Raw genomic sequence first — 123,811 nt, 5'->3', positions numbered from 1 at the left:
TTCAGTTATTAATGAATATTATTTAAGGAGTATTTTTGAAATAGAGAGAAATTATGTTATATTGTGAAAAATAATTGGTTGGAGTAAAATATATTTTGAAAAAAGTGGAGATATATAAAATGGGTAATAAATAGGATATAAAAATATATTTATATCTTTTTGTAGCGAAAATAAGTCTGTGTTTGTATTATAGAATTAAAGTTGTTTTTTTAGAGAATCAATATTTTTGTTAATATATATATTGTGGAAGATAAATTATATATAAAGGGTATAGAATTAATTATAACTTTTTTTTTGAATATAAAGAAATTATTGGATATTTTTAGAAAATGGTTGGTGAAATGAATGGAAGTTAAAGATAGATTGGTATAGTTGATTTATATTTATTGGATGTGTGTGAAGTTTTTGTTGATATATATATTTTTGAGAAAATGAATTTTTTTTGATATATATATTTTGGGTGAGAAAATGTATGTTATGATTGTTTGATGTTGTTTATATTATCTTTTTTTTTTGTTTATATATGTGTGGTTATTATTGTAAATATTTAGAGTGGGCGGTAATGGTAAAATTTTGTGAAGTTGTGTAATGAGAGGAATTTCATAGTTGGTGGTAAATTTTTTATTTCATTACATAAATGATGGATAATTTAGGGGAATATAACTGTTATGTCTCATAAGCTGTAATGAACATTTGTTGATCAAGATTGCTGGATGAAGTCTCTGTCAAAGAGGTTGATAGAATAATTGTTGTCGTTGAGCAGGGTAAACAATAGTTATTAAACCCGGCCCGGAGAGGAACCCGGTGAAAGAGGTGGATCAAGAGATTACTGGTTCAACCAGCGGGTGAGTGGTTCAACCGGTGGGTCACTACATATATTTAAATATTATGTTTTATAATTTTTGATATGGTTAAAACTAAAATAAACTATGTTATAGTAAATACTCAGTTAGTCCAATTTATTATAGAATCATTAATTCTTATAAGAATTAACAAAACCTAAATTTAATTAGTAATCCATCAAACTTCAAGTATAAAATTTTATCTAAGTGTAATTATCTAGTTTATTTTTGAATTTTAAGCACGAAAGGTTATTAAGAATAATATTTGTTTTTAAAATGAATTGTGTAATATGTTATTTTTTAAATCTATTTCATAATTTATAGAATTTAGAGAATAATAAAATTTTATTAAAAGATTCCAAACAAATATTGTTTTGAAGAAATAAAATAAGAATAAAAATCTAATATATAATATAGAAGGAGTGAATAAGCACCAAGTGAGCTGCTAGGCTAGTGGTGAGTGCGCGTAGCTTTTATGCTCAATGATTATCCCAAAACTGGGTTCTTTACAAATTGTCCGATTTCGGTTGAACCGCCGGTCCGTTGAAAAGTCAACGGATTTGGTGCACAAACGATCCAATTACAAACTAGCCCAGTTTCATGGCCGGTTCATCGGATTGACCGGTTGAACCACCAGGCCGGGCCGGGTTTAATCAGCATTGGAGCATTTTCTAATCATTTTTATCCCAAAACTGGGTTCTTTACAAACTGTCTGGTTCAACCAAGCAACTCGGTTGAACCGCCGGTCCGTTGAAAAGTCAACGGATTTGGTGCACAAACGATTCAATTACAAACCAGCTCTGTTTCATGGCCAGTTCACCGGGTTAACCGGTTGAACCATTGGGGCGGGCCAGGTTTAATAACTATGGGGTAAACAACACGACACTTCCTTCATGCAAGAAATATTTATGTGCAAATGTCGGCCAACATTCTGTTATCTGCATTCCTTGTAGCGAACACGATTTTAAAGAGTCTATTAGCTCATTGATATGAAAAATTAATCATGGTTGTTAGCTTATTAATATTTATGTAATCATGAAGTCATTTATTTATTGATTAATGAATATGTTACTCAAAATCAACAAATAGTACACGGGCTTCTGTGTTATGGAGAAAAAACACAATTTTAAAGAGTCTATTAGATCATTGATGTCAAAAATTACTAACGCTTGTTAGCTCATTATATTTATCTAATCATGAAGTAATTTATTTATTGATTAATGAATATCTTATTCAAAGTCAACGAATAGTACATGAGCTTATGTGTTACAGAAATTTAAATTACAATAAGGTGACTCGAGGCATTTTTTTTACAAAATCAATATGTTTGTTAATATATATATTTTGAGTAATTAATTTATTGATTAATGAATATCATAATAAATATAAAAGAGAAGAGAGAATTATAGTTTGAAGAAAGAAAATGGAGGAGAAAGAAAAGGACGAAATTGGGGAGAAAAGCTAACATTTGTGAGTAAAGTCAGGCAACAGCGGAAGATCCAGGAGAAACAAAAGGACAAAATTGGGGACAAAATTACAGGCGAACCAAGGGAAAGGGCAGAATGGGAGCAAAGCAACAAAAAAAGCAACGAGGACAAGCGGAAGCAGAAGCAAGGGCGCTACATGAAGCCCGCGAAAAGACTAAAAAGGACAAAATGAGCTGCAAAACCACAGCGAAACCGGCACAATCAACTGTTCATCAGGCTTCGCGGCTTTAAGTAGTTTAGATAGTTTCATTATGTGTACGTAATCGTCTGCAAAACGGGAAGTTGGCATTATCAAAATATGCGTAATGATTGAGATACTAGGCCGTCTTGTTTATGAATTTGCAATTTTTACTCTACGATCATTTTCTTAATGTTTCTTCTGTCGTTTTGGCTTTTAAGGAAAAATCGTCAATTTAGTCCTCAAACTATTTTACTAAAGCCAATTTGATTCCTCAACATCTTATCGCATGACCTATACGGGACCTATATTGGTTTTAGTAAAATAGTTTGAGGACTAAATTGACGATTTTTTCCAAAATTTAATGTTAGTACGCATCAATTGCGTGACAAATTCAACGATTGATGGTTGACCGATCTGATACTGTCAATTGAATAAATAAGAATCTTACGTCCACGATCTTATTTGAATTATATTTAATTTGAAATCGGTGGATTTTATAATTTTAATTAGTGCATCGTCATTGATTCAAAACCAAAAATTTCTCCAATATCAAATTCATTTGACCCATTTTGTATCACTCAAATGTTAGACATGAATGCTACAACCTACACTTGATTAATAGAAATAAGATACTAGATTCAGTAGTATTAGTTGATGTGATCACTTGATCATGCAAATTTTCACCAAAATCAAGAGAATTGATTTACAATACAGTCTATCAATTAGATGTGGAGAGAGGAAAACTTATGAATTGGAGTTTAACGTGTTAAGTATCACAAGCACAATAATTTGTACGGGCTCAATAAATTATTACAGTGAAATAGTACACTGTTTTTAGAAATTAGCAAACTTCTAGGGGTAAAAAAGAAATAGCCTGCTTCCATTATTTTAATCAAAGCAATTATAGTGGCGTAAAAATTATCCGAAACACAGAAAAGAGTAAAGTGGAGAGGTAATACCACCAACAAACCCTGTGTTGGTTGGGCCTCTCCCTTAATTCCTTTTCACCTTAAAACCTTTCTTCAGACAACGCGTGTTGGACCAACGTCATCATCGTCCACCACCACCCTCCTCATCTCTCCTCTCTCGAAACATTTTCCGAGCTCCCCCATTTCCCTCAAAATCAAAGGTGCTATACTCCTCTGGCTTTTTATTTGATCTCTCTCTCTCTCTCTCTTTTTGAGTTTTTTTTTAATTAATTTATAATTGTCATTTGCCTGTGATACTCGCCCTTTTAATCTTTTGGTAAATTGGGTTTTTTTTTAATTTCCTTTTCTTGTTTCCTGTAATAGTTGTGATTCGCGTAATGCCACAAAAGATTTTGGCCACCTGAGGCATTTGGGGGTTAATTAAGAGAGGATTAACCATTTTGTACGTCTTAGATTATTGGGGATTCATTTCATGTAATGCTGTTGTATTTCTCTGCTAAAGTTGGGATTTTTCTCTCGGGGTTGTGTTAATTTAACTATTGAGCTATAGAAATTGATTAGCTTTTTATGTTCTAAGAAGATTTGGTGAAGATTGATCTGTGGACCATATTTCAGTATCTGGGGTTCAAATTTTTCTCACTTTAGTGCGGTGGCGATCCTGGTGTTGCCAGTGTAGCTAAAGCTTAACAGTATAGTGTAATTTTAATATGCTAGAATGGGAAAAAGCCACAAAAGCTTTCCCTTTGGTGGATTTGTTAAACATATGTTGTTATTTTACTAGCTTACTATCCAAATCTTTGTTAGGTTACTTAATTTGCTTTCTAAAAGTATTATCTTTTTCTGTTCATTTTTTTTTTCTCAAAGGATGGTGATGCACTTTCATTTCCTAGTTCTGCTATTATGTAAAGGAGTCTTTAATATGAGTTCAAGGTTCATTGCTCCTTCGGCATGGATGATTACTTTTTTACATGTACTGATCACTGATGTTTTATTTCATTGAGAAACAGCATTAGAATTGGATATGAAATTTGGGCTTTGAACTTAGTAGCAGACAAATCATATACAAATGGCAAGCAGTCTTTTGGTCGTTTATGTGATTTTGAGAGACGAACATGTGTACTTGCATACATAGTTCCCGGGCTTCTTATTTTCATTGTGTTTTTTCAGATTCTATGACACTTACATGTTGTAAATCTCTACCACACTCCCAATCTCTATCTCTCTCTCTCTCTCTCTCTCATCCGCGACCTAAATAGGATTATGAATATGGAGCTGTCATAAGATTCACTGAAATTCTTTTTACCTGGACCTTAGAAACTACATAAGTCATGTCACTGGTATATATTCTGGAAGATATTTCCTTCTGCTGGTGTTTATTGTGCATATCTTTGGTGATTCACTTCACTTTTTTTTTTTTTTTTTGAAATTCCTAAGCATGCCTTGCATGATTGTTGAAGGTGATGGCAACAGAAGAAGATGTCAACCTGGCAGGTTTTAAGTCTCAGTTGAGCCAAACCCAGTTGGATTGGAAGCAGGAGATGGAAAGAAACCAGGCACAAGTGGATGCTTTGCAAGTAAAACTTCTAGAAGTAAAGTTATGTGTACAAGGGTCCGAGGAAGACACAAAGAAGGAGTTGGATCTTTTATGGCGACGAGTTAAAACTACTGCAACTATGTTAACATACTTGAAATCCAAAGCAAGAATCATGGCTGTTCCTCATCTGGCCCATACCTCCTGCGGCATAAAACAAGTGGATGGAGTGGGACTTGTGGACAAAAATGGTGTACCGTTATCTGGATGGTCAAGGAACGTGGATCTTTCTCCATTTGAAGATTTAGAGGAAGAAACTTGGACAAAGCTTGCCAGTGATAATGACTTACTCGATGAACAAGATGGAGCTTATATTGGTGAACTACTGAAAGGTGTACAAATGGTGACAGATGTTATGGAATGCCTTGTCAAGAGGGTTTTAGTGGCAGAATCTGAAACTGCTTTGGAGAAAGAGAAGGTAACAGTAGGCCAGGAAGAGATAAAAAGAAAGGCAGTTCAAATTGAAAACATGTCTACAAAGTTAGAGGAGATGGAAAATTTTGCTTTGGGAACAAACTGTATTCTGAATGAGATGCGACAAAGGGTTGAAGAGTTGGTTGGGGAAACTTCTAGACAGAGGCAAAGAGCTGCAGAAAATGAGTTAGAGCTTGCTCGTGTTAAGCGAGATTTTGAATCACTAAAAACTTATGTCAGTAGTCTTATTAGTGTAAGAGAGACGCTTCTTTCATCAGAAAAGCAATTTCAGACAATTGAGAGGCTTTTTGAGCGGTCAGTATCTTCTGTTTTTCCCTTGCTCATTTTGCCTTTTCTTTGGCATTTTATAGATGCTTAGTAAATGGATGAGTAGAACCTCTTTTTTTTTTGCACATATTGAACTGTTTGTTTAATAGTTATGGAGCTTACTTTTAAAAAAAAAAACTGTCTGCAGGTATTTTCCATGTTAATGGTGTTCCACATTAATGAAAACACTCGTAATATGAGTATAACTGTAAAGAAATGAGAGAGATTCTCTTCATACATGACATACTCCTAGGAGAATTCTTTTCTTCCACCTGTTTCATTGCGCTTGTTATGAGTTTAACGTGGTTGATTACATTGTAAATGAAGCAGGCTAGTAGCAAAGACTAGTCAGTTGGAGAGTGAGAAAATGCAGAAAGAGGCTGAAGTTCAGAAACTTATGGAAGAGAATGTGAGGCTTAGTGCTCTGCTTGACAAGAAAGAGGCGCAGCTCTTAGCCATGAATGAGCAGTGCAAGGTTATGGCGCTGAGTTCTTCCAACATCTGATTTGGCATGCTTGGTTGTTTTCCATGGGCTATCTGCCCTGTTTAACTTTGGGAGTCACGTGTCCTATAGCCTTGGGTGGATGCTGGTGAGCGCTGCAGATGGGCGAAGGCTTCTTTTCTTGAAAACATACTCTCGGAAGAGACCTGTTTATTTCTTGTCATCTATCGGCTCACCATGAAAGATGAAGTAGAGAAGATCATTTGGTACGGATGCAGAGTTGCAATCCCTAGTCGATTGTTTCCTTCAGTGAAGTGCATATTGTCACTTATCAATTGTATGTCCTGAATGTTGTTCTCTCACGGAATGTGAGCTTTGACATTTTATTCCTGGCATAAAAGCATGTGTTGTGCCCATGATGTTTCCCAATTTCTGTTGTTCTGACTTGCTGCCCCTTGCGCTTCTAGCGCCTGAATTAGTGGCAGCATTTACTTTGTCTCGCAGTGGTGCCAGTACTTCGATTGCCGACAGCACCATCCCTTCCCTGTCAAGGGGCAAGTCATAAGATATTTGCTCATATGCACTGGGAACTGTTCAGAACTCAGCAGAATAGCTTGTCGTAGTTAGGATTTGATTTAGAAAACATCCTAGGATTGGAAAGGCAAGACTCCAAGTACGAGGATTTATCAACATCAGGAAGCAAACCCATCATAACTGTCTTTGTATTGTTGTTCGGATAGATTAGATTAGATTAGATTATATTTGCCAGAAACCCTTTTTTTTTTTAAAAGATTTTTGTTAATACTTTTTTTCTATCACTTCTTCTAATGGGAATTATGTAAATTTCTACAGAATATCCAATGCATATAATTCGCGTCGGGTAAATAAATAGTACTGAAACCAATCCCTTGGGAAGCATTTGGGATCCAGAAATGGATCTGTCTCTTCAAATCCGGATCATCCTTCTTCTTTCTCCCACAAAGAATAGAAATTCGGCCCCGAGAAGGCTCAAGTGCGAGTAGGCCTGTCAACGGGTCGGGTCTAGACCCGGATCCGGACCGGATCCGTAAATTATTGCGGGTATGGGTAGGGATTTAATTCCGTTTCCCGGATCCGTTTTGTCAAACAAAAAAAAGGGTCGGATACGGAATATAGTATTCCGACCCGTATTAGACCCGGATCCGGATATAAATGAATTAATAATTTAAAATATATATATTTATCAATATAATTTGATTAGGGTGATGTATTTTAATAAAGTTAATTTTGATTTCTTTTCTTATTTGATTTTTTCTTTGCATTAGTTAGAAATTAGTTTACAAATATATTTTTTTTTCATTTCTATTAGAAATTATAAAATTTGGTAAATTTGTTCGGGCAGACCCGGATCCGGATCTGGGACCCGCCGGATCCGGATCCGGAACATAGAATAAAAGACCCGTCGGGATAAACGGGTCGGATCCGGATCCGGCATAGTAATTCGGGTCCGGGTCCGAAATAATGAATTCCGGCCCGGACCCGGCCCGTTGACAGCCCTAAGTGCGAGGACTGAGCATGGCAACCTTTTGGATTAGCGGGTCTGTTTAGCGCGGGTGCTCGAAAAGCGTGCTAAGCCCGACCCATCAATATACATTTAACACTGTATAAACTATCTCTGGTTGGTTGCGTTTTAGTACTTTACTTCCACTAAACGACGTAGTACTTCGCTTTACCAAAACTCCTCTGAAAAATTAGCGCCATTCCACACGCAAAAAGACAAAACCAAAGTCCAACCACTTTAACTTACTTGAATAACAAAGTAGTACTGAAAGCTAAAACCCCTCTCCTTCAATTCAACTCTCCCTCCCAAAACCCTAACCCTGATTTCATTCAATTCTCACCAGAATCCGTCAAATGTGAAGAAACAAGCGGCCCTAGTTAGTCCCTTCATGCAAAAAATAAAGAATGCCTCAAAATTTGCAAGGTGAATGTCAACCAGATGGGACCAATGAGTCCACTCCCAAAATACAACGTATTAAAATCACTAGGCCTTCCGAAGATTCCGAAAAGAAGGTACCCGTTTTCATTTTTCTTCTGTAGTTTTATGTTTCTGACTCTTGTTTTGATCGTAATTACGTAAAACTTAGCCCTTCTTGTTTCATTTTACGTTGTTATTGTTGCATGTTTGCAATTGCATGTGTTACTTGCAACTATGTGGGAATCTAACTTTTCTCGTGGTTGTTTTTTGTTGTTGTTATTGTTGTTTTCAAGCATTGTTCCTGAAGGTTAATTTCTATGATTTCTTTTCTATCATGTGACGATGGTTTAATTTTTCTTATGCTCAAGGCCTTTATTATTATTATTGTTATTTTTTGTGGTATTTGAATTAGTAAAGTTGAAGTTTTGAACTTTTTCAGTCCCCCTTTTAGGTTTGATCCAGCTGCATGCATGCGGATGTTGGATTATGTTTACAGTACTTTTTTTATTTCTGTCTTTATTTATCATAGGGAATATGCTAAAGTAGCTCGTGGGTTTTGAACAGATTGCAGTGAAGAGGGTCAAAGATGTGGAAGTTTCTGTTCCTATAGTTTATGGAACAATAGCATTTTGGCTTGGTAGAAAAGCCAGCGAGTAAGTAAAGAGGTAATTTTGAGTTGATTTCCTGCCTTTTCCTGCTGATTGTTTACTTATTTTTGAATGATTTGGTGTGAATTAGAACTCTGTCGCATAAGTGGACAGTTTATGTTCGTGGGGCCACAAATGAGGATCTTGGTGTTGTAATTAAGCGAGCTGTATTTCAGTTGCATCCAAGCTTTAATAATCCTGTGAGAGTTGTTGAATCACCACCGTTTGAGATATCTGAATGTGGTTGGGGTGAATTTGAAATTGCTATCTCCCTTTTCTTCCACAATGATGTCTGTGACAAGCAGTTAGACTTGTGAGTTATCCTTTGCTCTCTCTCTCTCTCTCTCTCTCTCTGCCTTTTAATGTGTGTATGGTCCTTTCTAGGTATCACCATTTGAAGTTGTATTCTGAAGAGGACAGCGGACCTCAGTCAACTAAAAAACCTGTTGTTGTGGAAACATACAATGAGATTGTTTTCCCTGAACCACCTGCAGATTTCTTAGCTCGTGTCCAGAATCATCCTGCAGTAGTTGTGCCTCGACTTCCTGCCACGTTAAGTCTGCCTCCAGGTATGGCATTTTCTTATAAAATGATGTTCGCTTAGTTTGCTCTAAATTCTCATTTATGCTTTATTTTCTCAGCTCCAGTTCAAGAGGTGCATGAAAGTGGCAGAGGTGACACAAAAGATCATATGCTTAGCCCCTGGTTCGTCAATTTCTCGGAGGCAGATGAACTGCTAAAGCTTGCCGCAGCTCGTCAACAGGTGAAAATTCTTCTTGTTGTTTTTTTGTTTTGTGGCTTCTCAAATACTTGACTTTTCCTGATTCAACCATGCATTGATGACTGTGCACATATGGTATTTTGTTCTTGATGAATCCTGTGTAGCTGCATATGTTTTGTGCCTCAAAGCCATTTTCTTGAAAAGATTGCAGTTGACGACGTTTTATGTTATTTGATTGGTGAGGAGTATGAAGTTTCTGTGCCAAAATACCATCAGTGAAATACTGTGGAAGTGTTTTGTTGATATTGTTGGGAGCACAACCTCACGTTAATCCTTCAGTCTTTTTCCCCCTCATTTCCATATTGCAAAGGTTGCAAGGGAAATATGTATCTTCAGTTTTAATCTTTCAAAAATTCATAATAAACTTTTTTCCCTTCGTCATTGTAAACTGTCTTGGCGGTGGATTATTGATGACTAACTTTTGTGGGTGTGTGTTTCTAAGATCATGTTTTTTTTTCCCCTTAAAAACTTTGGTTGCTTCTTTGACTCTTATGTGACTTAGCAATAGTTCTTGCATGATAGGTGCAAGCTCACATTATGAAGCTGAGAAGGCAATTGAGCATGATGGATGGGATGCCCCAATCTCTTAAACCAGCCTCTGGTTAGTGAATGTACATGATTGTGCAAGTCAACATTCAGCATATATGTCCACTCTGAATGGGTTGAACAATGAGCGCGTGTATGTAGTTCATTGTACATTTGAACTGACTCATTATCTAGGTAGCTTGCCACCTTTGTCTTTCCTAGTTCTCTTGCAGGCAGTGTCTTTTTATTCTTTTTCTCTTTGCTGTTCCTTAGGCTGGTAGGTTTAGGGATCGCTGTATTATTCTGTACGAGTTGCATCAAGTCTTGTCTAACTGCAATAGATGTTAATACAACACCGGATTTGCCTGTAAATAAGATTATCAGTGGTTTGTCTAGTTTCTGTGCTGCTATCTTTTAGTGAAGTTAAACTTCCTATTTCCATCCTTTGATGAGATCCCTTTGTCTTATAGTCAATTGACGGGCTTGCAGTTTGGCAATTACTAGTTGTATAGATGGTTTGCTGTGTGCTGGGACTCCATTTTTGGGTTACGATGCTTTTGGCGTACGCGATTGCCCAAAAACAAACTTCTTTTTCTTCAGCTGTGAAAAGTTCCTGGCTGTCCTTTCATTTGAAGCTGGGAACACATGCGGAGTTAAAGCCCCATTGGCCCTTTGCTATTCGTTTCCTACATAAATAAATGGCTCTCCCGATAATTGGATGTGAAGTGTCCGAATCAATTAAAAAATTTGTACACTCATGAAAGATCAGCAGGTCACTCCCTTGTCCTACATGTGGCTTTTTAAGCTCCCTTTTTTCCCTTTCCTTTCTTTTCTTTTGCCTTTCTCCTTCCTCTATGAAGGAAAGCAATAACGTATGCTTCTACAGTTGTGTAAAGAATCCGATGTCCGCATAATTTATCATCAGTTCAATTTATCATCTATTTGTCATTTATTAACTTTTTGCGGACAGCTCTCGATTCGATCCTTATACCTTACGGGATTGCCCTGAGGGTGGTATTTTGGGCTACGTTTAGCTGGTTGATAAAGAGAGTATCACTCTAAGAAATACCTAATTCATTGTTGTGTGTTTTATCCGACTGAGCAAAGCACAATCTGAAGGCACAGCTTAACCGCAACGCGAGTATTATTGGTAGGCAGGAATTACTACTGATTTTTGAGTAATGTTGCTTGCTTAATTTAGTTGCTGTTAGCGTTGGCAGGTTGGTTCATCAGATGATTTATGTGGTTGAATATGGATTTTTGTGTCTTCACCGGCGGCTTTGGAGGCAAAAGTAACATGGCCTTCACATGCTAATTTTTGAAAACTCTTGTCAATATCAAGCAGTAGAAACTCTGCTCTTTGTTTATTAGGAGTACCCTCAGGGCATTCCCCCTCTATTTGAGTTTGACAAGATGATTTGCTCACGGATGCCTCACCATCCTCTTATATCTGTTACCCAATCCCATTCACAGAACATGGGAAAAGCCAGCCATGGTTGTGATTATTACAACTTGACTGACCCATCATTCTCAATCAATACATTCTTCTCCAGTTTTCTTTCATGCGGTCGTGGTCTGAAAGAGGACGACAGGTCACATACCTATCAGACTCGGATAAGTTCATAGAGGGAGGAGGAATCCATTGCATTTTATTCTGACCTTAATAATCTCCTCAAAACTTTCCCTTGCCTTTTGTTTTGGCTTGAAAAGACTATCAGAGGAATTTGGTATGGAGCATGGATGAACAACCCTGATGCTTCGTTGCATCAGGCTAGGCAGAGGGCGAATTCTTTTGTTGATTGTAACCGAAACAGGGCAAAGCTGTTGACCTCAGAACATGGAAATCACTTCTTCTTTTTATATATATATATATATATATATATATATATATATATATATATATAAATTATGGATCCATATCTGCTAACATCTCATTCTTGTTTCTGCTCACATGGGAGGTTCTTCTTGTTGAAACATAATTGATGGAGCAGTAAGTATATAGTACCAACCAACCAACCTGTATTTGCTTGTTCGAGTGCAAGTAGTCAAAATTAGGAGGAGGGAGATTTCTAACTGGAGCTATAAATGGCACTGTTGAATGGTCACCAGCAGAATGCTTCGCCAAAATGAAGCGTCCAATCCAATCATGCTTGTAAATGGTCCTTCTCTTAACAATAGATCAGCTGCAATTTTTTCTAAACACACTAGACTACTAATTGCTATGCATCATTTCCTTAACAACCAACCTTGCACAGTAGTACGCAAGGACATTCATCGATAGAGACTGAGATAGACAGAAGCACCATGTTATGTACGTTTGCATTGCGAACTTGCGTACGTAGTACTGATATAATTAAATTAATGTTTTCCGTAGACCCCACGTTTGGAAATGGAGGACAAAACAGCCGAAACCAGGGACAGGATGCAAGTCGCTATAAGCTACTTTCTTAGTACATTCATTCAAAACAACTGCTGTTTGTCGCCTTAGTTTTGAATGCTACTACTCCGGATTGGGATTGGGGACCCAAATTAATGGTTGCCCGTTGAACTTATTAATATTGATCTTGTTTCCTTAAAAAATAATAATAATAAAGGGTTAGGACTTAGGGCATGCATACATTTGAACCAAAAAAAAAACACAAAAACTCACGTACCCTTTTTTTTTTTTTTTTTTTTCAATGTACATTTCCCTAATCCTCCATTTTTCGAGAGTAAACTTGATTTTTTGCTCTCAAAAAAAAAAAAAAAAAATTATGCCAAGGTGATCGCATTCTGTTCATCAACCTAGCTAATATTTTCAAGCATCTACCTTCCGTGGTACAGAAGAAGACTCTTCCTTTCTATAATCTATAGAGGGCCTAAACCTCAACTCAAAATAAACGAGTAAATTTAAAATGATCAAACGGTCTCTAGGTACATACATGATTGGTTCTTTTACCTTTTTTTTTTTTTTTTTTTCTTTTTTCACTGAAAGAACAGTGGTCCTGGATTTACGTGCAAATGAATAGTAGAATGAGTTGTCCTTGATCTTTTGCTGAAACATGTAGCTACACTGCCATTTGTTTTGTTCGGAGAAAGGACGAAGGCATCCCTTTCTTGTACTTAATAAGATGATCATTCACAATAGACAGCTGCCATTCATCCATCCTTGAATGATCAGTCTTGATTCGTTCATGAATCCATATTGAGCTCACAAGAAGTTGTACCTTGGAAACTAACCAATGTCATGATCATGCGAAATGCTACAAAAGAGCAGCCCATATCATATGTAAATTCTACTGGGACAGACAGAGACTGCAATCTCCTTCCTTGGCCACAGAAGTAGCCAGAAACGATTAATGCTTCCGATACATCTAACCTCTGACTTGGGGAAAAAAAAAAGAAGAAAAACATTGAACTTGAAAATATGAGGGAACTGAGAATGAAGTTTTACTACCAGCAAGAAGCCAAGAAACTAGTGTAGGCCATGGGATGATTCGTCAGTTTCAATTCCGTGCCACCTAGCAGTTCCGAAGGTGGAACTGGAAACCGAGGTTGTTAATGCCAAGTATCGATAACGAACATGGATGGCGAAACTCAAAAGCATTGGTTTTACATGCCTTAAACGTGCCAGACAACAGACTCCCACCCTGATTAAACTAATAAGATGGTTGAATTGTCATTGCGTGACCTTTTGGCGACCTTACAACTTAAGTACCGTGTGCATGAGTATAACGTACCATATCCTAATTCTCTCGATCAATCATTAATCAAATGGGGATTTCACGCACAATCACACTGTCCAAAACACAAATACACACATAGGATGAACGGAGATTGGAGTTTATGGTATAGAGCATAGAGTATAGTGGTCCACTTTGTCTATGGGAGGGGTAACAAGAAAAAGGGAAAAGGCCAAATGGGGAATGAGGTTGCATGGCCTTGAACAAGACTTCTCAAATAAGAACATCTAAGCCCTGTTAGTTTGTTGCCCCCACACTCCACATGTCTTTGTTTCGCAGATAATCACTCCCTGTCTTCTTCTTTTTCCCCATAAATACAACTACTACTCCTCCACATTCTCCTCAATTCATCCCCACCTCCTTCGAATCCTTCATTCTCTTAATACATACAATTTCTATCTCTTCTTTGCCTGGCTGAGCCTTTTTCTTCTAAAGTCCATAAACATGGCTCTTAAGAAAGGAACAAAACATGCCGCTACTCAAACGGCGGCCCTCAAACAAATCCTCAAAAAGTGTTCAAGTTTTGGAAGGAAGAATACTGGTCATGATCACGACAATAGCCTTCCACATGATGTCCCAAAAGGCCATTTTGCAGTATATGTTGGTCAAAATAGGACCAGATACATCATCCCCATTTCTTGGTTGGAACACCCGGAATTCCAGAGCTTGTTACAACGAGCTGAAGAAGAGTTTGGCTTCAACCATGAGATGGGCCTCACCATTCCTTGTGATGAAGAAGTTTTTTGCTCTCTATTTTCCATGATCAGATAATTAAGGGAGCTGATGATGCAAGATGGAGTTTCTTGTCGTATGTAGAGGTGGATTAAGGTTTACTATAACATGGATGATGGGCACCACCGGTTACTTAAGCTAACTAGTTTAGTGCATGGGATATCCATCATCTGACCACTTGGAAACTAATTGTCTGGTTTTTTTTCATTAGTGGAGATCTGTATATACACGAATTTGGAAATTGGAAATTTCTCTTGTTTTTGTTATAGTCTAAGAGACAGCAGAGCGGAGATTTCCAGATTTCCGTTTTTTTCCCCTCTTCATATGTATACGAACTATGAAGTTGCGCCAAAACTTGACCATTTGCATTATTTTTTTGGTGAATTCTTTCAAGGCTCATGATTCAATCTAAAATTCATTGTTGGTCTGAGGTTATGAAGTTCTACCGCGGTAGTTAGCAGTAACATGATAGATACTTGCTTCATTTAAAGTATGTACTTGATCAATCGTCTGCATTAATCTGCAATCAGGGAACTAACCAAGACATGCATGAAATGAAAGCATACTGTATCATGACATAGTTGTCGAAACTTGTTTCTCTTTCTGGTTCGATCATTTTGTCCGAAAAGTTGAAGATTGAAACGTGTTCTGAAATAAATGCTGGGCTGTATTCGATTTTGGTGGTTATATATCAATTTGAAGATCGCACGGGCACTTAGAATAATATACAAGGTAAGCCAATAATATTCCTATGAAGATTGTAGAGCTCAAAGATATTTAATTACGTAGACATAATATCCTGTAAACCATGCAACTCATTGGTGCACATCTTAAATGGGAGCAACGTCCTACTGCTTACAGTCTCTGATACAACACCTACCAAGTTTTTCAAAATAATTTCTTTTTATTTTGTTTGTTTCAAAGGAGATATTGAGTCTTGGAGAAGGGAAAAACTAGAAGAATTGAAAGTCGAACAAGTGGTCTCACGACCTACGAAAGGTTGAGTTAGATGGTAAATTAAAAAGATTTTAAATAAGAGATTTTAAATTCAAAATCTATCATTTAGAAAAAAAAAAAATTGACCATACGATCAACTAACTAATGATATATTTTTATTTATACAATTTCATAATCAACTAACTAATGGCTTACTATTATTTACACAAGTATTAAGAGTTCGCTCAATATAGCCAAAGGCCTCAACATAAAAAAAAAAAAAAAAAAACGTGTTTTTTACAATATGCACTCTCGCATTACAGATGTAAGTGTATACTAAGATGAATGATATACACATTCAACTAATATTAAGCAACTAACCAACCTTTTGATGCACCACAAAGTTTTTAGTGTCACTTTGACAATTACTTTCCGTGGACTTGGAAACCATCTTATTTTTTCGTACTCTATGATCACACGTTACATGCAACTTGAGTGGGTCAAATCCCATTTTCCTTTTCATAAAAGAAAGCGAAATACTTGAAGCTACATAACTTGGACTTGCACATCATCATCATGGTGTAAAATGAATTACCAATAAAGTCTTTGCTTCTTATCCTTTTTAAAAAAAATGATAATACTATATAAAAAAAAAAGCCATTATGATATTTCCACTATCAAAGAAAAAAAACGCCATTATGGAAAACAGTTTTCGATTGAAAAAAAAAAAAAAAGAAAGAATGTAGGGACGTACTCATCAATTCTCTTATAATTGAAAAACAAATAATCCGACATTGAAATTCTTTTTGTCCACTAAAAACTTTATGGTACAATAAATCTATAAGGAGGCTACTGATTTTCCCTATTTTAAGTGATAATTTGGCGTTCAAAAGGTCCCATATGTATGCTAATTGCCCCCGCAGCCCGAACCACTAGTAATAGTGATAAAGACGGCATCTGCAATCTGCATGATGGTTAACGTACGCGTTTCTTCGTTCTAATTTTTCCATGTCAATGACAACATTCAAGTCTTTACTGGCCCCTCCAAGCTATTGAGTAGGCCATTTTTTAGCCAATTATTCAATCCCCATTTCGATCCACCGGCAACTTATTTCCATCCACGCAGCTAGCTACCTTTCTTGTCAACCACTAAATTAGTTTGTCATATCCGGAACCAGGGATATTGCATCCCAGCTTTGGCCAAGTTCTTTATTTTCAGTTCTTACACAGCTTCTCTATGCATGGATATGAACAAGAGAAAAACTACAAAATGTTGGAGTTGACTTCGTTATTGCGGACAACTAGTAGTATGAGAAAGACGTAACGTCTCTCGATCTGGTATTGAGGAGATAGCAACTGATTTGTGTTTGTAATTAATAAGGGTCAATCGTTAAGAGAGTACTCTACTTAATTCTTTGTAAAAGTGAAATTACTTTGAGAAAATGTCTAAATACATAGATGTAATAAATATGAATATGTGCATGCATTCACGTAGTAGTAAATTCATCGTATCTTAAGTGTATTATCGAGTGTTTGAGCAATCCTTAAAAGAAAAAAAAAAGAATATGAGTGATTGACTGTGACAGTTAAATTCATCCATCGCACTCAAGTTTGATTTTTATTTATTTTCATTTTCTTGCCCCTGAGTTTTAAGCAATGGCTTTTGGTCTTGCAGATGATCATCATTTCATCATTAAGCAGGGAAGTCGATCGATTACTGATCAGTTTTATTAAGTAGAACAGAAGTCAGGTTAATCAATTCCATCAATCATCAAATATTGATTGGGCATGGTTTCATAAATCGACCAAGACATGCATGTTGGAAACATATTCTGCCCAGCACATGCAGTTGGGACCTCCAAATGGTCCCCTAATTCAATGGTTTGATTAAGTTCACACAATTGAAGATTAAGATTTTGGTCTCTGGATTTGGATTGGACGTAAGACCTAATACTATTAGGGTTTATTGACGGAACCGAATTAAGCAAATCCATACTCATATTCGTAGGAGGAATTAGAAGCTGATCAAAAACAATTTCCTTTGTGCTAATAAAACTCTGATTGATAAGAGAGGCGTTAAACCCTCACATCATCCTCCAGTCATTCTTCATTATATATGTTTTTGACTCTCAATCACCTTAAGCTATGATGTCATACATTTCATGAATATATATATATATATATATTGGAAAGTCAAACCAAAGGAATCCACTGTAAAAGTTGAAATTTGTGTTCACACAAAACCAAAAAAGTCTTCTCATCGGGTCAAACAAGCATTTTCAGTAGAAAGAAAGCCTATTCAACGCATAAATCCCCGTTATAAAAATAGTAGTCAATCTTTCGAAGTCATTGCGATCACCATTAGTGGTCCAACCATTCATCTGAAATTGACATCTTTTGTAACTTCACCGTCGAAATTTCTGACTTCCATAACCAAGTCAACGTCAAGTGAGACAATTTTATTGGTCCTCGGTCGCCGCCCAAATGCCAAATAAAATAAATACGTACCTTCGGCGCACTTTGGAGAGCCAAAACCATTGATCGCTACCGCTCAAGAACTTCAATTCGGAGAACACTTTTGTTGTGCTTGAAGACTAAAGAAAAATTATACCAAACGTTTGGTTGTTGCACTATTATATTTTCCAGATCAGCTGCCAGGCTTTGATACAGATGAATTTTGGCAGTCCCTTTCTGTGGCCTGTACAGTGTCTCCCTGCCTGTTCATGCACAGAAATAATGTGGCAAGAGAGACTCTTGTTTGTGAATTGTGAATCAAACACTTGGGATGGATAGGATTTGATTTAGGTTGTAGGGAAGTTCTGTTGCATCTAATTCATAGCGTGACTACTTGTGCTAGGAAGATTTTTATTACACAATTCTGTCTTCGTCATCGGGCTTTCATCGACACCACACAATCTGGAGAACAATACTAGTACTGTAAACTAACGTCTGTTGCGATAAAGAAGTCCTTTCCTTTTTGGGAATGACAGATGTGTGAATTTCAATCTTAGAATTGGTTGGTGGAACATTAGATTTGGTTTGTGGCGACTAGCTGTGTGGTCATTGTTACACGAGAAAGAAAGAGTACTACGGTATTATAGTAATAATCCGTTTGGATTAGCTGTTTTTGGGGTGTTTTTGAAAAACTTTGCTGTAGCAGAGTTTTTAGAGTATATTTTGAAATATTTTTAGAAAATATTTTGAAATATTTTTTATTGGCACTTTATTATGAGATATTTGGTGAAATTTTAAAAAAATTTAAACTAATTTTTAGATTATCTTTTAGAGTACTTTGTTGTAACTTTTATTGTATCTGAAAAACTAGTTTTTGAAAAACACTCCAAAAACAGGAGATCCAAACAAAGCTGAATTCCTGTTATTTCAAAACCTGAATCTCGAGTGAATCGAGAGGAAGGGGGCCGGTGTGAAACATAAAATTAGGAATTTTTTGCTAATAATATCCTTACAAAAGTCTACTTTCGAAAACAAATGCATCAGGCGAAGAAGAAAAGAGATACGAAAAGTACCCTTCTTGCTAACACAACTTTTCTTAAAACGCATCTTCGGAGAAAATCAAATTTCCATCATCAAAGGTCAAGATTTAGTTCGATGAAAGTTCAGCGAAAGAAATTCGAGCAGAAGCGAGCCAGTGAGTCAGGAGGCGGGAGACGGTTGATGACTATTCACTGGTCTACTTTTTATGTCTCAAATCTTCTTTTTTTTTTTTTTTTTTAACGGAGACGGTAAATCTATTCTATCCTCCATTAGGGGGAGGGACGGAACTAAAGAAGTCCAAAGGTAATTTGGAAGGGACTGAACCACCACCGTGCACCCGACTGAATATTTTTTAAAGTAAAATCACTTAACGTGGCAATTGAAGCACTGAAATTTTGAAGCACTCAAATCTGAGGACACTAAAATTTTGAAGCACTGAAAAGTGAAAACCCACTTAACCTTAGGTGGAATACCTTACCCCCCCAAAAAAAAAATCTTTTAAACCGTAATTTTGTCCGCATCAGATATTTACACCTTTATCCACCAACTTAAGAAGGCGTTAAAACTTTTTGAATATGCAGAAGTAAACACCTTTGCTCCATCACTCATAAAAAGGAGTGTATTTTAAGGCGGAAACGAAATGTAGCCTGCAACTGTTCCAGATAGTCAGTCACATATTGTTTTTGGCTACTGGATCCAGCAAATGGACTTGGAAAATCAATCATCCTGCTGTATACAGATATAGTAAGTGAGCATAAATAGACGGAGTAGGAATGTACAAGCCAGGCTATATCTCGTCATAGCCCTCAATCAGTAGACGAAAGAGGAAAGGTTTTCCAAAATGGAGAATTTCAAGCAGTATGTCTGTTTTGGTGCATATTGGGCCGAAAAACATCTGAGTTAGAATTGCTCCATTTCATTTAAAGGGCCATGAGTTGGGTCGGGTTCCAATTCGCATAATTTAATTTCTACTTCAAAGGTCGTTCAATTTGTCAGAGGCACAAACAGTCTGCCTAATGGCCGCTCATTCAATATAACCACGAAGTTTTGGATCTTCCAACCAGTGGGCAGTAAAAGGTGTTTCCGTAGCAGCCCGGGCAGCGGTTAATGAAAGGGTACACGCATTTCTGGATTATCAACTACGTTTCACCACCAAAAACTAACCTCTCCTCCATAGCCTTTGCAATCCTGATAATCATTCAAACTCTGGATCGATCCTTTTCAAAAAGCTTATTGCATTGCTCGCTATTTGCATCCGCACAAGTAATTACGGATGGAGGCAATTTGCTATTTCCACGTTACAGCGGAATACGACTTCCCACATCGACTTCGTTCGCTACATGACTAACAGACAGCCAATCGATTTGGTTTACATCAAATTTTAGAATCAGCTAAAACAGAAGCGTAAATTGGAAAACCATTCACGTCTCTAAATGAGCACTAGCCAAGTTCAAAAGCGTACATAATTTTTAAGGTCTCAAAGGCCAAATATTATCCTATACCAAATTGGGCTGCAGAACATGGATTTGATGATCTCCCGTGCATAATATACGAGCTTTGACGCTCTTAAGATTAAGATTACAATCATATTTTGGAATGATCACCTCCTTACAGGTGGCACAACGCCCCTGCCAGGTGGAGCTCCACGACCAGCAACCTGAGCCTGCATACACGGATGGCACAGTCAGGCAAACTTCACCCCACAAAACTTAATTTGTAACCCCATATATTTCTCCAAGCTAATCATTTTACATACTCCGTACAACTAAATTTTCTTTGTTTTACAGTATTTGTTAAATCCCAGTTCTAGAGAGGCCATCCAGCATTGCCTTTTCTTGACAAGAGATCATAATGCATTTCAGAGCTTACAGTAAAGATATGGAGTGTCATTCCTAACTTTTGGATTTAAATAAATGATCTTGGAGTATAAGATGTAAAAGTCACGAAATAGATCTTACCCTGGCTCTCATGGCAACAGCACGTCCCCGTCCAACGCCAAGTGCTGAACCCTTGCCCTTCAAAAGATAATATAAAAAGTGTAAGCAGAGCTGTGATGGTCACAAATACACTCTAATACACATGGGCAAACTGGGAAAGCACCTTGATTCTAGCTTCTAGACGTTTGAACATTGGAGCATTCTTAAGCATATCGGGAATCACCATAAACCTGATAAAAATTTGTTTTACCCGCAATCAGAACTCAGAAAGCAGTTGAGAGAATCAAAAAACATTTTATATTACAGTTTTTGTACCTGACTTTGCTTCCTCGAATGAAAACATGCTCAAGTTGTGATACCTTGCCATCCTGTAAAGATACAGACCAAAATTAGTCTTCCACAAGACTAAAAAAAGCCAAAAGGGCACAATATAACATCTTAATCCGATGAAACTCTCTCTAATAGGCAGTCAAAAACAACTGAAGTCTTGAAGCTAATTTGCTTCAGTTCAGAGGTTCAAAAAAGAAGATATCAGGATTGAGGCGGCTGAAGATGTAAATTATATCAGTGCTTCAAAGATCCATGAAAGGATAAGAGACTGTTCAGAAGCTATCAACAATTCAAAAAGAGATCTTACATTCTGTAGCCATTGATGTAGAAGAAATTATATGGCACTGGAAATAATTGCTTATGAATGTCAAAAATGACAGGTCCAATTTCAATGAAATTATCAAGGGAGGAATACTCTTAAAACTAGCTGTCAGTTAAAATAAGTATGATAAATGAGCATCCACAGGTCAAAAAGTTCCTTACAACCCCAACCCCAAGTAGTCCGACACGCTGTGAACTCTAATGCATGTGTGCAGAAGACACTTAATTTGTTGTAAAATCTGAGACGTGCATCTGATACCTAAAGGACACATCATAAAATAAGATGCTTAAATCTACAATAAAAACACATATTAAAGACCTAACCCACAACAAAAAAAAACACATATTAAAGAACAGTTTTGCATGTAAGATCAAAGAATTTAAAAAAAGAAAATACACGACCTGGAATTTAGTTGGATAGAATTCTGTTATATGAGAACATATTGCCAATAATAGTTTTAAAATACTTTTGCCACAAACATGAAATTCTTACTACGAAAACCTGTATAAATCATTTATGAGCACAAATACAACTGATTGTCCTCGTGTTCTGAATAGCATTCACCACCCAACCCATGTTACCTCCTTAAAGAGTGAATAGATTTCAATTCCAATTTACTAACATCCCATAGTTTCAATTTTCCTGCCACAGAAAATCATCGTTGGCTTCCGCCCATCATGCATTGGAATCAAAGTGAAAGAAAAAGGCATTACGAAGCTCGAAAGCAGCATAAAGACACCGGAAACAGAAAAGCACTTTCACAATTCTTAATGAAGGGCATAATAACATTGGAACGAGAGTACCTTAGCTGTGAAAGTGATGTTCTCGAGCTGGCAATTCCAATTGTCTTCGCATTCAACCATGCTGCCTCTATAGAGCTCTCCGCTCTTCAGCTCTACGGTCACGATGTGTCCTGTGGCTTCGTGTAGAAGCTTCACCGGTATACCTAAGCTACGACTCATTGCTATTGCTATTTCCTGCTATGCTCCCTACGCAAAACCCTAAACCCAAAGTCCAGCAAGAAAACTACCAAAAATTAATTAGCAGAAACTATATACCAATAAATCCATCACAAAGCTTCGAAAAAAAAAGTTTAAAAAATCGTAGACAAACGTAAAAATAGAAGTGTACAATCAATTCTAAGAATTATAGCAAAAAAAAAAAAAACAAAGATGCATACAAGAGATTGAAATTTGTGAGATTAAAAGTAAATAAATAAATAAAAGGCGAGAAGAGAGAGATAAAATAAAGTAACCTTACCGGATAAAGAGGTAGAGAAGTATATCCTCGCCGTTGGCTGCCGCCGGAAGACGCTGCGTTGCGGTTCAGCTGGGAGAACTGTGTCTTCAGTGGGCGTGTACAAGTGAGATCCGCTATTTGACCCGCCTATGCCTCCTAATCTTTTCCTAACTTTTTATTGCCTGGCCTTGGGCCTTGGACTTTTACTTGGTTAGAGATCATTACTAGTTACTAGTTAGTAGTTACTACTAACTAGGTATTAGCTTCTCTATATTTTTACTTTAGTAGGAATAACACAAAAAGCAAAAGGCTTTTCGAGTTGGAAAAAAAAAACTAAAGTGTAATGGCAATGGTTTTGGCAAAGGAGGTTCTTGAAAATAAGTGGTTATGCAAAATTTAACAAGGGTTTTAAAAAAATAAAAAGCAGGACAAAGTAAATTTTGCAAGTCCACGTGTTATGGCAAATGGGCCCGCATGAAGAAAAGATAACAAGATATTAAAACTACTTTTAGTTTATGAGAATTTGTGAAAGTAAATAGTTTTCTTTTTCTCAATAAAAAATTACCTATAAACGGTGTAAGGTTTGACATAAATTCGGACCTATTTATTAAAAAATTCCAAAGAGGATATACACTTCTCAATTTTAACTGATTGAAAATTTTACAAACTTTTAAATGATTTCGACATACTCCACATTCATAGTATTCTGAAGGTGTTAGAGTTTTTTACTTTAAATTTTGTTGCATTTGTATTGTTTTACTGCTAGTTTTGAACTTCTTTGAAATTATTTGGATGAATTGATCATCATCGATGTATTGATCTCTATCACTCTTTGTGAGTAGTCAGCTTCTTTATTGTTGTCATCGTTGATTATTCGAAAAACACTTGAGCAATTGTCGCGCCCCACTTTTTGATTGTGTAGTGTGAATGTGTGTTGGTGATGTGTGGTGTGTGGTGTGAACGTGTGCAAAATGAAAAGTAAAAAGGCCATGGGACTTTGGAAAGCGACGATTTGGCCAAATGAAATTTTAAAAAGGGTTTTTAAATATGAAAAACGGAGTCGCCACTTGGTATAGATTTGGGGTGTACCAAGTCACCCAAAAAAAGTGTTTTTTAAAGACAAAGTAGTAAAACCCTTTTTAAAACGACTCCTAGTCCACGTAAGCCAAAGAAAAAGGTTCGGGGGTCACGTTTGACAAAGGGGAAGGCAAGGATAAAAATCCAAGGCACCCCTTCGACCTAGCCAAGGCTAGTTGCGTGACTTAAACCAATTTTTCCTAATTTTTCTACCCATGGTATGTATCGCATATTGGATATGTCTATATGAATGCAAAACCCTAGACCTAGGGGGATTGGGGGAAATTTCTCTTCAAAGGTTGAGTGGTGCCAATCACATTAATTGTGAAGCCCAATAATGATCCTTTTGGAGAGGTCACACCTAAACCTAAATGACGTGAAAAATGAGTGGAATGCATGCCATGTGAAAGTGTGAGTTTATGTGAAGTGAAAAAATGATAAAAGTAATAAGATAAGAGTGAAGGTGTGCAAATGTAGATGAAAGTACTCGTGTGCGAGTGAAGATAAAAGTGTTCGTGTGCAAGTGAAAGTGATAAAAGGGTGCATGTGTGCAAATGAGACAAAAGTGAAAGTGTAATGATAGAGTGGATTGAGAATGCATGAGCCTAGGGAATTCATGCATATTGGGTACGGGGAGACCTAAATCGTGACTTGATTTTCCCTTTGATTAGAAGGCGAAACTAGCGTGCTAAGGCTATCGAGTAGCCACACTCGCTCGTTTCCCTTATCAAGAGGGGACACTCAAGCAAAATGAACCCTATAGCTAGTATGGGATGCAAAACCTAAAGTGAGGGGAAAGGGCTCGAGGAGCATGCCAGATGATAAAACTAGGGAAAAATGCATGATATGTAGTGAACAAGCAAATGATATGCTAATGAGGGGAAATCCCTAAGGGTCTAGCGTTGGACTAGCCCATTCTATGAATTCCGACTAGCGTTGGACTAGCGGAAACGTACATTCATCCATTCCATTCATTCATGGCTATGAAAGCAAGTAGACATGCCAAAATACTCGTAAACACATAGCACATAGCATTTAGCATGCTCGACTAGATGCAAGAACCTAATAAAGCAATTAAACATGTAGCAACAAAAGCAAGCAACCAAGGGGAAGGGGAAATGGACCAGATGCTCTCCGAGCACTATCTATTACAAGCCAAGAGGTGTACACATACCCCATAAAAGCATAAAGGGGAAGGGGAAATGGACCAGATGCTCTCCGAGCCCTATCTATTACAAGCCAAGAGGTGTACACATACCCCATAAAACTTAAAATAAAAGCAAAAAAACAAGTAAATGCATGCAAGGAGGTAAGGAAAGCGAAGTAGACATGCATATTCACATAACACGTAGGAGCACGTAAGGTCAAATGTAGTGCAAATGAGGGATAGAGTGTACCTCCCTTGAATTGACGCCCCAATGAAGTGAAATTATTCAATTACCCTCCAAAATAATAAAAAGGTCAAGGCACCACTTTAATGATAAAATATAAATAATCCAAATGGCATTCATCAAATCATCAAATCATTCCTCAATCACAACTTAAATATAGTCAAAAGATACTTAAAGATCAAATCATTCCTCAATCACAACTTAAATATAGTCAAAAGATACTTAAAGATCAAGGAGAAGGCATGACCTATTCAAATCCTAAATAAAGCACATGATAAGGACCCAAATGCAACCACTAATCTAATCAAACAAAACCAATTGAGATATTTTTAGGAATTTTGAAGGTCCGAGAACAAAGGAAAGTCAAGTGAGTTAAAATGCAATTACTTCATGACCCAATAGCAATAAATTAGAGCATTAGTGAGCTTTGAAGCATTACTGCAAAAATCACGGGGATCTAATTGAAGAAATTATTCCATTTGTTGGGTCATTGTGAAACAAGAGGAGACTTGGAGGTCTAAAAATGCAATTTTTGGAAAAATATTTGCATGCATGCAATCAGCAAATTTCGACCAAAGCTGCAACCATTCCTTCGGCCATTTTACTATAGTTTCTCGCACACAACTTCAGCAATCCCAAGCAACCTCTTACAGCAAGCACACAATTCAAGCTAAACTATGAATCAGCTCCACTCAACCATGTTAATCAACTCTCAAAACACCTCAAATAAATAGTTCAAACAATCAAAATGAAACTTGCTGCATTTTCGGTTTCCAAGTTTGCGGTAATTTCCAGCAATAACTACATCAATTTCATCATACAAACAAATTCCTCAAACAGAAACTATTGACCCAAATCAAAACATGAGATTTTGTCGACAAGATTGAGATCACAAATCTGGTTTGATCAGTAAGAAAAAGAAAGAGAACTGCAGCAAATTTCTGCTCATAGCTGATTGCAAAAAAACACAACAAGAAAAGAAACAAACATTCCATTAAGACCACAACAAACATAACCATTTAACCACTGCCCCCACAAGCGCAACTCAGAATTAACGAACAAACCTCAGCCATAAAACAAATCAAAGGCTGCTGCAACCAATTGATAGAAAATAGGAACCATGGCAGCAGATTTTTATGCTCAAACTTAGGTGTAATGCAAACATGAAAGCAAGCCACAGGAGTGCCCAAGATTCTTCCTATTTTCCAACTTTTATATTCAAGCACCAGAAACTCATACGAATGACAACAAAACTTCCAAGTCAAGAACATGCCCGACACGCTACAAATTCAGCAACCAAGAGAAGGAAAGAAAAGGAAAAAAACGAAACGGCTGCATCAAGCCAACAGCTTGAAGCTTGTTGCAGTAGACTCTGAATCTAACTCTTAAGGGTTCTAACAGTCAAAACAAATGCCACACAGACCATTTTTAGACAAAACAAGGTGAAAACATGAAGGACGCACAGGGGAAAAACAAATGGTTTCTGGTTTCGGGTGAAATCTATGGTGGTATCATCCGAAATCAACTAAAATTTGCAGTTTCATCAGCGGACATCCAAGATTGATAGCCATGACACGGGTTCCCCATCTCCCAAGATGCATACAGCAAATTAAAAAAATGGTTTAACAGTCAAATGAAAGCCTGCTGAATCATGACCGAAAAAGATGAGAGGTTACCTTCACTCCTTGGAATCGTGAACAAACAACGCTTGAATGGAGGAGCAATGAATCACTGACACCGGACAAAGGAAACTAAGGAAAGTTCCTCCTTTCTGCTGCGATGGGCCTCCAGATTTTCGATTTCCCCTCTTCTTGTTACGTTGATGGTTTCTTCCCAGCTCTCCCTGACGCTTGCTCAACCTTCCCGCACTCTCTCAAACCTCCCTCGTCAGTTTCTTTCTTCCTTTCCCGTCGGCTTACTCTCCAAAAGCTCTCTATCTTCTCCTCAGTTTTTACCCTTTCTTTGGTCCCTCTCTCTTTGGCCCAGATTTTTCTTTCCGCCGTCACTCTGTCCCCTCGGTAGGTTTCTTTTTTTTTGCTTGTGTTTCTCTCTTCCCCTTTGCTGGTTTTCTCCCTTAGCTTTTTTTTTTGCTGTTTTCTATCTTTCCCCTGATAAGGATCCCTTTGCGGCTGATGTTTTTTTCTTTTTGTACCATCTCCCAATCCCCTAAAACCCTTCTTTGAATGGCGAGGATGAAGGCTAGCCTCTGCCTTCATCCTGCCCCTTCATGGCACGCATGAAAATGCCCTTGGCAAGCTGCAAAAAGAATGCAGCCTGCCTGCCGCGAACCCTCTTTTTTTTTTTTTTTTTTTTTTTTTTAACTTAACAACTAACCGATTTAATCAAATAATAATAATAACAAAAGTAACTTAATTAACATTGGATTGAATAAACAAAAATAAAACTAGAAATAACAAAATGACACTTTCAATCTTCCATTTTTCATTTTTTTCCTTTTTTTCCTTTTTTTCAAAATAACTTAACAAAAATAAGTAAAGTGCCCAAAGATTGAATTTAAAGAAATAAATATATTTTTGTGAACAAATTTCCCTTTTTCCTTTTTTTATGATTTTTCCAAGAAAACTAAAAACCTATTTTTTGAATGCTTTTTATTTCTTTTTCTTTTTTAACAAATTCTATGATAAAACTTAAAAATAAAAATAAAACTGGAAACTAAAAACTAAAAATGAACACGACAAATAAAAAACTAAAAATGAAATTACACCAAAAATTTGGTGTCTACAGCAATTATCTTCAAGAAATGAATATGTTATGTAATACTAGCACATAAATGAAGTAAACAATTTTTGGATTACCGTTTCATATACAAGGAGGTCTACATTTATGATACATATAAAAGATTTCAAATATGAATACAGATAATGTGGTGTAAATTTAAGTTAGATCATATAAAAATATATGTACATTAAACGTTAATCTAAAACTTTACAAGGGGTGATGGGAGGAGATGGAGAATCCGCATTGGACTATACTACTTACATACAAGCATAGTAAGCTTCTAATGCAGATTGTCAATGACCATTAGGTTAGCCTCAAGGGTCAAACTCATATCCAAATGGGTAAAAACCAGGCCCAAATACTCGGCCCAGTTCATTAATTAACACGGGTAACAAAGGTTAACTTTTATATGCCCACGAGGCTATCACAATTTTAATTAGCCCATCGTCATGGATGAAAAACCAAAAATTTCTCCAATATCAAATTCATTTGACTCATTTTGTATCACTCAAATGTTGTACAGGAATGCTACAACCTACACTTGATTAATAGAAATAAGATGCTAGATTCAGTAGTATTAGTTGATGTAATCACTTGATCATGCAAAATTTCACCAAAATCAAGAGAGTTGGTTTACAATACGGTCTATCAATTAGATGTGGAGAGAGGAAAACTTATGAATTGGAGTTCAACGTGTTAAGTATCACAAGCACAATAATTTGCACGTGCTTAATAAATTATTACAGTGAAATAGCACGCTGTTTTTAGAAATTAGCAAACTTCTAGGGGTAAAAAAGAAATAGCCTTCGTACCATTATTTTAATCAAAGCAATTATAGTAGCGTAAAAATTATCCGAAACACAGAAAAGACTAAAGAGTAAAGTGGAGAAGTAATACCACCAACAAACCCTGCGTTCGTTGGGCCTCTCCCTTAATTCCTTTTCTTTTCACCTTAAAACCTTTCTTCAGACAACGCGTGTTGGACCAACGTCATCATCGTCCACCACCACCCTCCTCATCTCTCCTCTCTCTAAACATTTTCCGACCTCTCCCATTTCCCTCTAAATCGAAGGTGCTATACTCCTCTGGCTTTTTATTTGATCTCTCTCTCTCTCTCCCTCTGAGTTTTTTTTTTTAATTAATTTATAATTGTCGTTTGCCCGTGATACTGGCCCTTTTAATCTTTTGGTAAATTGGGTTATATTTTTTTAATTTCCTTTTCTTGTTTCCTGTAATAGTTGTGATTCGCGTAATGCCACAAAAGATTTGGGCCACCTGAGGCATTAGGGGTTAATTAAGAGAGGATTGACCATTTTGTAAGTCTTAGATTATTGAGGATTCATTTCATGTAATGCCGTTGTATTTCTCTGCTAAAGTTGAGATTTTTCTGTCAGGGTTGTGTTAATTTAACCATTGAGCTATAGAAATTGATTAGCTTTTTATGTTCTAAGAAGCTTTGGTGAAGATTGATCTGTGGACCATATTTCAGTAACTGGGGTTCAAATTTTTCTCACTTTAGTGCTGTGGCGATCCTGGTGTTGCCAGTGTAGCTAAAGCTTAACAGCATAGTGTAATTTTAGTTTTGAACTTCTTTGAAATTATTTGGCTGAATTGATCATCATCGATGTTTTGATCTCTGTCACTCTTTGTGAGTAGTCTGCTTCTTTATTGTTATCATTGTTGATTATTCGAAAAACACTAGAGCAATTACCTTCAAGAAATGAATATGTTATGTAATACTGGCACATAAATGAAGTAAACAGTTTTTGGATTACCGTTTCATATACAAGGAGGTCTACATTTATGATACATATAAAAGATTTCAAATGTGAATACAGATAATGTGGTGTAAATTTAAGTTAGATCATATAAAAATATATGTACATTAAACGTTAATCTAAAACTTTACAAGGGATGATGGGAGGAGATGGAGAATCCGCATTGGACTATACTACTTACATACAAGCATAGCAAGCTTCTAACGCAGATTGTCAGTGACCATTAGGTTAGCCTCAAGGGTCAAACTCATATCCAAATGGGTAAAAACCAGGCCCAAATAACCCGCCCAGTTCATTAATTAACACGGGTAACAAAGGATTGACTTTTATATTCCCACGAGGCTATCACTCGTTCATCAATAGTTGCTTTCTCGGTTTTTCGAAAGAGACGAAAGAAGAGAGAACTTCTCTCGTTAATATTATCAAACTCCCAATTCAAAGCCCTAAACCCAATAATTGCCTTCTCAAAGTCTCGGCCATTTGCGCATAATTGAAGCTTCCAAACCATATAAAGTTGCCGTCTTTAAGGTTAGATCGTTTCTGATTTTCAGTTCAAGTTGTTAAACTGATTGAATTTCCCAGCTTTTCATTACGCTTCTTCAGTTAGTTTAGATGGAGAGCTGAATTTGTATGGGAATCTTTGTGTAATCGTTATTGACTGTTTTATACATTTTGGGTACCTTATGTTAGAGCTACTCCTTCGAACAGTCTCACGTAGTTACAGCAGCTACCAACCTTTTGGATATATTCTTGGACATCAGTGGTATTTTACTGCTCTTACTCAGCATGAAATATGTAATTTACTTGAACTAATCGAAATTGAACTTGAAAAGATGGGCTTCCTTCATATTATACTAAAAGAAGATTTTTTTTAATCAGATCGGTCGTGTTATTCCGTCAAATTTTAAGAATTTGTTAGAGCTATTGCTCACTGATAAGGAATTAGGATAGTTATACTGCTTTTGGAAATTCAGCTGACACAAAAGGGAATTGAAGAGGCATAATTTGACAAGTAGAAGAATGAGCTAAATGAAAATCTTATGCGGTAGAAAAATATGCATTTTAAAGCTGTACCAAAATTGTTTTGCTATCCAATTTGGTTGATGGGATCAAGTACCTAAGTGGAGTAAGCTGCTGAGAAGAACACATGAGCTCGATCTTTTCCATTAGAGGGTTGAATTATCACAAACAACCAAAACTAATAGGATGGAACTTTAGTTTGAATTGAAATACTAACAGTTGTTACCTACAACTTGCATTAGCTGTAAGTGTTTTTGTTTTTGCCTTCCGTCTCTCTCTCTAACCCAGTTCAATAAAAATTTGCGCTTTCTAGGGGTTGGAGGGATTTTGATGCAGAAAGAATATGGGCAATGAGCAAAAGGAGAATAGCAATAAGTATAGTATAATCATCCCCACCTACAATGAGCGCCTCAACATTGCTCTCCTTGTTTATCTCATCTTCAAGCATCTCCCGTACCCTCTCTCTCTCTGTCTCTCTCTCTCTCTCTTGTTACCAAGTTATCCATGATGATGCATGTTCTCCTTTTCCTTTTCTGTGAATATATGTATAAAACAGATGATGCATGTTCCATTGCCTCTGCTTTGTTTGTCTAGTGGCTTCTTTCATTGCACTTTTGGCTTTTACACTTATCTTCTGTGAATTTTTCATTTCACGTTCTAAATCTTTTTGTTGCATGCATCAAAAGGTTTATTTATGTTTATTTGAATGAAGTGTTTTTGTTGATCTTACAGCTTATTACTTGGTCATCAGAATCATCTATGAACTGCTGAAATAATTATCTCCATGTTACACAGGAACACTTCTTCGCTTTTATTATTATTATTAGTCTTTCTATTATTATAGCATTATATTATTATTATTATTATTATTATTCGCGCTTTTGTGTGTGTGATTGACTTACAATTTGGAAAGAAGTGTTTCTGGGTATTTGATTTAGATATCATGCGAAGTATCAAAATCTTAGCTTCAGAATTGTTTGAAAATTGATAAGCAATGCACACAGTAGCACATATTTTGTATGGATACTTTTTTCTCTCAATCATGACTGGTAATTGGTAACTGTTAGGAGAATATTAGTATTCTTATAGATAATAAATTAGTAAGGGTATTCTTGTAAATAGTCTGTTAGGTTTGTACTCCTATAAATACTAGTTGGTCACTCATAATAGGGTGACTAGATGTTTTCCTCCCAAGATACCTGTTGACATGGTATCAGAGCAAAAGTCCTAGGGTTAGGGTAAAACATCTAGCAAATCACTGTTCACGCCGCACTGTTCATAGCGGCACTGTTCACGTATACTGTTCACGGCACTGTTCACGCCGATACTGTTCACGTAGTACTGTTCATGCCGTTACTGTTCACGCGTTTGTCTCAAGTTTTGACCCGTTCTTTCGTTTGACGTGCTATTCGCTATGGTTGAAAGGTTTGTTAATACGGTTATCACTGACCAAGTTGAATCAAGTTCTTCAACACATGGGTCCCAGAAAACTGTTACTATATCTGAGGAAGATTATGTTAAATTCCTACAGTACCAAGCTACAAATCACGCATCTCTTCCCTCTGCTTCTTTAGCACAAAAAGGTAATGACCCATGGATTATTGATTCCGGGGCTACTGATCATATGTCAGGTACCTCTAAAATTTTTTCTAATTTTCAAGAGTCAACTCCCTTTCCTCATGTTACTTTAGCTGATGGATCTACTACTAAAGTTAAAGGACTAGGCACTGTAGAAATTAATCCATCACTTCCGCTGTCTTCTGTTCTTTACGTACCCAATTTGCCATTTAATCTAATGTCTGTTAGTAAGCTCACTAAATTTCTACAGTGTACAGTTACTTTTTCTCCTGATTCTGTTGTCATTCAGGATTTGAAGACAAAGAGGATGATTGGTGGAGGGCATGAGCATAATGGTCTTTATTTTCTCAACTTCAATGGTCCGATAGCATGTCCTGCTACTGTTTCTCCTCTTGAAATTCACTGTCGTTTAGGTCATCCGTCTTTACAAAATTTGAAAAAGTTGGTTCCTACTTTGAATCAATTATCTTCGTTAGAATGTGAGTCTTGTCAGTTAGGAAAGCATCATCGTGTTTCTTTTGCTCCTAGAGTCAATAAACGGGTTTCTGAACCTTTTTTGTTAGTTCATTCTGATGTTTGGGGTCCTAGTCGAGTCACTTCAAAGTTAGGTTTTAAATATTTTGTAGTCTTTGTTGATAATTTTTCCAGAGTTACATGGCTTTATTTAATGAAAGATCGTTCAGAATTATATTCCATTTTTTGTGCATTTGTTACAGAAATAAAGAATCAATTTGGTGTGCCTGTACGTATACTTCGCAGTGATAATGCGAAAGAATATTTTTCCACTCCTTTTAATACCTTTATGACTAAGTCTGGTATTATTCATCAGTCCTCTTGTCCTCACACTCCACAACAGAATGGAGTTGCTGAAAGAAAAATTGGGCATTTAATCGAAATTGCTCGAACACTATTGTTGCACATGAATGTGCCCAAACAATTTTGGAGTGATGCAATTCTAACTGCATGTTATTTAATTAATCGCATGCCATCTAATATTCTTGGAGGTCAATTACCTCACTCCATTCTTTTTCCTCATGAATCTGTGTTTAAATTGCCTCCTCGTATTTTTGGATGTGTGTGCTTTGTTCATCAGCTTGCTCCCGGGGTGGATAAATTAGATTCTCGTGCTATTAAGTGTATTTTCTTAGGATATACACGAGCGCAAAAAGGGTATAGATGTTACAGTCCAGTTTTAAATCGATTTTTTACTTGTGCTGATGTTACTTTCTTTGAATCCACTCCGTATTTTATCAAGCAAAGTATGTCTTGTGAATTAGACCAGTGTCCCTCTTTTTCCTCTCCTGTTTTACCAGTCCCTTCCCCTTTATTACCTGAGTTGTCTAGTCCACCAGATTCCATAGCTCGATTATCTCGTCCTCATCTTCAAGTTTACTCTCGTCGTTCCATGGTTGAGAAAGTTCCTGATATGCCACGCACTTCACCAATTAACTCTCAATCTTCAAATCCAGGTATGACGCCCTCCTCTGAGTTAGATCTTCCTATTGCTTTACGCAAAGGTAAGAGACATTGTACTTCCCATCCTATTTCTAATTTTGTTTCTTATTCTCGTCTCTCTATGTCATATTCTTCTTTTGTTGCTTCTCTTGATTCTATCTCTATTCCTAAGTCTATTACCTATGCTCTTAATCATCCTGGTTGGAGATTAGCTATGCAAGAAGAGATGTCTGCTTTGGAACAAAATGGTACTTGGGATCTTGTCCCTCGTCCTTCAGGTAAGCCTGTTGTTGGTTGTAAATGGGTGTACACTATAAAAGTGCAGCCTAATGGTTCTATTGATAGATTGAAGGCTCGGTTGGTAGCTAGAGGATTTACTCAGGTGTATGGAGTAGACTATTTAGAAACATTTTCTCCTGTTGCAAAGATTACCTCTGTCCGTCTTCTTATCTCTTTGGCAGCAACTTATAATTGGCCATTGCATCAGTTGGATGTGAAAAATGCATTTCTGCATGGAGATTTGGAAGAAGAGGTATATATGGAACAACCTCCTGGATTTGTTGTTCAGGGGGAGAATCCGCGGTTGGTTTGTCGTTTGAAAAAATCCTTATATGGATTGAAACAGTCCCCGAGGGCTTGGTTTGGCCGGTTTAGTAGTGTTGTCATGGAGTTCGGTCTGACAAGATGTGGAGTAGATCACTCTGTATTTTATCGGCATTCTAATGCTGGTAAAATTTTATTAGTTGTTTATGTGGATGACATTGTGATTACAGGTGATGATGTTGTGGGGATTCAGAAACTTAAATCCAATCTGCAGGCAAACTTTCAGACAAAGGATTTAGGTCATCTACAGTATTTTCTGGGTATTGAGGTAGCTCGGTCTAAATATGGGATTTATTTATGTCAAAGAAAATATGTACTCGATATGTTGAGTGAAGTTGGGATGTTAGGTTGCCGACCTGTGGATACTCCTATGGATCCCAATGTGAAATTAGCAGGAGATCAAGGTGCATTACTTGATGATCCTAAGCAATATCGAAGACTTGTGGGTAAATTAAATTATCTCACTGTAACGAGACCTGACATTTCGTTTGCAGTGAGTGTTGTGAGTCAATTTCTTGATACCCCTCGTACTAGTCATTGGGATGCTGTTATACGGATTCTCAGGTATCTTAAAAATGCTCCTGGAAAAGGGTTGCTATATCAAAATCATGGACACAATGATATTGAAGGATATAGTGATGCAGATTGGGCTGGTTCTGCCTCAGATCGAAGATCGACTACAGGATATTGTGTGTTTGTTGGTGGTAATTTAGTGTCGTGGAAGAGTAAGAAGCAAACAGTTGTATCCAGATCAAGTGCAGAATCTGAATACCGCGCTATGGCTCACACTGTGTGTGAGTTGGTTTGGGTGAAGAGCATGTTACTGGAACTTGGGTTTGAACATAAACAGCCTATGAATTTAGTGTGTGATAATCAGGCGGCTGTTCATATTGCGTCTAATCCAGTGTTTCATGAAAGGACAAAACATATTGAAGTTGATTGTCATTTCATTCGAGAGAAATTGCTTGACGGGGTCATCAAGACATCTCATGTACCGTCTGTAGATCAATTGGCTGATGTATTTACTAAGAGTTTAGGGGGTTCTAGGGTGAAATATATTTGTAACAAGTTGGGTGCTTATGATATATATGCTCCAACTTGAGGGGGAGTGTTAGGAGAATATTAGTATTCTTATAGATAATAAATTAGTAAGGGTATTCTTGTAAATAGTCTGTTAGGTTTGTACTCCTATAAATACTAGTTGGTCACTCATAATAGGGTGACTAGATGTTTTCCTCCCAAGATACCTGTTGACAGTAACAAAGTGTAGTTTTTCTTATACATATGCCCAGGATAAGCTGATTAAAACTGATTTGCTGTGAAAAAGTTTGCTTGTTTGTCCACTCAAACTTCTAGATGATTAGCCGTGAGCATATTCAGCTCTATAGTTATGAGTGGGTGTGGGAACCATTAGGTGTAAGAAGGTGAAGCTTTGGACTTGCAACTGAATATGTGAATAACATGGACCAAATTGTTGTACGAAATTAACTATTTGAGATTGTGCTTCATAGGTTTTGGTTTGACATTAGATGATAGATATTACTTAAAGATGTGAAAAACACTAACACTAAAACAATGACAAACAACATTCTCTTCATGATCTATACTTGTATCTGACAATTGGTCCTTACCTGGCTAGGAATGTCAATTTTGAGATTATTGTTGTGGATGATGGAAGTCCAGATGGGACTCAGGATATTGTTAAACAACTGCAATCTGTCTATGGAGAGGATCGCATTGTAAGTCCTCTTTAGTATTAATTCGCAATGTTGTTGATGCTTTGCCTATGCTTATCTCTTTGAAAGGTCTACTTATGTAAGGCTATCTACTAATCCAGCTGTTGAGGGCTAGACCTAAGAAGCTTGGTTTAGGTATGTCTTTGGCTGGCCTTGGTTTAAGTTTTTGAACTAGCAAAAGGGATCATTAATTTAGTTAAGTTTCAGGTACGGCTTACATCCATGGCCTGAAGCATGCCTCAGGGAATTTTGTGGTCATTATGGATGCTGATTTATCACACCATGTAAGTGCACTCCTACTCACTAGAATGATGAAGAGGACGCTCTATCAAACCCCCCCCCCCCCCCCAACACCAACCACAAACCCACAAAAAAAAAAAAAACCAAAAAGGCCGCCACCAAAAAAAAAAAAAAAAGATAGTCCTCACCCCAATTTTTGTGCCTCCAAAAAGAAAAAGAGGAAGGGAGGGGAACAAAAAGAAACACATTTTTTCCTCGCTTTCTTAGGATTTGGTGTGAACAAGGGGGGGAAAGCAGCTTATTCTGGGGTTGAGCTTGAGGTTGGTGGAAGATTACGAAATGATTGGGAGATCTGAAGTGTATTTCCATTTCTAATAGACTTTTGGTGAGCTGTCTCTTTTACAGTGCATTTAGTAATCATAATAGTTTTAGCTGCTTTGATACTGGTCTTTTACCTTGGGTGTAAGTTTGGTAAGTTAAGAAGATAATATGCGGCAGTGTTTAACAAACTGGAAAACTGAGTTTTAACAGAAAGTTATTTTGTTGAATTAGGGCCTTTGAGCACAGTGAGACTACATGGGTCAATTTTTAGTTTTTGTATTGCATCGCTTTTGGATTAAATGTGTGAGTGTTTGAGGTTTTCTGCAGGCATGTGTTTTATTTGTTTTTTCGCTTCCGCTCGAACTATTATTGATGTTCATTTAGCCTATATATCAGTGGAACTATTATTGGTGTTCATTTAGCTTATATGTTGCTTCACTTGTTATCTAATGCATCTCTTTTTCTTGCTTTACAGCCAAAATATCTTCCAAACTTCATCAAGTAAGAACCTTTCAACTCAAGTATTAGAATTTTATTTAATTTTACCAAGTTTTAGAAGTATAGTAGCTGAATATGTTTTGATGTTTAGGAAGCAGATGGAGACGGGTGCAGATATAGTTACTGGAACACGATATGTCAAAGGAGGTGGCGTGCATGGTTGGAATCTTATGCGCAAATTGACAAGCAGGGGAGCAAATGTCCTTGCGCAGACACTCCTTTGGCCTGGTGTATCAGACCTAACTGGATCTTTCCGGTAAACCAATATACCAAATGCTGGTTGCTTCTGCCTAAGCTTCCACTTCCTTAGCTAACAACTGTTATTTTGCCTAAAGGCTTTATAGGAAATCCGTGCTTGAAGATGTTATAGGCTCATGCGTGAGTAAAGGATATGTTTTTCAGATGGAGATGATTGTTCGTGCTACACGAAAAGGTTACAACATTGCTGAGGTACTTGATCTCTTGTTGCTTATCATTTGGTCTGTTAGTTGTAATGGGTTGATTATCATCTTCTTCTTGGCAAATATCTATAGCTTCTAACTACACATGAGATTTAGTCATTTGGTTTTAAGATCTCTGATGAACTATTTCTTCTTAGTTTTGTCTCTTTCGTTGGTTTGCATCTCCTCCTTGTTTTTTATTGTGTTAATGGAGATATTTGAGATCGATTTTTTGTCTTCACAGGTTCCAATTACTTTTGTCGATAGAGTGTATGGGAGCTCAAAGCTTGGAGGATCTGAAATAGTTGAATATTTGAAAGGTCTTATATACCTTCTCCTCACAACTTAACAAGGACGAGAACAAGTGTGCTTAGTAACTTCATGGTTCCTAGAAATCAACCATTTTTGGATAGTTTAAAGCCAATGATGATTCGCATAACCAACTCAAGGAAACTGATGAGGAAGCAACACCAAATTGGTCTTTTCGATTTAGTTCCTGTTTTTTTTTATACCAACAGTTAACATTTACTGTACTTTTTTTTGTAGGCCAAAACTAAATGTGGCTTGATTACTTTGATTGTAGGCATCTAAATTTTCTGGGTTTTGTTTGAATAAGTAAAGTGAGTATCAACATTATTGAGAACAACTGTGATTCCAATATATGTATGTGATCTTTTCTATTTGTTTCTTGTTTGTGATGTGGTTCAGTCTAGGTGCTCTGGAGGGCGCTTAGCAAATTCAAGACAATAATATGTTAACAGTCTAGACGAATTTTTGTTCAAAAACAAAAGCTTATTCAAATGTGTTTGAACAGTTGTTTATTTGTAAAATTTCTTTGATTGCATTATAAACATATTTTTTACATCAAAAAAATATTATAATATTTTTTGAAAAAATATTATTGTTCCCAACAATTCCCAATATTATTCAAAAAATATTTTTTGAAATTTGTGGACAAATGAAATTCAACACAAGGAAGGTTCTACATTTACTTTACATCAATCAAAATTTATATATAAAAAAAAAAAGCGCCATGGGTGTCTAGACAAGCTTTGTCGTAATTCGTAACTGGAGCCTAAGAAATCCTTTTTGATAGAAAGAAGATATCATTCTCCCCAACAGCCTCTTTAGGCTCCCCTCCCCCTAGATTAGAATAGAGTAGGTTATACAAATATAGCGTAGCTGACAAAAAAAAAAAAAGAACATAAAAAAGAGAAAGGAAAAAAAAAATACCACTGGAAAACCATGAATTATTAATTCGTGCATTAACCGGAGAAATCACAACTAATTGAAAAATGAGATAATATATTTATAATGGACTTGTGGATTCGAATCGGATTGACCCGATCACAGCCAGCCGAATTTTGGAGAAACCGGACTCGGCTTCGTCGAACATTATAAAGAATTCCAGCGACCCGACCGGATTATTCTAGCCGTCGACGATTCAACTCCGAGCCCAATGAAGGAGGCCACGCGCCTTACATGCTATTTACCCATAATCATTGTATTGGCAGCAGATTTATGTGTGGGCATCAGATTCTCCGCCCAGTTATCGGAGGGTTCAATTACAGACACAGCCAATCAACAACAGCTGCAAACAACGGTTTTTGCTCTAGGAAGCTTCTGGAGATCGGAAGCGGTGTTTGGCTGCTTGGATGGGGTAGTGCGTACGACTGTCGGCTATTCCGGTGGATCCAAAACCAATCCCGAGTATCGGAGCTTAGGTGATCACGCTGAATCTGTTCAGGTCACCTCCTACGTTCCTTCTTTCTTCAGCCTATTGATTTGCATTTTATTACCGGTTTAAGTCTTTTGGTTTTGCGAATTGGTAAAAGGTTGGACAATTAGATCTAATTTGAAATTTGAGGACTTATCAACATTTTGTTTTTAGTTGTTTATTGCTAATTCTCATACTCGGTTGTTGAGCCTGAGAAGGCTCTAATGTTGAGTGATTGGAGATAAGTACTGGGGATGTGTTTTTTTATTTTTATTTTTATGATTAACAAAATTAGTTAGGAGAGGAAAATGGTAAATATTGATTGTTCCTATGAACTATCGTTGTTCCAGGCAGATCATAGAGAATTAGTCAACTTCTTTTATTGCTAATGAGTCTTAATCAAGAAAAACTGGGAAGTATTTCCTATGTTTTGGGGGATACAAGTGTAAAGATCTTGAATTGTTTTTAGCCAGTCTATGCAACTTAGTTTTTGACCGTCATCGTTCTGTTTGCTTAGAGAAGGCCTTGGAGATTCTGTAACATGACCGTGCATGAGGTTATTGCTAATGGACTTGCAACAATAGGTTTCAGTCATCCCATCAACTTTGTTTGCACTTGTTACCTTTCAGCTGGATTTCTCAGTTGTCCACCAGCACTGAGTGAGAGTGGAAGAGTGGTACTTCATTTTGTGAACTAAATGCTTGTAACAAACCTATTGTTGCAGTTTAATTTGTTATGAAGTCGGCACTTGTTTGATTTGGGTTCTTGACATAGTTAGCTGTTTCAAGCCCTTGAAACAGATCATTATTATAGTCTACTGTGGAGCTAATGTAATGTTTATCCTGCCAAGAGTTTTGCTTGTGACCTGAATTAGCTGAAAGGTGGAAAACCATTTGCCTGATCTAATCTATGATAGCCTCAATAGCATAAAAGACATCCAAATTAAAAGTATAGCAATATGAAAGTTTATGAACACTTTGAGATAACATGCTAGTCTCGCTACAGAGAAAATGGAATTTTACTCCCAAGTCAGATACTGTTGCAATTACCAACTACCAAAACATGCTCTTTAATAGACATTCAATTATTTCTACACTTGTTTTATATATTGAAATCGATTCTGTGCAGATTGAATATGATCCTAAGGTAATTACTTTTAAACAACTTTTGGAGGTCTTCTGGACCAGCCACGATTCTAGGCAGGTGTTTGGGCAAGGTCCTGATGTGGGTAACCAATACAGGTACTGTTGGTAACCTGGATTGAAGTTGTATTTTCTATGTCATAATGCTGGCTTTCTTAGTTGAAACTTTCCAAGCAGATCCATCGTTTTCACAAATGGAACTGAAGAGTCAAGATTGGCTTCTGTAAGTAAAGAAAGAGAGCAGACAAGGTCAAAGAGTGGCATTGTAACCACTCAAAATCAGCAATTGGGAACATTCTATCCTGCAGAGCCTGATCATCAGGTTAGTATCTTTCATCAACTTGTATAAATCACAAAAGCAAACTTGGTGTTACAAGTACAGGTTCTCCTTTGTTTTGCTCCTATTCGGAACGGATAGGAAGGAGTCTGTGTAGTAACTTGTAGATTTTGAAATAGGTTGTCCAGCAGAATTTATGAGTGCAGGATGGCCTTTGCTTAGTTTTCTTTAGAAGTTAAAACCTATTTCTTATTCCTGGCTTCTGCGATATTCTTACTGGGCACATTATGCACTTACAAGAATGAAAGGAACATTAATGAAAATTTTGACTTGTGATCTTCAGAAATTTGAGCTGAAACGGAATCCGTTTCTTCTTCAACTAATGGGAAACTTGCCTGAAGAAGAGCTGGAAAAATCAAGTCTGGCAGCCAAATTAAATGGCTACGCAGCAGAGCTTTGTCCGCCAAGATTGCAAAAACGTATTCATGCAAAGATCAATGACATCCTAAGAAAAGGTTGGCCCATCCTCAGAGAAGTTTAGGAAGAAATATTTTTTGGTGGTGAACTTAGAGATCCTGGGAGGCATATATTTTCGGAGGAAAATTTATTCAATTTCGTTCAGCTGGCCGCGACATTTTTTTTTGTTAAATTATACCCCTTATTCCTTGGAAGATCTAACGATTCGTTGAGAGAGTTTGAGCATTATGACAAATTTGAATTTCATGACATTTTTCCTCAACATTGGAGTGACTGATTTTTATTTATTTATTTTTTTGTACAATATTTTATCTGCTTTGTAAAGGATATTATAGTCTAATTAGTTAATTCGTTCAAGGATATTATAATTTTTCTGTCGTGGATACGCACTGTTACGGGTACCCTACTGGCTACTGGCACCAGGCCATCAATAACGTGGACGTGCAAAAATAATAAAATTTTATCCTTTTCTTTTGGGTACCATCAATTATCTATTTTTTTTTTTAATATCTCATAGTCAGATTAATGCATTTTCACTTGTATTGAAGATTATTCAGAAAACAACAGTAATGAAGGAAATACTTAATTCTAGAAAGCTGAAAAGTAAAAGAAAAATAGAAGGTGCTATTGCTGAAATTCTAATTGTAGTAATTAGTAGGACAAATTTAACGACAAAAAATCAGTTTTTACTTGTTGCTCTTCAACATTTTTTGTTTTCCAACTCTTCCCACCAAAAAAAAAAAAGGAATAAAAAAAAAAAGCAATTGGGCTGTGGAACAGGCTAGCTGAAAAGCCCATGTAGACCAGACGGCGCAGGCACACATGTAGCCCAAGGGCCGCGAGTGACCAATTTGGTTTAATATTATTTGATTTGAGTTGTAGGAGTATTTGAGCCTGAACTTCGAGTTGGAGCCGCCACTGGTGAAGCGCAAAACATCACTCGAGGTCGGTCAAACTCGAGCTTAATTGTTAATTCCCATTTTCTCCATTCTCTCCATTCCGGTGCTCTTCGCAGAATAAAAATTTAACCAATAAAAGCAGCAAAAATAGAGTCAGATCGGAAGAGGAAGAAGAATTCGGCTCCGAATCCATCGACGGATCGGTCGGAAAAGCACAAGAAGAAGACGAAAATGTCCTCGTCCTCATCTTCCCCAGATAGCGTTAGGGCTTCCCACATATTGATAAAGCACGAAGGATCCCGGCGCAAAGCTTCCTGGAAAGATCCAGAAGGCCAAATCATCAGTAACACCACTCGCGACGCTGCCGTTTCTCAGCTCATAGCTCTCCGCCAAGACATCGTCTCCGGCAAGGCTAAGTTCGAGGACGTTGCCGCTCGTTACTCCGATTGCAGCTCTGCTAAGCGCGGAGGAGACCTCGGTATTTATCCCCTTTTGTTTTAATTTTGATTTAGTTTTTCTTTTTAATTTACTTTCTTCTTTTTTTTTAAGTGCTGTGCTTATGTAATTTAACCGTTCAATTTTTTTTTAATTTTTATTTTAAGGTGTTTTTCATTAATTTTGCGTGTGACTCTAGCTCTTAAATTTGTTATAAAGATGCTTATGTGTTAGTGGAGGCTGGTAATTTTGGTTCTTTTTTGTGATAAGTCTCTGCTTCCCCCCCCCCCCCCCCCCCCCCCCCCCCAAATTTTGTTTGTCAAACAGATATAAGGAACTGTACAGCAATTACTTATTTGTTTCTGCATTTTAAGGATCGAGTATTTTGGATTCTTATTGAGGACATTGAGCTCACCGGAATATGTATTAGAATTTATTGATTTTCATATGGATTAGGAGCAAGAAAATATTGGAAAAGTACCTCTACTGCCATTGTGTTTCAAAAAGATTACCAGAGTTAGTATGATAGTAATACCAATATAATCTTCATCCATGAAAAAGTACTACTTTGACTGAACTTACATTCTTAGCGATTGTCTTTTCTCGTTATTTTTTTGGAATGGTATTACTCGATAATTCCATGATAATGTGTATGCTTTTCTTGAGCTCTTTAGTTGTGGGTATTGCCTCTTCAATTAGACTAACTTTTGTTGATTTGTACTGCTTAAGCAAATACATAAACTAAATGTACTAGAGCATGTGGAAACTAATTGGCATAGTCATTTTAAACTGATAGAATTATTTGAAATGGTTTTAATTGGATAATTCCATGTCATACTTAAACAGGGTGTCCTCTTCAGTTTGTTCTATGCAATCTTGGTGACAGCATGAGGCTTGTATCATTGCACAAGTAAAGATGATTATGACCATCCCAAGTGCAGAATGCCAACCAATAATTAGCTGTGTCACTTAATGACTTTTGGATCAAATTAAAGTTTTCTGGATTTTCAGTTGGTTAGAGCGTAAGATAGAGTATATATGCTGAGAATTCATTTTACATGATGAATATCACTATTCACCATGCCCAACGTCATGCTACTCAACCTCATCAGCGACATTTTATGATCACTAGTATGAAAAACATATTGCTCTTGGGTCTGGGAATCTGTTGGTCTAGATTGTATGTTATAATACTAATATGGGGTGTCGTTGGAGATCCCTGGTGTTATGACCCCGAGAATTGGTAATGATCACTAGAACCAATCACTGGTATGAATGCCGTATTTGCCTTTGGGTGGGGAATTTGTTGTTGTAGATTGCATGTTATAGCAATAGTAATGCTTTTCTGGAGATCTCTGAGAATTTCTTGGTCTAGTTTGCATGTTATTACTTGCAGATTGTAAAAAAATTCGCGATTTGCTCTAGGCCGGGTCTCATGCACCTCCTTGCTTTATAGTTTTCAATATATTGCTTACTAAATTTTTGTTTTAGTCCAAGATTTGAAGTTCTCTGTGCAAGTGGAGAATAGTTTGCAAGTTCTTGAGCATAAATTTCTATCTTGTTTTAATGAAATGGTTCTAGGTTTTACCTAGGGCATTATATGCGGCAGTCGTCTTGCAAATTAATCTGCTGCTTCATTTGTATAGACCTTCAAACTATTGGACCCTAATATTGTTTTTGATTGTGTGTGTGTGCGTGTTTTCTATGTAACGAAATGGATTTTTCAAGAATTCTTGGTCAGAATTTTTTCATCTTTCTTCCTTACCCCTTCAGCTTATGACTTCAATTCAGGCTCATTTGGAAGGGGACGGATGCAGAAGCCTTTTGAGCAAGCAACATATGCTCTAAAGGTTGGCGAGATAAGTGACATTGTTGATACTGACAGTGGGGTTCACATCATCTTGAGAACCGGTTGATTGTCACAGATTATTACGGCATGGTGAAGAACTATTTTGACATACCACGAATGCGAAGATTTAGCAATCTACTTTGAGATTTTGATATTCCCCTCTATTTGAACTGTTACAGCTCTGTGGAACATCACTGGTTATTGCAAAACATTTTTCGGCCTGTGTGCCTTGGACAACACGATTGCTTCAATCTCAAAGAAACATGATTTTAGAAAGCAAGGAAAGAAAAAGAGCTACTTTTTCTCAAGTATTTGTATCTTTTGATTCAATTATGGGTTGTTGCTTATTTGTAATTTTGTATGCCCAAAACCGACAGCCGCAGCATACTGTGACATACAACGAATTACATGCAGCTCACAAGGGTAGCGAGCATCTTCCTGACTAGATATGCTTCGTTCTGAAAACCAAAATTGTAGTTTCTTTCTTGGCGGTGCAATTCTGAAACTCAATCCTATTATTACAAAACACACAATATAAGTTCCGGAGGTAAGTAATAGCATTGGGCCGCTCGCAACCTTCACCGATGCTTATGAATTCATATATTAGTCTCTTAACCTCGCTTATTTCTTTCCAACTTCCGGAAACGATTGGCGCCAAGGCTACCTGACACGACATGCTTCAGATCTAACTGTAGATTGACCGCGGTTCTTTCCCTTTTGGAGTAGTGAAACTTTTAGAAGATTACCACGTTGTTAGGGGCAATACAAATTTTTTATGGATCAAATTGGGGTTCTTATGGTGTGCCCAAGTAGAGCCAATACACCATTGAACTTGGAGCTGTTGAGGCGCATCAAAGATTGAAAAGTGATTTACTATTCAGCCTTCTGGGAAAGTTCTCTGGGACAGGAGACTGTCTGGCGGATGGGAGCAACTTCAAAAATTGTGGCCGTTTCGTGATATTGAAAGAAATTAGGAGGATGTGCTTGTTGATCTGAAGTATAGCCGTAAAGAAGCAAGCAAAACTAGGAAGAATAAGCTAGAACAACGGACTTTATCATCCTGAAGAGTGGGGCGGTTGGGAAGAATAAGCTAGGAAGCAAAGATGGCCAGATTTGACTCGGACTAAAGAATAAGCAGAAAAAGATTAAGCCCCATATCAAGTACCGAACAAGGTTTTGCTTTCCCAACTTGGGCAGCTCGCAATCTACCATGCCTTCTACAAGCGGCCCAGAACACCAAAAATACCACCAGACTTGCAGAAAAGAGCCGATTACTTCACGGTCGGTGAAACCCGTTTAGACTTGCAGAACACTGGCTCTCATTTTGCATGCATCGCAATAAATGCAAATTGCAAGAAAATTTCTCCCCATATGACCGAGATGTATTGTTGACAGTCCAGGAATCCAGCATGCTCAACATCACTCATCTGAAAAATGATCAACTCCCTAGGTGTGGCCGGTGGCCCATTCAAGCTACCATAGATCGAGTCTGAATCAAAGACTCAGGTGAAGAGGGAAAACAGGAAGGGAAGTTCTGTAGTCTGTACTAAACAATGCAGAGCAATGACGGAGCCAAGGGCCCCTAAGTTTTGAGAATTTTAATTCATAATATGTAAATATGTATGTAAAATAAAATTGACCCCCCTAAATTTTTTCAATTTTAGTTTATATTATGAGAGTTGATATATATATATATATATATATATATATATATATATATGAATTAGTCATCTTTGAATGGAATTTCAATTTTGACCCCTCCAAAAAAAAAATCCTGGCTCCGTCACTGATGCAGAGGACATTTCAAAATATGTTTCTCCTAAAATTCTAAACTATGACAAATTTTATTTCGGACCTCCATGGTTGACATTAACTGCCAGATTAAACAGAATGGTCCTTGAGCTGTACAAACGATAACCACCATGCAGAAATAACATTGTACTTCATGTTCTCCCTGTAAAAATCCCACCAAGCTTCACCCTCTTTGCACCAGGCGCCTCCAACACAACATCAGTCCTCCACCGTCCAGGTACATCATGCTCGAAAGGGCAGCTGGAACCATTTCGGCATCCCTTTGAACTGTTATAGAACTTACATGCTCTCTTAGACTTTCGATCTGCTTCCTTTGATTGCACGTGATTGTAAGATATTCCATACAGAGACAGCTCATCATCCTGATTTCCTCTTTCTTCCCCGTATTGCTTGATTAAGGACTGGAAGTAACTGATATCTTTCTGTAAAGAAAGAGATGTGGTTGTCAGAGAGCAGGGATATGCACAAGAAGTAATTGTCAAAAGCTATGTGCATGGGAATTTTACCCTCAAGGGCTCCAAAGGAAAAGATGGATGCTCTGCGCCAGGCACAGAAGATGGAGCAGGAATTCTACCAACATAATCATTTCCAGCACAATCATGCGACCCATGTTCTTCAATCAACTTCTTAAGGCGATATACCTCCACAAGTGATCCAGAGAGAGGTGAAGTTCCAAGATGTGCTGCTATATATGCAGTATCCAACCGATCAACCAAGGATTCAGCTTGCATTCGGGGAAAGGTATGGGAATGCCTCTCTACAGCAGGCTCAGGGAAGCTAGTGTATAAAAGTGGACCATGTTCTCTAGAAGATTTCTTGCTGAAATCAGGCAATGCGCTTGACAAAGGAACAGATGGTGTCACTTTCTTTGGCTCAAAAGCTGTTCCTGATATAGAAGAGCCAGTTACAGTTGGTTTCACAAACCTGGGTACGAAAAGATCTCTGAAATTAGCCAGTTGACTATGTTCTTTCATGAAATTCTTACCTGGAAAATCAGGATTTGAGATCAGCAAGGGAACTGGTGGTGCCACTGTCTTTGAGCAAGAGCCTGCTCCAATCTCAATATTGGTGGATGGTGCTCGTTTCAATAGCCTTGGTACAGCCATATGTCCATTATCGGCCAGTTGAATATATCTACCAGTGGATTTCTTACTCAAAACATCAGGAGTTGAGCTTGATAAGGCATCTGATGCTTTCAGCAGAGACATATTTCCAACATCAGCTCTTTGAAAGACTTCACAATTGGAGTTCTGACTTGGCAAATCGGACTTTGATCTCAGTAATGAAATTGATGTGGTCACTTGCTTTGGTCCAAGACCTGTTCCAATTTGTGCCATAGCAGCTAATGATTGATTCCCTGGCCTTAGTAGAGCCTCAATTCCTGCATTGCCTGGCCGTGTATTTTTGGTAGTGGACTTCTGGACCAATGAAACAAGAGTTGAGCTCTGAAAATGAAGTGACTGTTCTACTTCATCCCATGCAGATGATGGTCCAGTTTTAGTACTGGCCACGTAAGCCCTAATTCTACTTGGGGCAGCTGGTGAGCCTTTCATCTTTGACGACCTGTGGATGAACTCTGTTCTGGGACTGTCAGATTTGCAGCTTTCGATGGTAGCTTCCTCAAACAGAAAGCTGCCTTGAGAGCTTGGACGGTGAACTGAAGACTCGGCCTTCCTTGATCCAGATGTTCCAGTTGTAGTATCTGAAGCTAGTCCTCGTTCATCAATCAGTTTCTGTACCAATTTTGGGTTGCTAAGAAGCTTTATCATCAACTCTGGGCCTATTAAACTTCCATGCTCTTTACTTTTCATGATTGCAGTTGTGGCAGCTGCTGCTGCAACCATTGGGCCATCTAGATCTTGCAGTGGTGCATGATCAGATTTTTTACCTTTAGATAGCTCTCGAGAAAGAAGAGACTTGCTCTGAGGGATGTCAAAAATTTCAGAAGTTGATGGGCTTTGGGACATATTTGCTGGTTCTGACTTGGCGGAAATGTTGAGCGCTGCTGTTTCATTATACAGGCAGTCCGTTTCTGCTGCTTCTTCAATTGCAATGACAGGAATAACCGGAGTATGCCAATCATCAAAATGTTCGGCTTCCACATCCGATGAGATCGAGGGGCTATTTGCAAAATGCCAATGATGTGGTCAAGAGAAGAAAGCAATTAATTGTATTAAACTAAAGAGTTTACTTTACCTGGGAGGAACAGCAGAAAAGTGAGGATAAACTACCTCACGCACTCTCATTTCCCTATGCTTTTGAACCTCTACTTCTTCACTTTCTTCCCCAGCAGCCACGTGACATTTAAACTTCAAATCAAACTGCTTGATAAATACATAATAGGTTACCCAAACTTGAGAAGCAAAATGTGAAAATTATGCAGTCTTATCACTTCTCATAAGCTTACTCGAGGAGGAGTTCTCCACGGAATCTGAGGAATGTGTGAGACACCTTTATGGCTCAGTAGGTTGGGGTAGCTTCCGACTGACGATCCAGGACAACCATCAGCAGTCGCAATATTTGCATTTGATACCCTTTCGTGAGGATTTCCAGGAGGTTCCCTACCTACCGCAGATGGGCAATCTTCTGATTGGAAAAATTTTACCTGCACAAATAACAAACGAGGGACCTGGAATGTATTGGATCGGATAAATATGTAAAGAACGTGGTAATATACCTAAAGCATGTAGAGAGACGACAAAGCTGACAAAGAACCACCAGGACTACATTGTTTGACGCACCACATAGCAGCCAATTCAATCATCCCCCATTCCCCCCAACCCTGAACCCCAAAACAAGCCCAGAAGCCCAGAATTGGAAGTGAAAGGAACAGTATATAGGAGACAGCAATAACTTCATTTCACCCATCCTGCTGCAGAAGTTTCATTGCCTTCACATTCAAGAACCTGCCTTCTCATCCCAACTAAATGCAATATATACTTTACCTAGACAATGCATACACTTCAAGATAGTAAAACATGACGAAATTATTTGTTTGTGTGCACAACCATATTTCAAAACATTACTCCTTGCAGACAAAAGACAACTAGAGAACTGCAACAGAGGTGCTTCATATAAAGTCTTGCTGAATTTAACTCAAAAAGTGGTTCGACAACTTCAGCGAGACCAATATGTATGTAAATCAAGAGAATTTAAACCACATATCGAAAAGCAAAGGTAACAGCCTATAAAGTAGCGTATTAAATATTTAACAGAAGGGCGAAGAACTTTATTATTCTGTATTGGGATGCATTATTTGAGATAGCGAAAGATGCTCCTTTTAGCAGCAATAAGCAATGACTCAACAGAAAACAATGGAGCAAGAAGCATCAAAACAATGACTTCAGCAATTCACACTATCCACTTATGGTGCAACTATGGTGGAGCTGACAGGGCGTAAGCATTCTTAACTCAAGATGAGCAAAGTTATGACTTCAAATGCAAGTAACGGTTATACATTGTGTCAAGTGAATACTGTTCCACTATACTCTTAAAGTTATACTGGTTCAACCTAAGTAGAAGTGAGCATTGTCATATTTGACATAGTAAGTGATGATATCATATGCTGAAATTGATAACCAAAATAATTGAAACATCCCAAGCATCTATGAAATGAAAGAAGACTCCCCGTTAGAAACTAGAAGATACCACGCGGTGACATGATTATGAAGCCAAGGATTTCTGAAGGGAAGTACTCACTTAATCATCATTTTTTTAGCTCCAACTAACCAAGGTCATCCATTTAAAAAAATTTGTCCTCTTCCTTTCTCATATCAATGCACTTTAAACATCCACATACATCTACAAAGAATATAATGATCACTGAGCTCCATGCCAAATGTGACAGTTTACCAACATTCCACATCAAGCATGTAATTAAGAGACAACATTAAAGCTGAGGTCCATGCCAAAAACCAAAACGTACCAACTTTATTTTTATCAGTGAAAGAAGCAAAAGTTCTATGTACATTTAACCAAGCATCCACTTTGTTGAGAATCAATTTTCCTTTAATTTTGGCATAGAACTGCCTATGATTATGAAATCATATACGAAAACCCTTCGATAACTTCAATGTTTCTGCAACAAGCACACAGAAAAGCATGGCAAGTCAACTAATCCTCAGAGTAAAGCACATTAACACAAATTTATAGTTTACCAAATTAAAAGCGTGTGGATAAGAAGAAGAACCATGTACCTACTGTTTGTTCACAACTAAAGCAAGTGATCTCGTTCATATTGGAGCATTCTCCTACTGATGAGTCACACATGCAAGTGATGATGCCTTCTTGGGGACACATCACACTGCATGGTACATGTTTCATTTAAAAACAAGAATCAACAACCTCCCCAGAGACCGTTCATTGCGTGCGCATACAAGAACTTCCAATGTGCCATTATTTCTACCCCTTTATCTAAGCAAAAGGCAGAAACTGCGGACTGCTCTAGGGACTTTGAATACCCTGCTAGACTCTAGGTTTGTGTTGCTCAGAAGCTGAGAATTATGCTCAAGATGATTTACTAACATAATTGCAACTACAACCTAATAGGTAGAGGCTATCCTTGTCGGTTATTTTTCATCCACTTGAACTCATTATTTCGCACTTTACAATAACCGTGTTTCCTAAGCTATTCCAGTGGACAAATTCTAACAAATCAGACTTAACATTGGCAAAGGAGAGCAGCTTTTCCTTTCCTTACAAAGTATATATTCCATTGATCTATCAGCTGACTCTGTCCTTTCCTTGAACTCATAACATGACTGATGTATATATATTGTAACAGCTCTTTCTGTACTTCGATAGACATCATGGCTGCTTCAGATTGTGTAACAGCTCCCACGCGACCCATTGCAAGCCAATCACAATATGCTTACCCTAAAGTTAATGCTCTAAGTAGACCTAAAAATGCAAAGCGTAATTTAAAGTTTAGATGATTATGTTTCTTTTGACTCCCAACATGTTCAAGTTATCTTTTGGAGTTGTTTACCATTTTTCGACAACATTAGCTGATAATAGTTTCACATACAGTGAACAATAGGTCTGATATTATAGCACGGTTATTCCCATAAATGGTGCCCATAATGACTAACATGCTCTAACTAAGCATTGGCACACTCATTGAATGCCAGCTTGATAAGTGCACATGTTAGCATATCATTTAGCATCAGGATTATCGTCAATTCAATGGAATCTAAGAAGTGTCTTAAGAGTAGCTCATTCGATGTTGGGAACCTTTAAGTCAAAAGACTTAAACAGGACATTTTATCCACCTTGAAAACTTTTGAAATTAAAGTATTTTCCAGACAGTTTCTTGATACCATTCTTCACATCTTCCAAAATGTGTTGTCTTATCAATGACTTCTGAAAAGCAAAACATCACCAAGATCATATCAAAAGAATACATCTAAGTGACAGATAATAATTCTGTTAGTCAAGTTTCGAAAGCTTGAAATCTGTAGATCATTTAGTTAAAATTAAAATGATCTTCAATAGCTTATGTTCAGATCACGTGCTTAATCAGAACAGCTGATACAAAGTATAAGCGGAACTTCATCTCCTTCCTGCTTGGAGAACTCTCAGAATCCCTTATGTTTTAGACATTCTCTTTGCCTCAAAAATGAAGCAAACTGTTCATGCCTACAAAGAACAAATTTATTATTCAAGGCTTCATTTACCTGAACTTCTTTTTCTACTCTCCTTTTACTTCTTTTGACTGCATGCACCTGCTTGGTCGAAAGCATCTTAGTTTGCATTTCTTTTAGTAAGATATAACTTAAAAGCTATGCACCCAGAATCCTTGTAAACACAAAACACATCCAGCTTATCAGTGTATTAGCAACGTATTGGAGCTCAATGAGTACTTCTTCCGTGAAATGAGAATGAAGGATTCTCAGAAGCTTGTTTATTGGGTTGAGTTCTTTCTCTCCACCGAACTAGATGCATCCATGCATCCAGGAAGGAGAAATTTGCTTCCCTAAAGTATGAGTTGCGTTCATTAATGTAGAACAGAATTTGATTTCCCCATGTAACAGATTAACACCTCAAATAGTTCAAAGCTTCCTTTAAAGTTTAAACTTAAATTGAATGATTATTGACCTTTTTATCTCGTTTTATCTCTTATAATGTGTACTTCCATATGTCTAAAAATTTACTGACTGTATATCTAAATTATGTCCATGATGCTCTTTTCAAAATTTCAATTTTGTTTGTATTTTTAAGAACTGCATTTTTTAAGACAACAGAGTTTTTAATACCTGGTCTCTCCAAAAACAATAGTTGTGGCTTCTTAAAGCAAATCCTACTACAATGGACAGAATCAATTAGGTTACCAATAAAAATCAATAAAGTACTGTTCCCAAATACAATAGATAAATGAATGCACACAAATTATTTGTTTGCAAATTTGTAAACTAATGTGCACTCACAAATTAGCATGAAATCTCATTTTTGAAGTCGTAAAAACCAAGTAATAATATTTTCCCAAAAAAAAATGACACATCAAAATTTTTCAGAAAAAAAAACACTGAAAAGCTGATTCAATACACGAATTTAGTACGGATACAATGATGATCATCAACAGCATTAGTGTGAGTATACCTGACAAAGATTAGCTTCAGTTGCCCAACAAACTCTGCTGGATTTCTTCTCTCGCTTCATTTTTTTTTTCTTGTTTGACATAAAGAAATTCAACACGATTTACACCACATTTAGGAACCGGAAGCACTAATGCAGTAATAGTTGAATCAAGTTCAAGTTCTTTAAGCAGCAGCAGCGAGAAAACTTTTTTTTTTTTTGGGCAGTGTTCCAAGACTAGGAATGTTCTAGATATTAGAATGCAAAAGCCCTAGAGGAAAATTTTGAGGTTATAACAAGCGATTATTTTCTGCTTCGTCTTGTTTGAGTTTCGGCCGTTTTGCTTGAGCTCAAGCGTTTTAACAAACACGTCTCTTGGGTTGAAGAGGTGCCGACGAGACCAGGGTTGCTGCATACGCATTGATCCGCGTTGCCCGAATTGGAGAGAAAATGATTAGTGTAATTAGCGTCATAGGCCACCGTACTTTTACCTGAAAAAGTGCGGGGATATTCATCTGCATCTGCTTCTGCCACCGCTACTGACGTGGGCTTCTTTTGGTTTTTGAGCCGTCAGCTTCGTGGGCACTTATTTGAGTCCGACTCACTTTCCCGCTATCATCAAGGGTCTCTTATTAATTTCAATACTTTTTTTCCTTTTGTCACCAATCTCATAAGGTAAGTTAATCTTATGTAATCCGGGATTTGGTTGCAAATTTATTATGGAGATATTTAGATGGAACATGGAAGGCAAGATGTACGAGTTGTAGAAGATGAGATTCTTTTTCAACCCACGATTAATCAACGAAAGTCTATAACTTCAAATTAGGAACTAGCACTTGTGCTCTTGTACACGTAACATAATATACAATTATATTGGAGTTATTTAACGAGCCCATGCTAAGCACTCCACAAAAGAAGAAGATGTTTATTTAAAAAAAAAAAAAAAGTAGTTAGGGAAAGTGTATAAAAGCAATGAAAGATCATTACATAATAAATTTAGTGTGATTTATATGTGTTAATGTGCATTTGTTAGAATAATGCAATTATATTTTAGACCAATTAAATTTCAAACACGTTCATGTAATATGATGGACTATTCTAGCGGACTAGTGTATTTTTATGAGCTAACGTGATGTAGTTAGTGCAATTAATAAGTATCTGACTGACAATTAGCTATAGCGGATTATTTAGAGTTAAACATAGATATCATTGATAAAAAAAAAAAAAAAAAGTTTATGGAAGTTGTTGAAATCTTGTAATCATACAACATTCGGATGAACGACTATTATATAGAGCTAATCATTTAGGGAGCATATTGTAAGCGAGATATTCTATATCTATATCTGTATAAATTTGAGAAGGGATTTTTAGTAACAAACCTTCACACACTTTCCCACTCCCAATTTCGTTTTTCTAGCATTTTACATTTAATTTATTTCGTAAAATACATCATGTCTACATTTGAAACACACACTTACGTTTTCATCAAATAAGAATTCCACTCCAACTAACACTCTTCCCTTCACACACTTTTCCCACTTCAATTAATACTCCTCCAATTAGCAATTCCACTTCGATTAAAACTCTTCCAATCCAATAACAAGAGATAACAACATAATTTTACCAAAAATCGCAATTTACCATCTCTTTCACCAACGCCTAAATTTCAAACTCGTTAGATTCTAAAGGAGGAAACATTTGCAGTCACACCTAAGGTAAAAATTCTTTCAATTAATTAATTATTGAACAATGATCTACATATTATTTTGAATTAATAGTTGTAATCTATACATTTTTTGAATGGTTTTAAGTTAAATATTTTCGGATACTTGCTTGCATTCAAAGCATTAACATAGACAATATGTTCCATAAGTTATGCAAAAATTGTGGACAACCATGTCAATCTCATTATTCAAAAATGGTGTGTATCCATTGTAATGACATAGTTGACACTGTTATTAGGTAATTATTTTCCCATATATTTAATTTTACTTACATTTTTTATTGTATATCACAATTTCAACTTAATATATACAATGTTAATATACAAGTTAGAAATTCCAGTAGTAACCTATATCTCGCTCTTCAAGACAGGCATGCATGATTCATACTTTGTTGTGTTGCTTCTTATCGTAGAGATTTAAAAGGGAAGGTATAAATTATTTATACGTATATATTTTTATACAATATTATTTACAAACTTTCTAAAACAAATGATAATTCTAAATTTTGTATACTCTTAATTGTTAGGTAAATGGTAGTATATTATTTGACCAACACATTAATTCATGCGAAAATTGTGCATTCTCATTTATAGTACAAACTCCACAAAATTCAACAGAATTAATTAAACCCCCAATACTGGTATTTGTACTCAGAGTTGATTGGTGTGAAAAATGTTCTCACTTTCATAAAAGATTATCAAATCGAAGGCAAAATATTTGTAAGTAGTTCATTTACTTATCAAATTAAATATTCAGTGACATTTAATTGAACCCTTATGTCGCTCAATTTATGATATAGATTTCTATTTTTTTTTCAGAATTTAACTTCCATCAATGTGGTAGTTTATAAATAATGGGGATGCTTTTATCATATATTGAACTATTGCTACAAAATCTCATTTTTTAACTATACTTTCCTGTGCCCTAAATTATACGAACAATTACGTACATTTCTTACTCTTTTTAAATTTCTCCATCGATTATAATTTCTTCCAAAAACATGATCTACTATGCGTAGCACAGGTGTTTAGACTAGTTTATATAAATTGAAGAAAGGGTTTTTAGAATGGTCAAATTATAATGCTTCCAACTCCATATTCTTTTTTTTTTATAGAATTTTAAAATTTTTAATTATTAAATATTTCTTCGTGCCTTTTGAATTTAAAATGTAAGAAGTGGCTCCATTAATATAAGAATTTGGTTTGAAGTTTATCATGAAAGGGTAAATAAAGATGAAACATCATACGTTCTATTAAGACTAAAAAAGTAAAAAATAATGGCTCCGTTTGGATTAGCTGTTTTTAGGGTTGTTTTTCAAAAACACCACTGTAGCATTTCGAATCTGAAAAACAAGTCCGTTTGGATTATTTGTTTTTGGGGTTGTTTTTCAAAAACTATATGAAAAACTTTTACTGTAGATTTTTTTGGATTATTTTTAGAGGTATTTTTGAAACATATTTTTGAGTATTTTTAGAATATTATAATTTTTATATTTTTATATAAATATACATTTATGCATTTATAATACATTTATATTTACAAATGTATAAATGTATATTATTATAAATTATAAATTATAAATGAATATTATATAAATGTATAAATTATAAATTATAATTTTTATATAAATATACATTTATGCATTTATAATACATTTATAAATAAATATATTTATATATTCATATAAAAATATATAAATGTATTGTATTCTATATAATACATAATATAAATATATTTATAAATGTATAAGTGTATATTATTATAAATGTATAAATTATAAATGAATATTATAAATATATTATAAATTATAAGTGTATATTATTATAAATGTATAAATTAATATATTATAAATATATATTAATATTATGTAAAAATGTATTTATATAATTAATATAAATGTATATATGCATTAATATTATGTATAAATGTAAAATTAATATTATGTATATTAATATAAATGTATAAATGTATTATAAATGTATTATATTATATATAATATATAATATAAATGTATATTATAAATATACATAAATATTTATATATTATGTATAAATGTACATTTATATAAATGTATAATAAATTATATATTATATTATATATAATTTATATAACATATAATATTTATGTAAATATATTATAAATATATAAAAATATATTTTAAATAAAATAAAATATTTATGATATGTATACGTAAATATATAATATTAGAAATGTATAATATATATAATATACATTAATATTAATATAATTTATATATAATATACATAATTGACATATACATATTAATATATTTTATAAAACAAAATTGCATAAATATATTTATAAATTTATATATAAATAAATGTATTTATATAAATATATAATATTTATTTCAATTGACATAATATATATAATATTATACATAATTGAAATAAATATATTTATATTAATATAATATATATATAATATACATAATTGAATATACATATTAAAATACATAATTGAAATATACATATTAAAATATATAATTAAAATATAATTGAAATATACATATAAAATACATAATTAAAATATACAAATTGAAATATACTTATTAAAATATACAAATTAAATATGCATAATTGAAATATATTTGGAGTTGTTTTTGATATATTGTTTGGATTGGTGTTTTTGAAGTTGTTTTTGAAATACACATTTACTGTAGCATTTGGAATGTGAAAAACAGTTTTTCAAAAACAGGCTCAAAAACACCAATCCAAACGTACCCAATATTTTACCTTTCAACTTAGTAACTCTAACTAAAAGCACAAAACAAAAAAAAGAAATAATATTTATTAGCCCTGGATTTAAAAAATTAATAACGTACTATTCTTGAAACCTAAATTATAAAATCACTAAATTAAAAAAAAAATCCTACTAGTCCGTCAAAGTGGAAATTTTTATTTAAAATTTTGTTTTTGATAAAAATAAAAATAAAAATAACACAAATCTTACCAATAATAGAGAAATAGGTAACAATATAGTTTAATAGAAAGATATAGAACATTTGACAGTAACTATATCAACCCAATTTATATATATTTGATCTAAATTCGACACTAATTGGGTTTGAATAAGAGTGTGAAATCCAACTACTAAAAAGAACTTTGAATATTATTGACTATTTTATGTATTTTTTATTGTTTTCTTCATATATAAATATGTAACACTACTCTGCCATTTTTATAATCTAAATTTTTTATTATTTTTATAGTTGTAAGGGATAGTATAAGATATTATCATTTTTTTACTTACATCTTTAGATGCCAATATTTACAACCACTGTGGTCAATTCTTGGTTTATTATAGTTATCATATTATAGGAGATAAAATTAAATATATTCTAAAAATATTAGTAAACTAAATTGCATGTTATGGTTTTTTTCCTTCAAATTTTTCCTTTCAATTGGGAGAATGAATATGGAATCAATTATGAACTTTTTCAAAAGAAAAATTGACTCTATTCAATCCAAATTTATATACCAAGTAATTAAGTCTGGTGCTTTTATTTCGAAGATACAAATATAAGTTATTTTAAAAGCATAAAACTAAACTGAAAGTTATGAGAATTTTTTCTTTTGCTTCAAATTTTAATTTTCAATTTGAAAGTTGAAATATAAATCCATGCATAGCAGGGGTTAGAATGCTAGTGTCTATAAATGATAAATATGAAGATAAAACTTCATGATTTTCCCTTGCTTCATTTGAGAGATTAACAAAAATGGATGATTTTTTTCATAATCAAGCACCGCTATGTTAATTCTTTAACATCTCGTGGGCAGAATTAGAACTTTGAAAATAAATAAGGAAAAATTGTTCAAAACATTGCTCACATCTCACTAAATGAATTATTTTGTCCTTCATTTTTAAAATATTAATTTTACGTTTCTTATAAATTCTTAGTCCTAACCTAGGTTTCCAATCACTTTTTTAACTTATGTGATCATATGTAATCATTTTTTACGTACAAAAAGGTCAAATCTCACTTTTTTTAGTGATACAAAATGAATATAAATTGGGTCAAATCTCTTTTTTTTGGAAAATTTTGAATATGGTTTGAGTTAGATCATCCTTTTTTAGAGGTAAAAATAAATATGGATAGGATAATTTGTTCAACTACAAATAGGATCTAACATTTTTGTCCTTAAAGCAATAATCATATGTGGATTCAGGGTAAAAAATGGTCAAAAACTTAGGTTGAGATCAAATTTTGCCAATTTAATTTTATAAATGATATAAAATTATCATTCATTTAACGAAATATGGGGACGTTTTGAACTATTTGTCCAATAAAAAATGTAGGCTTCAATAAATTTTCCTCATTGTTTTGCCACTTTTGGAATGCGAACCATATTAACTATTCAATCATTTCCGTTCTCTTGTATTCTCTTAATTTTTTTTTTATTTGGTTCTTCTCCCAGTGACGGTCCAAAATTCATCCAAACCAGCCTAAGGAAATTTAATACTTTGACCAATAGAAACAGTCTTACAAAAGGTCTAGAGTTTTCCTTATCTTTTCTAAGTGTAACGCCACCGAAGCAACCATAGACATTTTGCCATTCCACAGTTGTTTTTGCAAAATCAAATTAATACATAACAATAGAAAGAAGCTATAATCATTTCAACACGAGTGTTTTAAACAATTACATAGATTCATATTGTTTGTAAGTTCTGAGATAAATTAAGAAGTTCACTGTTTTTAAGCCAAAGAGTGCAAAAACCGCAGATATAATTTTTTTTTAAAATATGGTTGGAAGCAGGCTATCCTTTAATTACAAAGAAACTAATCTAAGGTGAGAACAAAGAAGCACTACAAGATCTAAAGCTAAACACAGCCTAACCATATCCAATGAATATGGTAATGAAATAACTCCTAATTCCAAACTCAAGCCATAGTTGGCAATTCGACCATGCAGTAGGGAGAGCTAGGAGGTGTAACATAGGTAAAACAACAGTACGTCAGCAACACAGTGGCCAAGATGCAGTGCAGAATGCTGAGACTACATCAATAGGAATGCATCTGAGGATAACTGTGCAATGGAACAAGAAAGAAAGAGCTGTTGGCTATGGTATTGTGGCAAATGAAGGAAGAGAGTAGGACCTAATGGGATGGGCAATGAGAGAAAGAGCAAGTGAGAATCAAACTTGCTGAAGGGTGTCAAGCTTGCTCTAATCAAGGCAGCAGAACAGGAATGGAGACTTGTCAACATTGGAGTTCCTGACAAAAATCTTCTACAGAAAATCCAACGAAAAAAATTAATGGATGCATGGGTGGGTAACAACATTATTGATGCAGGACGTCCAAGGGCTGAGTACCTTGTTTTACAATGCTACTTTTGCTTAGAAATGGTGAATAGAAATTATCCAAGTGTTCAGTTTAGTGTTCAAGCTTTGAGCAATTATCAAGACGTAGGGTTAATTCTAATTTGCTGTGCTAATGGCACGTTGTAAGTATCGAGCATTTGCTCGTTTTGTAAATACTTTTGTGTCAAGTAATACAATTCTACCGTCTCGATTAAAAAAAAAACCCAACTCTAAATTCAAACTATAATTGGTAATGTGAGTGCAAATTATATCACAAACCATTCTAATTGTCTAGGTCCGTGCTTGGAATGGAACAGAAATCTATTAACAAAGTAACATTTAACTCCAAATTCAACCTTTGTTTGGCTATCTAAGTGTGAATTATATCGTAGAGTGTGCTCATTGTCTAAGGTCGTGCCTGGGTTGGAGTAGAAATCTTTTATCTACCTACCTAAATTTCCTCGATGTGTCAGACTAATTACTAAAGATAAGAAAAAGGGTGCAGGGCGTTCTATTTCATAAACTCCTCTTCTCCCTCCATATGTTTGGATATTTTCATTAATTGGTCCTATTTTCCGTCTTATTCTTTTCTGTAACTTATATTGCTTTTTGTCTTTACCATTCTTTGAACTGTAACAAGAATATCAAATGCCCCCTTCTCATTTTTGATTACATAATGACACTTTCATTTGGTTGGAAAGATTTGGAGATGCAAGAAGAGATAAGCAGACGAAGTTTGAATAAAAGCCATCTCTTGATTGTGAGTATTAAATAAAGAGAAAAGAAGAGATATGATGACACCAAAGAGTAAGTTGAAATATTTAGCTTCAAAAAAAGGGGTAAGTTGAAATATTTCTTCTTCTTCTTCTTTTGTTTTTAGTACTTCAACAATGACAATTGTCCTAGATGTAAATTAGTTTTTAAGGAGATCAACGAAAAAATAAAAGAACCATAGAAGGTATAGTTTTAACTATTAGTTGGAAATTGAAACTTTTAAAAGACATCTCAAACCAAATTACCAATTTTACTCTCTCTAAAATTGAAAATTGAAGTTGGCTCTATTAGTTTGGTAAGGACGTCTGTCCCCCCCAAAAAAAAAATGCCTAGTAAGGATGAACCACTTGAAAAAAGTCCAGTAAGGAGAACCACTAGCAGAAAAGAGCCGGTTACTTCACGGTAGTTGAAAACCATTTAGACTTGCAGAACTCTGGATCCCTTTTTGCATGCATTGCAATGAAATGAAAATTGCAAGAAAATTTCTCCCCGTATGACCTAGATGTATTCTTGAGAGTCCAGCAATCTCGCATGCTCAACATCACTCATCTGATAATTGATCGACTCCTTAGAAGTGGCCCATTCAAGCTACTATAGGTCGAGTCTCAAACAAAGACTCACGTTAGGAGAGAAAACAAGAAGGGAAGTCCTGAAATTCTAAATTATGACAAATGTTCCTTCAGACCTCCATTGTTGACATTAACTGCCAACTTAAACAGAATGGTCCTTGAGCTGTACAAACTATAACAACTATGCGGAAATAACAATTTAGTTGCCAATCTCTCACAACATTTTACTTCATGTTCTCCCTGTAAAACTTCCACCAAGCTTCAACCTCTTTGCACCAGGCGCCTCTAACACAACATCAGACCTCCACTGTCCAGGTACATCATGCTCGTAACGGCAGCTGGAACCATTTCGGCATCCCATTGAACTATTATACAACTTACAAGTTCTCTTATACTTTCGATCTGATTCCTTGGACTGCAGGTGATTGTGAGATATTCCATATAGAGACAGCTCATCATCCTGACTTCCTTTTTCTTCTCCATGTTGCCTGATTAAGGACTGGAAGTAACTGATATCTTTCTGTAAACAAAGAGATGTGGTTGTCAGAGAACAAGAAAATGCACAACAACTAATTGTCAAAAAGATCTGTGGACGGGAATTTTACCCTCAAGGGCTCCAAAGGAAAAGATGGATGCTCTGCGCCAGGCACAGAAGATGGAGCAGGAATTTCACCAACATAATCATTTCCTGCACGATCATGCGACCCATGTTCTTCAATCAACTTCTTAAGGCGATATACCTCAGCTAGTGATCCAGGGACAGGTGAAGTTCCAAGACGTGGTGCTATATATGCAGTATCCAACCGATCAACCAAGGATTCAGGTTGCATTCGGGGAAAGGTATGGGAATGCCTCTCTACAGCAGGCTCAGGGAAGCTAGTGTATAAAAGTGGACCATGTTCTCCAGAAGACTTCTTGCTGAAATCAGGCAATACGCTTGACAAAGGAACGGATGGCGTCACTTTCTTTGGCTCAAAAGCTGTTCCTGATATAGAAGAGCCAGCTAGGTTTGGTTTCACAAACCTGGGTACTGAGAGATCTCTGAAATTACCCAGTTGACTATGTCCTTTCATGAAATTCTTACCTGGAAAATCAGGGTTTGAGCTCAGTAAGGGAACTAATGGTGCCACTGTCTTTGATCTAGAGCCTGCTCCAACTTCAATATTGTTGGCTTGTGGTCGTTTCACTAGCCTTGGTACAGCCATATGTCCATCATCGGCCAGTTGAATATATCTACCAGTGGATTTCTTACTTAAAACATCAGGAGTTGAGCTTGATAAGGCACGTGATGCTTTCAGCAGAGACATATTTCCAACATCAGCTCTTTGAAAGACTTCATAATTGGAGTTCTGACTTGGCAAATCAGACTTTGAGCTCAGTAATGAAATTGATGTGGTCACTTGCTTTGGCCCAAGACCTGTTCCAGTTTCTGCCTTAACAGCTAATGGTTGATTCCCTGGCCTTAGTAGAGCCTCAATTCCTGCATTGCCTGGATGCGTATTTTCGGTAGTGGACTTTTGGACCAATGAAACAATAGTTGAGCTCTGAAAATGAAGTAACTGTTCTACTTCATCCCATGCAAATGTTGGTCCAGTTTCAGTACTGACCAACTGAGCCCTAATTCTACTTGGGGCAGCTGGCGAGCATTTCACTTTTGATGGCCGGTGGATGAACTCTGTTCTGGGATTGTCAGGTTTGTAGCTTTCGATGGTAGATTCCTCAAACAGAAAGCTGCCTTTAGCGCTGGGACGGTGAACTGAAGACTCAACCATCTTTGATCCAGATGTTCCAGTTGTAGTATCTGAAGCTAGTCTGCGTTCATCAATCAGCTTCTGTACCAATTCTGGGTTGCTAAGAAGCTTTATCAACAACTCTGGATCTATTAAACTTTGAGGCTCTTTACTTTTCATGATTGCAGTTGTGGCAGCTGCTGCTGCAACCATTGGGCCATCTACATCTTGCAGTGGTGCATGATCAGATTTTTTACCTTTAGATAGGTCTCGAGAAAGAAGAGACTTGCTCTGAGGGATGTTAAAAATTTCAGAAGTTGATGGGCTTTGGGGTAATTTTGCGGGTTCTGGCTTGGCGAGGCAGTCCGTTTCTGCTGCTTCTTCAATTGCGGTGACAGGAATAACCGGAGTATGCCAATCATCAAAATGTTCGGCTTCCATATCCGATGAGATCGAGGGGCTATTTGGAAAATGCCAATGATGTGGTCAAGAGAAGAAAGCAATTAATTGAATTAAACTAAAAGAGTTTACTTTACCAGTGAGGAACTGCAGAAAAGTGAGGATAAACTGCCTCATGCACTCTCATTTCCCTGTGCTTTTGAACCTCTACCTCTTCACTTTCTTCCCCAGCAGCCACGTGACATTCAAACTTCAAATCAAACTGCTTGATAAATACATAATAGGTTACCCCAAATTGAGAAGCAAAATGTGAAAATTATGCAGTCTTATCACTTCTAATAAGCTTACTCGAGGAGGAGTTCTCCAGGGAATCTGAGGAATGTGTGAGACACCTTTATGGCTCAGTTGGTTGGGATAGCTTCCGACTGACGAACCAGGAAAACCATCAGCAATCGCAATATTTTCGTTTGATACCTTTTCGTGAGGATTGCCAGGAGGTTCCCTACCTACTTCAGATAGGCAATCTTCTGATTGGACAAATTTTGCCTGCACTAATAACAAACGAGGACTTGAATGTATTGAATCGGATAAATATGTAAATAACACGGTAATATACATAATGCATGTAGAGAGATGACAAGGCTGAGAAAGAACCAGCAGGGCTACATTGTTTGACGCACCACATGGCAGCCTATTCAATCAATTCCCCATTCCTCCCCACCACCCCAATCCCAAAACAAGCCCAGAAGCCCGAATTGGAAGTGAAAGGAACAGCATAGAGGAGGCAGCAGTAACTCCGCTGCAGAAGTTTCATTGCCTTCACATTCAAGAACCTGCCTTCTCATCCCAACCAAATGCAATGTATACTTCACATAGACAAGGCATACATTTCAAGATGGTAAAACATGATGAAATTAGTTGATTTCTTGCACGACCATATTTCAAAAACCAAAATGTACCAACTTTATGTTTATCAGTGAAAGCAGCAAAAGTTCTACACATTTAACCAAGCATCCACTATCTTGAGAATCAATTTTCCTTAATAAATAAAAGTATAGAACTACCTATGATTATGAAATCCTATATGAAAACCCTATGATAACTTCAATGTTTCTGCAACAAGCACATAGGAGAAGCATGGCAAGTCACCTCATCTTCAGAGTAAACCGCATTAACACAAATTTGTAGTTTACCATATTAAAAGCCTGAGGATAAGAAGAAGAACCACGTACCTATTGGTCGTTCACAACTAAAGCAGGCGATCTCGTTTATATTGGAGCATTCTTCTACTGTTGCATCACGCATGCAAGTGATGATGCCCTCTTGGGAACACATCACACTGCATGGTACATGTTTCATTTAAAGACAAGAATCAACAATCTCCCCAAAGACCGTTCATTGCGTGCGCATACAAGAACTTCCAACGTGCCATTACTTCTACCCCTTTATCTAAGCAAAAGGCAGAAACTGCGGACTGCTCTAGGGACTTTGAATACCCTGCTAGACTCTAGGTTTGTGTTGCTCAGAAGCTGAGAATTATGCTCAAGATGATTTACTAACATAATTGCAACTACAACCTAATAGGTAGAGGCTATCCTTGTCGGTTATTTTTCATCCACTTGAACTCATTATTTCGCACTTTACAATAACCGTGTTTCCTAAGCTATTCCAGTGGACAAATTCTAACAAATCAGACTTAACATTGGCAAAGGAGAGCAGCTTTTCCTTTCCTTACAAAGTATATATTCCATTGATCTATCAGCTGACTCTGTCCTTTCCTTGAACTCATAACATGACTGATGTATATATATTGTAACAGCTCTTTCTGTACTTCGATAGACATCATGGCTGCTTCAGATTGTGTAACAGCTCCCACGCGACCCATTGCAAGCCAATCACAATATGCTTACCCTAAAGTTAATGCTCTAAGTAGACCTAAAAATGCAAAGCGTAATTTAAAGTTTAGATGATTATGTTTCTTTTGACTCCCAACATGTTCAAGTTATCTTTTGGAGTTGTTTACCATTTTTCGACAACATTAGCTGATAATAGTTTCACATACAGTGAACAATAGGTCTGATATTATAGCACGGTTATTCCCATAAATGGTGCCCATAATGACTAACATGCTCTAACTAAGCATTGGCACACTCATTGAATGCCAGCTTGATAAGTGCACATGTTAGCATATCATTTAGCATCAGGATTATCGTCAATTCAATGGAATCTAAGAAGTGTCTTAAGAGTAGCTCATTCGATGTTGGGAACCTTTAAGTCAAAAGACTTAAACAGGACATTTTATCCACCTTGAAAACTTTTGAAATTAAAGTATTTTCCAGACAGTTTCTTGATACCATTCTTCACATCTTCCAAAATGTGTTGTCTTATCAATGACTTCTGAAAAGCAAAACATCACCAAGATCATATCAAAAGAATACATCTAAGTGACAGATAATAATTCTGTTAGTCAAGTTTCGAAAGCTTGAAATCTGTAGATCATTTAGTTAAAATTAAAATGATCTTCAATAGCTTATGTTCAGATCACGTGCTTAATCAGAACAGCTGATACAAAGTATAAGCGGAACTTCATCTCCTTCCTGCTTGGAGAACTCTCAGAATCCCTTATGTTTTAGACATTCTCTTTGCCTCAAAAATGAAGCAAACTGTTCATGCCTACAAAGAACAAATTTATTATTCAAGGCTTCATTTACCTGAACTTCTTTTTCTACTCTCCTTTTACTTCTTTTGACTGCATGCACCTGCTTGGTCGAAAGCATCTTAGTTTGCATTTCTTTTAGTAAGATATAACTTAAAAGCTATGCACCCAGAATCCTTGTAAACACAAAACACATCCAGCTTATCAGTGTATTAGCAACGTATTGGAGCTCAATGAGTACTTCTTCCGTGAAATGAGAATGAAGGATTCTCAGAAGCTTGTTTATTGGGTTGAGTTCTTTCTCTCCACCGAACTAGATGCATCCATGCATCCAGGAAGGAGAAATTTGCTTCCCTAAAGTATGAGTTGCGTTCATTAATGTAGAACAGAATTTGATTTCCCCATGTAACAGATTAACACCTCAAATAGTTCAAAGCTTCCTTTAAAGTTTAAACTTAAATTGAATGATTATTGACCTTTTTATCTCGTTTTATCTCTTATAATGTGTACTTCCATATGTCTAAAAATTTACTGACTGTATATCTAAATTATGTCCATGATGCTCTTTTTAAAAAATTTCAATTTTGTTTGTATTTTTAAGAACTGCATTTTAGAAAACAACAGAGTTTTTAATACCTGGTCTCTCCAAAAACAATATAGTTGTGGCTTCTTAAAGCAAATCCTACTACAATCGACGGGATCAATTAGGTTACCAACAAAAATCAATAAAGTACTGTTCCCAAATACAATAGATAAATGAATGCACGCAAATTATTTGTTTGCAAATTTGTAAACTAATGTGCACTCACAAATTAGCAGGAAATCTCATTTTTTGAAGTCTTAAAAAGCCAAGTAATTTTTTCCAAAAAAAAAATTAACACATGAAAAGTTTTCAAAAAAAAAAACACTGAAAAGCTGATTCAATACACGAATTTAGTACGGATACAATGATGGTCATCAACAGCATTAGTGTGAGTATACCTGACAAAGATTAGCTTCAGTTGCCCAACAAACTCTGCTGGATTTCTTCACTCGCTTCATTTTTTTATCTTGTTTTAAATAAAGAAAATCAACACGATTTACTCCGCATTTAGGAACCGGAACCACTAATTAATGTAGTAATGGTTGAATCAAGTTCAAGTTCGTTAAGCAGCAGCAGAAGAGAAAACTTTTTTTTTGGGCAGTGTTCCAAGACTAGGAATGTTCTAGATATTAGAATGCAAAAGCCCTAGAGGAAAATTTTGAGGTTATAACAAGCGATTATTTTCTGCTTCGTCTTGTTTGAGTTTCGGCCATTTTGCTCGAGCTCAAGCGTTTTAACAGACGCGTCTCTTGGGTTGAAGAGGCGCTGACGAGACCAGGGTTGCTGCATACGCATTGATCCGCGTCGTCCGATTTGGAGAGTAAATGATTAGTGTACTTTTACCCGAAAAAGTGCGGGGATATTCATCTGCATCTGCTTCTGCCACCGCTACTGACATGGGCTTCTTTTCTTTTTTTGAGCCATCAGCTTCGGGGGCACTTATTTGAGTCCGACTCACTTTCCCGCTGTCTATTCTTAATTCCAATCACTTTTTTCCTTTTGTCACTAATCTCATAAGGTAAGTTAATCTTATGTAATCCGTGATTTGGTTGCAAATTTATTGTGGAGATGTTTGGATGGAAGGCAAGATATATGACGAGATTATTTGTCTATCCACCGAATGAAATATTAGTGACTTCAAATTAGGAACTAGCAACATTTTTTGGGGTAGCATAATTATTGAGGATTAATTTTAATAAACAATAGAGATTTTTTTACTTAAGTAGGTTCTTATACATGTAACATAATATGTGATCATATTGGAAATATTTAATGAGTGTCTACTGCACGCACTACTCGAGAAGAAGAAATAGTTGAGATGTTAATTTTTTTTAAAACATAAAAATAATTACGTAAAGTGTATAAATGCAATGAAAGATAATAATTGTTAGTATATGTATTTACATAATAAATTTAGTGTGATTTATATGTGTTAACTTCCGTACGTGCATAAATATCTCATTGACAATTAGCTATATATAGCACATTGTTTAGTGCTAAACATAGATATCATTGACGAAAAAAGTTTATGAAAGTTGTTGAAATCTTGAAATCATACAACGTTGGATTGAATGACTATTATGTAGAGCTAATCATTTAGAGAACATATTGTAAGCGAGACAATGTTTACATTAAATGATAATTATGAAGATAAAACTTCATGATTTTATGTCGCTTCATTTGAGAGATCAACACAATGGGATGATTTTCAAAATCAAGCATCATGTGGGTCAGGGAAGAGGAAACGATGGATTGGGTGATATAGGGAAGGAGAGTATAAATTAGAGATACAGAGTTCAAGATCTCCCTTTAAATAATAAAAAATCGTTCAAAATATCTCTCACATCTTACCAAATGATTTTTTTTCCTTCCCTTTTAAAATAGTAATTTTACTCCCTTTATAAAATCAAGTTAACAAAATTTAGTCGAAACCTAAGTTTTTTACCATGTTTTAACTTGAAATCACTAACATGATTCATATACAGTCATTTTTTATGTATAAAAAGATTAAATCCCATTTTTTAGTGACAAAAATGAATATAATTAGATGAGATCCCTTTTTATTGAGAAAATTGATTATGGCTTGAATTTGATCCTACTTTTTTAGGAATAAAAATAAATATGGATCAGGTTAAACTATAAATAGGATCTAACCTTTTAGTCCTAAAATAATAATTATGTGTGGACTGTATAATGGAGTCAGGGTAAAAAAAGATCGAAAACTTAAGTTGGGATCAAATTTTACCGATTTTTTAAAATTAAATTTTATCGATTTAATTTTGCAAGAGACATAAAATTACCATTATAATAATGAATGATATAAAATCTCATTTAAAAAAATATGAGGAACGTTTTAAATGATTTTTTCAATAAATAATGTAGGCTTCAATAAATATAATTATTATAACTAATAATATTAAATATGTTATATATAATTATAATATATATATATATTTTTTTAGGTATACCTCCGCCCCTATCCCTTTTTTAATGGGAAAGAAAATGACCCCTAATGCGACTGCCAAAAACAAGATCCGAGCTGAGCTGTGACGGGCTGAGCGAGCTGAGAGGGAGCGAGCTGGCGAGCTGAGCGAACCGACCTGTAAATGGACAAACGGCGGGACTAGTTCCCCGGAGCAACTCCGACGGTCAAGTCAGTAGAGATTTTAGGTCGAAGTGACAGTATAATGAACTATGAGTGGTGTACCTTGTGTCCTCCCAATGCGTTGTATTTATAGAGTCCTTGGTGATAGTTTCCTTATAGGACAATGAGTCCTCAGCGGAGGAGAACTCCTCCTAGAGCTCCGCTTGTTAGCCCCGACAAGTTTGGGCGCCGCGGCCCATCAGGCCCATCCAATCGAGAGGCGACCACCGCACGAACTGTCCCCTGACTGTCCGAGCTGCCTTGCCAGGTCAGCCAGTTCTTCCTGCCCGAGCTGACGTGCATATGGGCCCCACTACACTAGCCCCCCTTTTAGTCTAAAGTCATCGAGTAGTCGCGTGAATCTGGACCGAATTTCGAGGCGTTATGTCAGTTCGGCGTGGGGCCCCCTCGTCTGGCATTCGCTCGAGTAACCGTCGCGTCGGTTCACATATCCGTCACCTCAACTGTCACCTCGCCTCATAATGACGGTTCCCAACATAAATTCGAAAATAAATGCGCGCCCCTTCGTTTTCCCGCCCTGATGGTTGCCTATAAATAAGCCCTCCAGGCGTCACTTTCACTCCCCTTCTTTCGCTTCATCAGTTCGCTCCTTCATTTTTCTTTCCTCCTTTCGAGAGTCCGCCCGCTTGTCTTACTTTAAGAGCCCAGGGTGTGACAGCCCCACCTCACCCTAAGGCGAACCAAAGGGTTCGGCGGACCGCCTGCCTAACTCTCGTCGGAACTCAGTCAAACCTCAATCAAATCTGAAATAAAACCACAAGATCAAACGAAATAACAATCCAAAACTCACTCTTAATCACCACATTTATCGCACTAGCGGGTCCCACATCGACAATGCATTCCAAATTTAACGTACACTAAATCATACTAGAAAAATGAATTTAAAACTGTACTTGCTTGTAAAAATGTATAGAAATTTTAATATGTCCAAGGAAAGTATAAAATGTAGGCAAAGAAATAAAATAATACTGAGAAAGTGTGATTGATTGTTTTTTTTTTTGGGTTCTCACACAGGGTCAGTTCGCGCATCCTTTAGATCAGTCTTTCATCCGACCTCCTCCTTTCACCAGTAAGTTTCCTTTCCCTTTTTATGTCTTCTTCTTCCTCTGAACGCTCTGACGTTACCAGTTCAGCCCTTAGGCGTAGGATAGCTCGTCCCATACTTGTAGATATCAGTTCTTCTACCTCTTCTAGTTCCCCTTCTTCTTCTAGTTCGTCTGGGTCAAAGTTTGTACCCTCCCCCGTTCTGTCTCCTGCTAGAACAATGAATTGGTCCGAACAACCCATCAAGCCTCCTGTCAGAGCTGCTGCACAAGCAGCTCCAGACCAAGCAGTAGTGGGACCTCGGGGGGATTTAGCGGCGACTTCGGCGAGGTCGATACTATTCCCCCTGCCCTGGAGCAAAAAGATGTCGACGAACTGACAGAGAAGTATGAAATCCCTGCCCAGTTCGAACCCAGGGCCGCCCGGCCTGGGGAAGTTGCTAGACAACCTCCTCCCGGGTTCGTGGCAATCTACAGGGACCAGCTGATAGCTGGCCTTCGCCTCCCTATCCCCAATTTTCTTTTTGAGATCCTCACTTTCTGGGGCATCTGCATAACCCAGCTCATCCCAAATGCTGTTCGCTCCACTATAGGTTTTTTCATTCTCTGTCGCGTGCTCGAAATCCCCTTTTCACTTGATTTGTTCCGGGCTATCTTCCAAATGAAGATCAGCGGCAAAGTGCCCTGGTGGTTCTACTTTGCTCGTAGGAGCGGAGCGAAAACCCCCACCTGTGAGCTGTTCGCGGGCGCGCCCTTCTCTATCAAGAACTGGAAGCCCCATTTCTTCTATGTGAAAAACTTGGGTCTTCCTCCCCTGACTTGGAGAGCGGAGACTCAAGTTTCTGATCCCATTCCTTCCCCGCTCCCAGTGTTCGAGCTCAATCATTTACTCAGCTCGGACATGAGGCTGAATGTGAAGGATTTCAGCAATGCCCAACTCTGGGCGGCTGGCCTGATCCGAACTAACTCCTCGGATCCGTCCCCAGAAAGTACAGCTCTCTCTCCGGATGAGCTGGCCACCTGTAATCTTCTTGTCCTTGTCTTTTGTTTGTTGGGGCTGAGTTTTTAGCTCGTGTGGTTACTAATTGCTTGAACTTCGTTTTTATGCAGTGAAGAGGTTTTCGCAGCTCCTGACTCTTGGGGGCACAGGCAGTTCGAACACCCCAACTTAAGCTCCCTCGACTATCCCAGCCAACTCGGCACCTACCCCGCCTGTTCAACCAATCCCTGTTCAGTCCTCCCAAGCAGCTGAGACAAGGAAGAAAAAGAAGAAGAAAATCACTGCCAAGAGAGCCAGGGTGGAGACGACCTCGTTCCGTGGTCGGGAAGAGGGGTCGATGCTTGACCCTGTTCAAACCGGGCACTATGGTGTCAACACCGCCAAGGAGCAGGCCCGAGCTGAGGCTCCTCCTGGCCTGTGGCAGCACCAAAGCACCTCGTTCTTCGACCCCAGATACTTCTGCCCCCAATGGAAGCTGTCTATTAACGATCGAGCTCAGTTCCCGGAGGTATCTCGGAAGCTCATGCATGGGGCCATCCTTCCGCGGGACTATAACCTGGTCAAAACCATGAATCCTTCCGACCTCCTCGACTACTATTACACGGGAGCAGCTCAGGTCGGTCTTCTCCTCACACCCTGCTCGCCCTTGTTGGTAAAAATTGTCTTTTCTTAAGACTGACCTGTCCTCCAAAATCGATTTACCAGATGAACGTGCTCTCGCTAAAGAGCGAGATGAGAGCAGCTAATGAAAAGCTGTTAAGCCAGTACGAAGCTGCCACATCGGAGGCCGAGGGCCTGAAAAGGCAACTCGCGCAGGTCCACTCGAACTTCGAGCTGGAGCTGAAGAAGAATGCTGAACTGACCTCCCAGCTGAAGGAGGAGCAGCAAAGAGGCGTCGAGCTGGCAGCTCAGACGACAGCGGCCAGGACTGAAGGACGCCAAGAGGGTGTTCGGGCATTCTTGAGGTTGGATGACTTCAGGGGTGACCTGGCCATCCTGAACACCCCAGTGCTATAACATGGATACACCCAGGCGCTGAAGGAAGTGCAAGAGCTGGGTCTGCTGGGATTTGACCTGGAGAAATTCCCGAACTACAACCCCAGCACTGTGGAGCAGGTCGATCGCCTGGTGGAGGGCTACTCACGCGGGCGGAAGTTGACAGATCTGGTTGCTGATCCTTTGCCGCCAATGACCACTCCTGAGTCCGAACAGGAAGAGGAGGAGGGTGAGAACTAGAGTAGGATTCTAGGATAGAGACCCGAACTGTCTAGTCCCAGTTCATTTTTTGTATGAGTTCTACTCTCCCTTGTACATTTCTTTTCTATGGAATGAAGCCTTTCTTTTGCTTGACACTTAGCCTTATTTTTCATTCATAACTTTCTTGTCATAACATCAAAATACACTTGCGCGAACTGGTATTGATCTCGATAAGCACGAGCTGGCTTTTAACCTATGCGAGATAATTCAACCTTAATCGAATACATTGGCATTAATAAAAATCTAGTTATACGAACGATCTGACGTGCATGAGCTGGCCTCCATCCTGTCGGAGCACAGGCCATGCATGAGCTGAGCTCTAATGAAAGATCCTCAAGTTGGAATTATGCCAAGTACATGGGACTTCTTCTCCGCTAAGATGTGCTAACTTGCAGTATCCAGCTCGGTCTGCCTCCTTCACCACATAAGGGCCCTCCCAGTTTGGATCCAATTTGCCTGTACCCCGGATCCGACTTACGGTATTCTTTCGCAAGACAAGGTCCCCCGATTTAAAGGAGAGGCGTCTCACCCTAGCATTGTAGTGTCGCGCGACCTGTCCCTTATACTTAGCCATACGTATAACCGCTTCTTCTCTCCTTTGTTCGAGCAGATCCAAGTTGAGCCGTAGTTCGTCCTCGTTGTCCTGGGCTATGAAGTTCTGTACCCTGCCCGAGGGAACACCAATCTTCGCGGAAATCACGGCATCTGTCCCGTAGGTTAGGGCAAATGGAGTCTCCTGGGTGGCAGTTCGAGGAATAGTTCGGTAAGCCCATAGTATGGTAGGCAGTTCGTCAATCCACCTAGTCCGAGCGGACTCTATCCGAGTTTTCAAGCCGTACAGGATAGTTCTATTGACATTTTCTACTTCACCATTGGCTTGGAGTGGCCTACCGAAGTGAAGTGCTGTCTGATTCCGAGCTCTGAACACCAACCTTGGAGAGAACTGTCGGTGAACTATTGACCGTTGTCCGAGACCAAGACTCGGGGTATGCCAAACAGACAAACAATGTTCCTCCAGAGGAACTTCTGGACCGACCTGCTACTGATGATGTTAAGTGGTTCGGCCTCTACCCATTTAGTAAAGTAGTCAACGGCCACCACCAAGTGCTCATAACCTCCTGGATCTAGGGGGAACGGGCCAAACAGGTCGACTCCCCATTGAAAAAACGGCCAAGAGCTCTGAAGCGGGTCCATCTCCTGAGTTGGGACGTGACGAACTGGTGCGTGCAGTTGGCACAATCTGCACCGTGCTACCAGTCCGGCCGAGTCCAGGAATATGATAGGCCAGTAATACCCAGACAGCATTCCCTTTTTGGCCAAAACCCTTGGGCCGACGTGGTTTCCGCAGAGACCCTCATGCAGCTCACGCAGGATGTAGTCCCCTTCCTCCGGCGTCACACACCTCAGCCATGGACGTAGGTAGGATTTCCTGTAGAGCACTCCATTCGTGAGCACATATCCCCGCAACTTGAGGAGAATCTTGCGAGCTTCTATCTTACTTGAGGGGAGTTCCCCATTGGCTAGATACCGCACAATGGGATCCATCCATGAGCCCATCACTTAAATAACTGCCGCGTCCAACTGATCATATGCCCGACCTCTGAAGATCACAACTAGCACTTCCTTGTTTAGCATGCCCAACGAGGTGGAGGCCAGCTTGGACAGAGCATCAGCTCTCTTATTTCGGCTTCGCGGGACCTGTTCGACTACGAACAGTTTGAACTGAATTCTCAGTTCATGCACTTTGGCGACGTACTTTTTCAGTGGTTCTTTTTTTATTTCGTAGTTTCCCAACACTTGGTTCACTATCAACTGCGAGTCGCTGTAGATCCTAATCGATTCAGCCCCCAATTTCTGAGCCATCACCATCCCCGCGATCAGAGTTTCATATTCAGATTCGTTATTGGAGGCCTTGAAGTCAAATCTTAAGGCGTAGGCCAGTTCCTCCCCCGTGGGACTGGTTAGGAGGAGTCCAACTCCGCACTCTTCCTTACTCGATGCGCCATCCACAAACAATGTCCAGGTCGGAGTGGTCCGCCTTGCAGCCTCTCCGGCTTGTCCGACCTCAGCAGCTTCTCCGGCCTGTTCGGCCTCGGCTGCTTTTCTGGTCTGCTCGGTTTCGGCTGCCCTTATGGCCTGTGTGACCTCGGCAGCTTCTCCGGCCTGTTCGAACTCAATTGTGTCTCTGGTCAGCTCGGCCTGGGCTGCTTTTGTGGCCTGTGTGAGCTCGACAGTTTCTCCGGCCTGTTCGGCCTCTGCTGTGTCTCTGGTCAACTCGGCCTCGGCTCCCTACAGTCCGAAAGAGACGCCCTCTGCTATAAAATCCGTCAACGCTTGGGCCTTGATAGCCGTACGGGGCTGATAGCCGAGGTCATATTCAGATAGCTCCACAGCCCACTTCACCATCTTTCTCGATACGTCGGGTTTGGAGAGGATTTGTTTCAGGGGTTGGTCGGTCACCACTATTATGGGGTGAGTTTGAAAGTATGACCTGAACTTTCGGGTCGCGTGAACTAGCGTTAGAACATACCGTTCAACTGCAGTATACCTTGACACTGCTCCTTGCAGAACTCAGCTGACATAGTACACGGGTTTCTGGACTCGGTCCTTCTCCCGAACCAGCACTGCACTGATCACCTCTTTTCCCACCGCTAGGTATATGAATAGGGTCTCTTCCTATGCGGGGGAGGTTAAGGCTGGCAACTGAGTAATATGGGCAATTGAGCAACTACGGACTTCGACAGGAACCTGTTCAGAGCTGTCATCCTGCCAGCTAATCACTGGACCTCCTTTATGTTCCGGGGGGAGCCATATCCATGATACCTTCACTTTGTCGGGATTAACTCTCACTCCGTATTTGAATATCATGTACCCAAGGAACTTGCCCGATCTAACTCCGAAGGTGCACTTCTTGGGGTTCAACAGCATCCGTGAGCTCTGAAGGACGCTGAAGATCTCTCTGAGATCGTCGATGAACTGCTCCTGAGTTCGACTTTTCACCAGCATGTCATCCACGTAGACATCCATGTTGCGGCCGATCTGGTTCTTGAACAGCTTGTTGACCAGCCTCTGATAGATCTCGCCAGCGTTCTTCAGTCCAAACGGCCTGGTGGTATAACAATATGTGTCGTATTCGGTGATAAATGAGGTTTTCTCTTGGTCCTCCTTATCCAGGGCTATCTGATGGTACCCCTTGAAGGCATCCAAAAAGCAAAAGATCTCGCACCCCGTAGTCGAGTCCACCAGCTGGTCTATTCGTGGGAGCAGGTAGCAATCCTTCGGGCAAACTTTATTCAGGTTGGTGAAATTCACGCACATCCTGCATGCCCTGTCGTCTTTTTTGACCAGTACAGGGTTGCCCAACCAGGTCGGGTAGTAGATCTCTTTCACGATTTTGGTCTCCAATAGCTTGTCTACCTCTTTTTTGACGACCTCATTTCGTTCGGGTGCGAAGTTCCTTTTCTTTTGTTTTACCGGTCGGACATTTGGGTCTACATGTAACTTATGAACTGCTAGTTCGGGCGAAATTTCGGACATGTCGTCAACACTCCACGCGAAAATCTCTGCGTATTCCTCTAGGAGTGATTCTAATGCCCTCCGCGTTAGCTCGCACAGGCAGGAGCCAGTCCTGACCATGCGATCGGGTTGCTCCGGGCAGATCTGTCTCCAGCCTCTCCTCTTTCTCCGTAGGTTCCCAGGGCTCTAGATAGGCTGTTTGAGCTACCAGTTTCTCCTTACCCTTGAGAGTCGCAATGTAGCAAGTTCTAATTACTTCTGGATCCCCTAACACCTCAGCTACCCTCGCAGGTGTGAAAAATTTCATGCTAAGGTGTAAAGTCGAGCAGACGGCTCGTAGTGCGTTTAGGGTCGGTCGTTCCAGTATCATGTTGAATGAGGATGGCTCGTTCACCACTACAAAATTCATTCACCGGGACAGTTCGACATTTCGGGGACTCTCTTACCGTGACCATGAGAGTTATCATTCCCTCGGGTCTTACAGGCGGACCTGCGAAACCTATCAGGGGAGTGCGGATTGGGATGAGCTGTTTATCCTCCAGCTGCAGCTCTTTGAAGGTCTTGTAGTACAGTACATCGATGGCACTCCCATTATCTATGTACACCTTTTTTACTTTGTAATTGCACGTTATGACTCTATCACGATGGCCTTATGATTATTAGAGGCAAGGGGTACCGCAACCTCAAGCCCATAAATTATCTCCTCATACATCTTCAAGCGTTTGTTCGAGCTCTCTCCACTGGGAGGGGGTCGGTTGTTCCGTCGAGCCGTATGGCTATCTCCCCCGACAGGCCCTCCCGCAATAGTATTGATCACCCAGGCTAGGTTCTGTACCTCTTGTTTGGAAGTTCGATCTTGGGGGCCCCGAGGTCGGTCACGTGAGCAATTCGCACGTTCCGTTTGTACCCCTTTGTCTCTGGTCGGTCCGTCCGTCACGTATGAACTGCCCGAGATGTCCTCTTCTGATCAATTTTTCGATGTCTTTCTTGAGGTGACGGCAGTCCTCGGTATCGTGCCCTACGTCACGATGGTAAGCGCAATACAAGCCCTGATCACGCTGGCTCTTATCACCGGCTAGTGGTCGGGGAGGCCGAGAGAGACCTTCTTGCTCCATCACGACGAGGACCCGGGCCCTGGACACTGTGAGCGAGGTCCATGCCTTTTCTTTCTCAAATGGTCGGCTTCGGGACAGGCGGTCGAAGGCGTTCTTCCGTCCCTGATCAGGTCGCGCCCCCCCAGTTCGGCGCTTTTCCTGCGCCTGTCGTCCTTCAGCCTTTCCTGTGCGCCTTTCAAGCGGTTGGCCTCTTCGGTATTAGCCTTCTCATGATCTCGGTCTAGCATCTCCCGAACGAACTTGGGAGGTCTCTCCACGAACTCTGTATACAGCTTCTGCTTGCGTAATCTATTGACGAAGGCAGCCATAACCACCTTATCATCCCGATCCCGAACCTGGAGGGACTCGTTGTTGAAGCGCACCATATACTCGCGCAGCGACTCCTCAGGCCCTTGGTGAACTGTCATCAAGTGAGCCGTGCTTTTGGAAAAGACTCGTGAGGACACGAACTGAGCTGCGAACAGCCGTGCGAGCTGGCTGAAAGACCAAATTGACCTGGGAGGCAATCTCTGGAACCATTGACGGGTCTTTCCCTCCAGGAACATCGAAAAGGTCTTACACCTAACGGCATCAGCAGCCGTTTGCAGGCGCATCTGCATCTGGAATGCAAATAGGTGATCTTCTAGGTCTGTGGTCGCATCATAGGACTTCATGGAGGGTATCTTGAACTTTGCGGGCTGCGGATAATCTTCAACGTCAGGTACGAAGGGAGAGGCGGTGCACCTGTCCACCTCCGGATCTAACAACATATCCAGTTCATCCTGCATCTGGTATTCCTCTTTCCTGGGAGGGAACTCCCTCCGCGGGAGCCCTGAGATGGGCTCGGGGTGATCAGTTCGGGAGTTCTTGTGGGAGGGTTCTAGAACCTCGATCTGTTCACGCATGAACTCCTCCCGTGCCCTCTTCGGTCGAGGGTTAGGGCTTCCTGTTCTAGATTTCGATGGCCCAGTTCCGTTCGTCTTCCGTGCCTTGTGCGCATGGCCGGGATGATCTCCAAATTGTCCCTTCAGGTAGTTCACAACGGCTTCAAAGGTAGGCAGATTCACTGCCACCGATTGCACCAGCTGCTCTGGCAGGATCCGCAAGAGCTCAAACCTCTCGTTCTCCAGGATTGGATCTTGACGGGGGTGTTGTGGATCACTCTGCTCGTTCCCCTTAGATCCGTCCACGTTCCTCTGGGATCTAGTTCTTGACATGTTTTCGCAAGAGAAAGTAATTGATTCCCACAGACAGCGCCAATTGAGACGACTGCCAAAAACAAGATCCGAGCTGAGCTGTGACGGGTTGAGCGAGCTGAGAGGGAGCGAGCTGGCGAGGTGGGCGAACCGACCTGCAAATTGACAAACGGCGAGGCTAGTTCCCCGGAGCAATTCCGACGGTCAAGTCAGTAGAGATGTTAGGTCGAAGTGACAGTATAATGAACTATGAGTGGTGTACCTTGTGTCCTCCCAATGCGTTGTATTTATAGAGTCCTTGGTGATAGTTTCCTTATAGGACAATGAGTCCTCAGCGGAGGGGAACTCCTCCTAGGGCTCCGCTTGTTAGCCCCGACAAGTTCGGGCGTCGCGGCCCATCAGGCCCATCCAATCGAGAGGCGGCCACCGCACGAACTGTCCCCTGACTGTTCGAGCTACCTTGCCAGGTCAGTCAGTTCTTTCTGCCCGAGCTAACGTGCATATGGGCCCCACTACAACCCCCATCCCACTCCATCCCCTCCCTCAATTGCCATCCCTGGAACAAAGTAGCACCATAAGATCTAAGGCTAATTATAGCCTAAGACATCTTGTAAATCTGGTAATAAAATGACACTTTAACTCCAAACTCAAACTAAAGTTGGCAATGCAAGCATGAAGTATATCGTAAAATATTCTCATTGTCTAGGTTCGTACTTGGGTTAGATCAGAAATCTTTTAACAGAGTAACATCTAACTCTAAATTCAAGCTATAACTGGCAATGTACGTGTAAATGATATTGCAAACCATTCTTATTGTCTAGGTATATGCTTGGGCTAGATCATAAATCTTTTAACAAAGTAGTAACATCTAACTCCAAATTCAACCTATGTTTGGCAACCTGAATGTGAATTATATCGTAGAGTGTATACTCCTTTTTTAAGGTCTTGCCTGTGCTGGATTAGAAATCTTTTATCCACCTACCTAAATCTCCTCAGTGTATCAGACTAATTAATAAAGATAAGAAAAAGGGTGCAGGGTGTTCTATGTCATAAATTCCTCTTCCCTCTCCATATGTTTAAGATTTTTTTTTTTTAGTGTAAGTACGAGGATTTGAACCCGAGACCTCTTGCTTACACTCTCTCCCTTAAGATATTTCATCTTTTGGTCCTATTTTCCTTTTTATTCTTTTTTTGCAACTTACATTGCTTTTTTCGTTTATCATTCTTTGAACTGTAACAAGAATATCAATTGCCACCTTTTCATAATGACACTTTCATTTGAATGGATAGATTTAGATATGCCAAAAAAGAAAAGCAACGAAGTATGAATGAAAACCTTCTCTTGATTGTGATTACTAAATAAAGAGACAAGAAGAGATACGATGACACTAGAGAGCAAGTTAAAGTATTTAGTTTTAAAAACAAAAAGAAGAGTAAGTTGGAATATTTCTTTTTTTTTTAATTCTTTAACAATGACAATACTTCTGCATGTAAATTAGTTTTTAAGGAGATCAACGGAAAAAAGGAGAACCAGAAAAGGTATAGTTTTTATTATTGGTTTGAAAGTTAAAATTTTTAAAAGACATCGCAAATCAATACTCTCTCTAAAATTGAAAATTGAAGTTGGCTCCATTTGATAAGAATGATGTTAAAAAAAAAAAAAAAGAGTCTAGTAAAGACGAACCGCTTCTTTACTTATGGTTTCGAGGAGTATGCTATGGTTCGTGATAATAGTGATTGGAATCAAATTTATCCAAAAATTTTTATACCCGAAAAAATAATCAATTCACTTCACAAAATAAAAAAAGAATAAAAGAATAAAATCCATTGCATTAAACGGAAAAGCATCAATTTTTCAAGCTCGCAAATGAGACGGCTTATAAGTCATAACTATAGAATTTCCTCACCTAAACTCCCAAACTAGGCCTTAGGACAATTACTTCTGGTCCCGCAAGTAATTAATCTTCTTCTCTAACGACTCTCCAAACTAGTCTCCAAACTAGCCTTAAGAGCGCAGAAACTCCTGGTCCTAGTTGTCAAACGCGAGCTGTCACACCACCTTAGTATTCCTGGCATCCTGCTCTGCTCCCTCTACAAATCTTCCTTTTCTCCCCGACCTAAACCTCCCCATCTCCCTCCATTTTCCGTCAAACCCTCCAAACACTTCAGTCATTGGTCTGCCATAAATGGCCACCGACAACCAAACCACCTCCAGATCCGGATTTACCAGCACGGCCAACGGCGATGAAACCGCTTCTCCTTCCCCAGCTCTTCAACCTCCCACGAGCCGGAAAGTAGCCCTGATCACAGGCATAACTGGTCAAGACGGCTCCTACTTAACTGAATTCCTCCTCATCAAAGGCTACGAAGTCCATGGCCTCATCCGCCGATCCTCTAACTTCAATACCCAACGCATCAACCATATTTACATCGATCCCCACAATGCCCAAAAAGCCAAGATGAAGCTCCATTACGCTGACCTCACTGACGCCTCCTCTCTCCGCCGCTGGCTCGATACAATCAACCCCGACGAGGTTTACAACCTCGCCGCCCAATCACACGTCGCTGTTTCCTTTGAGATTCCTGATTATACAGCTGACGTCGTCGCCACCGGAGCTCTCCGCCTCCTCGAAGCCGTCCGTTCCCACATCTCAGCTACCGGCCGGTCCCACATTAAGTACTACCAAGCCGGATCATCGGAGATGTTCGGATCTACCCCTCCTCCCCAATCTGAAACGTCCCCGTTCCACCCCAGGTCCCCCTACGCCGCCTCTAAATGCGCCGCCCATTGGTACACGGTCAATTACCGGGAGGCATACGGCATTTTCGCCTGCAATGGGATTTTATTCAATCACGAATCTCCCCGCCGTGGGGAGAACTTCGTGACGAGGAAGATTACCCGGGCCGTGGGGAGAATCAAGATTGGACTGCAGAGCAAGCTGTTTCTGGGTAATTTGCAGGCTTCAAGGGATTGGGGTTTCGCAGGGGATTACGTGGAGGCAATGTGGATGATGCTGCAGGAGGAGAAACCGGACGATTATGTGGTGGCGACGGAGGAATCTCACACGGTTGAGGAGTTTTTGCGGGCGGCATTTGGGTATGTTGGGTTGGACTGGAGGGATCATGTGGTGATTGATAAGAGGTATTTTAGGCCTGCAGAAGTGGATAATCTGAAGGGAGATTCTAGTAAGGCGAGAAAGGTGCTGGGATGGAAGCCAAAAGTTGGATTTGAGCAGCTGGTGAAGATGATGGTAGATGAAGATATTGAGTTGGCTAAGAGGGAGAAGGTTCTCGTTGATGCGGGTTACATGGATGCTCAACAACAGCCTTGACTGCTTCAGATTACGTGCACCTCACCAGAAATGCAGCTTTGTTTATTTTATACAATCCATCATTAAAGAATGTGATTCAATTGCAGTACAGTTACTTCTGATGTTGGGTTAGAGTGTAGTGAAGCTAATCCATATAGATTTTTAATTTTGTTCTTTGGAGGAGTTTACCGTTTATTTGTGTATTTGGATTACCGCTGAAAATCATGATGATTTATTTGGCCTTCCGTTGATGAGCTTCACATTTCAAACGAACAAGTTATGCATCAATCGAGAATTTGAACCTTCGGCAACTTGAAAGTTTGCAATACCGAGTAGCGAGTAGCTGATGTGCTCTTTCCGATTTGTCCTCTCTTGGATTTAAGAGTTAAAAGGAAAAAAAAAAATTTAGTCCCTGTCAACTCCTGTTAAACGAATCCTCTAATCCAGTTCTTTCACAATTCATGCATACAGACATTAGATGAATGCCTTAAAATTAGCGTAGCCACTGGAAAAACAAAATTACGCGTCTTGCAAAAGTTTCTACAGAATAAACACCCTAAAAAGTAACGGGACTCGCTTGATGTCCTATCTGCAGGACATACACATTAAAATCAATTCCTGGCCGAGCTAGACAACCTAAACCAACTTTGTTAGAATTGTGTCAACGAAAGCCCAAACTGCAGCATGCGAGTGAATTTCTATTTCCCGGTAAGATAATGTACCATATAAAACAGAAGAATAGCCTAGCATCTACTTGCTATAATTGTGGCTCATCCATATCAGTTATTATTAGAATTCAGCACATCAGCAGTACCCATGTCCATAGGCGATGCTGTAAATGGCTTGATAGATGATCGAAGTGATTCTGGTCCCTCTGTAGTAATTCTTTGACACAATGCATCACAGTTGCTGATAACCTCAGTCAATCTTCCCTTCAATTCTCCGAGTTCCACCTGTAACGCATGAACTGCATGGATTTTCAAACAAGAAGTCAATTAGGTGAAGCTAACACAATGAAGTCTATTCTGATCCACTGTGCTTATGCGGACGGAGGACATGCCTAACCGAAGATGCACTTCCAACCATATGCAACTCACATAGCAGTTCATAGATTACCAGATTTTCCAACAACCCACGAGATCTGAATAAGGGGAGGGTCATTTAGAGCTCCTGCCAACCCCAACTAGACTCTTTTAACTTACATAGGCGCTAAAGCTTTTAAGTAAGAATTCTTGCATGTTCAGTTAACTCCGCTAGCTCGCTAATATGCAACCACCAATCTGGTAACCACCTTCATTGTTTTACTCAAATTCTAATTACCTTCTGAGAGATGGTGTGAAGTTGTCTTCATCGCAGAGACAGAATAATTGAAACGTTGAAGAAGCTTAACTGCCAATGCATCAGCAACTTCTATTTTATTTTCTATCTCTTCCTGCACGAATTACCAAGCAAGCAGCTCAGAAATCAAGTATATCCAGTCTCTGTCAATTACCATCGGCATGTCTTTGCCCCTCCCTTTCTGCCTAGTGGCTACTAACTATTTGAACCCAATGACATATCAAACAAGTACCAAACTACACCTGGTTCAACATGTTAATATAAATTACAAGAGTCTTCAGAGTCCTAGTACATCAAACTCTTAATTGGACCTTAAGCGGACATTAAAATACATAAATCGGGCCATTGGATTCTTAAATTTAAAATCAAGAGAAATTGAGAACTTGTTTCCTATAAGTAGTACGCTTCAACTTCTTACCTCCGTCGGGGTGTCACAGGAAATCTTATTACTTCAACCAAAACAACCCTCTTAAATAACAAAATCCAACAACAAGGAGAAAGAAAAATGAACAAACGAGTGATCCCATTTACCTGTCTTTTACTAATTGTCTGTGCTTTTCGCTCTTGCCAGTCACGATACATGGAAAAGAGCTCAAGCAACACATTTGGGTTGACCGTACCTATTTCAGTTTTCAACCTTTCAGGGGCAATACATGGATAATAAAGCAGTGAAATTGAAGAATCATGCAAAAAACATAAAAATAACCATTTAGCTGTTAGGAGGGGTGTCTATCATAAACTGCAGCCAAAAGCACAATTAGAAACTCAGGAAATTAAAATTTTGTTCCATCACACATCCAAGGACTTTCAATATGCCAACATTGATGAAGGCTGTCAACTAACAGGAATTCCCATAATGAATTGCAGTCCAATACATAGCTAGAGTGCATACTCTTCGACAGCAAACTATATGTTTGGTAACCAAAGAATTCAATCAAAGGATAACAGGTTTTCTCCAGAGACTCCTTTTCAACAAGGGAACAAGATTTGCTTCCAAAGGTTTTGTTATTTAGAAGTTGTTCTACAGGATTATCTCGACTTAATTCCTTAAAATACCACATTCAGGCACTGCAATATTATTTTTCATCCATTAAGCATCTTCCAGCATAAAATATCTGAGACATATTTTAAGTAGGTGGATTTAGCTCATTTGTTCTCTGCATCAGTTCTTCCATCGGATCAGATGGTCCAATTTTTACATTATATATATATATATATATATATATATATATATATATATATATATATATATATATATATATATATATATTCCCCAAATCCAGTCTAAATTTAGTTCTGATGCAGTTCTATGGTTAAAATAATAAATTAGGACATCAATCACTCTTTGAGTATTGTAATAAATTTTCAAAATACTCAAGGCTAAGCATTATCACAGAATGTCAGAAAGCCTTTTTTTTCAAAATTGGCAGAAGCTTTTCTCGTTTCAGACTTCAGAATACTAAATGGAGAACATTTGGGAAAATTGATCATTACAACTATCATTTTGTGGCATGAAATCAACAGCAGTTTTATGCAAAAGCACCCAATCAATACCAAGTCGTTGCTTGTTCCAGCATATACAAGTTTCAAGAATCCAACGTAACATGAGTAAAGCTTTTCAAGTTCAGAACTTAGGGACCAAATGATACAATACAATGAGAACTCAAACCAAACAGGAAAGCTCCCCTTAATTACTTGAATTTGAAGAAGATGAAGCTTTCCTCACTAGAATATCCGTCAAGCTAGTCTCTGCCGGCGTTGACGTTAATATTGGAGTTGCCTATTCACAAACATTTACAAATTACACGTAATTAAAACCGACTGATGTGATATTAAAGTAATACGGTGACAAAAATCGATAATCCATTAAAGCAAAAAAGCTCAAAAATTGGAGTAGCAGCTCACAATTTTAAGGGATTTGAGCTGCTCTATGACAGGATCCACAATTTCTGACCGCTCCGATACTGTGGTAATCTCATCTCCAGGTCTCTTCACCCATGAAAAATATACAAATTAAATAAATAAAATAGCAATAATAAAATGCTATCGGAAAAGGTAGAGCTTATTTCAGGTTAATTGAATTTGAGGGGATTACTTGGGAGCTGGAGAGACTTGACTCTGACGCGCCCATCTCTATTTACTCTTCAGAGAGGAGGTGCTTTATTGTGGAGTACTTCCTTTTCTGGGCTCGTATGTTGTTCTGCTTCATGGTCCTCGTTTCTCGGTTCGAAAGGTCCTGCTACAAGGTTTTTTGCAGATATCGAAAACGACGTCGTTTTGGAAGCCAAATTCAATATTTTAACATATTTACTTGTCACATTCTTTTTTAGGAAAAAAATTTGGAAAAAAGGGAAATAAGAAGAATTGAAATTCGTAGTGTAATTTTGGGATACTTGTCACTTCGGGGAGGGATAGGTTGTGGGTGATTTGAAGAAGATAATATACATAAGAAATTTTAATTTTGAACCAGATCACTTACACTTAAACAAAAGATGTGAATTATTATTTATGAATTAAAAAAAGTAAATATATCTATTACCCTTGTAACAATCTGTATTTCAATTAATTGTAGTGTACATCATAAATAAAAATGTGAACTTTAGATTAGCAATAATTTCATAAATTTTATTTGCATGATGGATTCTTTTATTCTTTATGAATAATAACCCATATCCCCTCTATAAATATCTCAAAAACTACCCCTTAATTATGGATTTCAATTATTATTATAATTTCCTTTCTTAAATTTTCCCAACAAAAATGAAAAAATTTTATACTATTTATATAATATAGTGCAATATCATATCATAATCACTTCTGTTTCAAGGTTATTATAATTTCAGAAACCTCCCTTGGGGTTTCTAGTAATTTTAGACAACTCTCCTCACATTTTGAAAATTACACATACCTCCCCTAGAACATAGGTTTGGGTTTCACCTTGATGATGTAAAATTAAAAAAGTATATAAATGCCCAAAATTGCCCTCATTTAAAGTTCCTTAGTATGAATAATCATAAAAAAATTTTAAAAGGCAAAACATCAACAAAAGTGCAAGTTTGGGATAATAATTTTAGTACAATCTATCAAATTATACTTTCCTGTAATCCAATAACTTTTTTATATTCAATAATATGAACAATTGGGTTGTTGACAGTGATGATTGCTTCCATCATGATCAATAGCAATAGCGTATTTGAGTGATAGAAGGAAGGAGACAACTACCTTGATTAGCATATTTAAGTGATAGAATGTTACAATTTTTATGATTATAACTGAAATTGTTTGGCCACAATATATGGCCTGGTCAAGAAGAATGGTTTTCCATTTTTCTGTTATTTTTTCCTTTTTTTATCAATGACTTGTCTTTTGAAAAATTATAAAGGTTATTATAGTTATTGTCTATCATCAAGGGAGGTAAATTATCCCTAATTATTTTGAATGGAAGATAGATTTGGATTGGATGATAAAACAAGAGAAAATATAAATAAGAGGTTTTGAGTTCACAACCCCACTCGTAAAAAAAGTTATTTACTATTATCGTTTTTGCCAAATATATATATATATATATATATGTGTGTGTGTGAAGCAACTTCATTTTGGAAAGCCAATTCAATATTTTAACCTATTTTGTTTTTACAATCTTCTTTAGGAAAAAAATTTTGGAAAAAGGAAATAAGAAGAATTGAAATTCATAATGTAATTTTGGGATATTTGTGACTAGGATATGGGTTACTATTATGGATTACAAAAAAGAAAATAAATTTATCGTTGGATGAATAAAACTACCCTCGCAATAATATGCATTTCGGTTAATTATAGTGTGCATCTTAATAAATAAAAATGTGAACTTTTTAATTTCATAAATTTATTTGCAAGATGAATACTTTTACTATTATTTATGAATAATAACCCATATCCCCTCCACAGATTTATCAAAAATTACACCTTAATTATGCATTTCGGTTGTTACCACTTTACCATTTCCTTTCTGAAAATTTTCCCAAAAAAGGAATAAAAAAAATGAAAACCTTTACGGTGTTTATGGAATACAGAGCAACGTCGTATCGTGTCCGACTTCAGCTTCTGTCGGTTACCAGTATAAATGACCAAAGCGATACGATTAGATTATCGAAGCTGCCTTCCCCGCTCTCCAAGTCTCTCTTAACTGTATAGGGTTTTTGACAATCCTCCCCCGGTATAAACCGATTGTAACTGTTACAATTCAATCAAATTATGAGAACTCGAAATACAGGCGCAACACCGAAGAAGACGCCGCCGGCGAAGAAAACATCCTTAAAATCACAATCCACGCCCAGCTCCGCCGAGTCCGCAGCATTGGCTGAAGCTCCGGCGACGTCGACCTTACCACCCAAGTCCTCCGAAGCGAGACCTAGCCCCGCCCTCAAAGGACAGCAAACTAAGCCCGTCGAGACCATAAGCGCTCCCGTAACCACCGCCCTGCCTACGCAGGAACCAGCATCAGCAGGTGATATTTGGATTATTCTGATTCTGATACAGTTTCATCCATATTGATAATAAGTTTAACTTATTTCTTAATAAAATTTAGGTTTATCTACTTAGATGAATTGTAAGTTTTGAGGTTGTCTGCTTCAAGTAGGTATATAGGCTCTTGTGATTGTCAAGAAAAGCAATTTTGCATTGCGCATAAAGATTTCCTTGACATCTAGTTGTTTCTCTGATTATTTTGAGTTACAAATTTCGGGAATTAGGGACTTTTTGTTGCCAGTAAATTCATTTTAGCTTCTAATATTCGGACATATATATATATATATTTGTTTGCACATTCACTGCAATTAAGTGTGAGTTTCTAACTTATTTATTTCTTGTGCAGTTGAAGGAGCAAAAGCAACGAATGATGGTGCTGTTCAGGTGACAGGGGAAAGTAAACCTGCTTCGGGGACGAAAACTACTAAAAGAGTTGTAAAGAGGATCATAAGAAGAACTGTTGCTAGACCAGCTTCTCGACTGAAGAAAAGGTCTGGGGAAGCTGAAAATGCAATAGCTGATGAATCCAAGAAGGAGAATGATGTCTTAGATGCTGCAAATAGAGGACCAGTGGCAAAGGGTGCTGAGACTGCTAAAAATGATGGAATTAGCCTTGGAAATATTGACAGACCAGTAATAAGCGTAGGACCAAACGTTGACAAAGTTGAGGGAGTTGATGAGGAGAAAATTTTTTTGCATGTTGAAGAGTCATTGAAGAACAAGGCAGAAGAATCAGTCACGGAAAGTGCACCATTTGATCAGAAAGAACAGGGATCGACTTCTGTAGATTCTGAACATTTTGAGGACGATGTACCTACTAAACCAAATGAGAAAGAGAATATGATAGACCAACAAGAGGAGCAGGAGAAACTTATTGAGGATAAAGTGGAGAACATGACTGAGGAAGATAAAATGGAGGAAGACCCCAAAGAAGAGATGACTGACTTTGATGGTCTTTTAGCAGAAGCAGATGATGACAGATCAGAGGCTGATCAAGAGATTCATGATGAACTTGGCCAAGAAGAGTTTGCTGAAGATGACAGGATAGGGCAAGGTGAAGAAGCTTTGGAAGAGGAGCGTGCGGAACTAAATGCTGCTGCAAAGGAGCGTAAGTTGAGGAAAGAGCTTGAGATTTTTGTTGGTGGGTTGGATCGTGATGTTACCGAAGAAGATCTTAAGAGGGTGTTTAAATATGCTGGAGAGGTGGTTGATGTCCGCCTACACAAGGATCCCTCCACCAACAAGAATAAGGGTTATGCATTTGTCAGGTTTTCAACTAAGGAAGAAGCAAACAGGGCTTTGTCGGAAATGAAAAACCCTGTTGTAAGATGCATCTTTAGATGGTGTGCTTTGACTCACACACTGAAAAATTCATTCTCTGTTGCAGACTTATGCACTTTCATATACCTGAAAATTGTATAAATACTCAATTATTGGTTTGTAATGCAGATACGTGGGAAGCGATGTGGGACTGCTCCAAGTGAGGACAATGATACGTTGTTTGTTGGCAATATTTGCAATACATGGACAAAAGAAGCTGTAAGATTAATATTTATCTTTGGATGGTGCACTTTTAGAAATTTTTTTTTCTAATTCTATCATAACCGATGGCAGATAAAAGACAAGCTGAAGGAGTATGGCATAGAAAGTGTTGAAAGCATCACTCTTGTGGCAGATCCCAAACACGAAGGGCTGAGTCGCGGTTTTGCATTTCTTGAGTTTTCTTGTCATGCAGAAGCTATGCTGGCATACAAGAGACTTCAAAAGCCTGATGCTATTTTTGGCCATGCTGAGAGAACTGCTAAGGTGGCTTTTGCTGAACCTCTGCGTGAGCCAGACCCAGCAGTGATGGCCCAGGTTAAATCAGTATTTGTTGATGGGCTTCCTCCTTATTGGGATGAAGATCGAGTTAGAGAGACATTTAGACGTTTTGGGGAGATTGCACGTGTAATGCTAGCTCGTAATATGTCTACAGCCAAGAGGAAGGATTTCGGGTTTGTTGATTTCACTACACATGAAGCTGCTGTTTCATGCACTGAGGAAGTAAACAACATGGAACTGGGTGATGGAAACTCAAAGGTATGCTTCAATTTTTTGCGATCTTAAAGGGCATCTGCAGCTAGTGAGTCTTGCAATTAACAGTGATGGTTTTGTTTGATTGTATGTGAGTAGTTCTACCAGCATATATTAACATAGTACTGCACAACCCCATAAATATGTCCATTTCTAATCTCCATCCATCCAAATCGCATCTTAGAACTATTTCAGTGACCTATGTTAATATCATGCTTTCAGAACTTTGACACGCATTTCTTGACATGACCCAGAGGATGAGTCATGATAATTTTGTCCTGTTTGTTACGTAATTTCTACTAGATGCAACCTCTTCAGCTTTTGACATTTTCTTCTCTGTAATTAGGCAAAAGTAAGAGCAAGACTTTCAAATCCGTTGCCTAAAACTCAGGCAGTAAAAGGCAGTATGTCTGGAGGTTTTAGAATAGCTCGAAGCAGTGGCGGGACTTTCCCCAGATTTGGTATGGAAATTTTGTCGACTTCTTTTATATTCAAATACTCAATTGCAGTATGACGTGGTCTTGTGCTTTCAGGAAGGGGTTTTGGTCGAGGTGGTCATGCCTTCGATCGACCAAGCTTCCAGCATGGCAGGGGTTTTTATCCACGTGGACCTGGACGTGGTGGTAGAATTGGTTCTCTAAATGATCGTGAACTTGATAATGAATATCCCTTGCATGGAAGGCAAAGCTTTGCGCATGGTTAGATATACAATTTCACACCCTTTGCATGGAGGAGGAGAATTTTTATGATAGTTGTTAGCTTATTTATACAAGATCAAGAACCATTTTTTTCCTATTTCCCTGCTGGAGCAAGTTTATGATGGACTCTGTTGCATAAACAGGAGGAAGGTGGGGTTTCAGGCCTCAACAAGGATATAGTGGAGGTCCGCTGCCACGTCGGCCTGACATGGATAGAAGTAGACATGGTGGCCATGGTGTTCATGATCCACTGAGGAGGCAGCCTTTCCCTCCAGAGGAAGGATTCAATGAGCCATATTTTCGAAGACACTTTGATGACCCCTATTATTATGATGACCCTGCCCATGGAATTAAACGACCGTATTTTATGACAGTAAGCTAGAACAGAAACCTTGGGATAAGATATGTGAGGAAATCAGATTCTTCAATTTTTTTTTTCCAAGTTAACAATGTTTCTTTTTGTTCCTAGGATCAGGATCCAGATTATGTGGAGCCAAGCACTCGTCGCCCTCGGTTTGAGTATCCTGACGCTTCAGCTTCTTTTCATGGAAGTCGTTACCGAGGTTCAGAAATTCCTATTATGTTCTTAAATTTTGCTTCTTGATTTGTAATCACTTCTCATAACACTATGCTTGTTTCCTATTTGATGTTAGGTGGGTTTGAAGCTGATCGTGGGCCTTATCGACAAGATTACTATGGCTCTGATGTGCGTATGATGGTCATATTCCTTCCACAATGCATTCTACGTCTTAACAGCTTTATGATTTGGACTCTTCTCTTGCTATTTTGCAGCATGGTGCAGGAGCATATCCATCATTTTATGGAGGTGATCGTCCATATGGACGTGGATATTACTATTAGACATGATGAACTTTAGGTAATACACTTGCACAACTGCGTATAGGTGTTCTTGTTGGGTTGTTCACACTTAAGTTTTATGGTTTTTGCATTTTTCTTCAGGTCTAGTTCGTACGGCTGCTGCTGGGATGTGATTCTGTTTTCTACTTTTTCCTCTCTCTCTCTCTCTCCCTCCCCGTTTTTGCTGTATCATCTGGTCTCTTGTCTCTCTACCTCTTACCAATCCTGGTTGTCATATAATATTTGGTCTTAGATTGTCAGCCATGTCTCTTGGATGGACGTTTGTAGATACTGGTACTCAGTTTCTAAGTTGGAGACTTAAATAGGTATGAGCTCCTTTTTTTCTAGGTGGAAGCAGTTTGGGGAGTTAGCAGTCCAGATGAGGAAGACACTTGCTTTCCTTGTTAGTAATAACCCTTTTATGGACAAAAAGTACATGTTTTGATTCTGTTTCAAGGGAATAAGTTGGGCATGCTATTGTCCTTTGAGGTGATAAAGATTCAGCTCAAGTTATTTTATTTATGGTTGTTGCATAATGCTGCAATGATGATGTTAAGTTGACAACTTGGTGGAGATCACCTTGATGGCATATTTTAGTTCAACTTGTAGGTTTTGATTTTATGTTTCTGTAACTCAAGTATAGATCTTTTCTAAGCTGTAATTTGAGCTTAAACACTTTATTACTATATTATGGAGAAGGAATATATTTTCTCTGGCATTTTGTGGTTTTTTTGGGTAAATGTGAGGTGCTGCTGAGTTTGATTATGAACGTCTATATTCAGGTAAACTATGCCTTTGACAGGAGTTGTTTTCTATTGGTGATAAAACTTATACCGCAATGACGGATTTATCATGTATAGACGTTCTTAAAAGTGTCAGTGGATTGAAGCAACAATTATGTAGGCATTGACACTCTCTTAGTCGATCATTGTGGAGTTTTCTACCTCTTTGGAGATACATGATATGTGATGATTTTATATTACCTTACCAATTGTATCAGAGGTTAAAAGATTACATAAGTCAAGCCTATTTATAAGAGCATGATTTATGACTCTGAATAACCATGCAGTATTCTTTTAATCAGATCCAGTTTCTTCTGTAGCTTTGAAAAGGATATGAGTTGGACTTTGTGATTTGCTGGTTACGATATGCTATGGTTATATATGTAATAGAATTTTGCTAGGCTTGAGTGCACTACATTTTCTTGGTTAAAAGGCATGAAGGTCTAAACTTAAGATGCGGTTACTGCCTCTTTGTAGCTAAAGCTTTATTAGTGATTATCATATCAAATTCCTGCTACTAAGTAGTTTTGATGCTTACGTAAACTAGTAAGTTTAGCAGGTATCAGTGCCCAGTATCCCACATTCAACTCATTTTGAGGTTAAGTAATCATATGATAAATGATTGAGGTTTTTTGGCTTTTAAGTTTCCCCCTGATGGATGGGCATTTGGTGCTACCGTTAGTGTACAAAGGGAATGCTTTGATGTAGGGTTTAATATGAGATTGGGAAAACTATTAGACTCTGAAGTTTGATAGCAAAACAAACATGAATTGTAGGAGTCAGATACTGGATGGATGTATGATTAGTCTTTCATGAATGCACAAAGTCTCATAGAGACAGAAATAGTTACTTCGATGTAAAAACCTATCATCCAAGAGTTTTATAGAAGATTGAAATGCGTAGTCTCACATGCAACTCATATTGAGGTTAAATGGTTATATTGTAAATGATTGAGGATGCTCTTTGCTTTTCTTTTTTTTTTTCCTTTTTTTTCCCTGTTCTACGTGGATGAGCATTTGGTGCTGTCTGAAGGGAATGCTTTGTTATCTTGCGAACATAGGTTTTTTTTTATTTTTTTATCAGATTGTGGTAATTGTTAAATTATGAAGTTCAATGTCAAAACAAACATGAGTGGTTGGAAATAGATACTTGATTGATGTTGCATAAGTCGACAATGTCCTGTAGTCGACATTAATAGCTACTTTGAAGAAGAAAAATTTGTTATCCAGACGGATTACCTGTAGGAACCGTAGTTTTTATCGAAGATTAAAACTGGAGAAAGATCCTGTTTCTAGTTTTCTGGGCCTTTTGATGTTTCATTGTGGTTTTTTAGACATTCATTTCATCTTTCATTTTTATTTTCCTAGTTTATTTTATCTTTTTACAAAATACTCCTGAAGGAAGGAAGGTGGTACTGCTGGTGTCTGAGGACAAATTTGGCCAAATGAAGTATTGTTGAGTTTTGCATGGTAAATGATATATAGGAATTGTGGTTGCATGGTAAATGATATATAGGGATTGGAACCACAAGAGGCTTGCTTGGAGTTGTATTAGTCTGCATTGGCTGGTCTGGCATGTTTGGTTTAATTACTGTTGATTGTCTAGCCATTCTGGTTGTGTACTCGTTGTCCAGTCTGGGATTCACAGCATAGAAGTTGTCCTTTTCTGGCCTTGTAATTAATGTGAATTAACAACCTTGATATAGATTGGCATTTGATTTTATAATATTAGGCATTGATTATGCAAGTCTGTCTCTAAAAGGTTGGTTGGTTGGTTGAATGTTTTTAGCTTCGCGAGGAGGGTTTTAAAACCCTGGAAGTGCCTCTGTTATGGAGTAGACCTTGGGTTTTTTTTTTTTTTAATGTTTAAATAAGTCGCATGAGTGTGGAATCTGAATTTATTTGCTTTCCCGGATTGTCGAGTCTGTGATCAAGTCTAGCGTTGGCTTGATCACTGCGCGTCACGGCACGTTTAACTTTATCGGATCTAATATAAGTATTCAATTTGGTGGCTGAGATTTAATAAGTCAATTTCTCTCTTTTCTCAAGAGAGTGCAAACATTTTTTCCCAGGCTCAGAAGGTGTAGAATTTGAAGATGCTAGGGAATTAAATTTTTCAAAAAAAAAAAAAAAGGACAAATTGAAGCTAATTATTCTCCACAGCGTGGCAATCCAAATGAGAATATGGAAAATTGGGACTTTGAAACATTTTCCGAGTCTGAATGGCTGATGGCTTCTTGCCTTGAGGATCAAATCCACGGTCACGAAAATTTGCCCTAAAAAATGTGCCACCTAGCGTTGAAGAGTCCTTCGCGGATTTTCAATTTTCTGAAACAAGAATAAATTTATATCAATTCAAGTCAAATGCAAAGGAAAAGTTGCCCGTCTATTAGCCAAATCAGAAAACCAATCTGGAGTCGGGGCTTACGGCTGGAACGCGAATGCGTTTTGTGCAAGCGTGGACAATTACTGAATTCGTAATTTTTCAAGAAACTGCTTCCAATTACTTGAAGGTGAAAATAAAACGTCTTGGACTGAAAAAAAAGAAAAGAAAGAAAAACAACTGGTATTGAAGGTGCCAAATTACAGCATTCGCTCCGGTGGTAAGATTTTGCAGCTTCAGGTTCAATTGGTATATAGCTGTTTGAGTATTCAGATTTCATATACATAATCTTTCTCCCCGTATCATGTATGCCCAACAACAAATTTTTGTCCTAATCCATAGCAACACCAAACAAAATACAACAGAACATGGAAAACAAATTTTGAGCTCTGTATATTTTCCTTTCCATTGTTTATAATCTGGGATTTGATGAGCACCAGCAGAATTCAGAGTTGAGCCCCTCCAATATCTCCGCTAATGGGCGGTATAAGATTGCACCATACATAAACCGTCCAACATGTGTGCAACACTGACAGCAGGTCATTCTGGAGTCACTTCAAGGTGCTATACCGATTCGTGCCATGCTTTGCCCAATGGTCCTTCAGATCAAGTGGAGCAGAGTACAGGTCATGACCCTCGGCAACAAGTCGATTTAGCAATTTATTGAAGGCACTTCCACTCATCTTTCTGCCACCGACTCTGGTATACCGCTTATTAGATACCTGAGGTAACGGATACACAGACATGGTCGTTGTACAGCAAGCCGACTGCCATCCACCATTCCCCCACTTATAACAAGGCTGGGGTGTTCCAGTGCAGGAGCAAACTGGCACTGGCATGGAAGTTTCGTCAAAGTTTATTTGATTCAAGCCTATATTATCCTTCCACGTACCAAGATGCCCTTCTAATTCTTCCTCGCGTTTCAAATCATGGCCAGCATTCCAACCATTTGATGAAGCAGGAGTTAGTGGCTTAATCATGCCTTCAGCCCGTCTTTTAGGCGACCTTGGAGACTTGACTGATTTTGTCATCTTACCTTCCTTTGGCTGCCTCACTTTCGTGGCTTTCGCAGTTTCAGAAGCAACTTGTGTACTATTAAAGGTCTCACTAGTTAGAATATCTCTAGGACTAAATGCAGCATTAACCATAGCGTGATGCATATGCTGGTAATGCATGTCTTCGGTTCCATCTGCAACCCCATCCTCAGCGGAGTCAGAAAGCATATTATTTACAGAGCAGTCCCTTATTTGCAGAGCAGCAATGGCCTCATCTCGTTCTTGTATGGCAGAATTACGTTCAGCAATAGCTGCATCCCGCTGAAGCATTGCCATGTCTCTCTCAGAGAAGGCCCTCTTTCTCTCCTCCAGTGCCATGTTCCTTTCCCGGATGGCCGCATCTCGCTCAGCCGTGATGGCCATATATGTCTTTATCGATAAGTGATTGTGGTCCTTGGATTAAAGCACAAGATATCAAGCACAATCAGGTATCATTGTGACAGTTTGACAACGAAGACTTCAAAGGCGAAAAGAGAAATGAGAAAAAGCATTATGCAAGAGATATTAAGCTAGCCAGTCAATTATTAATTTATTAAGGTACAGGATTAATAAATTTGTATCTGAAGTTAATATTATCATGTAGTCATCTTTGATTCCATGTATCAATTGCAACAAGATGTAAATCAAGACAGGGTAGTAACCATGCAAGGAGTCAATCCCTTCTTAATAGCACATCAACCATCATTAGTTAAAGCATGTCAAGTGAAAGAATGTTAAGAAACAGAAATGTGAGAACTGGACGGTGAAAAGTACAATCTCATACCATCACTAGCCAAGCTGGTGAAACTAATAATCCATTTCTGAAAAGGAAATATCTGCAGAAGGAAAAATATCACTTCTTAGACAATCTGAAAACTAAAGAAAATATTCCAAAAATGCAGATCGTAAAACAATAAAGCTATCAGAAGCTCGAAAATGTTCAGTTGATGAGTCATTTCTGGACTAGATATTGTTGATTAAATACTAAACATTTCATTTGTCCAGACTAATACTACAGAATCTTAACTTTGGAAAGTACTTTGCAGTCACCCAGAGCTTGAGCTACACTTTGTTGAGCACATGTAATAAGTTCGCTGAACTTTTAGTAGGATTGGATGCATGCGATAAAAATAACTAAAAAATTCAACATCTAGCAAAACATATAACAAGTTACACCTTCAAATTCATACAGTGTTCTTGGACGTTCCCAATGAGACTCAAATATTCACCCTAAATTACCTCAAAACTCATAATTCTTTCTTCCCAACATAGCCGTGCCCCCCCCCCCCCAACTCCTCATTGAACCACCAGCTATATTTTTGCTTTCCCAGTTCTCCTAATCAAGTAGCCAAGCACAAATACAGCACAGAACGGTATCTCTTACAGTTGGACTCATGAGTCAAAGACTAAATAATACTCCTATACTGTGAAGGCACTTACTGACAAATTTGGAGTTGGAAAGTTCAGAAGCCAATTTTACAGCAAACTTAAACGGCATAAAGTAATTTCAGGAAATAAAAGCAACTTTAGTTCTAAAAGCTACATAAACACATACTGTATTAAGTACAAACAAGCACCAGACTAAAAGTAATTTCCAGATCATTATGAAAAAGTACATCTGCAACAGCTAATTTAAACCTCTAAAAACGTAATATCACCAACATGAAAACCAAAAGGTAATCCAAAGAGTAATGAACTAAATCATTGACCAATTTCCTGTACTCTGACTTACTCAACTATTTGCATAATTCAGAAATAAACGCACGACGTTCTTATGATAAAAAATAAGTAATGCAGCTTCATCTAAGCTCTTTTTTCACACAGCTAAGATTTCAAAAAATAAAAAAGAAAAATCCGAGAAGACTTGTATGAAATCTGAAATGCAGAAGATCGGAAAGCTAGGTTAAGAGTATGCGCCGGAAAACGCCTAAAATGAGGAAATGAATAAGCAACTAAGCAGATCGGAATGTCTAAATGCGAAGCAAAAAAAAAAAAAAAAAACTTGATTTGATTCGTCAAGACTTACACGAGAGACAGAGCTGAGAGAGATGACGGAATGCAGCCAGATTCTTCGCAGCTCTGCTCGAGAGGGAGAAAGAGGTTGAGATTCGACGGCCGAATCCTCCTCCTCCCTCAGTCTTTTACTACTAGTTTTTTTTTTTTTTTGGAGCGTTCGATTTTTGTAGCTGTAAGTTGTAGTAGTATAAACGGTGAGCGTAGCGGGTTTTAAGAGGGGAAACTATGGCGTTTTTGGGTGGTTCGAAGACCGAACAGCGGCCGTTTTGAGTATGAGATCTTACAATGGTCGCTTATTTAACGGGTCAGCGTTTCTCTGACGTCGTAATTTGAACTTTGAACCGGATAACAAAGAGGAGGTGTAGGTCTCTTTTCAATTTGGGTTGACGCTTCTGCTTAATCGCTCCCATGATCCTAATCAGAACTGCCGGTAATCTTTCTTTGGTCAGTATCTACTTACTACATTAGTTCGGTAAGAGAAAATTTAATGAAGCTGATTGAATCAATTGTCGGTTTCCAGTAACAAACCAAGGAATAGCAATAGATGATTCAGAATTAAGGGCTTGTTTTAGATTGATTATTTTAAGTGATTGTAAATTATTTTGAATAATCAGTTTTTGTGATGTTTTCTATTTTTTTTTTATTCTGATTATAGATTTTTTAATGATAAAAAAAAACTAAAATCTATAATCACCTAAAAAGTAGCTATTTTACCTGATTGTAAATTGTTTTGAATAATTAGTTTTTGTGATGTTTTTCGATTCCTTTTGTATTATGATTTTTGGTTTTTTAATGATTAAAAAAACTAAAATCTATAATCACCAAATGAGTAGTTGTTGCTGATTGTGATTGTTCTGTATGATTAATTTCTATAATCAAATTTTGTAATATCTAAATAATCAAGAATAAGTCCTAAGATTTTTGTTATACTTGTCACGTGAGAAGCGACACAGACAATCTATTTAATTCATGACGAGTCAAACTAGGTCAAATTTTACATCTACATAAACTCATCATTTTGTTGATAACTTATGTAGATGTAAAATTAGCATACTTCTAGAGTTGGTTTAGATGGTAAGATAGGAGAGATTATAAATAGAAGATTCTAAAATTAAAAAATAAAAAATGATTCTTGATTCTTTTATTATCCTAAAATAAAAGAGCCTTGTCACCACAATACATCAAAAGTAGATGTACAACTTGGATCTGCTGGTTTTTACTTGGGATGTTTCATCTACATTTCTTTTGACCTTTTACAAAAACGAATCTAAAAGAGTGTGGGGTAAATCCTCCATCTAGCTGGTTTGTTAACTACGAAGATAAATGATACGGAGTAATGGAGTTCCAGAAAGGCAGTACTAAGCCTGAAGAAGCAACTTCAAACTGTTTGTATTTGACGCCTTCAAAACCCACCCAAATTCCAACCAATTTACCTCAAACCACCCACATTACAACCAGAATTTTCTAAATTTCATCCTCATAAAAGTTCCAAGTCCAAATCATAAAAAATGCTTCTGTAAATTATCCCCAAATGCACCAAGAAAACACACCCCTCTCACAAGCTATGCGTGAAAAAATACCAGCGGCCTTAGTATTGAAGTATCCATTCCAGACAAGACTGGCACCCCAAAAATCCTATTCAGTGTTCGATCAACAACCCATAATCGCCCACGTGTACGATTCAAAACACTGATTCTAAAACTCCTCGATCCGCGTCACTCTTAGCTGACCAATCAGAATCCAGAAACCCCATTTCACGCAGATCGCTCCCTCCTATAAATGCTGACAGCTACGTGGAAAATTATTCACGCAAAGTCAGAAAGGTTATTACCGTATCGTTCACTCTGTCGTTGTTTCTTGTGACACTTCGCGATGTCGGCCACCGGAGATGCTGAGAAAACTGCCGTTGAGCAGCCTCCGGCTGATGCTCCCCCTGCGGAGCAGCCAGCCGAGAAGCCTGCTAAGGAGAAAAAGCCTAAAGCTCCTAAAGAAAAGAAGCCTAAAGCGCCCAAAACTGCTGCTCATCCTCCTTACTTTGAGGTAGTATTACTGTTATGCTCTTTATATCTCTCAATTTCAATCTTCTTTTCTTGGGAAATGATTTTTGTTATCGATGGTGAATTTTTTTGGTGATTTTTTTTTTTGTTTGGTTTATCTTGCAGATGATTAAGGAGGCCCTCGTTGCACTGAACGAAAAGAGCGGATCAAGTCCGTACGCAATCGCAAAGTTCGTGGAAGAGAAGCACAAGTCGGAACTGCCTGCGAATTTTAGGAAGATCCTAGGGCTTCAGTTGAAGAACTCTGCGGCGAGGGGAAAGCTGATCAAAATCAAGGCCTCGTACAAGTTATCCGAGGCAGGCAAAAAAGTCCCCGCCGTGAAAAAGCCAGCCAAAGCCAATGCGGAGACGAAGAGGGCTGGTAAGCCGGCTGCTCAATCGAATGCGAAAACCACTAGAGCAACTGCTGCGGCGAAGAAGAAGACGGAAGCTGTGAAGGCAAAGCCAGAGAAGAAAGTGACTCAGGCTAAGAAAACGAAGAAGGCGGCGGCTCCAGCGAAGGCAAAGCAGCCAAAGTCAATTAAGTCTCCTGCTGCTAAGAGGGCTAGGAAAGCCGCTGCTGCTTAAAGCGAGGAGTCTTACAGTAGTTTCCAAGTATCTGTATAGGTATAGAGGTAGTACGGACTTCGGAGTAGGGAAAATAAATAAATGATGTTTTCTGTTTGTTAGGGAAAGAGTAGTGGATTGTGAATATGGGAAATGATGCGGTTCGGTAGATGATGATCATGGCGGTATCCGTGGTTGTTTTGGTGTATAATGCTTGAGATGTTTTTATGTGGTTAGAATTTTGGGGTTTAATGGAATAGAATCATCAAACTTTGGGGCTCAACTTGCAAATATTCTTTGGATTGCAGCTGTGATTTGTGTGGTCCTTTTTTTTTTTTTTTGGATGGAATTGTTTGTCGGCCATTCATTACACAGCAGACGGGAGATATTTTTTGGTAGTTGGTCTCGGGATTAGTCTCGTCGATTTTTGTCGATGATTCTAGATATAGGCTGCAAATAGCAAATGAACATGGTATTGTATTGGAGGAATGTCTCCACCTGGAAAACATTCATTGTGGCCTCGACTCGCCTGGTAAAGCAAACAGCTGGTGTATTGGAATATGGGAGGGGGAGACGAAAAGGGAAAGTGTCTAATTTGGATTGATCCAAAGGTTTTTCATGGAAGGAAAGTGATAATGGTGAGCGGTCCATTTAAAGCTAATGAATTATCACATTTGTCCATTAAAACAATAATAGATATATAATAGTTACATGCATAACTTCTCAAACAAGAGCTACAATGTTTGATTATTTGAAAAACTCTTCCCCAAAAACGAGAATTAGGGAATTACTTCTCCGCCAGAGAAGGATTTTGATTTATTTGAAAAACTTTTCCCTGTTTCTTCACAAACCGGGAAAAGCGAAAGTAATTGTCGTGGAATTTGGAAGAAAACTTTTTGAGTTTCAAATTACCATAACCCATCGTAATATTTAGCAACAATTTCTTCGACATATTGGATTTTTAGCTATTCTCTAAAATGGACAATGAATCCTTCCCCGGCTGTGAGGTTGGTGTGCTGTTTTGAGCATATTAACAGAATGTACAATTCGAATGACAGATTCGATTTCCTTATACTATATAAGAATGAGTTTGGGTCAAATAATGGCTTTAAACTTCAACGGCAAGAGTAGGGGTATTTGGGAATTGTGAGGTTATTTTGAATGTAGTTATAATATTGGGTACTACTTTAGATAGCATGGGTATTATTGTGTTTACTGAAATGTCCTTGTATTCTAAAAGATGCAGTGATGATTTGTTCAAAGGTTTGGGTAATTTGGAAATGTGAGATTATTTGATCATCTTTTCTACAATAGATACAATCCATAATAGCTTCTTTATTGGTGTAATTACTTAAATGTCCTTGCAGAGACATTTATTTTGGTTTGTATCAATTATTACTGTTACTTTGCTATTATAACTTGAAGAACTTCAAAACGTCATTTTCATCTCAATTAAAGCAAGGGCAATATGGTTTATTAAGGAATTTATGATTGAGCATTAGTTTCAACTTCAATTCTTCAAATGTCTGCCCCTTCACATTCTTCCGTTATGTTCCTTTCGTCTTCCGGTAAATACTTATTTGTATTGTCATTGTACTCTGGATTTCAATATGGTTCTCTGGTGAAGCTATTCTTGGTGGTTCAACTTGAGGTGAGGTTTCATTCTTTTTTTTAATGGTATGATTTGCTTTGTAAAATCGTAATTTCTATTGTTAGCTAAATGCTTTCATTCCAAAATTGGATACTCTGTTAGTGCAATTTAATATTGATATTATTGTTTCCCCACAAAGTTGGTTGTTCTATACAATTTAAATGATGTGGTTTTGTTGGAATAGATTTGGAGATACAAAACTTCCTCTTCTGGTCTACTTACATGGTGGAGGCTTTTTTATCAAATCTGCTTTCTCTCCTATATATCACACACACCTTAATGTAGTAGTTGCAGAAGCTGGTGTTGTAGCAGTTTCAATTAACTATCGGCTCACCCCTGAGTATCCTTTGCCTATTGCTTATGAAGATTCTTAGATTGCAGTCAAATGGGTTGCCCTTCATTCAAATGGCGACGGTCCTGAGGTATGGTTTAGGGATTATGCTGGCTTTGATTGCGTGTTTTTGGTGGGGATAGTGTTGATGGCAATTTAGCACATAACATGGCATCAAGGATTTGGCTGGAGATATTAGACTGCTTCGATCTTGATGTGATTTTTCTCAATTGTCCTTATTTTTGGGAGAAAGATCTAATCAGTATTGAGTTAACGAAATTACAGGCGAAGACCTATGCTAAGGGCATTTGGCATTATGTTCACCCAAAATCTACGGGGGTTGATGATCTATTGTTGAGTCCTCTAATGGAACCAAACCTTTCGAGACTAGGCTTTGTCGTTGCTAAAAAAGTTGGCTACTCATCAACAAGAATGTTGTGTAGATGCATCTTTAAGTGGATAATCACTTTGTTATGCCATTATCTGAATCGTTTGAGTATCTGTTTAAAGTTCATTTAGTCTTGTTAATGAAAAACTCATATACAAGTGTTTGTTTCAAAATATATGAACCAAGCAAGATAGCATGCATAATTTCCTTCTTCATCTCCCAGTATACATTAGATATTTTGTTACTTCATATTGTTACTCAATGTGCGTGAGTTTTTTGATATTCGCTTGAACTACCGTAAAATTTTCTTTAATCACAGGCACCAAACACTCGCGCGATGTGCGGGCATTCTCCTCCTAGTTCTTTTACTAAGATTGAGTTTTGGTCAAAAAATAGGATGAATTTCAACTGCATAGGTGAGAGTTTTTTGAAAATGTGAAATATTGTGTATTAGTTTAAAAATTTTAGGTACAAATTAAGGAAGCATGTATTTGGATATATTTACTGAAATGACCCCATTTTAATACATTTAAAGTTGTCATTGATGAGTCATCTGGGTATTGATGGAATGTGTGATTAGTGTGCAACAGTTTTTACATTTTTGTATAATCCATATATGCCTGTGTGTTGGTGTAATTACCGGAATATCTCTTAGCTACCAATAATTTTCCTTTTCAGCCGCAGATAACCATTTGAGATGTTACTTTGTCTGAAACGTTTGAATGGCAATCGGATTTAGGAAATGAGCCAACGATTTCTCTATCAATGGTAGGAACCCAATTCTCTATCATTTATAATCTGTATTTATGAGTCACAAACGTTGGTCAATTTATCTCCTTTCAACTTCAGGAGTTAAGTTTTCTCTTTTTGTCTTTGTCTACAATGATTTGCCTCATCGTTTTCTCTTCCATCCGAACTCAACTCTGAAATTACCTATTATTTCGTCACTAATTATACCCAATTCAATTGCCAAACCGTTGGTACGTTAATGTCTAAACGGTTGATTATTAGTTTCTCCCTGTTTGCATTCTAGAATTGGGATAATTCTACCTGATTTCACACTAATCAGCTCAGAATACTTTTCAGTCCCAACTACTCATAGTGATTCAGCGTGAGGTTAGATTCCACCCCCTCCCAAATTTGTCGGTGTGTTCGTAGTACCTACAATTAGAGACTCTTATCGGGTTGTCTAGCCCCAATTAGTTTGGGTTGGTTATAATCTTATAGGTCTGGAGCAACAGCAAGTAAAAGCTCTCGGTGGGGATTCTGGAATAAGGTTAGTTTTCTGTGTTGCTCTGCCTTTCTGCATTATCAACAACGTTCAATTTGACACAGTTTTATTGTAACGCTGTGTGAATTGATTGATTATATCGTTTAGCTTTTCATACTACGTTTTATTTTTTCTCACAATGTACTATTGTTTGTTCAACAAAAAAATCTCCTTCCCCACAAGTACCAAACACCCGCGCGATGTGCGGGCGCTCCCCCTAGTTTAGTTCTGTTGATTATGTTGCTTGTGCATCAGGACAAACAAATTAAGAAACGTTGAAGACTTTGAGTTGAAACTTTTAAGTGTGAATGACAGTATACATGACTTTTTTTTTTTAACTTAAATTCAACCACATTGATCTGCTATGGCAAGACTAGAAGCAAGATCAAAAGAAGCCTTTGCAGTTTGAGCTGCCACAATCAGAGCTAAAGAGCAAGGCTGGTTGAAGATAGAGACTGAATCAAATTGTGAACCCTTACAGATAAGATCAATGATGCAACTGAGGATGTCTTATTTAGTACTGTATTAAAGGTATTTGGAAAGTCATTTTCCTCCAAAATAATCTTACGTTTCTCGTGAACACATTTTTCAAATATCTGTTTATTTCACATGTATCAAATCATTATAGTATATTCTTTTAACAAAAATTTTAAAAAAATATTAATCCAAACGGGTATTTAAAGTTAAGTTTTAATGATTGTTATCTCTTGTTGACTAGGAGAGTAAACAACATTGTTAATCACAAATTAGTAAAGTTTGCTTTAAATTTGAAAAATGTCACTCAATGAAAGGTTAGCTTCTTAGTTTGGATGCTTGAGTTTGCTCAAGCATATGTTTAAGGAGCAGTTGCTCTAACTCTATAATTCTAATTTCTTCATATTAATGAAAGTTATGTTGCCGATTGACCCTAACAAAAAAAAAAAAAAAACCTTCAGCCACATTGATGAGTTTAAGTGATAAATTTCAATTGCAAATGTTGACATCAAAAAGAATTAATTGGGTCGGTTCATAGCCTCGTAATTACAAGGCTATAAGGTATGATAAGCACAGACGTTACAAGAACTTGCAAAACTAAAATATAGAAGAATAATTGCAATTTAACCTCCTCATCTTTTTTGTTATGGTGGAATTCACCTACTTCTATCTTTTATTTAGTAAGTTTGCATTTCTATTTAAACTCACAAGCCCTATCATTTTGAATGAAGTTTCACCTTGTTTTATCAATCAACTTAGTATAAGTGGACACATTTTTCTAGTATTCATGTTTTTTATCAAGAATTCAAGCATGCTTAGATTAGAAGAGTCAGAATTTGGACAATTAATGAAACTCCCGTTTAATAGTTAAAGTTGAAACTCATAGAATTATGGGTTTTAAATTCAAATTTTCTTTTCTTAAAAAAAAATGGTCCCCTCCTTTTTTTATTCCAAAGAAAGAGTAGGGACTTGGACAAAGTAGTGTCATTTTTGACCAATATAGTGGATGATATCTCAATTTGACTTGGCACCCCTTTATGTTGATTTTATGCTAATTGTTGAACTATCTACATAGATTTCTATATACAATCCTGTTATCAATTTTTAATTAGTTTCTTCGTTTCTGTGCTAGTCTTATTCAGCATTTAATGTAAATTTCTTTTGTATTAATTTTTGAAAATTTTAAGAATGTCAGTAAGAATGAATTTGGTGTTAAAAAATCTTATTTCCAGTCCTTGTGTCAGACAACATTATGTCATATTTAGGTAGAGACAATGACTAACCTTACTCATATCCTTGGATAGTGATGAGGATAAATGTTCAACAACCTCAGTACCCTGGCTATCTTGATATCTGTTGGAATATGGTTGTATATCTATTTTTTCCTTTATTTGTTAATCCAATTTTTGGTTTAATCCAGGAAGAAGATATGTGCATTCTTATCAAAATGTTATGTCTTTTTAAAGTAACTGTTGATCGTTCTAGAGTGTAAATGAATTCAGAAAAATATAAATTCACAATAAGATCAAAAGAAACTTAATAAATAAAAATATTAAAGTTATATAAAAAATAAAAAGAATTAAAGGAAAAAAAATATAGAAAATAGATTTGGGTATTGGACATGATCAATCTAAACTCATCCCAAAGTGATCCCGCCCAAATTAGTTCCAACGCACATATGGGTAAGGTTAGATCCAAACCCATATAATTCGGTTCTATTTCGAAGCGAAACAAACATCCCACCCATTTTGCCACCTCTAAATAGAGTAGAGGGGGTTTGATATAAAATTTCAAGTATAGGGATTTATTGGCTATATGCGCCAACCTCAGGGGTCTATGTCCAATTAACCCGTTCAAATTCTAATTCAACCATCTACAAGAGCTTCTTTAGCGGCCAGATTAAGAGCAAACCGAAGAAATCAAATAGTCGGTCAGAGTTCATTCAGGTTTGAAAAACATCGAAACCCTAGGGCATTCCGATTACTTCCTTATTTTCTGATTTTTTGAACTTAGCAGTTTAATTTCATCTTATTTGGCCCTCTCTTATTTAATTTTTGAGACTTTTTGCAGTTCTTCAAAATCAAAATGGCTCGTACGAAGCAAACAGCTCGCAAGTCCACCGGAGGAAAGGCTCCAAGGAAACAGCTTGCCACCAAGGTATATATGCTTTCTTCCTCGGAATGAATTGATATTTATTTGAGTACACTAATTTGTGAATTTTGATGTCACTTTTTTGAAGATTTAGCTCGTATTCTTGTTTATAGTCGTTTGTAAACTTACAGAGCTCCTCCCTGTATGTTGAGATTTATTTTCACTATTTGTTAGAATTTTTTATGCAAATTGTAATAATTATGTGTACGAAATAATGGAGGACTGGTTTCTCTGGATTATTTGGTCCTTCTTGGAGTTACGTGTGCAGTACTGACTGAATTTGGTCTTTATATATATACCATAAATATATACACACACACACACACATAGCTATGATCTTTTATTCTTAGATAAACACAACGGATTTTGCTCATAAATTTTTCAACAGTGACCTGCAGCATGATTGGTGTGCTGATGTGCAGTTTAGCTACTAACATATTCATTTCTAGGTAATGCTAGAATTGTTAACAGGATTCACCTCTGAGAGGATATCAACAGAGTAGGTTGTAGTTGGAAAGAGAAATTAAGATAGCACTGAAATGGATTAATTGGACACTCTTTTTTATCGTCATTCCTGAAATGAGATGGTCAATTGTTCCCGATGCCTTATAACTTAATGAACTATAGTTGTGCTGCGCTTGTTACTCTGAACAACTACTACTGTTACTTATGTATATCTGATGGCCAGAATCATGTTGTATCTTTGTATACCTTTTTTTTGCCTTTGATCATCAAAAAGTACTGCAGGCACCACTATTTGGTTTGCGAATGTGATCAATCTCGTAATGCTTGATAACAACCAATTTTCTTCAATTTTTTGAGTTGTAGGCTGCCAGGAAGTCGGCACCCACGACTGGAGGTGTGAAGAAGCCTCACCGCTACCGACCTGGAACTGTTGCACTGCGGTCTGTATTCATTATTTAAAATCCATAGTTGTTGAACTATTTGATGAACTCTTTTGCTTGTATATTTTTAGGTTAGACTGTTGTTTAAGATTTTGCTGCTTCATGCCATGTCCACAGTGAAATTAGGAAATATCAGAAGAGTACTGAGCTTTTGATCCGCAAACTACCCTTCCAAAGGCTTGTTCGTGAAATTGCTCAAGACTTCAAGGTGTAATGATTTAGATGTCTTTGATATCTCAATTGGTTTTGTTCATATAGTTACTTAATATTCTCATTACCTTGTTTGAGTATTACATTTTGTTGCATCTAATTGTGCCATAAATTTGTTTTCATCTTCAGACGGATTTGAGGTTCCAAAGTCATGCTGTCCTTGCTCTTCAAGAAGCTGCTGAGGCCTATCTTGTTGGTCTGTTTGAAGACACAAATCTTTGTGCAATCCATGCTAAGAGGGTAACTATCATGCCCAAGGACATCCAACTTGCGAGGCGTATTCGTGGTGAAAGGGCATGAATGTTCATTATTACTTGTTTGGTTAGGTGGTGGTTCTTGCACTCCATATGTCAATTTCAGTGTCTTGTAAGAATTGGTTCATGTAACACTTTAATTTTCAATTTGGTTGGTTAATAACTGTTAAAGATACGTGTGATCTGTTCAACGTGATTTGCTTCTTTTTTTTTTTTCATATTTGATTTATTGACTTTTTTAGTTTAAGTTTTAGGTTTTAGCTGCATGTTGGCCGTTGGGCTATGTACTTGTAGCCCCATCCTCTATGCCTGATACGAGAAGAAACATTTGATTGTGTCATGATTCTTAAATAAATAATTTTCTTGATACTTTTCAGGCCTTTATTGGACGGAAGCCTCCTGGTTTTCCATTTTGTGTTCCACAGCCTTAAATTCTTTTTTCTTTCACTCTTTTACTACACGATCCTGCTGACTTAAGATGATTCTGCTAAGTCCAAACTTCTTGTTGTTTGTATTAGTTTAATTTCATCGGTCAGCCCTCTGATGTTGTCATCTCATAGTCTCTTTCCTGAACTGTTATATTTTGTCTTCCTTCTTACTCGTCAAGCCTATTCAAGGATGTCAAACCAGAATTGATGGTATAACACTAATCTAGCCATAACGTACTGTCAAGGCATTTTAGATGGCGATGACCTTTTCTTTGGTTAGTGTCATTTGAACAGTGTATATTTTCACTTCCACAATAATGTCTTATTAATCATCCCTGTTTATACTCTGTTCATTCTATCAGCATGACTTTATATATCTCCTCCATAATCTCTTTCTTCCCTGCTCTCCTATTTTGTTTAGGGAGGGAAGGAGGGGGGGGGGGGTTGATGATTCATGTTGTATAGCATTGGGATGAGGCAGATGCAGGGCACATTTCAATTCATGGATTGGGTTGATTGTAAATCAAGTCTCATTGTTGAACATCAAGTAATTTCAATTATTCAGATTCTCCTTTTTCCTCCAATTGTTCAGACTGTTGGTTGCTCGAAATGGGGGCTGCTGTCACATGCTCATTGATCGATCAAGTTGATTGAAAGAGTCTAGAACTTTTGCTGGATATCCTTCACTTTTTGGAATTAGGAGTGAAAGGATAATCTTGCTGTGACTTGGACTTTTTGACAAGTGCACAGAAAAGGGGATTTATCAATGCTTTTGTCTATGGTGAATACTCTTGTGGTTAAAATGCATCATCATTGTCTTCTGTTGGACGACTTCTCTCTGGTCCATGGGCTCTGAAACTTGAGAAACAACACAAGGTAATACACAAGATTTGTTGGGCAAGGATGTGGGCTGCTTTTTCGGTTTTCCCTCACAATGTGTTCCCTGGGGTAATGGTGTTGAATCTCAGCTTTCTAGATGTATCGTTTATTCATTTGGTGCGTGAAGTTCTTCTTGAGGTAACGTGTCCTCATCTTTTAAGGTTCCACCAATCAGAAAGTACTTTAAGCTAATTTTCTTTTCTCAACAGACGTGTTCTGAGAATCCACAGTAAGTGAATCCTTATCTTTTGTAGTTGATTTGATGCTAAATTCCGGAGGGATAGGGTAGGGTTAATGGCCTGGGAGCGAGGCCACATGGTTTCGACCTTTTCGCCGTGTCCTAATCTTATTCTTGCATGAAAAGGTCATCAAAGTCAGGTTGATGGAGTTGCGTGCCATTATAGGAATCATTGTTCGCTTAAAAGAAGCTTATTTTGGTCAACTTCCTTACTTATTACATCCATATTTACCATTCTCTTGTGATGTATTTCACGCTTGGGATAAAAGAAGCATGTGATTGGAGACGCGAAGATATTGGGTTATTTAAAAAAAAAAAATAGAAAAGAAAGCATGAGGTTGGAGACTGGTTGGCCTGTATGTTTAATTAACCTGCCCCTGCCTTTAGAAGCATGCCCATCAAAAAGATACTGTTTCATTTTTCATTCTTGGTTTTACTTTGTGGTGTGCTTAAACTGAAGAAGAGCAGGCCAAAGTCCATTTTGGCACTGTCTTAGTCAAAGTATGTCTTTTGTAAACATGATGATTATTTGGTTTTTGTTAATTTTTCTTTAGTGATGAATGTTTGATTTAATTTGTCTTTTCTTCCTGATACATGGCTAATGAATTAACTAGTTAATTTTACGAGGCAATATTATAAGTTGACTACTTGGGGCTATTATCAAAGCTAATTCAGCATTTTTATCAATTGAAAAACATAAAATTCAGGAGCCAAAGCAAAGGATAAGATTAAAAAAAAAAACTGATTTTTTTTTTGGGTCTGCTTTAAATCACAAGTCAAAATCAGACGAGAACACCCTTGCATTCCAATGAAACTAACTAGCAATTGCTTGAAACGTACTATACATGTTTATAGAAAGGAGGAGATGAGGGTAAGTAACGATTTGCTTGCTGCAAGGAGCTGCAGCATAAGTTATCACTTTCTACCTAGTTGAATTTGATGCAACTTACAAATAGTTTAACGTACATTAAGGATTTCCAATCTTTGTTTAAGTTTTAACGAAGTCAACATAACCTTCTTTCTTTTTCTTTTTTTTTTTAACCAAACGTTAGAGGTGATAATATGGTTGACGCAAGCAATTAAAAGATTCGAAACACTTCGGAGTGGGCTACGTGGTGGTACCGGCTAATTGCACTCTTTCGTAATTTTATATACTTGGGGTGGGGGAGAGGATGATAACCGGGGGCGGGCTTGAACTTTTTGTTCTCTTAATCAGGACAATTGGTAGGCAAGCTAATGTTTGGCTTCTAAGTTCTAACCAAAATAAATAAAATAAGATAAAATGCAAGAAAAAGGTCGGTCCCATTTGTAGTTTTGCAGTACTTGGATGGACGGACAGCTCTAAACAAATTCTTCTAGATATCGTTGAGCACGTTCTTGAAACGAATAAAAAAAAAAGAGCATACACAGGGTGCAGAGCTTCTAGTTTCTAAAAGCCATGGGTGATTAGACCAAATTTAATCCCTGAAATGCAACAGAAGAGATTTAGGTAGAGTTCATGTCGTTCTTTTTGGACCAATTTGCTTTCCTTTACGAGAGTTGCCATGATTTTCAAAGGAGTTTGCACAAAGGTCCCATAGAATCCACACGGTGGGACGAACCGTGCATTCTGCAGCAGACGGGGTTACTTAATTACTTGGTCAGGAAATGCTGATAGTTCCAAAAGCTGCTCTGGGAACAAATTTTAGGAGTATTATGCACTAAGCACCAAGAGCTCAATTTGGCTGCCGGGGCTGGACATGTCAAAGTTTTTCTTTCTTTCTCGTGTATATTCAATTTCCAAAAGAAGTAGGGTGGTTAATACTTAATAGTGATCACCTTAGTTTCCAATGTTGCGAGGCAGGAGGAGGACAAATGGCCTTTGGGCTTGAGAGAGTTTGAGAGACAAGCATGGAAAGTGGTAGCCTTCTTGCACAGCGCATGCTAGACAAGTCATGGCCCCACAGTCCCCAGAATAAGACCCTAACAACATCGATAAGGTATTCCTACTCCCATGGTTTATCCATGAACAGACCAGATGTGCCTACTATTATTCAAATGATTCAGGAAAGAATTGGATATGTAAGAATGCGAAACAAGCAGCTAGCGCTTTCTCGCCCATATTAATTTACTTGCAGTACTATTTTTCTCTCTCTCTCTTTTTTTTTTTTTGAAGGTTCTTAATTTGGCGGATGATGGATACTTCCAATTTTGTTGAGTGTAGTTACATTTTGCTCCAGTCCATGTTTCTTGTAGAAAGAAATCCTCCTTCAAACTCTGGAGTATAAGCGAATTAAAATCTTGTTACCGAACCATGTATCTGTTTCAGGCTTTTAGCCTAGCATTAGAATTTACTACTAGTTCGTAGTAGGACGCTTCCTAATTCTCCAGCAATCATTTCCATTCAGTCTGTTTATGTAAAGCAGCACCTTTTCTGAATCTAATAAACACCCGCACATACACACATAGTGCTGGAAAACGAGGTCTGTATTAATTTTCAGTCAACCAAATTAAAACAAGCAGCACGCCTGAAACCTATCAATCTCTTTCGTATTCATTCTGTCTTCTCTTGTTTATAAGCTATAAAATCTTTAGCTTTCGGTGTACAATTCTTTTAAGTAGTGAACGGAGCCTGAAGGTGGGAGATCCCGGAGAAATTATATGTTTATCTTCTGTGACACGTAGCATTCTTCAGTTACATTTTGATTGATCGATTAGTTTTTGGATCGTGACTGAACTATCATTATTAGAGGTCGCGACTCCAAATTCATATATGGAAGCTATATATATATACACTACTCCCTCCAAATTCGTACATAGTTTTGTTTTTCTTTTTTATCCGTCATAAATTATAGTCCGCTTTCCAATAAAAGGGTATAATAATTGACTTGACATGTGTACGTACTCTCTTATTCATTAATTGCTTGAATTCATAACTTCAATGGTACAATTTTTTATAGTATTGTTATTGTACAAGGATATTTTAGAAAGAAAAACAGTACGTTAAATTTACTCTTCTAATAAAGTTAATTAATTTTTCTTAAATCCCGAGTAAAAAAAAAATAAAAAAACCACGCTGCTTAATATTTTAATATTAAAGTGAGACAAAGGAAGTACCTTTTACTAATAAAAAGAAGTGTTCTTTTTGGACTCATGTTGTAAGCATATTGTAGTGATGTAGAAGAATCATGTAATTTTCCCCTTTGGTCAAAATGGCATGCAATGACGGAAAGCAGCTAGCAGGCCGGCCGACCAATAACGCAGCGTAGTACAGCCATAAATTCATCACGATAACTCCAACTATCACTATATTCAATACCCTCTCTCTTCGCTAATGCGACATCTCATTCCTGCCATTGATGCATAGAAAGGGGTGGTTCCGTGAGGGAGACTAAAATGGCAATAAAGAAGAAGAATGCAAGACAAGAATAGGAGACGTTTTGGACGATCCCATCAAAGTGAATCCTTTTCAACGTTTCTTGTTCTTCGCTTTTGTGGAAATGTGAATCAACGTACAACCATGCTTGACTGCTTATACATCGAAGTAATTTGTAGGTTATAAGCTTGTCTGGGGTAATTACCGGGAAAACAAATCAATTTGTAAGCCTTGTCTGTGCGTACAGACTATCTCCTTATCGGAGAACCAGAAGTACATTAATCGGTAGCTTTTCTATGAAGTAAATGAGGAAGGTAAAATCTTTTACAAGCATTTTTTTTACATACCACCACCATGGGCTGTTGTGTGTAAAATCTTTATACAAGCATTTTTTTAATTAATCTTTTAAATTTTGCGTGTGTGTATATATATATATATATACATGGATAAGTACAATCTTTACATTGATAAGTAACTAATGTGCATTCAACGAACACAGTAATAAATAGAAGTATATATATATATATATAAGGTGCCATGATTTTGAGCTGTAAATTGAGTATGAGAATTACAACTTCATCAGTCCTCATTTTTGCACCACCCTACTTATCAAAGTCTTTGGTCGCCCTCAAATCCCAAGTTAAAATTCCTACATGCAGTCATCTTTATTGGATAAAGAGATCTAGAAGGAGGACTAGCTCTGAGTTTCAGTCACTCATATTAAAAAAAAAAAATCAAAACCATTATGTTTACAGGATAATATTTTAGAATATTTGGAAATCATGACGTAATACTAACAAAAAAAAAAAAAGACCACTAATTAATTAGATAAATTCTTCATTTATCGAAAACGCAGATTCCAATATCACAATCTGAGCTGGAGCTAAAAAATCCATTTAACTTAGAAGACCCTTCTTCCCTACCACTCTGCAGTAGCAGCAATCCCAAATCTGAACTCTCATGGCCTTCAAATCCTGCGGACACTATATCCCCCTCGTACCTCTCCTGATCATGGCTCAGCTGAGAGGCTACAAACTTGTCCAGGGCTCTCCAATCCGTCACTTTCTTGCTGCTGCTGCAACCCCTTAAAGGTTGTTCGTCATCTTCAGTGTTCTCTGATACTAAAGATATTGAGCTTGGCTTTTTTAGTTGTGGCATGGATGGGCTCTCCAGCTGAGGAAGCTGTACAAAGGGGTCAGTGGTGTTCAAGAAATTATTCAAGTTTTCTGCTTCTATCTCTTGCTTGCAGATGAAATTTTGGGAAAGATAATTATTTGCTGGCTGCCTTGTAATATAATCAAGAGGATCCACAACGGAGCTAACTCCACTTGGTTCATCGTAGAAATAACTTGAGTCCCACGCTTCAATGCTTTTTGTCTGCCCACTGGTGGTTCTCTTCTTGAATGCTCGGCATACCACCCATCCTTCTTCCTGTAATAAAATATCCCTACATTTAGTCCACGACTATTCTTTGGATGGAAAAGAAAAAAAAATTAAAATAAAAAAGGTTGCTGAAATCATTTGCCCTTGTCGGTCCCTTACTTGCATAGAAGTAGAGAAGATAGTCAATGGTGCAACTGTAGAGGTACAACTAGAAAAGATTCAACTTTTCTTTAGAGAAGTTGAATTCGGGATGGTTTACACTAAAAAGGGCACATCAAGTTGGAGAAACCGTGTTAATTTGGTAGTGACTAATAAACTTTTTGACTTTCAAGGGGGACATTCATCTTTAGCTGAGATATATGCATGTGGGGTTTTGGATCAACAATTACTGAAACGACTTGCAGGGGGGATATGCATCTTTAGCTGAGATATATGCATGTGGGGTTTGGATCAACAATTAATGAAACATGCACGGAAGGCTTTGATCGATGATTCCGTACCTCACAAGTTGGAAATATGGGCCCTTTTGAAGTATATGAAATCTGAAACAATTATTTTATGCGAATTCCCAAGAATTTTTGGCCCTCTCCATCTTGTTTGAGAAAGACAATAGTATTGAAAGTGTAGGAACAAAAACCATGCACGAAGGTGGGAACAAGCTCAAAACCATTTCGGGAATAGTTTAGCTTTTAAGTATTCTTTTCAGAGTGAAGGAAGAAGACTGAAAAAGCTAACTATGCTTCCTGTACGATTTGAAGAAGGGAAAGGGGGGGGGGGGATTGAGTACTTGCCTGAGGAGGACCATTCTCTTCAGATTCCAGCCGATATTCATGCATGATCCAATCGGATTTTTGCCCATTTGGTGCCCTCCCTTTGTAGAAGACAAGGGTTTTCCTCATGCCAATGAGTTTTGATTTATCATAAACGGATTTATCCCTCCCTGTTGCTTTCCAGAACCCGGCAATGGTGGCCCTGTTAGTCCTTGTCCCCGTCGGATATTTCTTATCTTTGTGACTGAAAAAATACCACTCATTCTGTTCTTCATATCCGATCCGGCATTTATCTGTCAAGTAACATACTTTTCAGGTAGTATTAATTGAAACCCTAAATACTTGCTACGACGTATGACAAATGTAAGTAGACAAGATGGAAAGAAACGTGTATGTACCTTGTAGATCCCATGGTTCAATCCTATATAGATCAATATCTCTTATAACATCAAGATCTATCTTCTGTGATGCAACCTTCTTCCTGAGGTAGTAACCAACGAGCTCTTCATCGGTTGGATGAAACCGAAATCCTGGAGGAACACATGATTCGGCTGTGTCCATCATGACGGCTGTTCTACATCAAAATCAGCATCAATGAAGATGATGGTTAGATCATAACTCTTGTTGTAGTGTAATGTGTGTGTACATAGCCAAACATGCCATAAGAAGCACAAAAGTGAAGAGGGACAGGGAAGACTATGAAGCTTTCAGACTAATCCATGACAAGTGTTACACAAGGGATAGGAAATAATCATCAAGCCACACATTTGGTGGTAAACAATGTTCAAACTTTAGCTCTGGAAGGTTGGAAGCACTTGTCATTGGCAAAACTTTTTCTTTTTCTTTGAAAATTGACATTTTTATAGAGGTTGAGATAAGGGGACAAAACTTTCAAGAAAACAAAAAACAATAATGGGTCTTTGCTAACCCTTCATCAAAACATAAGGACTTCAGTTTTTACAGCTTAATTCTTTTTTTTTTGGTTTTTCTTTTTTGGGGACGGCGGTGGGGGGAGGGTGGCATCTATATTAATTGTGTGGCTCTGTAGAAACGGACAACTAAAGGTTTGTACCAATGATGTTGTCTTGTGGTGGAGAATGGTGAAATGATGAATAAAGAACAGGGACTTGATCACGATATTATAAAATTATTATCAATCAAATTCAAACACATTGTTCTCACAAATTAAAAAAAGTCAAGAACCAAGATAAATTAGTAGTCCATTGAGATCGATCAATAAAAGATTAGTAATAGAAGTTTGAGTGGCAAAAGTTCAGAGGGGATGACGTTATCAACTACTTGTATTTATTTGGCACGCGCTATTTGCAAGGGAATGCGAAAAGGTAAGGGGAGTTAAAAGGCAGTGCGCGGTTCGGCTAGTTTGGATCAAGCCTGCCAGAAAGGGAATGCACGAAAAGGAAAAGAGAGAATTCTGTCATGGGTTTTTCGAGAATCGATGTTTTATTTCAGTGATGGAGTCTGAGACCTTTGTCTTCTTGTCTGCAATAAACTTGGCAACACCTGAGTCTGACTCCCTGACTCACTGGTCCTTAGTCCAACTTGTTAAGAAGTTGTGGAAGAGAGACCATTTCATCTCTATTCTCAGTGTATGAGAGGTTAGAAGACACAGTGCTGTGGTAATGATTGGACTTCAGAGGATACTCCAACCAGTATCACAAACTGGGCAACTGCTCAACCACAGGAGAGGAGAGATAGAGATGCTGCAACTGCCAACCTTGACAAATCTTGGAGAAAGACTGATTGTACTGTAGGTGTTTGGTCTATCTGAAATCTTTGTACTCAGGCCAGGCTTAGAGGTTATAGGGCTAGAGCCTCTGGGGGATTTGGAAGTCGAAAGCTAAATCTCATTTCGTACGGTATCATCACCTATGTCTGTATTCATAATCTTGTAAAGGGTATCTTTTTTGCAAGAACAGGAAACCATTCCACAGTTGCCTTCAGCAAAGAATGTCGAAGGAAGATAGTGCATAATTTAGGAACCAAACCACTAAAATGGGATGAAGAGAAAATGAGAATCTGATTAATTAAACCTTTTTTTTTAAAAAAAAAAAGAAGAGCAGTAAGTATGTGGTGAACTGAAGAAATTGGATGAAACAACATGGCTGAGAAGACCGATCTCATCAGCCATCAACCAAAATGGAAACTGAAAAAAAAATTATGGGAGTGATGCATGAAATCTGCTGATACAATGAAAATTGTATTCAGTTTGCGTGCATTTGCATGGGAAATTAATGCAAAAGCTTACCTGGAGGAGATAGCCAGACAGGTGCTGGTAGTGTAGTATTGGCTCCGTTACTCTAGTTATTTGCTCAAGGACAATGAATTTAAAGGAGAAGAAGACAAAGGTAGAAGACACTGCTGATACTGCAAAAAAGCAAAGTTTGAGAGAAAGTGAAAGAGAACTCAGTCCGAAGGGAGTGTGAGAAGTAGTGAATATAAAAAGGAGAGGGCAAAGGAAGAGAAGAGAAGGGGGAAAGGAAAGGACTAGTTTGGACCGCTCAATTGCGCATGGCTTGATGGTTGTCCCCATTGCTGGCGTCATTTGCCTGGTTCCTACAGAACACCTTCCACCCTCCATTTTTTCTTTTCTTTCTGTTTTATTTTTTTAAAATCTATTGCTCTTTGTTCCATTATATTATCTGAGTGTGTAGAAGTTGTGCACACGTACTGGTTTTGAAATTACATGACCTAAACAACGAAATGTAGATTAGTGGGTAAAATGCAGCAAGTCATCAAACATAGATTAGTTAATTTTGGGAACTTACGGGTTCAAATCGTCAAGGGTTGGTGGAGAATTACGGTTAATCCTCTGTAAAGAAACAGAATAAGCAAAAAACAAAATGCAGGGCCTAGTTTTGCATGTCAACCAGTACTAGTAGTAATTGACATTTGATTTTTGTTGGAACCGTGAGAGGAATTCAATTCTTCTTTTACTGTAGTGTATGCTATTTGTTCTTAGTGGAGAGTGTTTCCTTGTTTTTTTGTGAAATTATTTTTTCAACAATATTTCCAGTTTCAAAACATTTGGCAAAAAGTATAAAGGAAGAAACAAAAAGCACTGATAAGCAGAAAGAAATGGTACTAGTATTTGCAAAAGGAAATTTGAAAAAGAAACACTTTATGTGATTTAGAAGTTTAAAACTTCAATTCACATATCACATATCATATAGGAAAGAAATTGACTTAGGTACTATTGTTTGAGGATCGCTCTTTAATACGTGAATGTCTTTCTTTAAGATCAACCGCCAAATGCATTTGCATTTATTTTCATTAGTTGTCGTGTTATTGCAGGTGGGATCCTCTATGTCGCTATCCGGTGTCAAATTTAATATCATTCTCACTTATCACTTAAAGGTAAAAAAAAAAAACTTAAATAAATATCATATAACAAGTTAAATAATCAGATCACTTTGTATAAATATAAAAGTGACACTGAGTTGTCACTGGAAAGGCGATACCGAGAATCTCATGTGATATTACTGTGGCCTATATACTAGTGGCAAGCATTTTAAGATAATGACATTTTTTTCTTGCTTTGAAATGATAATTTGAAATTCTTAGATGAAAACGGTACCATATCGATTACTAAACTTAAAAATAAGGTCGTTAAATTGACTGTACATTTATCCATGATCTATGTTTGTTTAGCATGATGATTAGAGGTGTCAAAATGGGTGACTTGGGCGGGTTTGGGTTGGGTAAAATGGGTAATGGGTATAAGTGAGTCAACTCATTTATACCCATTTAATTAGATGGATATAAATGGGTAAGTCAAAAAATGAATTGGGTAACCCAATTACCCATTTATAACCCATTTATTTTAATTTTTTGTAAACTCATTTAAATTCATTTTTGCAAACTAAGTTATCAATTTATACCACTCTTTGTACCCATTATTAGTTTTAAATATTTACTTATAATGTTCAATAAACTTAATTACCATTTTTTTTTCATTTATACTCTGTCACAAAATTACCTATTATTTAATAATTGAATAATAAGAATATAAAAATTTGAACTAAGTAATATAAAAATTAATATAAAACCTTAATCCAAAAATTTTGAACCCCTAACATTTTTTTCATATATAAATATAAATTTTCATTTTATAAAGATAAGAAAATAGGCTAAAATTTATTATAAATTGGTAATGCTAAAAAATGAGCAAGTTAACAAACTAAGAGAAAATAAAATAATAAGATAAAACCAACAAATATTAATAATAATAATGAAACAAAAGTAGTTAACATCATGACAAAATGAAAAATTTGAAAAAAAAAGGTGGGGGAAAAGAAGAGACTTGGGGGGAAGAGAATTCTAAATGGGTTAATTGGGTTTGATGGGTTACCCAATAATACCCATTTCATTTATACCCATATACAAAAATTTAAGATACCCATACCCATCTATTCATGGGCGGGTATGGGTAAATTTAGTTAAGTGGGTTGATTTGCCACCTCTAATTATGATTATTTGTAAATTTCACAAATCCCAATCATTAAAAAAGGAAAAAAAAAAAAGAGTGATCCTAAATAGATTCCATTTTCTCATTTTTAGAAATGCTAGAACTTGCAAGTATTACTTGAGTCGGTGTTTTGCAAATTAGTAACCTGACTCTTCTTAAACTAAATTTGTTTATTGACTGAAAATAATGAAAACAGAACACAATAAAATATATAGTGGTTAGAACCTTGGAGCTCATGTGAGCGTGCAGTCTATGACTTGAAATTTCTAAACTTGGGAGAACATAACCATTTACCGAATGATAAATTTTTTTTTTCTATGCTAATTTTTGATCTCATTTTACTAGGGTTTTTTCCACTGGAAAATCATGTTGTCTATTTTCAACAAATCATATACATTTCATTCAATATTTTCTCAGGAAAAATACTACTAGAATATAGGTGCTTTTCAGCAGGGTATAGTACACTTGAGCTCTGACTTTAATGAATACTGAAGGGTAAGGGGCTGGGAAAACAACTTTCCCAAATGATGTATGGCTTCAAATTGGCCAAAATTCCAATCTTAAAGTTGGGAGAATGTTACGTAATTTTGACACAACAACGTGAAAAATAATTCCGTCAAATTTATCATTTATAATATGTTTATAGATTATTACACCATTCACGAACAGTTATATCGACAATCATTTTTATTCCCCTCACAATGCTGAATGTGCCCTCGGAAATTCCGTCAAGAAATTAGAGGTCCAGTGGTAATCCTCTATGTTTTAAGTTTTGGGAGCTCGGTCAAAATAATGATAAGATGCACTCAAATTTCAGCTCCAAAATCGGATGTAATTTCCTACGTTCGCCCATGAGGTGACTTGTAACCTGTGACGGAAAGTCTACGACCAAATCAACCCTGAAATCCACGTGTCATTCGCCAGACGCCTAACACTAGTCCCCCATTCCTCTCGTGGGGGACGCCAGATTGGATTGGCGGCTCACGTTTTTAATGGCTCCCCTCTTTGATGGCTCGGCTTTCTTTTCCTCTTTTTCCTGTTACCCTGTACCGTATACTATTTGTAAAAGTTAATGATATTGGTACTCCCTGAACGGGGCAATAGGACTAGGGCTTTATATTGATACTCAAAAAAAAAAAAAAGAAGAAAAGCTTCAAACACTCCACTTGTTTGACTTTTTTTTTTTTTTTTTTACGTAACGGCACATCTAACCTAATCTAACATACTCTAGAGTGGTTGGTCCAACTGAGCCGAAATAATTGACGAAAAATGAACCACCATTGAATCAGACGGATACACCACGTATCCGTATGAATTTAGAAGAAATCACATATATAGTAGCACATTGGTGGTTTGACCTCCCACTTCACAATTTATGTGGTGGCCAACTTATCTAGAGGAAAAAACTTAAATCGTTATTAGTCAAGTCCCTGGGAGCAATCCAAGAGTTGCCGGCTTTTGGGTTGACTTCTGGGATTAGGTTTAATTAGTCAAATTTCATTTCTCGAAAGAGGAAAAAACTTATCTAGAGGAAGTTAGTTTGTTTTTTATATTGATTGAATTAATGATTATTGCTCCTAAATCGTTATTAATATTATAAGACTCCCCCTTACAATCTCTATCTCTAGTTTCTTATTGCTTCTGTAGCCACTAACCACCGTGCACTGCCCTTAATCAAATGCAAATCAATACTAAAATTTTAAATAACCCGACAACCCAAAACTCCAAACCACGGTTCTCCCTTACTTTAGGGTTGCAAACGAGTCGAGTAGAGTGGAGTTTTGGCCTGATTGAGTCGAGTTTTGACTTAATTTTATTAAACTCGAACTCGAACTCAAACTTAACGAGCTGACAATTTTGAAACTCGAGCTCGAGCTCGAGCTCGAAAAAATAAAAATAATTATTTTATTTTGTAAAAAATAAAATAAAATAATATTTTTCTTAATAAATAATAAAATATTAAGGATATTTATGTAATTTTACTATTAAAATAAAAAAATAAATCTATATACTCGAGATCGCTAGCCGACTCACGAGTTAACGAACTTAATATTTTGAACTCGAGTTCGAACTCAACTATAACTCGACCAGCTCGAGCTCGAGTCGATTTTGAATCGAGCTGCTCAATTCGCTTGCACCCCTACTTTACTTGAAAGATGTGAATTAGTGATTTGGATGAGGCGCGGAGGTTGGGTTAGCTGTGACTTATTGCCAGCAAAATTTAGAATGAAATATGGGATTAAGACGAAAAATGTAAAAATTTAAAGAGCATGCAATTAGAATAAGGCTTTTGGTATAAAGAAGGTTTAAAGAGTAGTTTTGAAAGAGTAGATTTGTAAGTGTTGAGGCGCATATTTGTCAGTTTAGTTGACATAAAAAACAACCTTAGACTCTTTATGGAGTGCTAATAATATTATTTGTCAATAATATAAATTATAGTGAAGAATTAATACCCTCTAGTGTTCGTGTTGTAATTAAAAATTGGTATTCTTGGTAGTTTTTTAACTGGAAAACTGGAATGATTTCGGTCGACAAGTATTAGAGACAAGGAAGCATAGAAAACGTAGGGATTGGAGAAACAGTACTGTACGGGCAGCAGAGTCATCGTGGCAGGCAGTCGTTGGTTGGAAGTGATTGTACACCGCTTCACTTAGAAGGAAAAACTGGTAGGGTGGGAAGAAAAAAAGGACCCCACTTAGACAATTATGGACCCAATTTGAAAAACATCCCAAAATATCTCCAGGGCTTCTTAGTTTGGTTTCGATTGTCAGGGACTCATCAGGAGCCTACTACAGAAATTTCCCAGCAACCCAAGAAACAAAATTGACATGTTACAATTTGTATACTTATATAATGTAGTTTTGACCTCCGTGTGCTACTTCGGAGCAAGTCTCTACGCATTTTTAAGGAATTAGTTCGATCGAAAAGTTGAAATATCCTAAATGGAAAAAAAAATTATATATATATATATAATGTAGCTTCCATTTGTTTCTTTTGCTGTTTGTTGTATTTTTGCTTGGGAGGGCTTAAATTCATAATTCTTCAACCCAAGTTCATATTTATTTATTTATTTATTTTTTTGCTAAGACCTTTAGTGTGTTTGGATAGGAGATTGTTTGAAATATATTTTTTTATAAAAAATACTATAATATTTTTGATATGATGTATATGAGATAAAAAAGTGGTGAAAAAATGATTTCTAATGTAAATAAGGTGCAAACCAAACAAATTCATTGTTACTCTTGATCTACATTTATCACTCTCAATGAAATTAATCGTGATTTGTAAAACAACGTCCTCTCACTTGATAAAGATTGACCAACTAAAAGCAGCCAGAAAATTCTCGATCGCCATCTCCAACCCAACCTTTCTGCTTTAAAGGATTCCCTCATGTTTTGTTCTGAAAGGTTTGATTAGTTATCTCTCCCACAGCCATCAACATAATTGTCTCTTTCTTTAATAATGTGTTGTTGGGATGTATTCTGAACATTTCCTTTTCTGATTAGCAAATGAGAAACTCTTCACATTGTTGTCGAGAATTGAGATTGAAAACTGTTCAGATAAAAAAAGAAGAAGAAGAAAGAATCAATCACATAATTAAAGGGATAAGTTCCCCGGGACAGATTCCTTCAAGTAACAACCCAAAACTTCAATGCATAAACATGACCTGAATTACAACGAGAAATTGTGGGTCGCAGACACCATTCCAAACAAAGCTCCAAATTCTGTTTAAACTTTGGAATTTGATTCCAACTACGATAACATAATTGGGGAACATTACATGCAAAAATGATTCTGAATAAGCTTGGTAAAAATGATTTCGCCATTTTTTTTTTTGGGTTTCTTTTTGCCGTAATTTATCATGCCTTCGTACATGAAGCAAGAGATTACACTTCATTGTCAGTTCTGTTTGGTGGAGTCTGCGTGTGGAGGGAAGATAGCAACAGGAAAGAATTGATCGCATCAATGAAGAGGGTTGGCCGAATGATTGGTATAGTTTAGAAGAGAAGGGTTGAGGATGGAGATGGCATGGATAGTTTTTGGGTTAGGCTTTTCTCTTTTCATTATTACTGAAAGGACATCATTTTGGAACCACAAAAACATATTATTAGTGCTATGTGATTAATTCCAGAGCAAGGCATAGATAGTAAGATAGTTTAAAGTGGTGCAAAAGTTAACATTATTCTTTTCTCTCTCTCTCTCTCTCTTTTTTTTTTTAGTTATCTTGAAGCATCCCCTAACATTTTTGGAAGGGATTACTAGCTTATACACTAAGGTATGCCTGCTCATGAAGAAATTAATTTGCAGGGGATGCAGTACTAATCTAGTAGATGCACTCAACAAATCATCAGAGATGTAAGTGCCCTTTTGAAGAATTAAATATGTGTCTTGAAAACCATATCCGCCACCACTTACAATAGACTACTAGTACCACATAATTGTGACACTGAAATCCATGGCCGTCCTCAATCCCTTTGCAAGATATATATATATGTCACAGCCATTTTTGTATTGTATGACGATGATTAATAATCTTTTCTTCATGCATCTTGCTGGAGAAGACAACTGCAAGCCCATTAACCGTCTTCGATCGAAACGTGATTGTTTATTTTTAC

General features: G+C 37.5%; 17 protein-coding genes across 33 annotated transcripts; 10 read left to right on the top strand and 7 right to left on the bottom strand.

Annotated features, from left to right (window-relative positions):
- Positions 1-3,446: 3,446 nt before the first annotated feature.
- Positions 3,447-6,629, top strand: LOC113698726 (uncharacterized). 2 transcript variants are annotated; one of them, XM_072059503.1, is made up of 3 exons: positions 3,447-3,639; positions 4,897-5,759; positions 6,102-6,629. In XM_072059503.1, the coding sequence occupies exons 2-3, from the start codon at positions 4,900-4,902 to the stop codon at positions 6,274-6,276; spliced, it is 1,035 nt and encodes a 344-aa protein (XP_071915604.1). In that variant the 5' UTR covers positions 3,447-3,639; positions 4,897-4,899; the 3' UTR covers positions 6,277-6,629. The 2 variants fall into 2 exon arrangements, with proteins under 2 accessions (XP_071915604.1, XP_071915605.1); XM_072059504.1 differs by having other exon boundaries at positions 4,874-5,759.
- Positions 6,630-8,019: 1,390 nt separating this feature from the next.
- LOC113698727 (transcription initiation factor TFIID subunit 14b-like) lies at positions 8,020-10,398 on the top strand. Of its 2 annotated transcripts, none has more exons than XM_072060426.1 (6): positions 8,020-8,265; positions 8,735-8,823; positions 8,909-9,130; positions 9,202-9,386; positions 9,459-9,580; positions 10,121-10,398. In XM_072060426.1, the coding sequence occupies exons 1-6, from the start codon at positions 8,158-8,160 to the stop codon at positions 10,202-10,204; spliced, it is 810 nt and encodes a 269-aa protein (XP_071916527.1). In that variant the 5' UTR covers positions 8,020-8,157; the 3' UTR covers positions 10,205-10,398. The 2 variants fall into 2 exon arrangements, with proteins under 2 accessions (XP_071916527.1, XP_071916528.1); XM_072060427.1 differs by having other exon boundaries at positions 10,107-10,250.
- Positions 10,399-14,186: 3,788 nt separating this feature from the next.
- On the top strand, positions 14,187-14,961 carry LOC113701654 (protein SMALL AUXIN UP-REGULATED RNA 9-like). The gene has a single exon (XM_027222408.2). The coding sequence runs from the start codon at positions 14,290-14,292 to the stop codon at positions 14,614-14,616; it is 327 nt and encodes a 108-aa protein (XP_027078209.1). The 5' UTR covers positions 14,187-14,289; the 3' UTR covers positions 14,617-14,961.
- Positions 14,962-20,417: 5,456 nt separating this feature from the next.
- On the bottom strand, positions 20,418-27,417 carry LOC113698793 (small nuclear ribonucleoprotein SmD3b-like). Of its 2 annotated transcripts, none has more exons than XM_027218739.2 (6): positions 22,858-27,417; positions 22,401-22,598; positions 21,261-21,313; positions 21,109-21,175; positions 20,967-21,023; positions 20,418-20,671 (listed from the first exon to the last, which is right to left on the bottom strand). In XM_027218739.2, exons 2-6 carry the CDS (start codon positions 22,557-22,559, stop codon positions 20,609-20,611), a joined length of 399 nt encoding a protein of 132 aa, XP_027074540.1. In that variant the 5' UTR covers positions 22,560-22,598; positions 22,858-27,417; the 3' UTR covers positions 20,418-20,608. The 2 variants fall into 2 exon arrangements, with proteins under 2 accessions (XP_027074540.1, XP_027074541.1); XM_027218740.2 differs by having other exon boundaries at positions 22,401-22,623; positions 22,858-22,997.
- A 1,506-nt stretch (positions 27,418-28,923) lies between these two features.
- Positions 28,924-38,392, top strand: LOC113699385 (dolichol-phosphate mannosyltransferase subunit 1-like). Of its 5 annotated transcripts, none has more exons than XM_072058617.1 (10): positions 28,924-29,115; positions 30,512-30,584; positions 31,155-31,294; positions 36,117-36,216; positions 36,315-36,348; positions 36,421-36,497; positions 37,250-37,275; positions 37,364-37,528; positions 37,608-37,722; positions 37,957-38,392. In XM_072058617.1, exons 3-10 carry the CDS (start codon positions 31,185-31,187, stop codon positions 38,059-38,061), a joined length of 732 nt encoding a protein of 243 aa, XP_071914718.1. In that variant the 5' UTR covers positions 28,924-29,115; positions 30,512-30,584; positions 31,155-31,184; the 3' UTR covers positions 38,062-38,392. The 5 variants fall into 5 exon arrangements, with proteins under 5 accessions (XP_071914718.1, XP_027075528.1, XP_027075527.1 ...); XM_027219727.2 differs by lacking the exon at positions 30,512-30,584 and adding an exon at positions 29,282-29,359; XM_027219726.2 differs by lacking the exon at positions 30,512-30,584 and having other exon boundaries at positions 28,925-29,115.
- A 643-nt stretch (positions 38,393-39,035) lies between these two features.
- LOC113700470 (peptide methionine sulfoxide reductase A5-like) lies at positions 39,036-41,587 on the top strand. Its single transcript, XM_027220942.2, has 4 exons — positions 39,036-39,459; positions 40,558-40,670; positions 40,749-40,893; positions 41,192-41,587. The coding sequence occupies exons 1-4, from the start codon at positions 39,172-39,174 to the stop codon at positions 41,387-41,389; spliced, it is 744 nt and encodes a 247-aa protein (XP_027076743.2). The 5' UTR covers positions 39,036-39,171; the 3' UTR covers positions 41,390-41,587.
- Positions 41,588-42,222: 635 nt separating this feature from the next.
- Positions 42,223-44,816, top strand: LOC113700363 (peptidyl-prolyl cis-trans isomerase Pin1-like). The gene is made up of 2 exons (XM_027220792.2): positions 42,223-42,702; positions 44,451-44,816. The coding sequence occupies exons 1-2, from the start codon at positions 42,456-42,458 to the stop codon at positions 44,573-44,575; spliced, it is 372 nt and encodes a 123-aa protein (XP_027076593.1). The 5' UTR covers positions 42,223-42,455; the 3' UTR covers positions 44,576-44,816.
- Positions 44,817-46,270: 1,454 nt separating this feature from the next.
- Positions 46,271-53,680, bottom strand: LOC113699464 (uncharacterized). 8 transcript variants are annotated; one of them, XM_072059124.1, is made up of 6 exons: positions 52,918-53,680; positions 48,728-48,949; positions 48,517-48,641; positions 47,306-48,441; positions 46,827-47,200; positions 46,271-46,742 (listed from the first exon to the last, which is right to left on the bottom strand). In XM_072059124.1, the coding sequence occupies exons 1-6, from the start codon at positions 52,996-52,998 to the stop codon at positions 46,452-46,454; spliced, it is 2,229 nt and encodes a 742-aa protein (XP_071915225.1). In that variant the 5' UTR covers positions 52,999-53,680; the 3' UTR covers positions 46,271-46,451. The 8 variants fall into 8 exon arrangements, with proteins under 8 accessions (XP_071915225.1, XP_071915226.1, XP_071915224.1 ...); XM_072059125.1 differs by having other exon boundaries at positions 46,827-47,206; positions 48,517-48,629; positions 52,918-53,679; XM_072059123.1 differs by having other exon boundaries at positions 46,827-47,206; positions 52,918-53,677.
- A 7,608-nt stretch (positions 53,681-61,288) lies between these two features.
- LOC113702005 (uncharacterized) lies at positions 61,289-67,037 on the bottom strand. 3 transcript variants are annotated; one of them, XM_072058539.1, is made up of 5 exons: positions 64,066-67,037; positions 63,760-63,957; positions 63,549-63,673; positions 61,888-63,472; positions 61,289-61,802 (listed from the first exon to the last, which is right to left on the bottom strand). In XM_072058539.1, the coding sequence occupies exons 3-5, from the start codon at positions 63,596-63,598 to the stop codon at positions 61,512-61,514; spliced, it is 1,926 nt and encodes a 641-aa protein (XP_071914640.1). In that variant the 5' UTR covers positions 63,599-63,673; positions 63,760-63,957; positions 64,066-67,037; the 3' UTR covers positions 61,289-61,511. The 3 variants fall into 3 exon arrangements, with proteins under 3 accessions (XP_071914640.1, XP_071914639.1, XP_027078734.2); XM_072058538.1 differs by having other exon boundaries at positions 63,760-64,277; positions 64,644-67,037; XM_027222933.2 differs by having other exon boundaries at positions 63,760-67,037.
- A 7,138-nt stretch (positions 67,038-74,175) lies between these two features.
- On the bottom strand, positions 74,176-75,933 carry LOC113702002 (uncharacterized). The gene is made up of 3 exons (XM_072059977.1): positions 75,348-75,933; positions 75,164-75,291; positions 74,176-74,904 (listed from the first exon to the last, which is right to left on the bottom strand). Exons 1-3 carry the CDS (start codon positions 75,931-75,933, stop codon positions 74,176-74,178), a joined length of 1,443 nt encoding a protein of 480 aa, XP_071916078.1.
- A 4,532-nt stretch (positions 75,934-80,465) lies between these two features.
- Positions 80,466-81,977, top strand: LOC113701614 (GDP-mannose 4,6 dehydratase 1). The gene has a single exon (XM_027222360.2). It carries the CDS (start codon positions 80,608-80,610, stop codon positions 81,751-81,753), a length of 1,146 nt encoding a protein of 381 aa, XP_027078161.1. The 5' UTR covers positions 80,466-80,607; the 3' UTR covers positions 81,754-81,977.
- A 433-nt stretch (positions 81,978-82,410) lies between these two features.
- LOC113698691 (uncharacterized) lies at positions 82,411-85,325 on the bottom strand. The gene is made up of 6 exons (XM_072058975.1): positions 85,166-85,325; positions 84,976-85,059; positions 84,766-84,850; positions 83,602-83,690; positions 83,053-83,164; positions 82,411-82,699 (listed from the first exon to the last, which is right to left on the bottom strand). The coding sequence occupies exons 1-6, from the start codon at positions 85,199-85,201 to the stop codon at positions 82,512-82,514; spliced, it is 594 nt and encodes a 197-aa protein (XP_071915076.1). The 5' UTR covers positions 85,202-85,325; the 3' UTR covers positions 82,411-82,511.
- Positions 85,326-87,183: 1,858 nt separating this feature from the next.
- On the top strand, positions 87,184-91,923 carry LOC113699036 (uncharacterized). Its single transcript, XM_072059383.1, has 11 exons — positions 87,184-87,556; positions 87,923-88,899; positions 89,026-89,115; positions 89,191-89,655; positions 89,996-90,110; positions 90,183-90,347; positions 90,491-90,720; positions 90,817-90,910; positions 91,001-91,053; positions 91,140-91,224; positions 91,308-91,923. The coding sequence occupies exons 1-10, from the start codon at positions 87,304-87,306 to the stop codon at positions 91,206-91,208; spliced, it is 2,511 nt and encodes an 836-aa protein (XP_071915484.1). The 5' UTR covers positions 87,184-87,303; the 3' UTR covers positions 91,209-91,224; positions 91,308-91,923.
- Positions 91,924-94,536: 2,613 nt separating this feature from the next.
- LOC113699037 (barley B recombinant-like protein D) lies at positions 94,537-97,659 on the bottom strand. The gene is made up of 3 exons (XM_072059384.1): positions 97,430-97,659; positions 96,188-96,239; positions 94,537-95,817 (listed from the first exon to the last, which is right to left on the bottom strand). The coding sequence occupies exons 2-3, from the start codon at positions 96,188-96,190 to the stop codon at positions 94,921-94,923; spliced, it is 900 nt and encodes a 299-aa protein (XP_071915485.1). The 5' UTR covers positions 96,191-96,239; positions 97,430-97,659; the 3' UTR covers positions 94,537-94,920.
- A 1,553-nt stretch (positions 97,660-99,212) lies between these two features.
- On the top strand, positions 99,213-100,305 carry LOC113699157 (histone H1-like). The gene is made up of 2 exons (XM_072059399.1): positions 99,213-99,459; positions 99,582-100,305. Exons 1-2 carry the CDS (start codon positions 99,292-99,294, stop codon positions 100,041-100,043), a joined length of 630 nt encoding a protein of 209 aa, XP_071915500.1. The 5' UTR covers positions 99,213-99,291; the 3' UTR covers positions 100,044-100,305.
- Positions 100,306-105,966: 5,661 nt separating this feature from the next.
- LOC113697760 (histone H3.3) lies at positions 105,967-107,874 on the top strand. The gene is made up of 5 exons (XM_072060244.1): positions 105,967-106,082; positions 106,207-106,293; positions 107,116-107,192; positions 107,310-107,400; positions 107,532-107,874. Exons 2-5 carry the CDS (start codon positions 106,222-106,224, stop codon positions 107,700-107,702), a joined length of 411 nt encoding a protein of 136 aa, XP_071916345.1. The 5' UTR covers positions 105,967-106,082; positions 106,207-106,221; the 3' UTR covers positions 107,703-107,874.
- Positions 107,875-113,081: 5,207 nt separating this feature from the next.
- On the bottom strand, positions 113,082-117,131 carry LOC113698477 (NAC domain-containing protein 37-like). Its single transcript, XM_072058655.1, has 4 exons — positions 116,976-117,131; positions 115,108-115,278; positions 114,727-115,002; positions 113,082-113,983 (listed from the first exon to the last, which is right to left on the bottom strand). Exons 2-4 carry the CDS (start codon positions 115,271-115,273, stop codon positions 113,394-113,396), a joined length of 1,032 nt encoding a protein of 343 aa, XP_071914756.1. The 5' UTR covers positions 115,274-115,278; positions 116,976-117,131; the 3' UTR covers positions 113,082-113,393.
- Between the last annotated feature and the right edge of the window lie 6,680 nt (positions 117,132-123,811).

This window comes from Coffea arabica, chromosome 7e (assembly GCF_036785885.1).
Source record: "Coffea arabica cultivar ET-39 chromosome 7e, Coffea Arabica ET-39 HiFi, whole genome shotgun sequence".
In the NCBI taxonomy this organism is placed as follows: Eukaryota; Viridiplantae; Streptophyta; class Magnoliopsida; order Gentianales; family Rubiaceae; genus Coffea; species Coffea arabica.
Note: the sequence above shows the minus strand (reverse complement) of the source record. Positions and strands in the feature narration are given on the sequence as shown.

Excerpts from the sequence above, each read along its gene's own strand:
- LOC113698726 (XM_072059503.1), top strand. The coding sequence starts at position 4,900 with ATGGCAACAGAAGAAGATGTCAACCTGGCAGGTTTTAAGTCTCAGTTG. Across the intron at positions 5,760-6,101 it reads ATTGAGAGGCTTTTTGAGCG|GCTAGTAGCAAAGACTAGTC; the intron begins GTCAGTATCTTC and ends TAAATGAAGCAG.
- LOC113698727 (XM_072060426.1), top strand. The coding sequence starts at position 8,158 with ATGCCTCAAAATTTGCAAGGTGAATGTCAACCAGATGGGACCAATGAG. Across the intron at positions 8,824-8,908 it reads CTTGGTAGAAAAGCCAGCGA|AACTCTGTCGCATAAGTGGA; the intron begins GTAAGTAAAGAG and ends GGTGTGAATTAG. Across the intron at positions 9,131-9,201 it reads TGTGACAAGCAGTTAGACTT|GTATCACCATTTGAAGTTGT; the intron begins GTGAGTTATCCT and ends GGTCCTTTCTAG.
- LOC113701654 (XM_027222408.2), top strand. The coding sequence starts at position 14,290 with ATGGCTCTTAAGAAAGGAACAAAACATGCCGCTACTCAAACGGCGGCC.
- LOC113698793 (XM_027218739.2), bottom strand. The coding sequence starts at position 22,559 with ATGAGTCGTAGCTTAGGTATACCGGTGAAGCTTCTACACGAAGCCACA. Across the intron at positions 21,314-22,400 it reads ACATCACTTTCACAGCTAAG|GATGGCAAGGTATCACAACT; the intron begins GTACTCTCGTTC and ends GTATCTTTACAG. Across the intron at positions 20,672-20,966 it reads CTGTTGCCATGAGAGCCAGG|GCTCAGGTTGCTGGTCGTGG; the intron begins GTAAGATCTATT and ends CCGTGTATGCAG.
- LOC113699385 (XM_072058617.1), top strand. The coding sequence starts at position 31,185 with ATGGGCAATGAGCAAAAGGAGAATAGCAATAAGTATAGTATAATCATC. Across the intron at positions 31,295-36,116 it reads CTCATCTTCAAGCATCTCCC|GAATGTCAATTTTGAGATTA; the intron begins GTACCCTCTCTC and ends TTACCTGGCTAG. Across the intron at positions 36,498-37,249 it reads ATGCTGATTTATCACACCAT|CCAAAATATCTTCCAAACTT; the intron begins GTAAGTGCACTC and ends CTTGCTTTACAG.
- LOC113700470 (XM_027220942.2), top strand. The coding sequence starts at position 39,172 with ATGAAGGAGGCCACGCGCCTTACATGCTATTTACCCATAATCATTGTA. Across the intron at positions 39,460-40,557 it reads ATCACGCTGAATCTGTTCAG|ATTGAATATGATCCTAAGGT; the intron begins GTCACCTCCTAC and ends GATTCTGTGCAG. Across the intron at positions 40,894-41,191 it reads CTGCAGAGCCTGATCATCAG|AAATTTGAGCTGAAACGGAA; the intron begins GTTAGTATCTTT and ends TGTGATCTTCAG.
- LOC113700363 (XM_027220792.2), top strand. The coding sequence starts at position 42,456 with ATGTCCTCGTCCTCATCTTCCCCAGATAGCGTTAGGGCTTCCCACATA. Across the intron at positions 42,703-44,450 it reads TAAGCGCGGAGGAGACCTCG|GCTCATTTGGAAGGGGACGG; the intron begins GTATTTATCCCC and ends ACTTCAATTCAG.
- LOC113699464 (XM_072059123.1), bottom strand. The coding sequence starts at position 52,998 with ATGTCAAACAAGAAAAAAAAAATGAAGCGAGAGAAGAAATCCAGCAGA. Across the intron at positions 48,642-48,727 it reads CGTGGAGAACTCCTCCTCGA|TTTGATTTGAAGTTTAAATG; the intron begins GTAAGCTTATGA and ends TTTATCAAGCAG. Across the intron at positions 46,743-46,826 it reads TTCCTTTGGAGCCCTTGAGG|AAAGATATCAGTTACTTCCA; the intron begins GTAAAATTCCCA and ends CTTTCTTTACAG.
- LOC113702005 (XM_027222933.2), bottom strand. The coding sequence starts at position 64,029 with ATGTATATTACCGTGTTATTTACATATTTATCCGATTCAATACATTCA. Across the intron at positions 63,674-63,759 it reads CCTGGAGAACTCCTCCTCGA|TTTGATTTGAAGTTTGAATG; the intron begins GTAAGCTTATTA and ends TTTATCAAGCAG. Across the intron at positions 61,803-61,887 it reads TTCCTTTGGAGCCCTTGAGG|AAAGATATCAGTTACTTCCA; the intron begins GTAAAATTCCCG and ends CTTTGTTTACAG.
- LOC113702002 (XM_072059977.1), bottom strand. The coding sequence starts at position 75,933 with ATGTGCGTGAATTTCACCAACCTGAATAAAGTTTGCCCGAAGGATTGC. Across the intron at positions 75,292-75,347 it reads ACAGGTTCCTGTCGAAGTCC|GAAGAGACCCTATTCATATA; the intron begins GTAGTTGCTCAA and ends TCCCCCGCATAG. Across the intron at positions 74,905-75,163 it reads CTGCAAGGAGCAGTGTCAAG|GGAGCCGAGGCCGAGTTGAC; the intron begins GTATACTGCAGT and ends TTCGGACTGTAG.
- LOC113701614 (XM_027222360.2), top strand. The coding sequence starts at position 80,608 with ATGGCCACCGACAACCAAACCACCTCCAGATCCGGATTTACCAGCACG.
- LOC113698691 (XM_072058975.1), bottom strand. The coding sequence starts at position 85,201 with ATGGGCGCGTCAGAGTCAAGTCTCTCCAGCTCCCAA. Across the intron at positions 85,060-85,165 it reads CAAGTCTCTCCAGCTCCCAA|AGACCTGGAGATGAGATTAC; the intron begins GTAATCCCCTCA and ends TCATGGGTGAAG. Across the intron at positions 84,851-84,975 it reads AGCTCAAATCCCTTAAAATT|GCAACTCCAATATTAACGTC; the intron begins GTGAGCTGCTAC and ends GTTTGTGAATAG.
- LOC113699036 (XM_072059383.1), top strand. The coding sequence starts at position 87,304 with ATGAGAACTCGAAATACAGGCGCAACACCGAAGAAGACGCCGCCGGCG. Across the intron at positions 88,900-89,025 it reads CGGAAATGAAAAACCCTGTT|ATACGTGGGAAGCGATGTGG; the intron begins GTAAGATGCATC and ends TTTGTAATGCAG. Across the intron at positions 91,054-91,139 it reads AAGATTACTATGGCTCTGAT|CATGGTGCAGGAGCATATCC; the intron begins GTGCGTATGATG and ends GCTATTTTGCAG.
- LOC113699157 (XM_072059399.1), top strand. The coding sequence starts at position 99,292 with ATGTCGGCCACCGGAGATGCTGAGAAAACTGCCGTTGAGCAGCCTCCG. Across the intron at positions 99,460-99,581 it reads CTCATCCTCCTTACTTTGAG|ATGATTAAGGAGGCCCTCGT; the intron begins GTAGTATTACTG and ends TTTATCTTGCAG.
- LOC113697760 (XM_072060244.1), top strand. The coding sequence starts at position 106,222 with ATGGCTCGTACGAAGCAAACAGCTCGCAAGTCCACCGGAGGAAAGGCT. Across the intron at positions 107,193-107,309 it reads CCTGGAACTGTTGCACTGCG|TGAAATTAGGAAATATCAGA; the intron begins GTCTGTATTCAT and ends CCATGTCCACAG. Across the intron at positions 107,401-107,531 it reads AAATTGCTCAAGACTTCAAG|ACGGATTTGAGGTTCCAAAG; the intron begins GTGTAATGATTT and ends TTTCATCTTCAG.
- LOC113698477 (XM_072058655.1), bottom strand. The coding sequence starts at position 115,273 with ATGATGGACACAGCCGAATCATGTGTTCCTCCAGGATTTCGGTTTCAT. Across the intron at positions 115,003-115,107 it reads TGAACCATGGGATCTACAAG|ATAAATGCCGGATCGGATAT; the intron begins GTACATACACGT and ends GTTACTTGACAG. Across the intron at positions 113,984-114,726 it reads GAATGGTCCTCCTCAGGCAA|AAGGATGGGTGGTATGCCGA; the intron begins GTACTCAATCCC and ends TATTACAGGAAG.